The sequence below is a fragment of the Amphibalanus amphitrite genome, unplaced genomic scaffold, assembly GCF_019059575.1.
Source record: "Amphibalanus amphitrite isolate SeventyFive unplaced genomic scaffold, NRLGWU_Aamphi_draft 001404F_arrow, whole genome shotgun sequence".
Classification (NCBI taxonomy): domain Eukaryota; kingdom Metazoa; phylum Arthropoda; class Thecostraca; order Balanomorpha; family Balanidae; genus Amphibalanus; species Amphibalanus amphitrite.
In genome coordinates, this window is record NW_024882897.1 from 1 (window position 1) to 143,120 (window position 143,120).

The 143,120-nt window shown below is 51.9% G+C and overlaps 5 protein-coding genes across 6 annotated transcripts; 3 read left to right on the plus strand and 2 right to left on the minus strand.

Annotated features, from left to right (window-relative positions):
* Positions 1–1,771: 1,771 nt before the first annotated feature.
* Positions 1,772–28,462, plus strand: LOC122372818. Its single transcript, XM_043350414.1, has 3 exons — positions 1,772–2,227; positions 26,902–27,003; positions 27,379–28,462. Exons 1-3 carry the CDS (start codon positions 1,893–1,895, stop codon positions 27,503–27,505), a joined length of 564 nt encoding a protein of 187 aa, XP_043206349.1. The 5' UTR covers positions 1,772–1,892; the 3' UTR covers positions 27,506–28,462.
* A 2,394-nt stretch (positions 28,463–30,856) lies between these two features.
* LOC122372814 (protein FAM151A-like) lies at positions 30,857–35,229 on the minus strand. The gene is made up of 3 exons (XM_043350410.1): positions 34,713–35,229; positions 33,652–33,788; positions 30,857–32,838 (listed from the first exon to the last, which is right to left on the minus strand). The coding sequence occupies exons 1-3, from the start codon at positions 34,897–34,899 to the stop codon at positions 32,416–32,418; spliced, it is 747 nt and encodes a 248-aa protein (XP_043206345.1). The 5' UTR covers positions 34,900–35,229; the 3' UTR covers positions 30,857–32,415.
* A 2,032-nt stretch (positions 35,230–37,261) lies between these two features.
* Positions 37,262–48,365, plus strand: LOC122372820 (protein regulator of cytokinesis 1-like). Of its 2 annotated transcripts, XM_043350415.1 has the most exons (11): positions 37,262–37,430; positions 37,849–38,063; positions 38,858–39,073; positions 39,511–39,888; positions 40,234–40,454; positions 40,932–41,087; positions 41,572–41,676; positions 42,443–42,587; positions 42,991–43,184; positions 44,405–44,449; positions 47,156–48,365. In XM_043350415.1, exons 2-11 carry the CDS (start codon positions 37,884–37,886, stop codon positions 47,502–47,504), a joined length of 1,989 nt encoding a protein of 662 aa, XP_043206350.1. In that variant the 5' UTR covers positions 37,262–37,430; positions 37,849–37,883; the 3' UTR covers positions 47,505–48,365. The 2 variants fall into 2 exon arrangements, with proteins under 2 accessions (XP_043206350.1, XP_043206351.1); XM_043350416.1 differs by lacking the exon at positions 44,405–44,449 and having other exon boundaries at positions 37,274–37,430.
* A 605-nt stretch (positions 48,366–48,970) lies between these two features.
* LOC122372815 (zinc finger protein 316-like) lies at positions 48,971–54,466 on the plus strand. The gene is made up of 2 exons (XM_043350411.1): positions 48,971–49,020; positions 50,255–54,466. Exon 2 carries the CDS (start codon positions 50,390–50,392, stop codon positions 53,024–53,026), a length of 2,637 nt encoding a protein of 878 aa, XP_043206346.1. The 5' UTR covers positions 48,971–49,020; positions 50,255–50,389; the 3' UTR covers positions 53,027–54,466.
* An 87-nt stretch (positions 54,467–54,553) lies between these two features.
* Positions 54,554–95,855, minus strand: LOC122372816 (protein rhomboid-like). Its single transcript, XM_043350412.1, has 6 exons — positions 95,723–95,855; positions 77,845–77,957; positions 76,854–76,971; positions 59,232–59,398; positions 56,138–56,357; positions 54,554–55,809 (listed from the first exon to the last, which is right to left on the minus strand). Exons 2-6 carry the CDS (start codon positions 77,955–77,957, stop codon positions 55,498–55,500), a joined length of 930 nt encoding a protein of 309 aa, XP_043206347.1. The 5' UTR covers positions 95,723–95,855; the 3' UTR covers positions 54,554–55,497.
* Positions 95,856–143,120: the final 47,265 nt, after the last annotated feature.

The window sequence follows — 143,120 nt, forward strand, 5'->3', positions numbered from 1 at the left end:
TTATAGTTCCCACTTCCCACTAGGCCTAAGGGTGACTGCAGTGCCGACTGCCGATGCGTGAACTTTGCTGATGTCGATGAGATGCCAGATGGGATATGGGAGCACAGCTGGTGATCGGGTCGGGGCACTCACCGATATGACAACTTATAAGGCGGCCTTGGATATGACTGGGGGGTGCCTCTATAGGTAGGTAAACGGCTGCGGAGTCAATGGATTTTGGTGACTCCAACTCCGACTCCGTCTCCGGAGTTCTGTCCAGACAGAACTGTCGTCTCCAACCGACTACAACTCCTACTCCGTCTCCGACTCCGACTTCACAGCCCTGCCAGGTCAGGGGAGTCGATGGATTTTCGATGACTCTGACTGACCTCAGAGGCGGATCCAGCTCAGAGGTTGGGGGGGGGGGGCAAACCATAAAAATTTATCGATTCTTTCCATGCATCGTCATAGGCGTAATGTTAAAATCATGCCGTTTGGGGGGGCAAATGCCCATTTTGCCCCCCCCCTGGATCCGCCACTGACTGACCTGCAGCTTCTGTTCTGTTTCCAGAATCGATTCCGACTCCGACTCAGCAGCAATGCGCCAATTCCGAAAATGTACCTCTTTAGGGTGGTATTTTGCACCGGTAACGAGTTAACGGCCAATCACATTTTGGAAACGGCGGGGTCTTTCATATTTGGCTGAAAATCGGTATGCAGGGCCTCCTCGATGCCCTGATCCCGAAAATGTACCTCTGGGGTAGTATTTTGCACCGTTAACGCGCTAACGTCCAATTAACATTTTAACGGGAAACGGTGCGGCCGAAATTTTTCAATAACATGCCTCTTGCTCGATTTTACCGATTTTCAGCCAAATGAAAAGACCGCGCCGTTTCCCGTTAAAATGTTAGTTACCGTGGCGTTAACTCATAAACGTTGCAAAATACCACCCCAAAGAAGCATATAGTCCGGGCAGCGCTTGTCGAACAATTTCGTAAGGTGACGCATGCGAACGCAGAACACTAATGAGCTCGGCACCTAACCAACACAGGAAAAGGTTGGCGCACTTTGTTATAGTAGACATTTTTATCCATAAAGCATGACAGAAGAAAATGAATTTCAAAGAATCTTTTATTCGAATTGGTATTGGAGAATCCTTTTTGGGGGGGGGGGGAGAGGGAGCATGCAATGCATCCCTATTCCCCTCTGCAGCTTCTCAAAGGCCAAAGCACCGTTGCTCTGGATCGGCCAGTGTCCCCTATGCATACTGCATTATAGACCTTGAACTGAAGACGGAAGACCTCAGGGTAGGGGCCTCCAAATTGTCGGTGGATACCGCGCTGAGAATGGCTGCGACCAAGGTCCTCTGCAGACTGCCGTACGACGGTTTGCACGAGGCCGTCTGAACCGTTACGTGTTCCCTCGCCGTCCCCTTTAGCGGCCTCACGGGCAGGAATAACGGAAACAGAGAAACCCGCTGCACTTGACAACCGACACCGGCCGACTGACAAGGCGCAAGTCGCAACTCATTGTTACTGGGCGTGAGGGGCCCACGTGGCTGGGACGGAGATCAATGAACCGTCCCCTGTCCTCCCCTCCCCTCTCCGCCCCCTCTCCCCTCCCTGCACGTAGTAGCTGTCACCATTCGTCACCAGCTCTCTGCGTCAGTGGCGCTCCCAGCCTCTCCCTCTCCCGCACTGTCTCCCCGTGTCCGGCAGCTCCCCCCGCCTCCGTCCCTGAGCGCGCCGCTGCCGGTGGCAGCTGGTCAGCTGACTGCGGCGCCGCCGACAGCTGGCGGAGCGCGCCGCGAGCCCGCAGTCCGCGGCGCGAATGGCGCGAGCGAGTGTGGGTCGGTCCGGTACTCTGCCCCACAGCGACCCCCGCCAGCGCGCCCCACGCCCGACACAGCCGAAATGTCCACCAAAGAGGCCATGAAGATCCTGCGCACGTGCCGAGAGATGCTGGCTCGTTCCAACTCGTCAGAGCACGCCAGCCCGGTGTTGTTCCGCGCCTGTCTGTGCTCGCACGGCTGGCTGGCGGCCTGCACACCAATCCCGGCTACCAACCAGCGTATGGTGCACCGCGAGGGGGACGAGGGGGGCACCACGGCCAGTCCGCTGACCGGCGGGCCGCTGGTGCCGCTCAGCGCCGTGCTGGTGCTGCTCTGTGTTGGTGTAGTGGTGCTGGTGTACGCCTACAGACAGCAGGCGAGGCGACGGCGCAGCGAGTCGGTGGACCCGCGAGACAGGTATGTAACAGTGGGGGAGGGGGAGGGGCTGGGGAGGCAGCGAACCGTGATACCGGCGGATGGGGAGAGAGGGGGGCGTGGCGCGGGAACTACTCATACTGGTCTGACGTCGCCGACCTCCGGAATGAAATTGAAATAACTAGGTATTTTGATACGGATTACGAACCCGAGCAGAAAGCCATAGAAAGTTGAGTTCCTTTGTTGCTATGCAGTGTTTGTACGTACCAGGCAGAACCCATGCTGATGTATCTTGTTACCATGGGGTCGCAGATGCATTGCATGGCCAGCCAGCCAAATCACGACTGTGCTACATGGTGTCTGGCCTGCTCCACCCATGAGTGACTCACATCGGAGACCTTTAGGGTATCGCAAATCGCCGAACATTGAGTGTTGCACTCTTCCAACTCCTGACAACTGACAAGGTGATTTTCCTTTTGTCTCAGTTTGACTGCTTTGGTATCTTTGGGTTGTAACCATTCTGAGGCTTATTTTATTGTAACGTTTCAACAATCAGGGCTGGTAGCACGCTAATGGGCTGAAGTTTGTTTTGGAAGACACGGCAGCCTGGTAAATAGTGGTCGATTCGATCAGGTATTGTGGCAATTGGTACTCCATGTCCATCGGACTTTTCAACCGGCAGTGTCATCCTTTGTCGTCCACGACGTCCTTTGAAAAAATGAAAAATGACTCCTTTGAAGCATTTTCATGCGTCGATGACCGATAGGTAAAGTCTAGGTGTCCCTAGATCCTACACTCTGATCATGCTCACCAACTAAACGCATCGACATCAGTTCACCAGCGACCTCTGGCGCGAACGGTCCGGTCGGCCGCGCTCCGCTGCGGCGTGTCTCGGCCGGCGGCGGACGGAGTGACCGGGAGGCGGCCGGAGCGAGCTGGGACTGTATTAATGGTCATTGCAGTGCTTTAGCATGACCTGGTGACTGTTTTCGTGAGCACGGCTGTGTGGCTTCATCAGTGAGTGCCAGTACATGACTTCCCTTTACCTGAGCAAAGGGAAGTCATGCCGCGACCGGAGGAACGGGACGGTGTTCATGAGGAGCAGGACTCGGACCCGCAGCGATCAATGAGCCGCGGATCATCGGTGAGTGAGCTTGTACGGACTTATGACGACGGCGCCGGTAAACGAGACCGTTCTGAGTCGGGAGATGCCCCGGTTCCGAAGGGGAAGAGAGGAGCGTTGGATCGTGGCGGTGAGCCGAGTCGTAGTCCGGCGCAGCGGTCTCAGGTATCGCTTAAGGAGCATTTCGACGACGCTCTGGAAAGACTCGAAAACCGTTTGACTGTTTTTGTGTCCAGTGAGTTGCATGAATTTAGAACGACTTTTCAGGCGCAGTTGGACGCTTTTGGTGTAAGGTTGGGAGAACTGGAGAGCCACATCGAAACTAGGGATGAGGTAATAGAAGATCTCCGTGGCCAGCTACGGGATTCCGGGGATGAGATCAGCAGGTTACAAGCAAGGACAGAAGAGGCCGAGATGATCTCCCGGCTTCCCTGCCTGGTGCTGTCGGGCGGTGCCATGGCGGCCCGCAATGCGCCTCCCCCTCCTCCCCGGCCGAGCGCCTCCGCCGGCGGTGGTCCGGCGGACCAGCCGGTCGGCGCCCCGGGCGAGCGGAGTCCCGGGTCGGCCGCCGCGGCACGGGCGGATTCAGCGGCACGGGCCGGGGAGGCGCCTCCTCGGCGGGCGGGACGCGACGCCGGATCGTATGAACGGGAGGACGTCTGCGCTCTCGTGGTGGACGTGCTGAATCGCAGCTTCGGTGGACTGAATGTGTCCGAGAGTGATATAGACAGAGCTCACCGACTGCAAGGGGCGAACAATCGCGTAATAGTGCGTTTTGTCCGTTCGGGCAGAGGGAGTGTTCGCGACCAGGTAATGTGGCGCCGGCTAGAGTTGGCCGGTAAGAATCTGTATGTGAACGAGAGTCTGACTCCTCTTCGCAACAAGATTTATCGCAGTCTACTAGACGCGAAAAAGGAGAAGAGGATACATACAGTGTTCTCGCGCGGCGGCCATGTTTTCTTTAAGCGGGAGAAGTTCGCAGTGAGTGAGAGGGTCGAGTCTCTGGACAAGGTGCGTCAGCTCGGCTTCTCAGTGCAGGACGACCCGCCACCGCGGAGCCAGTCACGTGACGCTTGGCGCCCTGCACGTGATCGGCGAGGGGCGTCGACCCGCTGAGAACTGATGTAGCGGTAAGCGGCGGCCGGGGCTGGTGGACTTATTTGGCGCGCTGCCAAGACTGTAGATCTGTTGAATTTTCGAGTGTTTTGCTTTCTTGAAGTGTAGTATCATGATCTAAGCTACTCTGTGGCATGGGAGGCAGAACTTCCTGACCCCCGGACCCCCCCCCCCCCCCACCTCATGTTCTCCCCGCCCCTTCCCGCCGGCCCCACACGCGGAACATTTTTTGCCGTTTGAGGGGAGATTCATTCTAGTGAGTTGAATGTTTTTCCTTTTATTGGCCAGATGTCCCGTTAGACTTTGTGTGTTGCGTTGTGTATATCCATCTGGGGATATTGTGTGAGGGGAATGGTGGGGTGTGTGTGTGTGGGGGGGGGGGGCTGCTAAACGGAGCGGCGGACATTTAAAGTATTCGTGTGGTAAGAAGATGTGTTTAGTTGGTATGAGGCCATTTCATTGCTGGCAGCAACTGGCTTTTTCTGGTGGCTTTCTTTTCTGAGCTCGTGAAATGACTCTGAAGCCGAAGCCAGCAGTCGTGCTCATGAGTTGGGATGTTATGATTATGTTGAGGTTTTTGGAACATTATTACTGCTCACGTGAGTTAAGATATAGAGACATTGTGCATGTATTGAGAGTATTGATCTCGTACATTTTAAGATTCGAGGGTCGTTTAGCTTGCGATGAGTAAGATCAACAGAAGGTGCATTAGTATTGGGAGCTTGAACGTCCGGGGCATTCGGCAAACAGAAAAGAGACGGGACGTAATTGACTTTTTAAGAAAAAGTAACTATTCGGTAACGTGCTTAATTGATACTCATGTCACAGAAGATTTAATAGATGTTGTGCGTTCCGAATGGGGTAGCGAACTAGTAGCCAGTTACGGAACAAACAACTCTAGAGGCATCATAATATTAATAAATCGCAATGCTGGGGTAAATATTTGCAGTACTCTAGTAGACCCGGGGGGAAATTACGTGATAATAAGTGCTGACTGTGAAAATTTTGGAAAAATTAACTTGATAGCGCTGTATGGTCCTAATGAAGATAATCCCAATTTTTATAGGGAACTTTTCACAAAAATCGAATGTTTGCCAGAGGATCCCTCCGTCTTTGTTGGCGATTGGAACATGGCATTAGATCCGGCAAACGACACTAAACATTACAGGCGAGTGGGAAATCCAACTGCTAGGAAAGTGGTACTAGATTTCATTGAATCTGAACAAATGTGTGACGTATGGCGCCAGCTGCACCCTACGACGAGGAGGTACACATGGCGTAAGCCAACACCGCTGAGACTAGCTAGGTTAGACTTTTTCCTGGTTTCCCCGGAACTGATGAGCATGGTGGGAACCGCGGATATCGAAGTTGGATACAGAACTGATCATAATTTGGTCTCACTAACACTTTTGTCCCGCGCAGCTAGGCAGAGAGGAGGTTTTTGGAAGTTCAACAATTCTCTCTTGGATGACAACGATTTTGTGGAAATGATTCGCAAAAGTATAAGAGAATTCAGGCGTCAGTATTTGCTGCCAATATATAACCCCGTCACAATGGATAGCGACGAAGACGCAGTCCTTATTGTGAATGATCAATTATTTTTTGAAACTTTGTTGTGCCATTTAAGAGGATTGAGTATTCAGTATAGTGCGAGAAAGAAACGGTTATCAACGGAAAGAGAAAATAAATTAATTAGTGAAATTGTAACACTGGAACATAGAGTACAGAACGAGGGGGACAATGTTAGTTTGAACGAGCTTTATAATGCCTCTGCTGAGTTACAAGAACTTCGTAAGAGCAGGATGAAAGGCGTTCTGCTAAGAGCAAAGGCGCGATGGATCGAGTATGGGGAAACTCCATCTCGTTACTTCTGCAGCCTAGAAAAGCGGCAGTATACGCAAAAATATATATCTTGTTTAGAGGTAGGTGGGACTTTGATTTCAGATCAGGAGGAGATAATGACGGCTCTAGTCAGACACTTCTCGGAAATTTACAAACGTAAAGAGAGGTCGAAAAAATTACAAGATATAGAACATTTGTTGGGAAATAATACGATTCGATTGAGTCACGAAGAGAAGAATAGCATTGAGGGAAAAATATCCATCTCGGAAGCATCGCAGGCGGTGAAAAGTTTACATAATGATAAATCCCCTGGCCCTGATGGGTTTACTGCGAATTTCTTTAAGACCTTTTGGCCGGAAATTGGGTACCTGGTTGTGAGATCCTTTAATTATGCGTTTGAAAACGGCCATTTATCGGTCACTCAAAGGCAAGGACTATTAACTCTCATTCCTAAACCAGGCAAACCAAAGACATGTATGGACAGTTGGAGGCCAATTTCATTACTGAACACGTCTCAGAAGATATTGTCGACAGTTATTGCTGGCAGATTAAAAAAAGTCATGGGAAGATTAATTAACATGGCTCAGAAGGGTTTCATGAAAAATAGATATATTGGAGATTGTATCAGAACTGTATATGATATTCTGTGGGAAACAAAGAGAAAGGAAAACAACAAAAACGTTCTCTTTTTATTTGCTGATTATCGAAAGGCTTTTGATTCTCTGAGCCACGAATTTATCATGGAGACTTTGCAGTTCTTTAATTTCGGGGCGGATATGCAGCGGTGGATTGCCACAATGCTCCGGGATGCTTCATCGTGCATATCACAGAATCAGATATCTACCGGCTTCTTTGAAATTGAGAGGGGCTGCAGACAAGGGGACTGCTGCTCGCCCTTGTTATTCATTCTCTGTGCAGAGATTTTGGGTATATTGGTGCGAAATAATCGTCTCATAAAAGGATATATCTTTAATCATCAAGAGATTAAACTGGAACAGTATGCTGATGACAGCACATTCATACTTGATGGGAGCCAGAGTAGTTTCAGGGCTTGCTTGAAAACAATTGCTGAATTTGGAGCGGTTTCAGGGCTGTCCCTAAATCCACAGAAGTCGGAGCTTTTATATTCAGGTCCGGGTGAGCCGCCATCCTTTATCACACAGTCAGAGTTCTCATGTGTGCAGGACAGTTTTCGTTACTTGGGAATCATTTTCACCAAGGACATGCATGAAATGGTAGCAGTCAACTTCAAAAGAAAAGTCGAGTCAATAACAAACATGCTCAAGGGCTGGCTCCGACGGCGATTAACTTTATACGGGAAGCGGACGGTTTTAAAGTCACTTGCTTTGTCCAAGCTGACGTACGTCTTGACGGTACTGCCTAATCCTCCAACTGCGATGACTGATGCACTGCAGAAGCAGTTTTTTCCGATTTTTGTGGGACAACAAGCCAGACAAAATACGTCGGTCCCATTTGATAACGCATTATGGCATACCCTGCGTGGGAACGTATGGTAAAGCTATGAAACTTGCTTGGGTGCGACGCTTTTTGACCGTAAAAAATATTGTGGGACCGCAAGTGGAATTGGATAGGCTACTAAGTAGCGGTGACCGTTATATGAACAAGTTTGGCTCGAATATGAATCCTTTTTGGAGTGATGTATTTTCTGCATATGATGAATTCAAGCACGAGCTCGTAGTTGAAGCAAGCGATGTTTGGCAGATTCCCATCTTTTTATCTTCCAAAATAGTGATAGGACGGAAGCCCTTTTGGAAACGTAAACTTTTCGACGCTGGATGTAGGTCAATAAATGATATTTACAGTTCTCAAGGAGAACTTATGTCCTTTGAAGAATTTAGGAGAACTTATCCTGGGTGTTTGAACGCTTTGACTTTTGAGACATTGCGATGCTTGGTACAGAGAATTTCCATACCAAGTGAATTCGGAGGCAAAAAGCCAATAGGACCGTTCATCCACCCGGCTCTACTGCAAATATTGAACGGCGATTGCAGACAATATTATGATGCCTTACTGAATGTGAGATATAAGAAAACAGATTCACCATTACCTAGTCAAATTAAATGGAACTCTATTTTGAGTTCTAACATATTTTGGGGGCATATATATTATCGATACAAAAGGTGTTCAAAGAATACAACTTTGATATGGTTCCAGGACAGAATTGTTCACCGAATTTTGACAACAAATACCTTTGCATCGAAATTCATGGACGTCAGCGACTTATGCACCTTTTGTGGTAGGGAAAGAGAGACAATACAACACCTAATGGTAGCTTGCGAAGAAGTGGGTGCGATGTGGCAATCGGTGAAAGATATGATACGTGACCGATTGAAGATTACGCTGGAATTGAACCCTCAGGAAATCATATTGGGATTTGATCCAGCTTTGTACGAATGCCCTAGGGAAACTGCAACAGCGATCCAGCGACTCATTTTGATAGGAAAATGGTACATATATAGTTGTAAGGTTAGAAAAGAAAAGCCAAGGTTTGTGAACTTGTTACAAAAAATGAAAATTCTGACACAAGCTGAATTTATGTACGACCATGACAAGGATGAAAGGGAAATTAGAGTACGAGATATTAATATGGTACTGTGCTGTAACCAAACATGCTAATGTAGTGAGCATCATGTATGAGCGTTGGAAAATGTGGTAGTTGTGTTGTAAAGAAATTGTGTAATAAAGAGTGATTAAAAAAAAAAAAAAAAAAAAAAACGCATCGACATATTACGGCCTCAGTTAGGTTTACAAAGGTGCTCCGCTGCAGTGTTGAAAGCACACCAATTAATATTACCGTCACGGGTCCGGTGACAAACAATGTCGATCGAATTAAAGGAGCACTCTTATGTGCAGGACGACTGGAGGGTTATACTTACATACACGAGAAATGATGAAACGATCTGTGAACTACCATCGTTTATTAACTTGATTGCCGTCTCCTCGTCACATGATCCTTCCAACCAGTTATTGGTTATATGATACACTCATCCTACCGTCTGCTTCGTTACAAACAATGCCGAAAATCATTCGAAAAGTACGCATCGTGCGGTCTTCTACCAGAAGGGCTCTTGTCTGCACGAATCGCCTGCTGCGCAGGCAGCGTACCCGTGCTGTATTCGCGATCGTCCTCCGCTTATATAAGCCATGGCATGTGACATTGTCTCGGCTACACCTGCCAAAGGACAAACCGGATCCATTCTGGATCTAAATCTGGTCAACTGCATCGCGCGACAGTCGTATTTCTGGCACATTCGCTACCGCAGCTATTATATTCTCACCAAGCTACGAACGAACGGATTTAACGTTAAAAGAAAACTTACCTAACCGAAATGTCTGTCCAACACGCACTATACATTCGGTAGGAAAATGGCTACTTTCCTCCTAACGTGGGCACCAAATGACTTTGGAAAAGGTAGCATCCGGGATGGCGCGCTGTGGTTACTGCGATATGACGATAGAATCAGCTGATCTTTCAATGAAGCCCGGATGTGCTTAGTAAAGCAAATGGCGAGTACCATTGTTATTGATAGTCAATCCGCAAACATTGCGATTGTTGTGAACGAAGTAAATATCAAACGACAACTAATATCGTCGCATAGATCGAAAATGGCTCGAAATGGGATCCGCTGCTAGGAAATCGAAATGACCAGTGACCACTTATCCCTTTCCGATAAGATATACGCGTCTGATAACTTGTTTTGAACTCACCATGCACCTCTTTGAATAGCCCTGGGGACGTACCGACCTATCCCACCGTTCCGTGCTTCTATCCTCAGGATACTGAAATCCTTCTCCCCAACGCCGCAACCCCCCTCCGGGCTGGACAGGCAACTTTATCTCATGCGGGCTGCTCCCTTGGAGCGGCACCGCTGCTCCCGAGGGAGCTGTACCCCGTAGCCGGGTGCAGAGAGTGCTTGGGGGGCTGGTCGGCCTGTCCACTTGGACGGGCTCAGCCCCGGCGACTCTCTAGGGTGCCTGCCCAGACCAATGTCTCCCCCTAATTCCTATCATCCTTCCGGCCCTGAAATGGCCTTGTCAGACCGAAAGGGCTTAACCCAACAAAACAAAACAAACAAACCGACCTATACCGATCTGCTCAAAAGTAGCAGCTTACTCCGATTTTTTTTTGTGATGGTGGCGGCCTGCTCGTTTCAGTATAATTGGCTCATGCCGTCACCAGTTATGAAAGGTACATTTCCGGCTCCTAGCACGTTCTTGGATCTGTTGTTTGTTGTCCCTTCCATTCCGCTCTAGATAGCCGTCACCGTTTTTAGGGGTGGTCCGCCTTGGCTACCTTCGCACCGGTTGCCCTTGACGTGAGCGCTGAGCCTTTCCGGGGTTACTTCAGCTCAGCGCTAAGTGCCCCCGCGATAGCACGGTTTATAGTGAATCTATGTCATCGGTAGTGTAGCGTGGCTCCTCACGTAAATTCTGTGGGTGCTTTGCGTCATGCCACTTTTTGATGTTGTGACTGTATTTTGTGTTTATCTCGCCGTTTTTCTTCTAAATTTAGAAATGAAGGTTAAAGTCTATTTCATTGAACCAGAGCAGACTGAAGGCTGGTGGACTCTGGAGCCGAATATGGTTTAGTAGGTGCATTTCGCTTATTTATTGGTAGCTTTCTTGTCGATGTTAATTTTATTTCAATACTTGTGGGAAATTCAATTCAATTTTGTATTATTCATAAATAAGTATTTAGCGATTTTATGTACATCGCGAAAGTATTTCAGGAAAGCACGTCTTTCATGTGGTAATATGAAATATAACGTTTTAATATAATAATGCTCCGTGACCCGTCGACCAATTAGCCACGATGTCACAACTGCCTGTTCAGAGTTTTAGCCCCATGTCTCATCCCAATGAGGTGTAACTCCAAATATTTAGCACTCTGACTGACCCAAATATCACCGTCGTCATCCCGTATCAGACTGAATGTGAACGGACCTCAATCATCAGACGTCATGACTACCGACCGCCGTGACGTGGTGACACCGCCTATCTGATACGGGCCGCAGGAAGTTGAAGACCACCGCGGGGGTCTCCTCGCTGACGGTACAAAGTGTGAGGAGCGTAATCATGAGGTGCCGGAAAACAGGTCTGCACGTGGGTGACACTGATTGGCTGGGAATGCTTGTGATATCGATGATGAGTTTTCCCTTGGAGACCTATCTGTGCGAAAGGTCCTGACGACAGCTAAGATGTATGCTGCTGCTTATTAGAGTCGTAGATGTCATGAAAATATTCCACTTTTAACATAGGATTTGAACTAAGACAGCAGTTTGGGGGCTTAAGGTTTCTACTTTCTACCATCACAATCGTAAATCGCGAAGAATACAAATGCGCAGAAAACAATATTTATGCCTCGCAATGGTGCGTAAGTGAGTACTGCTGAAAATGTTATCGCAGAAACTTAATGAGATACATTTCCGAGCTTTGCGTACAAGTGAACGGGATATATAAAAGAAGCTGAAATCCGTATTTGCCCTGCGGTACAGTATACCTCCAGGCGCTCGATGCTCCTGCCATCTGGCGGTAATAATATAAGTGTATTTGTTTTATTGTCGCTAGATGTCAGCAGGGTCGAACGCCTGAAGGTATGCTGTACCGCAGGGCACACAGGGCTTTCAGTTACGGGATTCGTGCGATGCGGGCAGTAAAACGAACGCAGTTAACTCATGAAAGCACCATATGAGCCATAAATATTTAATGTTAAGTACCTAAGAGGTGTAATAATGGACCCCGTACTGGTTTTCTACATACCAACGGGTAATAAATGTGCCGCCAATTCGTACACTCGCACAAGACCTATGCAGCTCGGTTTTAGTACGTACCTTTTTGATATCTAGCTTGGTTGAATGACGGTAGACGTTGTATCTGAATACGGTTGATAAGTCAGTTGAAGTGAGTTCGCTCTTCTGTACCTATATTGCCCTCAATTCGACCTTACTTGAGGTGATGAGAATTAAATTACTTATCAATGCACGACTGTTGCATCAAGGTATAAAATATTTAATATGCTTATCATGTTACAGTCGTACGTCGATTACATTGTACGTTGCAATGTTGGTGTCGTGGAATGCGTTTCACGTTCGGCGAAACACATTGCGTGGTTTCTGGCAAAGTCGATTGGTACCAGGGCAGGATGGCTTACCGTATACCTCAATACATCGCGCATTTTTCATGTTATCCTCAGCAGGCAGGTAGCGTTGATTGTGGCACCAACGTCATTCGACTAACACCAAAACAACTTTTGACCAATCACTATCCTATAGTCCCCGTTCACACCACAATAATCCAGGAAACAGGGCGCTTTTCCTTCGGCGCCGTAAACTTCCGAAACAGTCCCACACGGCCGACCGAGCCAAGTTCATTGAACCTTACTTCGCATCACTGGTAATGACGTCACAGAGGGTAACATTTGCGCCGCCCGGCCGCCGGCAGTGCTGCAGCTGACGGTGCCGGCTGTAGCCCCGGGGGGGGGGAGGGGGGGGGGGGCTTGGCACACCTCGGGGGCTCGGCTCTCGAAGGTCACCCTTCGGCCGCAGCGGAGGCCATGCACCGTTACTCGCCTTAACCAGATACTTTGAGGGATGGCTTGTCGTACTCTAACTGCCGAGAAGTTGAATTTCAATGCCCCGTCCCGTTACGCCCCCGTAAGCGTATACGGCGAGAGGCGTATCAGCGCATGGATAATACGCGTAGTTGCCATTCAATGCAATGTTGGACAGCCTTGGACGCCGCTGTTGAACACGTGAGTCTTAACGTGAGTGAGGGGCCGGCAGGGGCGGAACTGGTAGGGTCGGGGTCACATGGTCTAATGGAGGGTAGCTGAGGGGCCCAGGGACCGCGGTCTGCCCGCTCCGATGGAGATTGGCTACTGATGTGGCCGTGATGATATGTAATGGGGCCGACACGCTATAATCCATCTCTACCAGATGTCTGTTCTCTGACTCAGTCACTCGGACGGGCATCAAGGGCGTTACAATCCGATTACGGCAGACCGCCATCTCACGCCACGGTGAATTCCTCGCTTTGGCGTCGTGTGCCTTACACGCCACCTTCGCGCCTCTGTGAGCGCCTAGTCGTTTGAAAACACACGGCATGTCATGTCGGGAAACCAACTTCCGGAAGGCGAATCTGGGCCGCTAAAACGCTCAGCTGCATCTGTCCGTGAGATCGAATTATCACGGGCTCTCCCAGGTACCGTCTCTTGGTTGAAAACTTTAATCCCGACGTGTTCGGACAAATAATATTATTTTCCATGCGGCTGCGGTGTCTGGTGTTACCAAAGCTACACACGGAGTATGTTATGCGACTGCAATGGCGTGCGGTTGCAATGTTGTGCGATTTCAGTGGCGTGGCATATAATCCGACTCGGCCAGGGCTGTTTCTGAGAGCACGCCCTAAGTCGGCAGTCCTGCCTTTGCGGTTTTCCATTGTTTTGGGCTCTACATTGCCATAGACCCGGGAACAGGGGGGGCAGCGGGGGCGCTTGCCCCCCCAACTTGAGAGCCGAGGGGGCGGCGCCCCCTCAACATTGAGGCAGCGAGAAAAGATCTTTCCTCCCTTTTCCGGACTTTTTTCCTTCTTGTTTCCTTTATACATCTACGCATCAACACATGGCATTTTCCTTGCCATCTGAATGGTTTCTGCTGATACAGTAGGCATCGATTTGACAACATCTGCTATTGAAATGACTATTGTCATCCCGCTTTGAGTTGGGCCTGATCGTGGCCATAAGTTTGGCAGGCCAGATTTTATACTGCACCACCTTGAGTCAACTTTGAGAAATACATAACGTACAAGGTGGTAAAATCGTTGCTATTATAGGTATAATAACACAGTTTACCCGCTCCGGATGTGATGGAGGGGTGTGGGGCAATGAGTGCACTGACGTGGCGCCATCGGAGGGCCGGTATGGGATTAAAGCTCAGCGACACTAAGGGCTTGTGTGGTGCCTTCGGTTATCGGTAGCACCCTCAGAATCACCGGCGTAGGGCCCTCAGAGCCGCCGGTAAGGGGCCTTTAGAGGCACTGGTGTGGGGCCGCCATGCAGGTGCCGGTGTGGACGCTCAGAGGTGCTAGTGTGATTCTCTCAGAGGCGCCGATGAGGGTCCTTACAGGCGTTGCTGTGGATCCTCATAGACGCTGGTGTGGGGCCGTTACAGACGGGTGTGGGGCCTTTAGTGCTGCTGACGCGAACTCTCTACAAGCCGGCAGGGAGTCTCAGTGACCGGCAAGGGGACCTTACGCCGGCAGAAGTCCTGTGGGGTCCTTAGAGACCGGCATGGTACTATCATACGCCGGTGGGGCCCTGAGAGTCACCGGACCGGTGTGGGGCCCTCAGAAGTCACCTCAGACCGGCCCTCATAGGCGCCGACGAGGGCCCCACAGTTGCCGTTGTGGGGCCCTCAGAAAATTAAGTGTGGGACCATCACCGGCGGGAAATGCCCCTAGAACTGGCACCTCATAGGCCGGTAAGACCTCTCAGAGGCCAGTAACGGGCCTTTGGAGATCACCGAGGTGTCCTTAAAAGCCGCAAGAGGCCCTCAGACGCCGGCGTCGGACCCTTAGGGAGATCTTAGTGTGGCTATTTAGGGCCCATGAGGTGCTCTGACGAGCCCCATGGGGCCCTTCTGAGTAGAAATATGGCCATCGTTAACCCACAGCGGTCAAATGGCGCCGCAGGGCCCCTCGGACCCGAGGGTCCCCTTTATCCCGATGGTTTAGTGTCCCCTTAGACCCCTAGCTACGCCACTGTTTCATATGCATCATGTCAGGTATTTTAGGCTCGCCCCCCCCCAACTTGAAAATCGTTCCCGGGCCCCTGTACATTGCTGCCCTGTCTGATTGCACTCATGACGCCACGGACCATGGCACTCCCACGGAAATTGGTCGGATCTGGCGGGTACCAAGGGGGAGATTGGGTCAGCTTTTGGCTTTGGTACCGGAGCGTTGGATCTTTTCCGCGGAGAGGAGCCAGGTAACTAGCTATCTGTAGCTGTTATGGTTCCACTTCGAAAAATTGTAGCCTGAAAGATTGCTTACATCTTCCGGTTCATGTTCTCGATTTACAGGATCATTGTAATTATTCCAGTCTCCAGTTCAGGCGAAGCCCTGTTGTCTTGCATTCTCCAACAGCTCCAAGCTCAGATTAAATAAATTAAAGCAATTTGTTATGTTACCAGCGTGCGGACTGCATGCTCCTGTAGGCTGATAGCTTCGAAAGTGTTCTTGTGACTCTCTGTACCATTTTTTTTCACCGGTGGTTGTAGAGTTCTTACTAAAGAAGAAGTGGGTTGAGAAGGCTAATAACTCAACAAAGAAACACAGGTGCGCATTGAATTGGTGCGAAGACCAGTAGGTTAATGATATTCTGCACGCGCACAGAAAGTCCCACGTGCTAGGTGCGAACTCTTTCCCTCGCGCCAATTCGCCCATAAAACCGTTAGCACGCGCCCACGTGTGAGCGCCTCTGTAATGCAGATCGAAGCCCTTGCATCAGATGCCGCTCGATGCTAAATACCGTCGGCTGTACTGCGGCGGCGCCAGTGGCGTGCATGTTACCGGGAATCAATGTCGGCCTCTCTCCGCTGGGCGCTGGAGATGTAGCGGCGGCGCTGGAGATGTAGCGGCGGCGCTGGAGATGTAGCGGCGACGCTGGAGATGTAGGGAGGCGCCGGCGCTGGGCGCTGGAGAAGTAGGTAGGCTCTATAGCTCTGGACTGCGCTGAGAGGGACAGTCATACACCAGGATTGCATCATCGGCGTTTGGAGAGATCTTCGCACCGTGCGCCGTCCTGTGCGGGGAGAGAGGAGGGAGGAGAGAGGAGGGGAGGATGTAGAGAGCTGGTGCGAACGGGCGAGAGTGGTGAATGGGCACTGGGCAGGGAATGCTTATTACCTCAGTCTCAGTAGCTAGATGCGGGTAAGAAGCGTGGCTTTGGTATATGTTATTCCTCGGGGACAAAAATTCAGTGTGTTTTAGCCTGAGATTAAGTTTCCCGTTGTTTGTGTCTACCCTGCATGGCTTTGTCATACATGGGAGAGCAGTCCATCACTTCTACGGCGCTAGTTAAACCGTGAATAACTACTAGAACGTCTGAACCATTTGGGCTCCTGTAACCATGCAGTCCGGGTGCCCTGAAATCCACGGCCGTTATCGCCATTTATAACTTAACCCGATTACGGACGAAAACAGCTCCGGTTCACAAGCTCTGAGCTGATAGAGCCGCTGTTATCATCTCGCCGGGACCCGCATACCTCCCGGCCCGCACCTGCGGATTCCTCGCATTGTGTACCATCAGATGTGGCGGGTTTAGCACCCGGTGTCTCGGTTAGATTTGAGACCGGCCTGGGCTGGGAGCTGTTTAAAAGACAAACTGCAGCTGCGGCTAGTCAGCCATTATCGTGTCTCATTAGACTGGTCCGGCTTGACTTCTAGCTTGGAGTCCTATTGCATAACGAAGTTAGGGTTTTTTATGCAAATTTGATATGGAGTGCGAAGGTTTGTCCTGGATTGGTGCTAAGCGAGGATAAAATGGGATTATCATTGTTTCAGGGACATTGTGCTTATGTTTTTAGTTATCAAGTCGCTATCTTTTATTCCTTCGCAGTTCGCAGTTCAATAACCGTCTTTGACGTACTGGGGAAATAATGACGGATCAGTTACGTAATGAAAATGTGAAATGGCTCCAACGGTTTTATAGGTAATCTCATTTATACAAAGTTCAAAACGGTTTTTGCACAGGCTGGCACGGATTCACAGAGATCTTATTATGCAATGCTCCGCATTAACTCATTAGGAAGCCCCAAAAGTGTGCTAAAGGAAACTGTGATCCCGCCTCGATGAAACACGGTTAGACGTGCAACTGCAGTGTGCATGCATGCTGTTTTATGCGCCTATCATGACGTGAATCCACGGCGGAGTTTTTAAAGAAGATTGAAATGTTGCAGGCGTAAGAATGTTCTAGGTTCCGGTGCTTGCTACTGCACCCTGTTTCACGAAAGCAACTACACTATTTTAGTTTAAACCAACAAAATATTTCTCACCACTGTGATGTTACATTTTTGATTTTCGTTTTCATGTCCTGTTTGGATTGGATTCTCTAGAGTCCACGTGTCCCTGCAGCAATTTCCTAGTGTTCCGCTGGTGTGGTGTCAATCTGCGAGTTCCAAGGTCGCCGCCGTAGTGTTTTCGTCGTATTCTGCCGCTCCTGGGATATTGTCGTGACTCGTGGCCAAACCAATTAACCGCCGGAATAGGCCATAACAAGGGGAATATTTAGTTTGTACTGATTTATCCAAGCTCCTCTTTTACCTAAGTCACCTTCTCTGCTAGCCGCACCATCGTCTCAGGAGTGGAAAATTACTGGCGTACAGACGTTGCAAATGGCATCAATTGCTCTACTTCAAGCGGCATTGCAAGTAATCTGGGCTTGTGTTAGATAACCTAGACTCTGCTGTTAGATAACCTTACTTCGGAAGTTGGATTAAGTTTACCTCGCAGCAAAGTTCACCTTTTCTCCAGCATGCTGGATGAAATTCTAGCGTGTATAATTTCCAAGTTGCTTGGAAACTGAATGTAATTACCAAGCTCATTGCTATGCCACCTGTTCCTAGTCCCAAGCCTACAAAGAACTCACGACGCGGAAGCAAGTCGGATACCACAAACTTCCGTGGGATCATTTCCCTTGCTAGGATTGATCGCGCTTCAGTGCTCGCAACCACGACCGCATGCATATCTACCCACCAGGCGCGGATCCAGGGGGGGGGGGCGACGGGGGCGGCCGCCCCCCCCCCCCGACATCCGAAAAAGGCGCCCATAGCCCGCGGCAGAGAGGGCGCCCCGAGCAAAACAGAGGCGACACAGCAAAGGTTGAGCAGAAATAGGGCGCCTCCAGCAGAAGTTGGGCTCACCAAGCAGGAGAGCGACGCCCAATTGCCCATTCCCAGCAGATCAGAGTCGCCCCAGAAGCAGATGGGCGCCCCCAGCAGAAGAGGGGCGTCTTATTACAAGAATAAAAAGATGCCTTCTGTTCAAGAGGGGCACTCCTGGCAGGAGAGGTGTCCCCCTGAAGAGGAGCGACGCCCCAGCAAAAGTAGAGAGGCGCCCCCATTCCAAGAAGAAGAGGGGCGCCCTAACCGCAGATAGGCGCCCCAACAAAGAAAAAGAGAAGCCCCATAATAAAAAATGGGTGCCACTGGCAGAAAAGGGGCGCCCCCGGCAGCGGAGGGGGCCCAGCAGGAGAAAGGAACCTCCAGCAGGAGACGGGCGCTCCAGCGAAGGGGGGCGCCCCAGCAGAAGAGAGGAGCCCCCTGCAGGAGAGGGGCTCCCTCAGCAGAAGAGGGGCGCCCCAGCAGAAGAGAGGCGCCACAGCAAAAGTTGATCAGAGATGGGGAGCCTTCAGCAGAGGTTGGGCTCGCCAAGCAGGATAGGGCCTAGGGGCGCCCCATTGACAATATCCGTCAGAAGACAGACGCCCCAGCAGCAGATGGGCGCCCCCGGTAGAAGAGGGGCGCCTCATTACAAGAAGAAAAGGAGTATATTCTGCACAAGAGGGGTGCCCCTGAGGCAGCGGAAGGGCAACCCCAGCAGAGGGGCTGTGCCCCAGTAAAAGGAGAGTGGTGCCCCGCTCCGAGCAGAAGAGGGGCGCCCAAGCAAAAAGAGGAGCCCCATAAGAAGAAAAGGGATGCCTCTGACAGGAGAGAGACGTCCCCCGCAGTGGAAGGGCGCCCCCCGAAGAGGCGTCTCTAGCAAAAGATAAGTGCCCCTGCAGGAGAGGGACACCCCAGCAAAAAGTTGGGCAGAAATGGGGCACCCCCAGCAGAATTTGGGGTCGCCGAACAGGAAAGGGCCGCCCCATTCACAGTAGAAAAGGGGACTCCCCAGCAGCAAAGGCGTGCCCTAACAGAAAAGGTGCACTCCCAGTAGAAGCGGGACGCATCAAGAAGAAGAGGGGCACTTCTAGCAAAAAAATGGGCGTCCCAGATAAGTGGGCCGCCTACAGCAAATTGGTCGTTCTTAGAAGAAATGAGGCGACTTCTGCAAAGTGAGCCTCCCCATGACGGATCGGCGATCCAAGCAGAGGTTGGGCGCAAATATCTTTAAAACGGCGGCGCTGCGCGCAGCCGTCTTAAAGATATTTGCGAAAAACCTAGGGGGACGTGACAACGCACGGCGTGGGTTTTAAACTCTCGATTTTGACGACGGTTTGGCGCCCCCGGATTGCCAGGTCGCCCCTATTTCAACTTGCCGCCCCCCCCTCCCGAAAATTCCTGGATCCGCCCCTGCTACCCACACACAGTCAGTCGCATGAGAACAGACAGAGCTAGAGAGGGAGGGAATAGGGAGAGACAGACAGACATTCGAGCCCACGTGTGCACGCGGATGGGTGCCGAGCTGGGTCGTGCTGAGTTGTGAGCTGTGTTGAGCTGAGCCGGGAGAGCTTGGAGGGTTGACTAAGGGAGCACTGAGGAGTGAGCTGGGAGTGCTCACATTGTGAGCCGCCAGAAGAACTGTGTGCCAGGAAAGCACCGAGGGTGAACCGCCCCTGCCCTGACGGAGGACTGCGGCAGCCCTCAGGGCCAGCCTCAGGGCCGCAGCTGAGCCATGGGACCAAACTCAGTGTGCGGAACACGGGAGTATTTCATAGAGCGGAACAGGGGAGAAACCATTACCTTCCGGTATCCCTTCTATAACTGATGCCTTGCTATGCTTTTTATGACTGGCTTTTTAGTGCTCTGGTCAAGCGCGATACCTCTCAAGGCTGCTTCTCGAACTTGAATAGCATCCGTCTCCCATCCGTCTCCTATCAAAACTAAAACCAAAAGCCACCACTTCTCTCATCCAGCACGATCGGCCAGCCCTGACACATTGCGACACCAGTAGGCCTCAGCTGTGCAATGATTGTTAGCACTGGAGAGTCTGTCCGGGTCGGGCTCCGTCCCACCCGCCGCTGGTCTTTGGGCGAGGTGTGCCAAAGATAGCCCAGTCACCCGCTAACCAACTGGGAACGTGACTGGTATGGCCTGGCGCCGACGGGCGGGTGTCCGCAGTTCGTGGTCAGTCTGTTTGTTTGGCAACCGTTATCTGGTAGTGGAGCCTGGTGGCGCTTCCACTTACCAGGTCACAAGAGGGCGATAGAGAGGATGCAGGCATCTGTATGACATTTGGCTATAGGAATTCCTTTTTATTTGTTTTGACGCTCGTCATTGCTGAGTCACCACGACAGAGTTAGTTACGCAGCTCCGTGGTCGTTCCCTCTGACCTTGCTAACCTTGAACGCCGAACGAACAGGCGACTTTTCTAATCCGGTCCTTTATCTGAGCGACTAGTTGTTTGGGGGCGTCTGTTGCGTCACTGCGGTATGCTATCTAGTATCTTTTTTCGCCGTAAACCTTTGGAATGTCAACCAGACATGGTGACTAGGACAAGTTATTTGGTCGTTTTGTCGTGTAACGATAACTTGTGTGTTGTAAGATGTCTGTGCGGATCAAAACCATAACTAAAAACCACCTGTTCGCATACCAAACGTTAAAAGTACTTTATTGAAGTTGGCTCATGCGGCCAAAAATTGCCCATCGACTAGTACTTCACAATTCACACATCATCGATTCCAAATTGTATTCTTTATTAGACATGCAAAAATAATCATTTTCGCTGCTATGCTATCGCTTCGAAAATGCATTGGTGACGTTGTGCCTGGTTTCCCTGCGAAATCAGCTCATATACCTTTGCATTCAGAGGTTCTACGCAGTAGGCAACGCGTCCTGTTTCGTTTATCGGGGACGTGAGGGTCCGGCCGCCCCCATGACATGTTTTGATCGGGCCCGGACATGTCCTTGAGTTATGCACCAGACGGGTGCATCTGTCGGGGTTCGGCCAGGTCCCGTTACTCGCCGCTCTAATCTGAACCGTCCTCACCGCCGACTTTAGTCACATGAGCCCTATCTATTCCTGCGGTGATATGTTCCAGTGACAGCCGAACTCATGGCACGTGATGCAAATTTGATAATCAGCGGACGCTTTAGTGTCAGTTGAGAAACCTCTCTGGGAATAACTGAACCGCCATAGTTGGCTAGGCTTAGAATGTCATATTGGCAGTGCAGAGAGATCATGAATTTTCTGCGGTCGGATGCTGCTGCAATGGCGGTCCTGCAGGGACCGTTAGGTGGAAGTGAAACTCGCACCGAGGGCGAACTACGGTCTATTTTGAGACCGGTCTCTGAACAGCTGGCCTTGGACGGAGGGTCCGTTCGGCAACTCATGTGACACGGCGAGGGTAGGTTCGGCAAATCACGCGACACGCCGAGGGTCCGTTCGTCATCTTCCTAATGCGCCGGGGGAGCTGTCCTCTCGCGCTGCCAGGCTAGGACGTGCGGCGTGCGCTCTTCTCAGCGGGCTAAAAGCCCAGATCCGGATCCCAGCTTAGCTGTTTGGAATTGACCTTATTCTCTGCTTCAGCTTTGGCTTTCAATAATCGCATAGTTCAAGTGCTTAAAAACTGCATGATGCTTCAAGAGGACGTAATTGCCTAATAATTCCATGTTTGCCAACCTCTTCATAGTATTTTTGGATTATGTCGTTTGTTTTCACTGAGATACCTAATTTGTACAGTGTACCGACCAAGGTTACTTATATCTCTCTCATTCCCCTCCCTCAATCGGTTGCCAAACCCCTGCCGACCAATGCTTGCCAAAAGTGTCCTCTGCCAATGATATGATATGTTATGTAACTATTGGCGAGCCGATTATCATAATCCGTGCCCAGTTAGCTGTGCTTCAACGATTCTGCTCCATTCGAGATAAGATAAAAATGTGGCATGACTGCTCAGGAGTCTGCTGGGATCGTGGCTCGTATCAAAATTACTTTGCTCGCGCCTCGTACTACCCATGAGTACATTTAGGTGGTACTACGAATTCGATGGGCCTCCCCTTTCCTCTCCGATATGATCAACAATGACAGTAATGACGTAGGCCTTATTCTCTCTCTAAACAAAGTCACTCGATACATCTGCTCTTATCCAGTCCAGTCCAGTCCGGCGCTGAAGCTGATGTCGTAATCCTCGTCTGGGGATGTCGGTTATCGTTATCTCGTGCAGCGATCATCCAGTTCGTCATCCGGCCGAGACGTCCCGGTCCGTCCTCCCTCTGACTGGCTGCAGTTGCAGAGGGGCTGTTCATCAGCACCGGCAGACTGTGCGCAGACCCCCCTGCTCCTCCCTGCACCCCCCCCCTCTGGTAACCTTCACCCCTCCTCTGCCCGTTCTTTGTGCGCCAGTGGCCGGTCAAAGCCTCCGTTGCGAACCGTCCGTGCCTGTTGCTAAGTGGCTCCCGCGGGGCAGTTTTACTCGACTGCACACACCCAGCCGTCTCAAGGCCTCCCGTGCCATTCGGTCCACTCGTGATAGGGGCCCGCCGCGCCAGTTTTGCGGTTAGACATCACCGGGTTATACGGGTTGGTCACTGAGCGCCGTTCGACCACGGCTGTCGTATAGAGTTAGCGAGGAGGAAGGAAGAATGTTAGGGGCCTGCCTGCAGAAAAGGAGCCAATTTCTGTCCGGCGATCTAGCCATATTTGGTGGTCTTCGTCACTGCTAGCTTTAGGGCGTCACGTCCTGCAAATAAGTGGGTTTGAAGTGAACCACAGCAATGCTTATCAAAAGCAAATGAGAGGTCAATGTCAAATAGAAAACACACAGAGCTGATTTGTTTGCCTGTGTCTACGTAGGTAGTGAGAACCGGGCTTGTGGGAGGGTGGTCAGTGCATTAAACTTTACTCTCTGCGAGTGGCCTCCGTGGGAGGTGTTCTGAGAGTCTGCACTCTGCAGTTTGACCTTAGAGGGGGACCGCTCGTCTGAGGGAGTTTCCTACTTAATTCTAGTGTGCAGGGGGCGGGGGAGGGATAGCCGTCTTGCTGGGAGTCCCTCTGGTTTGCCTGGGACTGCTGTTTGCCGGGAATTTGCACCTCAGTTCTGGTGTGCCAGGGGTCAGGATTTGCACCTCTGCAGTCTGCAGGTGGGACGCCCGTGTAGCGCCGTCGCGGCTGTGCGTGTGCAGCGTGGCGATGTCCTGTGCCGCTGCAGCTCGTGAAGACCCCCAGTCACAGCTATCCAGGTCAGGGGCACACGCATCAGGATAGGACAGGACAGACTCTGTGGTCATCGAAAGGGGATTTGGGTCAGCCGCCGACCAATTTGAAGGCAACCATTCAGCAGGGCCACTTATTTTCCTGAAAGTACTGCTTCAACAGCGCATTTTTGAAAGCTGATCCGATTCTGCATGTAGTTTTCAAATGCATGTAAATTGCACATTGCACATCTACAAGACAGTCCTCATTGAAAGCGTCCGGTTAGCTTAAACCGAAAATAAACGGTGACGAGAAACAAGCACCGCTTTGGTGTTTATTTGTGGTTGTTCTGTGATGGGTAAAATATCATGCTGGTTAGATTTGTTTGGCCAACTGGCTGGCGTTGCTTTATCCTCTTACAGCAGACAGAAAAACACGTCTGTGGTCGATGACTCTAGTCATGTTTGTTTTGTGATAATACCCTTGATGCAGGAAAGTAAAGAACAGCAACTAATCATGAACCTTCTATTTTTGTGCCGTCCTCCAACGCACTGACCCTTAAAGGTAGTGTGCCACCTTTGAAAGATTTCCTGTTTTATTTTTCCTAGGATAAGAAGCTTCTGTTTTTACCTAATATCGCAAAAAAAAATCAAAAATGGGCCTGGAATAGTGCCTTTTTCGCCTAAAAGTTTATCGGTTTTTAGATATGTATAACAACTGTAGTGGGCTCACCTGCAAACAGGCGTCGGGCAACAATCGCATGCGGCGCACTTGTGACAATAAGCAAAGGTCATTATAGTGTTACGACCATACGACGTACGGGAATGAGTTATCAGCTGTCTAATCGTAGACAACACAATGTCGAGCCTTAAACTGTAAGCCTGTATTGGTATTGTTTCTTAAATTTGGCTGTCAAACATTAATTTGTGGTTTGAAATATGATTTTATGTAAAATAATTGATATGAAACAGCCGTCTCTTAAGTTATGACCCCATTACACCACACGCAAGTGGCAGAAATGACAATGATCAGCTGACGCATTTTTCTTGGCCGAAGTCAGAGCGCGCGGCCCGACGCACCACGCGTATTTGGAAATTCCGACCTCGACGAGCATCAGAAGCCACCTAACAGGCGTGTTCGAAACCGCAGGAGATGATGATGAACGGGTTTATCGAAACTTGATTGGATGAGCCTATCGGTAATAGCGATTTTAATGTGTGCATTTATTGTTCATAGTGGTGTGAAATGTGGTTGGGGTACGACCGACAACCCGTCGGGGCGAATTTCGCACTGGGGTACTCAAAATTTGAAGAATTTAAGACGTTTCCATAAGTTTTGAAGGTATGGATAAGTTCTAAAAATCCAGTTCTCCTTATCCGGGTCATTAACTCCATATGGTCCAAGAAAGCTGGCACACTACCTTTAACCTAGGCATACCAGACACCGGTTGCCAACAAAGCGCATGGTGGTTCACGGCAACCCTCTTTCCTGTGCACATGATGTCAAACAATATGTTTATCGGCACGATATACCCCGCTAACTGCGCAGGGCAGTGTCTCGTGGAAGTTCCAGGCTTCCCGGCGGCCTATTATCATATACTGACGTGGCATCATCGCGTCACGGCTGTTCTACGCGCGCGGTTCTTATTAGATCAACGCTGACATCACGAACTCCGCGGAACAATGCTCACGGCTTACGGGACATGCACCGCTGTGACGCTCGGAGTGTCCGCGTCATTCATACATAGTTTCCGGCTTCTGATGAAACCCAAACTAGCTGCCGATCAATTACGATAACTTCGACATAATGCTGGCGACTCGTCAGAACATTAGGTATGTTTCTGTTTAGGTACAGCGCCATTCGATGAAACTCTTTTGATCTCTGAAGCCTGACTTACCAATAACATCGAATTCCTGTCGTGAATCGGTGCCGTTAGAAATACTGTACGAAAGTAATTGATAAGTAGGTACCTGCTTAACCATGGAGCAATCCTCGCCCTTCCCCGCACTGCTCAGTTATGCCTTGGCTTCGTCGAATACAATGCCACGAAGGCTTTCGTAAGAAAACTGACGACGAGGAAACCGATGCAATCATTGCCGTGGCAAGTTATTACTTATTGCGCTGCGCTTGTGTATGACTTGATTTGAAGAAATGCTATATTGTTGCTGTTGGGTTAACGGCGGGTGGGGGACAGACTAGCTGAAAAATCGACTAATATCGCCCCTCTCCTGACCGAGTCATTTTCCTATTTCCCCAGCAGTAGGAACCCCTCCCCTATCCGTTCCGCTTTTCTCGTATGGTTCGCCGGTTGACGCTGAGATTGTCGCCATATTAGGACTTCTTACCTCTTCTTACCGCTCCTTCTCACCCACTGCAACCGTGCTTTGGATCACGGGCACTCGTCGCACTACCAAACATCCATTTAACTTTATTCGCTCATATTGCATCACTTCTTCATGCATGACTGAGTGTTCAGAATGACCTGCCACTCACATGTGTGTTCAATGTTCATGGAGCATTGCACTGCACTCATCGCTCAGCCCACCACCTCCCCAGCATTCCGTTGGTAAATCAAAACGTTCCGGCTGGTAGCTATTGACGCTGCTTCTTTCTAGGACTTTTTTGCCGCCTGGGAATGCCACCCATCGGCACAACATAGGCACCTGACCACTGACCTACGTCATTTGACCTATTACCTGACCTCCGGTATATGACCTCTGACCTGACCCCATCATCTGACCACTGACCTGACCATTATCCAGCATTTGAGCTGACCGTCATCTGACCTCAGGCCTGACCTCTGACCTAACCTTTGACAGTTGACCTTTGACCTGACCTCTGTAGTCTAACTTCTTGCCGACATCTAGCCTCTGGTCACCGATATCCAGTCGTTTGACCTCTGACCCACGGGGCTCGACATCCGGCAGCCGTAACCTTAATCTAAGCATATGACATTTGATTCGTCCCTTCACCTAAACGGTGCGTCGTATACCGTTATAATAGGTCAATACTAATAATGCACCCCATACCAACTCATAGCGCGATAGTTTAAGTACAGTTTAAAAGAATAGGAGGAGCCGTTGCAAAGGCAAATCCTCTAAACCATCATCATCATCATCATCATCATCATCATCGCTCCTGACACCTGGGAATGGTTACGTGGCATTTCACAAGGATAGTGTCCTTGCGCCATTTCACATACATATGCAGATACCATCCACAGGAGGAGCTGGTATCTCACCACGAGCTCAATTTCTGACCCTTTCCTCCTCTCTCCTCTCGCACAGTGACGAGATGCTTTTACCCTCGTCGTACCCTCGTCTGCCGTTTGTGACCTCTTTTCCTCTTTCTTCCAATGAGGAGGCGGAGGACCCGCCCTCTCTTCCCCGTACTCCGTCTCTGACCCCCCCCCCCCCTCTCTCTCTCTCTCTCTCTCTCTCTCTCTCTCTCCTCTCTCTTTCAGTGAGGAAGTGGAGGAGGCGTCCCGCCCGTGCCGAGCTCCCCGTGCTCTGTTTGTTACCCCCTCTCTTCCTCTCTCTTTCAGTGAGGAAGTTGAGGAGGCGTCCCGCCCTTGCCGAGCTCCCCCGCCGGCTCCCCCGGTGGTGGCCCTGCGAGCTCCGCTGCCTGGACGACATCACTTGCACAGGTACGACATCACTTGCACATGAAATGTCAAAGGTGTATGTTAGGGTGGCGTCAGTTCGATTATCGGTATTCACATATCAGGCGGAAGGTACCTACTTGACCGTGTACTTAGGTGATGACAGGACGGGTACTGCACTCATGGCAGTATACCTACTACCTACCTAGGTACCTCTTTTGTATCCATACACAACCTTGTGTGATACATAGCACGTTTTTTATGTTAGTTCCTAAGCATAAGACACGTAGCAAAATAATCGTTTTTTAATTGCCCATATCTATAAACTATTGAAAAAAGCACTGCCAAATAAACTCGCTGTGTAGACTTCTGTCGATAGGTATAGATATCTAACCCGTTCCCCGCCCTGTTCTGCCGCAGGACGTACGACCCGCCGCCCGCCTACCTCTCTGTGATCGCCGAGGAGCCCCCCTCGTACGAGACGGCCTGCAGCGACGAGCAGCTCGACAAACTCGGCCACACGACAATCTGCAACGGTGTCTCATGAGGGGAGGGGGCCGAGCTGCGGGAGGGGAGGGCTCCGGCCTGCCCGGGGGCGTGGCCCCGCTACGTGCAATGGTCAATGTGCAAGATGCAAGGCAGTGTGTGAGCTTGGTGAGATGAAGTTAGCTGTAAATACTGTAGGAGTGAGAGTGAGTGAGAGGGAGACACGGACCTATGCATAAAGTGCTCACTCAGTCGTGGTGTGAAGTTCACTCTGCCCGATTCTCATGTAATGACGTCATGTCGTAATGACGTCATATCGCTATGACGGTGACGCGAGTTTCAGTGATATATGACACATCTGATGACGTCATAGGAGCATATTGCTGACTGAGGGGCGGCTCGCAATGTCGCCTCCTGCTCAAACCGTCCTGTGCGCGTCCGCTCGCAGAGTTACCGCCGCTGAATTTCCACGTTCCAGTGAGACATAGTCTGGGGTATGTGGCAGCGGAGTCGGCTGGCAATACTGGAGCGTTTGAGAGAGGGCATAGTCTGAACTGTAAAATGCTGCCAACAAGTCATGAGATGTGACCTCAGCTTTCGGATGTGCCGACTTTGCGTGCGAAGTGGACAGTTGTTCCATTTCGAGACGCATACAAGTGTTAAAACTGTGACTCCTAGTGCGCATGCTCGTCATTTCCACAGGCTGTTGGTTTGTGACTTGTAGAAACTTTGAGAACTTGCGACGTGTAAAAGTGGATCACCTGAGCTTGCCTATGATCCCCGCATCGGGGGACGCTGTTTGTTCAGCTGTGCATTCCGCGTGTGTTTGTGTGATACTTATGACGCAATTCCAGAATGTTTGTTTATTTGTGACCTGGTCAACTCCGTGATGTGTTTTGTGCAACTCCCGTAATGTAGGTAGGTATATGCCGGAATGTGTGCGTTTTATACTGAACGCATTGCGCTGTACGATTGCTCATGTAATCATTGTCCATTTGCTTCATAAAACATAACCGTGGAGAAGTGTTTTCTTGGAGGTGTGATTTGAAGAGCCGAATCATCACCCATAGACCATAATCTGGAGGTATTGTAAGAAGCAGTGGCACAATATCGGCCTTAGTTTGCATCTCGCCGCAGAGATGGCAGCACTATCGCGAACAGGGCTGGTAACGCGAACAGCCAGAAAGGCACGGTACCCAGAACAGATGGCGCCAGCGTAAGGGTCGTCTACGCAGGGTTATATGATGTAAAATATCGTCCACGCAGGGGCGGATCCAGGAAAACTCCAAGGGGAGGGTCATGAATCGAAGTGGTGCCCCTACCTATACCCAAAATTAAAAACTCAACGGATTTCGTCCACTTCATTTTGGTGGTGCCCCCATTTTCAGTTTTTTTTTCTTTTTACTTTTTATTTTTAGTCAGTATCTTAACTCTTAGCCACAACCACATTTACCAATTGTAAGCAAGTATATATGAATGTGCTACTGCTATGTGTATATACCTATGTTGTGGACGCTGAGTAGTGAGTACTTACCAGGAACGTTATCAGGTAAGCAAATCGTTGTCAGTCCGACGAACTTGACCCTGGCGTCTAAAGGGTCTGTCCTTGACACTTCAGGCTTGTCAGGGGCACCAAAATCCTTCCAGGGACACCACAAACCTGTCAGGGGCACCTACGGCCTTGTAGGGGCGCCACAGGCCCGCCAGGGGCACCACAGGCCTGCCAGGAAGCAGGGGCACCACAGGTCTAGCAAGTATACACGACAGGCCTGTCAGGGGCACAACGGGCCTGTTGGGCCCATGAGCACCCCTAGGGGCAGGGGCACCACAGTCCTTCCAGGGGCACCGCAGGCCTGTGAGGGGCACCAGCGGCCTAGCAGGGGCACCAGTCAACACAGGCCTGCCAGGGGCACCACAGACCTGCCAGGGGCACCAGAGGCCTGCCAGGAGCACCACCGACCTCGCAGGGGTAACTTGGGCCTGTCAGGGCCCAGGGGCACCACGGGCCTGTCGAGAGGCACTTCAGGCTTTTCAGGGGCACCATAGTCCTCTCCGGGCGCAGGGGTAGCAGGGGCGCCAGAGGCCTGCCAGGGGCACTACAGGCCTAGCAAGGGCACCACTGGTCTATCAGGGGCACCACGAGCCTGTCATAGCCAGGCATCTCAGGCTTGTCAAGGCCCAGGGGCACCACAGGTCTGTGAGGGGCACCAGCGACCTAGCAGGGGCACCAGTCAACACAGGTCTGCCAGGGGCGCCACAGACCTGCCAGGGGCACCAGAGGTCTGCCAGGGGCACCACCGGCCTCGCAGGGGCACCTTGGGCCTGTCAGGGGCACCACGGGCCTGCCGAGGGGCACTTCAGACTTTTCAGGGGCACCAGTCCTCTCCGGGCGCAGGGGTACCAGCGGCCTAGCAAGGGCACCAGAGGTCTGCCAGGGGCACCAGCGGCCTAGCAAGGGCACCAGAGGTCTGCCAGGGGGCACCACAGGCCTAACAAGGGCACCACGGGCCTGTCAGGGGCACCTCAGGCTTGTCAGGGCCCAGGGACACCACAGTCCTTCCAAGGGCACCGCAAGCCTGTCAGGGGCACCAGAGGCCTGCCAGGGGCACCACAGGCCTAGCAAGGGCACCACTGGCCTGTCAGGGGCACCTCAGGCTTGTCAGGGCCCAGGGGCACCACAGTCCTTCCAGGGGCATTACAAGCCTGTCAGGGGCACCAGAGGCCTAGCAAGGGCACCACAGGCCTGCCAGGGGCACCACCGGCCTTGCAGGGGCGCCTCAGGCCTGTCAGGGGCACCACGTGCCTGCCGGGGACACTTCAGGCTTGTCAGGGGCGTTACAGTCCTGCCAGGGCCCAGGGGCACCAGGCCCGTGGTGTCCCTGCTAGGCCTGTGGTGCCTCTGGCGGTCCTGTGGTGCCCCTGTTAGGACTGTGATACCCCTGATAGGCCGGTGGTGCCCCTGGCAGGTCTTTGGGCCCCCGGGCCTCAAGGGGGGGGGGGGGCATGACCCATGTGACCCCCCTTGGATCCGCCACTGCGTCCACGGAGACTGCCGTAGGACAAGGAAAGGCACCCAACACTCAACGGCTTGACGGGGCTGAGATTCGCACCACCACACTTGCCAAATGCCGGTTGTCTTGTGGACTATCGACATTAGCTTTGGTTAATCTCCGTGAGGAACATCCAACGAATACTGTCCACAATAATCTTGTCGCCGATTTAGTGCGTTTTACGAGTAAAGTGCGACCTTCGTGTAAAATCGTTCTAGGTCGACAGTCAAGACATAGTATGGGCACTGTGTAGACACGAAGCAAGAAAAGTCAATACGAAATCACATCTCAAAGACACCGTTGTCACCTGACAACTTATGACCGCCGACCGGCTGTTTCCGCCACACAGAAACGAGATGAGATACTCGCGCTACATGTATTAACACACGACACACGTTACAACAATAACAACACATTACCAAGTACAAACATCGTTTCTACGAAGAAACGCACAGCTGTCACCTGTCGCCGTTCCTCGACGCGATTAGGAAAAGGAATGAACGGGTGCGCGCCAATAAAGCTTGTAAGAAGACAGGAAAATGATGGCAAGGATTATAAAGAGGGTCAGAAGTGAGTCGGGGAAAGCTAGCGCCATCACGACATAGCACAGTGTTTGCTACAACTACCAGATCTAATTTTCATTTGGTGACTACCTAGACGCGACACAGCGAGCAGAACTAACCGGAAGGAACAACCAGTGGGATACCACACTTAGAACTTTGATAGTCAAGGCGGAGCGGTGAGAAACCCGAAACTCCTTACGGCTTACACACTGCGCGTTCAAATACTCAGGCTCGATAGTTAGAGAGCGATAGGAAACCAGTTACCAGGAACACACAGGAGCGGACAGATGAGTAGCATGAGTAGCAGACAGCGAAGCAGCATGAGTAGCGTGTCTGGCTTTATCATCAAGCAGTGAGGTGGGAAGCCGGGTCGCACAGAGTGTTTAGATACTCACGCTGAATATCCAGCTGGTCGGCCTCCTCCACCACACTGTCGGCGCTCAGTAAGTGGACGGCCTCTCTGGGGCAGCGCTCGCTCGGTGGTGTCAGCACTGAGCTCGCCGACTCGGGTTAGAGGCCAACCGTCACAGACCACTGACAAGACGAACTTCACTCACTGACCAGCCAATAATGTTAGGGAATGTAAGACAAATATGGCATCGGTAGCAAAGCCATGTTGAGTCAAACAGTGAAGTGCGTCGAACACTAAAGCTGGGTGTACACTCCGACTTCCCGGCAAAAAGACGTGGAGATCGGGAGCAGAATCGTGCTGATATTGCTGTTCATCACCGCAGATGACTGGGAAAAATATATCGAAAGTCCCCGCCGAGCGCGGGGACTTGATCCCGAAGGGCTCCTCACTCCCAGTAACGGTCTAGGCTCCAGGTGGTGACGGTGCGCCATGGGCGCCTCGTCCCACACGATGAGCGCCGTCCGTCGGATGAGCTCCGCCAGCGGGCTCTGCGCGCTGATGGCGCACGTTGATGTCGCGTCGACCTGCAGCGGTGCCTTGAAACTTGAGTGGTATGTGCGCGGCCGCCGTCCAGCAGAGTGGCAGCGATTCCACTGAAGGCCACGGCGAGCGCCACCAGACCCTGCGAGCGCACCGCCGCCAGCAGCGTGTTGAAGACGTACGTCTTTCCCGTGCCGCCAGCGGCGTCCACGAACACGGCCAGCGGACGCCGCCCGTCGACGGCCGCCAGAACCCGATCGAAGATGGCCCGCTGGGACGGCAGGAGTATCGGCAGCTGGATGGCCACCTGGTCTCGGAGCGCTGCCGCATTCTACTCCATTAGAGAAGGATGCAGTGTAGCCACACTTCCTGGGAGATGCCGCATCCTTCTCCAGTTTGGCAACACATTTCAAATAAAATGGCCGTGACGCACTAAGTGAGGGTCACATGTGTGACGGCTGTTCACTCACGAGTCGGGAAACATCTCCTGCGGCACGTCCACCCACACCTGCCGCGTTCCCAGACTGTCCACCCATCTCCTCAGCGTCTCGGGGCAGACGGGGTCACCCGGGTGGGCCCACAGGGTGAGCCCACACCCGGGCAGGTCACCCAGCAGCCCCTCCAGCTGCCGCTGTGACCTCAATGCCACATCAGCCCGCACGGCCAGCGTCGCCGCCCGGCCCCGCGCCAGTGCTGCCATCTGTGATATGTTGAGTGTACTTAGTGTTGCGTCGCCGCCGCTAGGTGGACACCAGCCCAGGGAGACGACGGGAGGGATGGTGACGTTGTCGAAGCGGGCGTGATGCGAGAGGAGGGTCTCGGCGCAGACCGGCGCTGGATTCCCAGAGGTGCTGATGACGTCAGCGTTCAGCACCAGTGGCGTCACAGCCTGTGGGAAGAGGAGAGAGTTAGGGGCCTAGGGTTAACTCACACTGACACCGGTTCGAACGATAAACGTCGGCAGATAAAGCCACCAGAGAGCTAAACCAAGACACCAAGTGCTTCTATCCTCAGGATACAGAAATCCTTCTCCTCCACGCCGCAACCCCCGCTCCGGGCTGGACAGGTAACTTTATGTCATGCGGGCTGCTCCCTTGGAGCAGCACCGCTGCTTCCGAGGGAGCGCACCCCATAGCCGGGTGCAGAGAGTGCTTGGGGGGCTGGTCGGCCTGTCCTCTGGACGGGCTCAGCCCCGGTGACTCACTAGGGTGCCTGCCCAGACCAATGTCACCCCTTAATTCCTATCATCCTTCCGGCTCTGCAATGGTCTTGTTAGACCGAAAGGGCCTAACCCAACAAAACAAACACACAGACCCGTATGATTTGACTCACCACGCGGCCATAAACTATCTGTCCTCGCTATCCTCAGAGGCGGCCCATTCTAATTGATCAGATAGCCCTGTTCCTGCCTGACACGCACCCCAACAGGCAAACTATAAAGGCTGGTCTAGCAATGTATATATCCTCCGGGATGACCGTAGTTACGTCAGTGACCACGGACCAGCCTGTCCCATCCCATCGGCTCACTCCCGTCCAAAAGGGAGGGTGCACTAATTACTGCGGTGCAAATTCAACCAATATTTGAAAAAGCGATCGATGGTGATATAAAGTACTGAATCAGCCTTAGTTTGAAGATACTGGTGAACTATTACTAACGAAAGGATCACATGTCATCAGAAACCAGCTCCAGTCACCAACTTACCGCTATCCCCGAGAGCAGCAGGAGGTCAACGACCTCGGCAATGACGTCATCACACTTGAGGTCGAGTTTGACGATTTTCTTTGTGTGCGACTGCCGCACGATGTCAATAAAACGCTCAGCTGTTATGTCCGCCGTCACTGCGAACATGGGGGGGGGGGACTAGAATTAATTCCACATACTAAATGAGTGTGTAGGCAAGCGACAGGGATATACGCACCAAAAGCCCGCAATTGCGCTCGTTTCAAGATCACTCCATTCCACATTCGTTTGGCAATAAGTCAGACAATAAGCCTCATTCGTGACCAGATAATGTCCGTTTAAGCACGAGCTGTTAGCAGCTCGTTTATTTTGATCGGTTGGTTCCCTCGGTATAATGACACCATTTCAGAGCCGGAGGGATTATAGGAATTAAGCGAGGCCGATTGGTCTGGGCAGACATCCAGGTGAGTCGCCAGGGCTGAGCCCATCACGTGGACAGGCCACCCAGCCCCACTTAAGGTCATCTCACCGCACGATAGGCCTGCCGCTGAGGACCCGACCCCTGAGGTCATTTGTATCTGACTCACGGCGGATACAAATGAGCCGGATCAGGGGGATTGAGGTGCTGAGAAGGATGCGAGTATACATCAATGGGATAAAAGGGCGAGTCTCTCGCAGCTAGTTTATTGATTTTTTTTCGAACTACTCCGCCACCCATTATTAGGTGACCAGGAGTGCCCCCACCCTCAGCCCAGCGACTCACAGCACCTTACGTTAACACCAGACAAAAATAAAAAAAGGATAAGTCGCGGCACTCCCAGCTAGGAAAATTGAAAAAAAGTAAGCAAAAGAAGTGCGGGAACCGATTAATAAATAAAAAGAGCCAAAGTAGTCATTGCTGAAAGCAGCGGATGACTGTTCTACTACATCTAAGAAAGAAGTCATTCATACATGCATACATAATTGGTTAGTAGAGTGCATTCAGCCTTTCACTCCTAGAAGAAAAATCAGCAAATGGCTTGATAAACCACATGTTTAATTATAAAAAGCCCGGAGTAGTGGCCACCCCGTTTGATGCCTACCTGCCGGCGGATGAGCGATGTACGGTTTGCGTTCACCGTCGCTAGATGGCAGTGTACAGACGTCGGCCTCCAGCGCGTCCACTGCTGGGTCGTCCAGCGCTGCCCGCAGGTGGCTCTCGCAGTTAACGGCGTGTGCCCAGCGGAGCCGCTGCCGGTCGCCGGACGCGTCACAGAAGGCCCTGTGCATCACCGGCCACTACCGACCGTACCGTACGGCAGTAGATGGCAGCACCGGTCCTACCGGGCGCGGTGGGGCGGCGGTAGATGGCAGCACCAGTGCTCCCGGGCGCGGTGAGGCCCGCACTCGCCCGGTGCCGGCACTCGGCAGACAGTCCACTGTTAATCCACTGTTAATCTCAGTTGTCACCACCACGAGTCAGGTGCTGCGTGGCTTGCAGCAGGTATGAAAACTAAAAAAGAAAATTGTCTCAAGTTACTGAAAGGTGTTTGCCCTGGATCATGGATGGCAATCTATGCTAACTCATCTCACAAGGACACACTGTTGTAAACCATGTAACTAAACCCCGAGAGCCTTCAGAAAATGAAATGATTGGGGTTACTAACTGAACAGTGAACAGTCCCATGGTCAGCAATGCTGTGTAAGTGGGCTGGGGCCAAATACACTTTTAATAAATATGGGAATTTGTGTGACACTTGACAGCCTGTGCTATCTCAATCTCCAAATCAGGAGTGTCAAACATGTTCTACATACCACGTGTAAGCCTGCTATGACTATCTCAGACCTTAAGCACATTGAGCTACAACAGCTCACAGCAACAATTGAGCATAAAATGTGGCCAATATACATACATCTCCATTGATCAATGTCAGTTTCAATACTACCACAGACAAACACATGCAGGGAACGCGGTATTAGTATATATTAGGACCGAGTGGACAATTGTGACGCTGTTGATACAAATATGTAACAGCAAACAATTTAGGTTTTAGGTTAGGTTAGGTTAGGTTTGGTTGTAGGTTTGTAGGTTTTAGGTTGGTAGGTTTGTAGGTTTTAGGTTGTTAGGTTGTAGGTTTGTTATTTGTAGGTTGTAGGTTGGGGTTGTAGGTACTAAACAGGTAAGGTTAGGTCAGGTTTGATTATGTTTTTTTTTCTTTTTTTATGTCCAAGACATATAAGTATCATTTTTGGATTCAGGATGTCAAATTATGTAAGAATATGAAAACTTTATCTTTTAACAGTCACTCGGACTTAATGTATTCTTTTACCGGGAACGCTCGTTCGTCTCAAGAACAGGTTGACTGGGCTCAAAAGTTGGTGAGAAATCGAAAGTAGGAGCCTTCATGGGGACTGTTTAATGTCAGATGGGTGGGTCTGATGACTGCGATCTGATCTAATTTTAATTGGCATCTCAATCTTGGATCAGGATCTGACTTGCATGAATGCTCGTCAAAGGCCACTTCAACATCTCAGGAACATCAGGTTCTTTAGCCAATCACATTAAATTTCATAGGCAGATAGGTAGGTAGAGCATGTAGGGCCTAGAATTAAATGCTTTTAGCAAGGGGCTTTTAGGACGTTTACCCGAACCCCTCGAACTGTTTGCCAATGTTTGCGTGGTCAGCTTTGATTTTTTTTTTTTTTTTTAGTGGCCCTTACTTACGTTACTGGCCTCGCGAGGAGGGCGGCGACCTAACTACGCCGCGCAAAAGAAACCGGCCGTCCTAACTAAGACCGGTGGCCACTTTTACTGCAAGACAACATGGGAAAACCCATATCCATGTACTATGCCATGAATATGGAGAAAAACCCATGAATTTACGTTAAACAGTGAGACTTACCGTTAAATTGATGTTTGTGAGGGGAGGGAAGGAGGAAGTTTGTGAATGGTAATTGGTAGGGTTACGATGTTACGATAAAAGTTGGATGATAGGAAAGGATATGTCGCTGCCGCTGTTGAGGGCCGATTGTTGTACCCGGGCCTGTGGTCGCCCAAACCCGGCCGCTGCCGCTGTTCAGCGGCCGGGTCCGTGACTGAAGAATCCTTGGCCGCTGCTCGTCGTTGTGCAGTGGGTGAAGGGACAACCCCAGAGTATGTGGACAGTTCCTTGCGATGATAGCGAGAAGGATGAAAAAAACGCTTTTCGCATTCGTTCGGCGACTATATACCTATTCCTTGTAATGCGGTATGCCTAAGGCCAAGTAATGGTGCTTACTTTACAGTTTGTCGGAATAAGGTGAGTTTAAGACAAAATCAAGTACTAGATCAGTTAGTGCTGGATCATCTCCGAGAAGAGTCGTGTTTTGCCGTTATATTTGTTTACATTCATATATGTATCACGGCGTTCATAATCGTCTCGCTTAGATAGAGATGAAAATCTGCCACTTTGAGTTTCAAGCCTTATGCAAATTTGCTCCAATACTTTAAAAAATAGGCTTGAAGTCAATGACGGATTATAATAAATTAAAATTTTTAATTTATCGAGGAGAAAGAGTTGAAAAAGCTATCGAAAATTGATTTTTACGACGTCAGCCCACCTCTATCCCCGCCCGAAGCGCACGGTTTGAAAGATTTGAAATCGAATGGATCGAATGGCGACAAATGTTAGGAAGGGTGTGCTGTTACTACAGACTACTATATTGATAATGATCTGCGAGTGCTGATCTTATGCAACTAAGCGTTTAGAAAAAGATTTAGATATAACATTCTCAAGTACCTAACTCATAATCGGTGTTTTGTCTGAGTTAAATCAGCAAAGGTAAGTCAAAGTGAACCGGTGGACGTCGAATCATGACGACGCATTAGCACCAGCAATCCTCTGCATGTTTTTCATGACCACTAGTTTTCAAATAAAAATTCAAGCATATGAAAGTGAGAGCTAACTTATAATTGAAAGTGAAAGAGTGTCAGTGTCAATGTCAGCGACATTATGTTGCTAACTGTCGATGCATTTTGATTTGCCTTTGCCTTAGTGTAAGTAATCTAATTTCAAATTTGTTTAAATAGTTGAAGGCAATATTATGCATTTTCTATGTGAACTAGCAATTAAAATAGACTGGTTCTTATTGTTACAAACTGTTACCAAGTCTACATCATTGATATTTCTCTTCAGCAAGTTCAAGTTATGACCCTGAGACAAGCTGTTTTTTAACTTTCTGAGTCTGGTTGTTCGACAGACTATCGGCCTCCAGCCTGTCCTGCCGGCTGCACGATGACGCCTCCTGCTGCGATCACGGAGGCGATACAGCGCCAAAAGTCTGTGGCTGGCGTCCGACTGGATGCCTACTACAAGCAGCTGCTGGAGCTGTTCGAGGAGATAGGAGTCCCTGAGACAGACTGGGAGGGGCGTCTGGGGAACATCTGGGGACATGTTGTCACCACCATGCAGGAGGTAAGGGTGAAATGGCACAACTCTGCCATGATCTATACTGAAGAAGTTCCCTACCAGTTGGCATAAAAGCTATCTTGTCCAGAGGGGTGTTCACGGGCACCGCACACTGCTGCGTGCGGTGTGTGCGGTACGTCCAGCAGGCGTTGGGGTAGGGGATGGGTAGGCGGCTCTGACGTCACGGCTGCGTGCGGTGGACGGTCCGCTGTGGCCAGTCCCGACCGGCCACAGCGGTCGCTGTGTGCGGTGACGCAAGGCTGACGTAGGGACGCAGTGGGCGGAGCTTGGAGGCTGTGTGCGGTCCGACCGCACACTGGGTCCGTGAACAGCCCTCTGTGCTTCTGGTATCTTGCTTTCCTTATCTCTGTGCCATAACCTGTTCCAATTCATGATTTCAGATTGATTTAAATCACCCTCCCTTCAACATATGAAAGGTAGAATGGTTCTTGGAGGCAGTGTTTTTAATGTTTTTTTTTTGTATGTTTTTTTGTATGCATTGCTTGTACATTTGCTTTGTTTGGTAGGTACCTGCTTGCTAGTTACTATGCTGATTTCTGAAACTGCCTTGCATTCACTCTGATTTCAGTTAAATAGATCATATTCAGACCAGACGGTGTAGTATCAACGATGCACGGCTTATTCCCCGGCCATTCATAACTGCGCTCTGCCCTGCCCTCGCTGAGTGCTCTGCACCCTGCCCCTGCGGACTGCTGTGTGCCCGCTTCCTCTGACCGCGCTCTGCGCCCGCCCCACCCCCGCTGACTGTATTCTGTCCCCCCCCCCCGCCCCGCTGGCAGGAGGTGGAGGAGGAGAAGCGGCGCGTGCGTCACCTCACGGACAGTATCGAGGAGAACGGCCGGCAGCTGCTGAAGCTGGCCTCACTGCTGGGCCGTGTGGTGGACGAGCCGGACGAAAACCTCAGCCTGCTGCAGCTGGACAGGCTGCTGCGCGAGCGGCTGCAGCAGCTGCAGCTGGAAAAGGAGAAAATCACCGCACAGATGCAGACGCTCCGGGTGAGTCCAGACGGCGAGAGAGCGGGAGGCCTCACTGGCGGGCGCGAACGGGGGAGGTTGGGCTGGACGGCAGACAGTCGGCTAAAATGAATACAGTATTTACTTCCTTTGGCGAAATGGTTGGTCACGTTCTCAGTATTGTCCTCGCTGTTATAAAAAGTTTCAGATTAAATCGTACTTTTGTGATTTATGCTCGTCGGGTAATTATTACGGTGAAAATAAATGATGATAATACCAACCATTCCCAAAAGTTCGGATAAGTTGACTGAGATCGATCTAAAATGCTGCGACACATGATAATCTAGCGTATAATTGTCTGTGCCGTTCTATGAATTTCAAAGCTGGCTGCTTTCCTTCCAGTTGCCTCCAACCAGACCCGTGTACAACCATTCTCCGACCCTCAATCCCTAACCGCCCCCGCTATCTCTGTCCCGCAGGACGAGGAGGCGGTGCTGTGCTCTCAGCTCGGTATCCCCACACTCACCCTGGCCGCCGAGGTCCCGCAAGACGCCGACTTCCGCGAGATGCGGGAGCACCTGGCGCACATGCGGGCCACGCGCCAGGAGCGCCAGGCGACGTTCGAGCGTCTGCGTCAGCGTCTGTTCCCGCTGCTGGAGGCGCTGGAGCGGTGTGCGGACGGCGAGCTGGAGACCCAGGTGGTGTGGGAGGCGGACGACTGCCGTCTGCCGCTCACCACCGATAACCTGGAGGCCATGGAGCGCCGCCTGCTGGCGCTGCAGGCAGAGGAGGCCGCTAACAAGGCGGAGGCCGAGAAACTGCGCGCCAGGCTCGGTCAGCTGTGGGCCAGGCTGGAGGTGAGAGATAGATAAAGGGAGAGCTGAGGTGATCTGAAGAAGGGGATCTTGGTGGTTATAGGGCCGGTGTGGGCCGCCGGGGATACCTGGAGCTTAAATCTTATATTTTATTTTATTTTGATTATGTGATATGCGATTTGAAATGATTTATAGGCATTTTATGTCTCCATCCAACGAAAGGTTCCGGGCGTAGTCTCACATATACCTTACTTATTATGAACTTCACCAGACTTGGTATGTGTCCATCTAACCCTTCTAATACTCCACCCAACTCCAAAACCTCACCTAGCTGTGAGGTAAGTAATACACCTAACTCACCCGTTCTGTGCCCCCGTCGTCTCCCAGGTTCCGGAGGACCGGCGTGCCAGCGTGCTCGCCTCGTGCACGGGTCACAAACCGAGCACGCTCCACCTGCTGCGGGAGGAAGTGAACAAACAGGAGGAGCTGAAGCGACAGAACGTAGAGAAGTTCGTGCGCGCGCTGCGGGTCGAGATATCGGAGATGTGGGAAAAGTGTTTCTACTCAGCGGAGCAGCGGGCCGCGTTCGACGGGTACCACAGCACCACGTGAGTCCAGCGGGCGGAAGGATTGATGTGGGGGGGGGGGGGTTGTCGAATGGACTGGCGGACCGACCGACCGACTGATGGACTGAGCGACGAGCTGGCCTCGTGGCTCATCATGGGCTGGTGATGGCTTTCAATGCGAGGAACGGTTGGGAACTCGGAGACATATTGTGTTCCATGCTGTATGCTGAGCGTTAGTCACAGTTAACGTTTCTTTTTGCCGCTGCGCTTTGTGTTTGCGAGTTGACTGAAGCTATCGAGTCAGTGCGTTCAGGAATGCCAGCTTGTAGTATGAGGTAGCCGGTGCGAATACTCAGGAAAGGCACAAAAAAAGAACACCTTTCCGATACCACCCCGCTTTCTCTCTGTTGTATAGTTTTACCGAGAAGCTTCCGTGTGATCACTGCACCACTGTAATCTATTTACCGATGCACTCGGCTGGGAAACAAAAGACATCGTTCCTCGCGCTTTGTTTTGCAGTTTTACCGAGCAGCTGCTGGAGGAGCATGAGGAGGAGCTGGAGCGGGTCCGGCGCTACTACGAGACGAATCGGGTGCTCATCAAGGACGTCAACGACCACCAGAAGCTGTGGACCAAGATGATCGAGCTCGAGGATCGGGTCAACGACCCGGCCAGGTAACAGCGGCAGTGACGGGAAGGGAAAGTGGGTGAAGGATAGGAGTAAATGTACCTCGACAGATCCGGGGATTTAGGATGAATGGAAAACACGTGTGCAGTAAGATGCGGAGGGCTTTCAGTCGTGGGATTATTCGAGGCACATGAAGAGCCGTTGGAAAGTTATGATGTTGGTGCCGTGATCATTCCTGTTGTTAGGTCGTCTCTGCCTATTATCGCTGAGTTCTCTAATTTGTCTTGTGCACCGAATGGCGACTGGTGATGCGAACAGGAACATCTATTGATATTTGAGACAGTCGCAAAAGATTGATATCGTGCCATTATGCCATGCAGGGCATTAGGGTTTCATTCGTAATGTTTTCGCCTCCTCCGCTGGAACGGTCTCGCGGACCGCGGTTTCCGTTTTCCACTAAGAACCGTCGCTGATCGACGATCACGCCATATATTCTGCTAAGTACGTCCTGCTTACGTTTCTGTGCGTCAGATTCTCCAACCGCGGCGGGCAGCTCCTGCTGGAGGAGAAGGAGCGAAAGAAGATCGCGCGCCGCCTGCCCAAAGTGGAGAGCGACCTCCAGCAGCTGATCCAGAGGTGAGTCCGGGGGGATCTCCAGCAGCTGATCCAGAGGTGAGTCCCAGGAGCCGGGGTCGGGGCGGGGGTGGGGGGGGGGGGACCTCCAGCAGCTGATCCAGAGGTAAGTCCGGGGGGGGGCGACCTCCAGCAGCTGATCCAGAGGTAAGTCCGGGGGGGGCGACCTCCAGCAGCTGATCCAGAGGTAAGTCCGGGGGGGGGGGCGACCTCCAGCAGCTGATCCAGAGGTGAGTCCGAGGTGCGGGACGGGCGGCGCTGGCCGAGACACTGGATGGGTGATAGTCACTTAAACATTTGGGCTCATTGCTGTCGGTAATCAGCAGTAGCTACCTTTTTCATGGTTGTCATAATTATGAGCAATAAATAATGCATTGCATAACATTTTTCCTTGTTGGTGTAAAATATATATTGTCGTCGTGTTGGAGTGGCTATCTGTTATTGAATGCAGATGATTTCTGTTCCATTTATCTCGACTCTTGACTCAACTGTGCTAAGGTGTCTGCATTCAGGAAATCTACAATAATTAATGATTGCTCAATGCTCATCACTTTTCAATAGGTACCGGCCGTGGTATAGTTGTTGAGATAATTTTCCCCCAATGCTAAATAACTGATATTTTCTCCTCCGCGTGAAAACGGCGGCGAATGTATTTTGTATCGATGCTTGTTGAAGTAACTTTGTATGCGATTTTGTTTCCGAGTTACCCCTCCCCGCTCAGTCTCCTTCCCTGACCATCCGTGTCTCCGTGTCTTCTCCTCTGCTGCAGGTGGGAGTCGCAGCACAACGCCACATTCCGGGTGTTTGGGTACGATTTCGCTGCCTATATCGAACAACAGAAAAAGGAGTACAACGAGCGCAAGGAGCAGGAGCGTGAGGAGCGCGCTAACAAGAAGGCCCACCAGCTGGAGCACGTGAGTGGCGCGAACCCGCGAACCTGCCCGCGCGGGATCAGTGGGGGGGGGGGAAGGGGTTGTTTGTGATGCGAGGATTAGGAGTAAAGGCAGGGATGTGGTGGGGTGTGTTGTAATTGGGTGGTGCTGTTATGTGCACGGCAGGCAGTGTAATTTGTGTGGATATATTTTGTTGATTGTTAAACTTATGTAGAGTCGTTACGAAGGATAGATTTACGAAAGACATTTAGGATTGAAAAATGGATGAAACATATTTTATGCTTATGTTGGCGTCAAATATATACCTATTGGGTATGCCCTCATATTTAGCTTAGCGTAGCTCGGGCGTTTCTTAGCAACATAGCGTAACTCAGATAAATTTGCTCACCTTTACTTACACATCTCTCGCCCCTCTCCGCCTCAGGAGACCATGTTCGGCGCGCGTCCCGTGACGCCGGCCAAGCGTCGGGCGGGCGGCGCTAGTGAGCGCGGCTCACCCTCCAAACACCGGCGGCTGGAGTCGACCCGCCTGGGCTCTCAGCTGCGTGCCGCCTCGCCCGGCCTGGGACGCAGCGCCCGCACGCCGCTGTCGCTCTTCAACCCGGCCTCCATCAACAGGTCAGTGTGGGATCGAATCCCGGCGGCGGCCGAGTGTTTTTTTCGGGTTTGTGAGGGCGGTATGGGTGTTTTGTAGTTGGTGTAGTGGTGTATTCGTAGTTTGACAACCTGCCTGTCTTGTAGAGGTAGACTAGTGTGTCGGGAATGAGCTCGTATTTAGACTTTTAGTGCATGCCAAGTGAATGCGTACCAAATGGCCTGACTGACTACGTACGGGGAGAAGTTAACTCAAAAGTGATCAAGTTATCAGCTTGAACAAAGTTCTGTCTTTGGGCTAATCCTTTTCAGTTTGTGTCAGGGGTACATCATTTGAAAGTGCCACAGATGTTTCTCTACAGGCAGCAAACGTCTATTTGTTTCGGTTTCAAAATCATTTTGGGCTTAATATATCAGGATTTTATTTAAACATTATGAATTAAAATTGTCTTAACATTAGTTATTATTGGCATGCCTCAAATGCGGCTAGCTCCGCTCATTAAATTAGCCGGTTGTTTACGGTTTTGTACCGAGCTACACTTATACATCTATCGACATTAGATTGGTGCTATAGTGTTGAGTGCACATACAACTTTTTGCCCCGCCCCATCGACACACATCACAACGTTTCCATCTTCGTCTGAAGCACGCCTACATCAGTCCTTTGTCTCCTCAGTGATCACTGTTCCTGCCTCCGCCGAACAAGTTCTCTCGTGTTTCCACTTTCCAGTCGCGTCCTTCAATACGTCCCACACGATCACAATTCACGATGTAAAAGTATGTGTAGTGGTTAGTTAGTTAGTACGTTCAACGTCCATCGTCCCACGGACACTGTCCTCAGTAGTTCAGTACGTCACACACCCATAAGTCCACTTAGACCTTTTCCACATCAATTTCACGACATTCTACTTTGACCATCTTCGTCCCACAATATCCTACCTCGTCCATTCTACACCCCATCCCACATCCCATCCCACATCTTTTCTTTCATCTACTTGTTTGTCCCTCTTCCTCCCTACTCCATTCTTCCTCACCCTAAACCCATTCCTCCGTCCCACCACAATTCCTCCATCTCTTCCTTCCTCCCTCCATCCATCCCTCCCCTCCCTTTCTTCCCTTCGCCTGTCTGACGCAACGCCGTCTCTCTCTCTCTCTCTCTCTCTCTCTCTCTCTCTCTCTCTCTCTCTCTCTCTCTCTCTCTCTCTCTCTCTCTCTCTCACTCTCCGGTATACCGTCTCCTGCAGGCTGCCGTTGACTCCCATCCAGGATCGCCGCGTGCTCCGCTCCAAGTGAGTGTCCGTCCGCCCGCCCGCCCCCTGTCCGCCGGTCGGCCGGCCCGGTGGAGGTAAGCGGCCCGAGAGGCGCGCTTCCACGCCCGCTTCCATGGCTAAGCGCCTGCGCGGCACGCTGTACCTAACCAGCCCCGCACGGCAACTCAATATGCTCCACGGCACACTGACTGCCCTGGCCTGTAACCCGCGCTGGCTGGGGCTCCTCCGCGGCCGGAGATACGCAGCTGCACATTGCACAGCAGCTGTAGATTCACAGTTGCTGATGTGTTGCAGTGCATTGCACAGCACGCACTGCAGCTGTAAATTCACTTCACAGTTGCAGACCTGATGCGAATCAGTACAACGCGCTGTTGTGCGTCTTGCTGCTGTAAATGTGCAACTGTACTATTTGCATTTGCTGCTTGGATTGACTAAACTGACGCGCTTACGCGTTGCTGGAAAGAGGGCACTAACACACAGCTTGTCCTAACCCAACCCAACATATACCTAACATAGCACTCTGCTTTAGCACTCACACAATCAGTGCATCGCGAGTATCTTATTATCGCGACAGCCGACAGGTAGATGCCTTGATTGATTTACATGCGTTCTGAGCTTCGACCGGAGTCCGTGAAATCTACGAGATTTCTTCCGATGCCTGTACTTCTCCTGTCACTTTCGATACCGAGCATTATGTTTGGAATTATGGAAGTAGACTCTTTGCTATGCTTTTTCAATATTCTTCCATCGCATGCGTTAGTGTACGAACGTTAGATTAGGATCCTTTAAGCGAACTTTTCTCTCCAGTGATGATATGTTGCTTCAGCCATGTTTACCAAAGCCTTTTGAGCACTAGAGGCGTTAGGTCGTTGATGTTTATGTTCAACTGGTGTCTATTTGTTCGTTGTTCATGCTACTTTTGCTCTAGTTTTGACGGTTGGGGCAATTAAGTAACACACGATTGTCTTTTATTTGCAGCCGCTGAGCGGTTAGCTGGTAAGCGAGCCTGTCTTCAGGAGGCGGCTGCTTTTCAGTATTCTTTTCATCTCTCTTAATCTTACTTTCTTTTTGTCGCAAGAATTAATCAGGATCTTCTCGACTAAACGTCGACGGTGCCAAACATAGTTTCAGTGGTTTGGTTGCGCGGTATTTTCGTTAGCAAAATAGTCAAAATTACCCAGTCGTTTTGTTGGTTGGGTGTAGTTGTTTTTCAATAGTGCATTTGTGTAGTACAAAGTAGTCCGTGTTCACCCCTCGTCAAGGCGCAATGGGCTTTGACGAAATGCGGCGGTAGATATCAATCAGGCGTTGTGATTTCTGCGTTTCTGCTATCTTTTCTGAACTATTTATGTTCTTTATTGCTTTCTGTATAATCAGCTCATATTTGTACTCGTAGTTTGCATGGAACTAATTGTCGACCTGATAGAACTTGCGTATTCTGTATCTTTTGGAGATTTAAATGATGCCGCATGGGCTGATGGAACTTTTCCATTTTGGCGTCAAAATGGAGACTCCTGGTATAATTACGAGCGAGCGAGCGCAGCGAGCGAAGCGAGTCTTTTCAATATAACGGAAAAATCTCAGTATGAGCGGCCCGGCCCGGCCCGGCCCGGCCCGGCCTGTAACGCTTTTGAGAGGCTTATATCTCAGCAACCGCTGGACCGATTGACCTGCGGTCTTTTTTGCTGGGTAGCCCCATCCCTTCTATCCCGTAATTGACTACTTTTGATGCATCTCAGTGACCGTCGTGGCACGTGCCACGTGAAAAGTCAAGGGTGTTCAAGCTGTTTTGCAAAAGTAGTGATTTTGAGAGGCTCATATCTCAGCAGCCGCTTGGGCGATTGGCTTGCGGTAATTTTTGTAGGGTAGCAGCATCCCTTCTACCAAAAATAGGATACTCCCGATATATGTGGGTCACCCACAGTGCACGTGCAAAATACAACAATAAGAACAATAAGAGGTGTCAAATTTGTTCCCATTTTAATAACTCGGTATTTACTGGGGCGATTTCGCTGAAACTTGGCATGCAGGTAGGCACCCACCAGGCAATGCATTCCCATGTGTTGCGGTTAAGGTGCTACTGCACGTGCGCACGTGCAGGGGGCGCTTCCAGATCTCGAGAACGGCTGGGCCGATTGCGCTCAAATTTGGTACATGGTTGGGGACCAGTTAGTAGGGTGCCGTGCAAAAGTCAGTTTGGACCCCGTTTGCACGTGCGCACGTGCAGGATGCCGCTTCCAGATCTCAGGAACGGCTGGGCTGATTGCGTTCAAATTTGGTACACCGCTAGCGACCGGTTAGAAGGGTGCTTTGCGCAAGCCCGTTGGAAGTACCCTCTCGCCCTTCCGCACGTGCAGGGCTCACTATCTCGCTCGCTCGTTCTTCGCCCAAAAGGCGTTTTACTGGTAGTTATAGTTTTGAGTGAAACCTGTCCATAGGTGCCCCTAGTTAAAAAAGAACGAGTGTGCATTTGCTGTATGCAATATGTGAATTAATACTGTGCAGACTTTCAGACATTATATCACTCAATAAGTCTGTGTCGTACTAAAACAAATGTGCTAGCTCAATTTAACGTCCATGCTTCGTAAATTACACAAAGTAAGTGACACTATCACTCCCTCTTCGTCTGTGTAACGGCTCGTCTCGGCACCGTCCCGCCCTCTGTCTTATGTCACTTCACCCGTTACGCCGCCTCTAACCCCCGCCCCCGCGTCTCCCCCACAGGGACGTGGCCATGGCGCGCACGGCTCCCGGAAAGCTGAGCGCGCGCAACGTCAGTCTGTCGTCGGACATGTCGTACGCCGAGTTCACGCGCGGCCTGCGCCGACTGCAGGCGGCGGCTGCGGACACGTCGCCGGCCGTGCGCGCCTCCACCCGCAGTCGGCGCCGCTCGCAGCGGCTGGGCGGCTTGCCGCCGGCGCCGGTCGCCCCGGCCGCCGCCGCCGGCGCCCGCACGCCCCGCACGCCGCGAACGGCCGGAGGTGTGGCCGCCAAGTCGCCGGCCCGCTCGGCGGCGCGGCCGGCTCTGACCCCTCGGCGCCGCAGCCGGCTCGGACTGCCGGCGCTCTTCTGAGCGGCTGCAGGCGGCGGACTGGAGCACCGTTCGTTCAGAGCGGTACGGCGCCGCGCCGCGGACTCGGCGGCGGCCCGAGGGACAGACGTTACGGCTCGGCTTCCCGGGTGACGGGCGGGTCGGCCCGGAACCCCGCTGGTGAGGGGACGGGGTGGGGAGGGATCTGCGGGGGGTGGGGGGTGGAAGAGTGATTGTTGAGGGGTCAGCGCGTTTGGGGGGCGGGGGTCTGTGGATGGGTGTGATTGTTGGGGGATGCGTGAAGAGATCAGGATTTGGTGGGGTGAGCGCGGTGTTGTCTCAGCCACCTCGCCGAGCTACAGTACGAGGAGGTCGACTGCTGCCTTCCTAGACTTTCCGTTGGTGTACGGCAGAGTCCGAGCTGACGTCACCAGAGGTGTCGGACGTCACCTACGTCAGTGCGCTGTCCGCTGGCCAGTGTGTGTGATGTGAACGAGCGAGGGCGCGGCGCGGGCGGCGCGGACGGCTGCCCAGTGCGATGGCTGTTTTGTACAGGGTGCCTTCCGTAACAGACCTGAAGTATGAATGTGTTATGTTAAAACAACCTAAAGTAGGAGATAGACGGAAAATTAACGATTTCGTGTAACGGTGGATTAGTGGCTTATTGTAATCAGAACGTGGTCGTTTGTCCAGTCAGCGGCTGAGTGCTATGCGTAGCGTTTTACGCTATTTTAAGGTAAATTCTATCTGCTAATGTAGGAGCAGCTTCTTGTTTTAGCTGTGAATGGATTCTTTATGCTTAGTTCTAGTATTATCTTTCGCATGTCTGTCCTTTTCCATTTTAACAAGCAGCTTCGCGCACGGTGTATAGAGTCACCATTTAGAAATAAATAACTACATTTCGTTGTGAGTTTGAGTGGGAGAAAAGGCTGCCTCGAAAAAGCTGTGAACTCTGCTGGTGGCGTAACGTGGGCACATAGAACACGTCTCATGAAGAAAACGTTGATCCGTGCTAGCTGCAGCCATAACTGAAAAGGTCGCCAATAATATTGCCTTCAGTTTGTGAGACACTATGGAGGCTCGGCTGTTGCATCTATATTGTGCTGTGTAAGGCAGCGACTGACTGACTAGGTAGTGGTCGGTTGGTTTTTCCACAGTGTATATGGTTTTTCCACAGTGTATGGGTTTTTCGATACTGCACTCGTGCGGCTGAAAGTGACTGGGTGAGTTTAGTAGCATTGCCACAAAATTTTGACATTGAATTGCGAATTAAAAGTAAAAATTATTGATTTATCGGCTCAAGACATGTTTTGCAGCAGTCATTTGTTCAGGAATCAATTGACATGTGCAAATATTGCGATTCTTATGTCAGATAGACTGGCTGGTTGTTATTTTGTGAGTGTAGTTTCAATTAGCTGCGGTGTTCCCGTATTTCTCAGCACATTTGTATCAGTCGCGCAACCTTCGCCCTAGACGTGCTAGAAAACAAAAATATTTTTCGGGTAATTAGTTTGCAAGTGACAGTAAGGTGACTGCATACAGCAGCCTTGCATACAGCGTAGGTAACACATACAAAGATAAATTTTTAACATTTTGTGCATTGTAAAACCACTGTGCTGTTGTTCATAGCTATCCTTTTGCCTATACCTATACAGTATACGGCCTTGCTTTTGCGGACGATTGATGGGTCTGATAATGCAACACGGATATATGCGGTCTGCTTTTCTTATTTGACATTAAACATGCATTTTATTTTACCCTTTTTTGAGTTCTAAATGTATTTTTATTCTTACGTATAATAATTCATATCAACCTTGAGTATACTTTATTGACAGAGCTGACAATTCAGTTGGGCAAACTAGACTTTTGGAATCAAAATATGGAGGCATCAATAATTTGATTCTGGTGGGAGGAGCCATGACCAAATATGGGCATGGAATCAATTTTTTGATTCATTTGGGTACACTTTTGACTTCAAATGAATCATTACGGTTGAAAAAAGGCCCATGACGGTGAGATTTTTCTTTTAAAAGGTAGAAAAATGTGGTAGGTTTGCAAAAAGTGTTACCTCAAAGCTAAGAAATTGTCCCTTTGGCTTTGTGAATGGGAAAAAGACAGAGCCACTGTCCATCACGTAAAAGCTGTTTTGAGGAAATCACACTGTATGCTATTTTTGTATCATGAATCACATACTAACCAATCAGTATTTGTGTAAAATGGCAAAATAAAATTTTTAAACCCCTAATTATCATTGTTGTAGTGCTTTTATATTATTTATATGGTTTTTACCTGTTGCTTCAGTTTTTGTATTCTTGACATTTAAAAATTGTGAATTGTTATCAAATGTAGTGAAGGTAAAGTACAACAATGCTATAGGTATCAGTTGTGGTGCTGAGGATACCACTAAATGAGAATAACAGTAAGATAAATGCTGTGTTCTTGCAAGTCATTGTTGCCTATCTGTTAACATTACCTGTGAATCAAAATAATGATTAGCCAGCTGATGGGGAATCAATATTATGATTATCTGTTTAAAGTGAATCAATTCCTTGATTGCCTTTGACTACCTATATAATTCAAATTGTTATGATAGGAGCAATATTATTTTGCTTTGGAGATAGTTCAAGCATTTCTGTTCAAGATCAGGCATGCTCCTTCTTGAAACACTCTCTTATTTTTATGTGATTAGTAAGTTAGAAATGGTCTGCATTTATGCCCAAAAAGAATCAATCTTTTGATGCCTCCATATTTTGATTCCAAAGGTCTAGTTTGCCCAACTGAATTTGTTTCAGACTTTTTGCTGCGTCCAGATAAAACATCTTCTCAATGTTCTGCCTGGACTGGAAGTAATAATGAGCTGTGAATGCTGACTTCCTGCTCATATCTCGCTTACTGCTTCTACTTTCTTTTCCTATTGATCATTTATTATGGCCACCCTGGACGCTACTGCCAGCAGTCCCAGTGCCACCATGACCAATGGCGACCCAGCCGTCGGAGTGGAGCCCATGGCCGTGGTTGAGGTTCAGTCAGAAGAGAGCCCTGCAGAAGCTGAGTGTGTAGGGTTGGGAACCCTGGAGGCTGAGAATACAGTGGTGGTGGAGCTGATTAAGCCAGATCCTGACACAGTGGAAGCATCAGAGTGTGGTGGTGTCACAACAGTGGCTCACTGTGACAAAGTGATGGCAGATCGGGAGTCAGCAGAGATGACCAGTGCAGGCCTTGAGGGTGGTGACCTTCCATCAGCATCGCCATCACCGCCAGTGGCATCACCACTGACTCCTCCGCCTCCGCTGCCAGAGCAGGAGGATGTGAAACAGGAACAACAGGAGCTGCTGTCAGAACAGGAGAGGAAGACATCGCAGCAGCAGCCGTTAGAGCATGAGGAAACAGAGCCAGCTCCGCAGCCGATGGACACCTCTGAGGCGTCTGACGGCGCCCCGCCGGCCTCGGATGCCGCCGCCGCCGGCCGAACAGTCCACGTTCTGGTGTCTGACTCCGTGGCCTGGATGCGGCCGGCGGGCGAGTCGGCCGCCTCCGAGTCCCCCGCCGTCTGTGACGTCACGGCGGTGGTGACTCCGACCGGCTCGGCCCGCCGGAAGGCGTCCGGGGTGGCCCCGCGGAGGGTCCCGCAGGAGATCCAGCCGGTCCAGCGGCTCGTCACGGAGAAGTGGCCGCGCAGGGGCCGCGGCGGCGGCGTCTCCCGGGCCTCCCGCGTGTCTGTGATCTCCTCACTGCCCGCCGCCGGCGCTGAGGCGGCCGGGAGGCGGTCGGCGCCGCCGGCCGCGGCCGCCGCGGCGCCCCCACCTCTGCCGTTCGACTGTGACGCCTGTCGGACCCGGTTCAGCGATCGGATCTCGCTGGCGGTCCACTGCCGCGAGCACGGCGGCGCGCCGGCCGAGCCGTGCTCCCGCTGCGGCCGGCTGCTGGCTGCCCCGCTGGACCGGGCGCGCCACGAGCGGCGGCACCGCGCCGCGCGGCAGCACGGCGCCCCGGCCACCCGCCGGAGGGCTGCACAGACCGCCGCCAGTCCGGCCACACCGACCCGCCTCCTGCCCCAGCGGAGGGGCCGCGAGCCGACCCGCTGCGGCAGCTGCGGCGAGCGGTTCCGAGCGCGCGAGCTGCGCGAACACTTCGCGCCGCACCCGCGCACGGGCTTCTACCGGTGCACGGGGTGTTACGACGCGTTTGCGCAGCAGTGTCAGCTGGAGCGGCACATCTGTACCGGCGAGGCGCAGCGGCGGACGCAGGAGGCCGCTCCGCCGGCCACTCGGACCCGGAGCGCCGGGCTGAGGCGGGGGAGACAGCCGTCTGAGGAACCCGAGGAGGAAGAGGTAGTGTTTGTGGAAGAGGAGAGCGGAGACGTGTCTGCACCGCTGCCAGCCGCGTCAGAGCGGGAAACTGCTGATGGGGAAGGGCGACTCGCCGCTGAGAAACCCAGCGACGCTACCAACGGCGAAAATGTGGCAGTGGAAACTGAGACTGAAGCAGTAGCAGTTGAAGAAGGTTATGACCACGCCGAAGAGGAAGAGGCTTACGAAGACGGAGCGGAGGATGGCACTGAAGAGGATGATCCCAGTGACGGCGGCAGCAGCGGCGGTGACGAGGACAGCCACGAGTGCTCTGAGTGCGGTCAGCGGTTCGCCTCGGCGCGGAACCTGTCTCGACACGCGCGCACCCACTCGAACCGCCCGCAGCTGTCCTGCGAGGTGTGTGAGCGCGCCTACTCACGGCTAGACGCCCTGGTACGGCACAGCGTGGACGCCCACGAGCAGGCGCGTCAGTTTCCGTGCCCGCGGTGTCGCTGGAAATTCCCCCAGCGGCGGATACTCGAGTACCACCTGAAGGCGCACGACCGGGAGGGCAGGCCGGCCGGCCGCGGTCCGGGACGCCGGCCCAGACCCTTCCGCTGCAAGGCCTGCAAGCGCTCCTTCATGGAGGCGTCGCAGCTGGAGGAGCACGAGTGTCGCGCCGACCGCTCCGGCGAGCCGGGATACATCTGCGACATCTGTGGGAAGACCATCAAGACCAAGATGTGGCTGAGCCGGCACCGACTGCTGCACGGCGACCAGCGGCCAGCCAAGTGCGAGACCTGCGGCCAAGGCTTCATCGACGACAAGGCGCTGGCCAAACACGTCAAAACGCACACCGACGGCCGCCGCTTCCTCTGTGACACGTGTGGGAAGGGATTCGCGCTCAAAGTCACCTTACAGATCCACTCCCGCACCCACACCGGCGAGCGGCCGTTTGCCTGCGAGACGTGTGGCAAGCGCTTCTCTACGCGCACCCAGCTGTTCCACCACTCTAAGATCCACTCTGGGGAGAAGCCCTACGTGTGTACTGTCTGCCAGCGCGGGTTTCGACAGTCGCACCACCTGAAGACGCATATGAAGATCCACGCGGACCGGCCGGAGCGGCACATTAGGGAGGCTCGGAACGCGCGCGCTATGGGAGTGGCTGTCAGTGAGGAGCCGGTGCTGGGGGCACCCCCGGGGACTACTGTGCTGGCGCAACTGACGGAGGAGGGGAGGCCGCTGCCGGAGACGCTTTGTGACGGCGAGGGGTGAGCGGCCGGTGTGAGTGAGCGCGCGGAAAAGCGAGATACGCCTCGGGGAAAAGGTGATTACTTCAGTGAATAGTGAGAACCAGTGACCGTGCCAGTGTGGAGAGAGATCTGTGGGAGGACTGGTGTCTCACGGGAGGACGCAACAGACTTCGAGACCTGTGGCAGGGGGCTGCTTTACCTGATGTGTGGTGAGTAGTCCAGAACCAGTTTATCGTGATTTACACAGCGTGTATATTGGTCGATGTGTGGAGCCATCGGAAGTTTCTCAATATTATTTGGTCTAGGACTAGGCTTAAATACTTATTTGGGGAGGAGCTAATCGTTGATAAGTTTGAATTATTAGCCTTGGAGCCGTGAGCTTCGTTTTGGCTGTGTTACCTGTGTAAGATATGCATTATGTTCAATCCTGCTTCAGGCGATTGATTTTGGCCGCGGTGCGTGCACCTGAACACATGTGCCCGCAGTCTGATCATTTTCTATTCGATCAGCGTCGGCTTTTGTAGACGAAATCGGCTCGAGATCAGTGTACTAACTTTCTCGCTCTAGTTCTGCCAAGTTGAAAGGGATGCCGCGTTTTCATTCACCTTCTGAAACTTAATGTCGCGTTTCAGAGCCGCAGCTTGAAAATGTGTACCAGATTTCTTTGTTTGATCATTGTACACGAGCTAGGATGTAAATTGCGCTGGGATTACATGCTTGACAAAACTCCATCTTCGCGATAGCTGCTCTTTTCTCTCTGGTTGTTCATAGGCCTGCAAGTTCAGGGAGCATCGAAACAGGCGTCAGTTACGTTGCGAATGACACCAGTGTTTCGTCGAATTGATGTTTGCTAGACATCAACGTGTATCCTCCTTGGATGCTGACAATTAGTCTTTATCTCCTTCGCCCATCAAAATGTTTTCTCCAATCCACATTGTTCCAAATCTTGTTATCTGTAAGCTAGCCACGGGAGTACCTTAAAACATTTGTCAATATCTGCTGCCACAATAATTCGTTCTAGCATAGAGAATCTGGAAATATTGTGTATTGCGCTTCGTTTCGACAGTTAGTATCTGAGCCCACGCGGTGCCATTGTGAGGTAGTGTAAGTGAAGTGCTGTATTTGTTCATGTTCGCCGCACGGCCTGCCCCCACCGTCGCGAAATATGTCGACATTTGTCTGTGTACAAGCTGTTTACACCAATTATTCCCTGCTTTGGTGCCGTATCCCCGGTGAACATATGCCGGCCATTTCTGACGACATTTACAGACATTTCTGGGTAGGAGCGCGCCCTGTTTATGTTTCTTTGCCCCTTATGATGTGTGTTTGTCAGTGCTCCGTGGGAGCTTTGCCGGGCATCATGGTAGCTTTGCTGGCGCTGAGCTTATTCGTATCGCACATGGGATTGTGTGATGTATTGCTATCCAATGTGAGCTGAGACCGTTCTAATACAGCCTGATGTGTACTTTCGGTCTGTGGTGATGGATTGTTTAATCCGGTACTGCTCCAGTTTTACTTAGTCCTCACCAAACGGCAAACGCCCTGATAAGTGCATCCACTATATATTCTCAGCATCAACACACACTTAGTACAGGCGCTCACTGGAAGGTGTGCGGGCCGCCGTGCCCCTAGTGACGTCATCTGACGTCACTGGGGGACCCGCGCCGCCCCGGATATGTCAGCTGGTCCCGGCGGGGCCGGGGCCGCGGCCGCCTCCCCAACACACCGAGTATACAGTCGCGCCCGGTATACAGTGTGCACACCCGGACCCCGCGCAGAGGCGGACGCTGTAAGGCTTATTGGTTGAGTGAGTGGCGACTAGCCTCTGCGCAGGGCCCTCGTGCTGACTAGAAAAGGCCTCCAAGACGGAAGCGATGGAACTATTGCGCGAGCGCAGAACTCCACCAAAAATGTTAATAAACGGAACAATCGCGGACGGGCACTGGCAGATGACGTTATACATAAGCACGGTGACGTCACTGGATAGGTGACGTCACCTCTCGCACGAGTTATCGGCCCGAGGCGTAAATGCAGCGGGCGCGACAGACAGCGCCCCTGGCGGCCGCCGAGGGAACTGCTGCGCCGGCGCCGGGAATGGGTCGTGGACGGTATGACGGCAGAGTGACGTCACACGTATAAACGTGACGTCACGGAACACTGAACGGTCACACAGATTCACGCCTGTTCACCTCGTCACACCTACACTCGCGCCGGGCTCACACCGATACAGAAATGTGCCTAAAGGATTGTCTACTACACAATAACACAGACCCAAATATTTCCTCTTTGGTACATGGACACGGCTCAGATATTGCCGATTCTGGCGCACCTGGGGCGGCCGGGACGAACCCGACGCACCCTCCCCTCCCTCCGCGGCGCTCGCCACCTTACATCACAACCGATCTGACTTGGTCGCCCCTCCCCTCCCCTCCCCCGTCCAGTGCCGATACACATATCACAGCGACTCCCCTCCCCGCCCCTCCCCACGCCCCCTCACACGATCCGCTCGTCCAGCGGCGTGTGCATGATGTTGAAGATGACGGCGAACATGGTGCAGGCCAGGTAGGTGCCCAGCGCCAGCCACCAGACCAGCTGCTCGTGCAGCTTCTGCTGGAAGTTCTTCAGCACCACCAGGCCCAGGGTGAGGCCGGCCGCGGCGCCCGCCAGGTGGGCCACGTAGCTGACGGCCGGCTCCACAGCCGGCAGAGGCGAGAAACGGTGGTAGATGGCGAAACCGACGTCAAAGCTCGCGATCAGAAACACGATCAGAAGGCGGAAGATGCCGAACTCCATGTTGTGGTAGTTCTGGAAACGGAGCACAGGTGGCGTTAGTGTCACGCAAGAGAAGCATTCAGACTAGGTGGCGCTAGTGTCGGATCAGAATGTGAGCATTACAAGCGCACCACAAATGCTTTGGATAACGACGAAAACATTCCGTGTTCCACTGAAGCTTGTAAGAACAAACGAAGAAGTAAAGGGGAAATCTACTTCGTTCTTCAAAGCTCGAGGCCATTAGAGATATTGGTGTTCAGTACTGAGCTACGTGTGATCTTGAGTACGATTGAGAGTAAAACGCTGAATGTATGGTTCCAAAAATGTTTTCAAAAGATGAACATAACCAACCCGGACTCACCAGGAGCACGTTGGCGATATGAGCAGCCAGCAGGGCGTACACTCCCCCGGAGGCGCCGACCAGGTACACCTGGCGGCCGGCGTCGCAAACAGAGGTTCCCAGACTGCCCGCCAGGACGCCGGCCATGTAGACGGTCAGCACGCGGCAGGAGCCGTGGACCATCTCCAGCGGCAGGCCGACCACCAGCTGCACCAGCAGGTTGAAGATCAGGTGCCACCAGCTGCGGAAGGAGAGGAGGACGTCAGCACTGCGAGAGGAGATGCTCCAGACGAACTCGAGCTACAAAATACGAACTGAACCAATCACACAACCACAAGTAGACACTAATAAAGCGTGCATACAGGTAGCAACTAGCAAATACGCGAAATAGCATTACCTATGACACGGTGGTAATCGCGATTAAAAATGGAAAGGCCAGCGATTGAGATGCCAAGCGCACGACGCTTTCCCTCGAATACTACGTTACCAATTAACGGATTACCAAAACCAACATCTCCTCACAAAACCCATAAAAAGCGCCCGTAAAGCCAATCATCCCTCAAAAGGCCCGCATCACTGGGCCGCGCTCTGTCCACAAAAGCACCTCCCACGGGCCCACTTCCCTCCGTGAGTCCTTCTGGGCCTGTCAGATTAGCGTGGATCAATTAGGAAACTGCGGCGCACCGCGGCCGCGTCAGAAATGCCTCAGTCACCTGCCCTGTCGATATTTTCGTGTCCGCCCATCCTGGGGACGGATTAGAGCGCGGCCAGTTGGCCCGACCGCGCATACAATCCCGCCTGGCATTTACCCGAGCCGGGAAACTGTGTGAAAGAGACGGCGATCGACAGGGGCGCCGGCGCCGGCCTGAGAGATGGGATAATGAGCCTTGGTGGCGTCCTAATCCGCCGTTAGTGATCGCCAGAGCTGAGCTGATGTCGCCGCTGTCCGGCACGATCGGAGAGAGAGAGAGAGAGAGAGAGAGAGGGCAGGGTCTCCTCTCAAACCTCCTGCTCTATCCTGTTATGTCCCTTCTGACCTGACCTGACCTGACCTGACCGTCCTGTCCTGTCGCGCTCCACCCCGTCCCTCCCCTCCCCTCCCAAATCCGTCCCCCGAGACAGGTTGCTGCGCGCAGCCGATCGGCTGCGCTCTTGGGTAGGCGTCGACGCCTACCCAAGAATGCAGTAGGGCGGGGGCGGGGGCGGGGGCGGGGGCCAGGTTCCCATCCGCTCGCCCAGGAAGGGTCCGCTCGCCGCAATATTTCGCCGTCAGTGAAGTGATTGGCGTACGGTGGCTCGGGACGGACCGCCGATGAAATGAAATGGACATGTGGGCGGCCACAGAGCCAACTGTGATTGATGCATCGAGTGTCAAGGTACGGGTGGCATTTAGCTATGGTATATTTTCCTCATAGCGTTCTGATGTATCACCAGTTTTGATAAGAGATGTCCTGACCGCCAATATTGCTTCTCCAATCACCGTATCATCTAACCAGCGGACAGTTCTTCCGGGTTCGACACATCGACCACACAAATCGATCGGCTATCGACCACCGGCGTCGACCATTCGCCGACCGTTCGTCATTCGACCCCCCACCCTGAACAGCGAACAGTGAACAGTCTCGCCCGCCGCCGATCCGATCGTCTCATCGCGGGCGTCCCGGCGGCACTGCACTGCAGGCCGACATTGCAAGGCAGTCGCCGCGGCGGCAAGGCCGACGTGCACGGTGCAGGGATTGCAGCCGTACAATGCCCCTGTTTGGGCGCACAACACACCGGAGTGGCACTGAGGGGGGCAGAGGGGGGGGGGGGCGAAGATGCACACTGAATCGCGCCGCGGTGTGCCGAGCGGCGGCGTAGATAGCCACCCCTCCCCGCTCCCACGCCCCCCCCCCGCACCGCGACCCTGTCGGCGAGTTTTCCCATTCGCGCTGCGTTCCTCGGGTCGCCCGGTGACATTTGCGGACGCTCGCGGACAGGCCGGGCACGCCACAATGTCCGCGCGGACAGCGACAATTGCGGCGCCGCTGTGGTCGAGTGTGGCGAGCGCGGCGCGCCGAGCTGCCGAGACAATCGCTGAGGCAACCGCGGGGACAACTGCGGGGACAACTGCGGAGCCAACCGCGGCGACGGCGCGGCGAAAAGTCATGCCGTCATGGCGTGAGATAGTGACATTTCTGAATAACAGACGGGACGACAGCTTTAGCCTACTGGCGCTCAGGCAGCGCACTCGCAGGCTGGTGAGCTTCGTGTTGAGAAAGCGGTATTTTGTGTCAGAGCTTCACCATGCCAAAATGTCAAAAGAGCTCTATAATGAAACCTCCCAAAAGCAGTTATACTCTCTGGCCGACCGCCGTTCGTCGTCCCGAACTTTCAGCCCTGCCATCGCAGCTCATGTCGATAAATGCGGACAGGTCGCCACTCGGCAGCACTTCAGCAGCCCTACCGAACAGTGCTTCTCTCGGCTCTCTACAGCTGACAGCGCACGCCGCTCAGCCCCGTAATCCGCTCAGTTCCGCACAGTTCCGCGCGGTCCGACAGCCGCCGTCCGCCGTCCACGACCGACAGAACACCTGCGCTGAATTTCTCCTGCGCAGTCCTCCCACGCGCCACCCCCCCCCCCCCCCCCCCCCAGAGTCGTACATCATGCTCCATTTGGCGCTCACTTGTCCAGGACGTCTCTAAAGTGGTCGCCAGACGTCTCAGAAAGACGGCACGGACGGTTTCTAGAGTGATTTATGACCATGGCCCGCGGCGGTTTTACAGCTAAAAATCGGGGTTGGCGGTTCGAATCCGGGGACGTGCGCGGTGTTTTACGTCAAGGTCGGTCACGTTGTGGTCATTAGCCGGTGGTCAGTGGTCAGTGGCCGAGCTGGTTCCGTGTTCGTCTGTGCACATTTATCCTGCTGCGATGGATAGCCGAGGCAGAGAAGGCTGACAATAAGTCAACGTGAGCCTTTGAATTACGACAAATAACCGTGCTGTCCACCGGCGAAGTATGTTACACCAATATCCCGTGTGTCGTCCACAAGTCCGGCAGAGATGCGTTTACACCATCTCGCAGCGTTTACACCGTATATTGGTGTTTACACCGTATATCGGCGTTGACACCCACCTGGCGTGTAGCACCATATAGGTGAAGAAGCGCCAGAGTTGCCAGCGCCGGTCGGGCCGGTACAGCAGCACAGAATCGATCGGCACCGGCGACACGGACGTAGGCACGCCGCCGTGCTCGGCCACGTCCTCCGCGCCCGTCACCGTGTAGTAGATGAAGAAACCCAGCTGTGAACGCAGGAGACGAGCGGTCAGTCATCTGAGGGGCGCGGGCTCGATTCCTGAGGTCAACGATGTTTTATTTCGCCCGTCTTTTATGGAGCGGGATGATCGTTAGTGGTTCGTTCTATACAATTATCGCGTGCCTCATTGGCGCAGTTTTTCACGGGTCATGTGACTGTTTGTAAAACATGGGACTATTTACCACCCCGTTTTGTTTTGCAAGCGCTCATTAACGTCTCATTGCAACAAAGAATACTGCAATGCACGATCCCCAACACAGCACCCACGACCTCTCCCAGCGCGCGGCGCATATTTCACACAGTCGCTGCGCTGACGGGTTACACAGCGCGGCGCCGCGCGGGGTAGGTATAGGTATGCCGGAATGCGGCGGCGGCCGAACCGGGCCCGACTGATAAAATTGAGGCAGGCCCGGCGCTGCATTACCAGTCGGTGGGTCCGAGCCGCGCGGGCCCAGATCACCAGTCAGATACGGCCCTCGGCGACGGACAAAGGCCGATCAAAGGACCACAGAGAGCCCGCACAGTGGTGGGGAGTTCGGCGCCAACAATGGACTCCACACCGGCGCGACGACAGCGTAAGCAGGCGTCATCAAAAGCCACCGAACACGCCACGGGCTTAGCGCAAGGCGGTGACGCCTGAGCCGAAAAGCTGCCGAACATGAATAAGGAGTTTATCAGAGATTCGACGGAGGATGCTTCTGAGAAAAGGCTCATCAAATGTTACCAAAATATCGCCGATGTTGTTTTATGGTTGGTCTGGTCACGACGGTGGCCACAATCCAGTCTGATCTCAGTTCAGTGTCGTGCTCGATTCGTATCGTCTCATTGTGACCGGATCGGCGCCAGGACGTTGAACTGACAATGGTCATTGCAAAGGAATTTTACAGGAAACGTTCGTCCGTAAACAAAGATCATATCCACTAAACAATATCAAAAGTTTATAAAAAGATTGTAAATTGTAATGGCTCACGAAAAAACGCCCAAGACGTTAAAAACAAGGCGTAATGAATTCAAGGTAAGAAAATATTGCTTTTTGACGACAATCACGTAACCCAGGAGCAAGCCAGCGCCCCCGTAAGGGCCTCCCTTCCACCCCTCCCCCCCCGGCGAGAGCGGCCGTACGGCGGGGTCACGCGGGTCAGCGCAGCGAGCCCTGACCGGCCGACCCGCCGGCACCGGCGGCATTCTCTGTGGTTTTTGTCCGCTCGGTCGAGCGCAGTCGCTGAATAGGGATCAACGCCGCTCGAAAGCAGCCGATCACAAAAACAACGCCGCCCCGGCGCGCCGCCGGTGGTCGCAGCTCTGTCACGTGACCCGGCGAGGTCACCACCGGGTGGGTCACGTGGTCAGGACCCGGCGGTGGATCCGCCGTATCGAGATGGAATTTCAATCTGCTTTAATGTGATATCGCTTTAGTCGAACGTGAAAAGCTTAGGTTAGCTACAAATGGTCTTATTGTTAGAATGACTTCCACGCTTACACTGTGTAATATTTTATCAACAAATGACGCCCTCGCCCTCTAAACCATATTGGTCACTGACCAATGATCACAACTGGTCTAAGTAATTGCTGATTATGCAAAGGAAGGCCAGGAATGAAGAAAGCGTTCGGTTTTTGCGGCAGTTGATCCTGGCCTGTCAGCGCCCCGTGGAGATCCTCTCCCCTCCCCTCCCCTCCCTCCCCTGGAACTGGTATGCGACCCCAGCCCGAGTCTACCTCTGCGCATAACACGTCCAGCACATGCCGCGGCATATCACCGAGACCGAATGACTTCGCAATTTGTATGGACCAGAACACTATAGCATTGGTGCAGGCTTCCATAAAAACACCGCGTGCACCAGCCCTCCGCTGATTGCAATCGCTGGAACAATTCGTCGTAAAATGAAAATGTAGCAATAATCAGCGTCATGCTCGTTCGTGCATCGCCTCCCACTGTTATGGTCGAATCATGGAAACTTTTATCACATGCGGCCGGTTACTCATCGCAGCGTCACAGGTTCCAGCATGAATCCCGGACGTGGTTCCGCCAAAGGTCGCGGTTACTTCCTCCGTGACTCAGAGTCGAGTCATATGTCCTGACTCCAGAACTTCGGACTCCAGCAGACTGATAGAGAGCATGAGAGCGGAGAGAGAGAGGCGGGGAGCGGGCACGTGCCCGTCCATCCTGCGCCGTCCAACGCACCGGAAAATTGACTACCCGAGGCGGCGTGCCCAGCCGAGCGACAAAGCCGCGCTGTGGTAACCGGACGGTTCCTGGGGCAGCTGTCTCCCCTCCCCTCCCTCCCCTCTGCTCCTCCAGCGGGCGGCAACAGGACGGGGAGTACCATCGGACAGCTCAGCGGCGGTCACTCGGACCAGCTCATCACCAGACGACGATAAGGTAAACCACCCGAGGGTCGTCGCCAGTGACATTGACGGGCAATTCCAGACGGCGTGATGAAGCAGTCCACTGAGACGCCCCAGCTCGACACTCGCTACTGGCGGTGAATCGGTCTCCAATACGGAAAAATCAGTCTGTCTGACTCAGAGTTGGAACAGGCGAGAGCGTGCCGATCAACTCAGGCAACTGACGCTCTCTCGAGAAAGCTACACTATAGGCGGAGGGTTCTGGAGGATGACCGCACCCGGGACACGCCGTCAACCGCGCTGTCCCCGTCTGTCACGCCTGTCTGCTGTCTGACAGCGCCCTGTCTGCTGTCTGACAGCGCCCTGTCTGCTGTCTGACAGCGCCCTGTCTGCCGCCTGACAGTGCAGCAGACATCACACATCTGTCAGAAAATCCCCGACATTGAACGAACACAACGTCACATACCAGCGATCTTGTAAACCAGCTGACATCAACCACATCTTGACATGACTGACTCGGTGAATTTTATGGAATCACTTAGCATCAGCTGCCTTCAACTGCAGCTGTGTTTTTAAACTCACCGCCTGTCTGACGTCATATCTCACAGTGACGTCATCTGACCGAGAGTTGCGTGCGGGGGAGAGGGTCGAACAGACCGGTTGTTCACGGTGTCACTGCTCGTTCAGACAGTGCCAATCAGAGCAGCACAGTCCGTCGACCGAGCGGGGACCGTGACGGGCACGCCCCGGGGAGAGAGGGAGAGGGACGGGGAGAGGGAGGAGACAGAGGACCAGGCCGGAGAACACTCCGCCAGCTCGGCCCTACGGGTATACGGCCTCACAGTCACCACACGCGACGGACGCGCTGGAATAACCGACACTGAGCAGAGGCCATCCGAGCGAATGAAAATTTCAAATAAAAGGAAATAGCGTTAATTCGTTGAGTTGTCTGGTCATATCAAAGCTCCGCAACGAGCCCGGTCACCCCGTCATTACCAGCGCCACCGGCCACTCACTTCCTGTTCGGCGCCAATTTCGGCGGGGCGCGGGCGGGCGCGCGCTGCTCCGTGACCCCCCCCCCTGCGGCGGGGCGGGGGTGGGGGGGGGCGGATGCCGGGCGGCCGGCTGGGCGGCTGACCCCCGCGGCGCCCGGTCAGCCGCGGAGACGCATCCGGCGCGTGCCGGCGCACCTGCCGACGAGCGCAGCGCACCGTGACTGCCACCTGACGCGGCAGCTGGCGCGTGCCGGCGCCGGCGGCCAACGCGGCGCAACCGGCCGCCGCAGACGCCGCCGGTGGTCGCGGGCGCTTTGAGCCGCGCCGCGCCGGCCTCTCAGAGGTCTATCGCCGGGGGGGGGGGGGGCGAACTGCTTCGCTGAGGCTTGGAGTAGTTTCTCTCGACATGAGTCTTATGTGGTGGTTCAACATCTTTCATTCAAAATGCAAAATGCATAGTGAGTCATCGCGAGTCTCCTAATTCCCACGGCAGCCTTCCAAAGTAGGACAAAGGACATCTCCAACCACGCTGCCAGTTGCCGGTTCGACCCCGTGAATCACCCGTTCAGAATGCTCGTCTCAGCCACTTCCGATTGGGTTTCCGAGACGGGTTTCCCCCGGCAGTAGCGGCGGTGACTGGAGCGGGCATTCCAGCACCCCCCACCCACAGCCACCGCGCTGTCCACGCGCGGTCGGTCTGGTAATATAGCGGCCGTAAATAGGGCGGTTTGAGGCCGTATTCCAGGCAGTGTGACTGAGAGCGACTGGGAGCGGCGGCCTGATCTGATCTGATCTGCTCTGTCCGCAGCGCTCATTCCGCCGCTCTGAGAACACGCGCAGGACAGCGCGGCGGTTCAGTGAAGGCCCGCCGCCCCGCCCGCCCGCGGTTCCAGGCTGTGAGGGCCCGTTGCGAGGCCGGGCTGCGGCGTGGCCTCTGCCGCCGTCATGATACTGATCTCTATCCGCGCAGAGGTCGGCCCTTTCACCTGCCCGGCTTCCCTCTCGGCGCCCCACATAACCCCCATCCACCGGGGCCCGCAACCGGCGCGGGGGGCACCGGAGGTCACCGCACCCCCCGCGAGGTCACCAAAGGTCACCACGCCCCCCGCGAGGTCACCCGAGCCGCCGGGGTCACGGCAGGTCACCCAGAGGTCAGATCCAAGGGGTGGCGGTCGCCGGCAGAGCATATTGTCCGTCGTGATTAAGCATTCATTGGTCGGAGCGCGCGTTCGGCGGCCAATAATTGCAGCCTATTTCATGCTAGCGGGCGTGACGACAATGCTGGCGCGGTGGGCGGGCCGCGGCGTGATGCGGCGCGCCGCGCCCCCGGGGGGGGGGAGGGGGAGAGGGTGAAAAGGTGGCGGCGAAGGGCGCCGTAGGTCACTCTGCCGGGCTTCGAGCAGAGTGCGACTTAGACCAATGTGTCAGGATGTCATGGGCATGTATAACATGTCATGAATGCGGCCTCATAGGCGCCACTGACGCCGTTTTGCCTTTTTGGGATCTGTCGACGCCTGGTCACCACTCTATCAGTCAGCAGACGACCCTCAGGAGGCCGCCGCTACGTACCAGTAGGCCAAACTGGGCGCAAATATTCCAGAAATCGTGTCACACTCCATGGATGGGACAAACCCGATCCAAACGGCGCAGTGCAATCACAATAAGCTATTCAGCAGCTCCCATACCGGCGGAGCAGCCCCGTGGCCCGCTAGGCGCTACAAAAAGCCGGTCGGGAGGGCGTCTGCCGTCAACTCTGCGTGCGCTAAATGTTGCCGCCCCGCCGCACAATGGCGTATGCAAATAGAGCAGCGCGCCAACCCGGCGCACAATGGATCCTCATTGAAGGAGAACGAGCACCGGTCGGGCGGCCCAGCCCTGCAGCCCACTGGAGCCAATTCGACCTCGGAAAGCCCCGAGCAGCCGGCGAGGAGGTCGTTTTGAGCATTGGTTTTTTGTCTGCTCCGACCTAATGCAGTCGCAGTGCACTGTTTGGTCTGCCGTTCAGTTTCGTTCAGTTTTAACGGTGCAAGTCGCATTCAGCAGTGGCTCAAAGGCTCGGCGGGTGACCTGGAGCAGGGCATCGGCTCAACAATTGGAGCACCAAAACCGATTGGCATTGACGTCACGGCAGCAGCAGACATGACGTCACCGATGGTGACCGACGCCCCCGGCCTGCACTGACCGCCCTGACCCTTACCTGGCGCCGTCTCTGACCGCGCCCCGGCCTCCCCGTCAGCGCTCCTGGCGTCGCCCGTGCGTCGCACGCGCCGCTCGCGCCGACTCCCACGCGCCATGTAAACTGGGCCACATACTCCAAAACCGTGGAAACCTGGAAACCACCGGCGATGAAAGCGCAGGGGCGCGCCCAGGCCGCAGCTCAGGGCGGTCCGTGAGCGATCTCCTCCGTCATATCTCCCACAAATTCTCCGCACCCTTTCTCTGTTCAGTTCCGCAGGGCGGACCCCGTCCCCAAGCCCACGGCGTGTCACGGCCGTCCCGGCGGCCTGGCGGCGCCGCTGGCGGCCCGTTACGATCGCAGCAACACTGGTTCATCGTTCACCGGGCACCGGTCGAGCGTGGGAGCCATGCGAACGGTCGCTCCCATCGGCCGGCGCGCCACACAGAGCGCGCGAGCCGACTGGTCGCGCGCGCGCCAACCGCCCCTGCGCGCGCGCTGACCAGTAACCAGCCCAGCTGCCCTCCTGGGGATCGCGGGCCGTGATGTCGCCGAAATGCCACAAATCCAGCGCTTTGGACAGCTATATCCGATTCCATACGTACTACAGGCTCATGAGCTTCGCCGTGATATGACTCGGAATAAGCAGCTTGAAGCTCTCAGGACGTCTGTTCTCGCTTTGTTATTCGAGCTCAAGTTTTTAGTCGGCCCCTTTGAAGGGCTGAAGCTCTGCGGGTATGCCGTACTGCAGCTTTCATTTATATTCTGTGTCAGTGTCAGATCAAAGGGATGAAAACCGGGTCAGCTTTCCACCCGTTCGCGCACGTACCGAGGCACCGATGGCACACGCAGCGCCGTGTCTCAGTGCGCTCAACCCTGGCGAGCTTCCCATCCACACTAACACATCCAGCGGATCGCTGGACCCTCAGAGTTATCGGATTTCGGGCTCAGTAAAGAGCCATCACATCCGTCCGCTGGGCCCGAGCCGCAAATCACTCAAGCGAAGTTACTCGCCCCGGCGAATATTGAGGCTCTCCCAGCACGAGTGAAGAGCCGTCTTCAGAAATCATTCAGCCAGCTCGGCTGGCGGGGTTATAGCTCTCCAACTGACACAACAGACATTTGGAGCGGACGTCTGGCACGGCGTGTTCATACGTCTGCTGCAGTCGGACAGAGGGGAGGGAGAGGGGAGAGGAAGAGGGCAGAGGGGAGCCCCGTCCGGCGGCAGCTGCGTCCCCCGGGACTGACAGACGCAGCTCTGCAGCTGTCTGTCAGGCGCAGACGAGAGGGGGCGTGGCCGCGCGCCCCGCCCCCTCGGCTCCCCTCGGACCGGCGTGCTCCCCTCTCCGGTCCTCTTCTCTTCGCGCCCCCTCTCTCCCCCGCTCCAGCTATCTCAAAGCGTCCGCCGCGCCGTCGTCCTCGTCCATCCTCGTCCCGCAGAAGGCCCGTCCGTCTGTCTGGTCTGTAGCGTCTGAATGTCTGCCACTGATAGGCTGTTACGTCAGCCAGCGGATGGAACACTCTGAATCTGTCGGAACTAAAACGCCGCCTCTGCCCCACCGGAGCACTGGGCGGCGGCGGGGATTTCTGTGGTTTCCGAGAGAAATCCCCCGAACAGAAATGTTTCTGCCATATGGGTATTTGTCACAGACACAAGTCATGCTGATAGCATTCAACAGCGGTGAAATAAAGAAATGAGAATGCATGTAAGCGCTCTACGAACGCGGTACACACAAAGTTTTTATGGTACAACTAAAAACAGCCTCTGTTATTTTAGCACAAGTTTAGCGAGAACAAATAATTTAAATTGATCCATTGTCGTCCTCAATGTGCCGTAGAAAACCGACAAGAAAAAAAAACATTCATGCGATCCCATCATATCGCATATGATATAAGGACTCAAATTAATACGTCTGGGATTTCTAGGACTCTATTCTTCTCTACAAGACAGCTAGCCTCATCATAGGGTATTTAACGTACATAACCGTGCTAATGGGCGAGACGTTAAGTGGCCATTATCACAAAATCAGTCCGCTAAGCGACAGCTAATGAATGGGAAGTCCAGAACAGAGTCGTAAAAGTTGACGGATCAGATAGTCCTTGTCGACAAGAAGTTTCAACTAACTGGGGTTGTTGTGTGTGTTCCCACTCTCATGAAACACTCAACGGCTAGGTGACGAGGCGCCGGCACGCAAGAACTCCCGACTCTGTCCAAAGTGTCATTAACACTTCACACTATCTGGGGACGTATCACGGAAATCTACGCAGCGATAAGAGAGAATAACATTCTAAGCCACCAACATCAATTTACTTCTGGCAATAAGAACCAGAGGCACCAGTAGCAACAACGAACTCGAGGGTTGTAAAACTGACTTCAGCCGAAACACTGAACTGAATGAGCGATGGTTAGGATCGCCACAGTTTGCTCATTTAACTCCCTCCGCTGGTCCCAAAATATGCTCTCGGCTTTTTGCCATTTTTCCTCGCCGCCCGTTTCCGCGGAATCTGCCCTGACAACTCGGAAGCAGCCGTCTCCAGTTCCCCGGAGGAGTCCCGCTCCGCCCGAGCTGCGAGCCGATGACATACGAGCAGTTATTTCAGGGGACAAACCCCGGCTTTTAGCCGCCCAAAAACCGACAACACCCTCTCATCGCCGTCCGCGTCGCCTTTTTGTCCGCTGTCGGCGCGTGCCGGATGACGCCGGATGACGCCGGATGACGCCGGCGGGCCAGGTGACGGCGGCGGCGGCAGCGGCGCCGGCGGCGTTGGAAGTGGGACAGCTCCCGCGGCCGCCGCCGGCCGGGGGACCCCAGTTTCATCAGTTGACAGCTGGGCCAACATTCTGACAACAGCGGATCCGGCGGGGCGGGGGCGGCGGCGGGTGTTCCGGCTGCGGTCGCCGATGACGTCATTGTCGACCTGGCGGCGGATGTCCGGACTCCCCCTCCCCTCCCCCTCCCTCCCCTCAGCACACTAGCTCGCTCGGTGCGGGGCGCCACACGTTGTAATGAAGCCATTATAGCATTCTCCGATGAACTCTCTCAGTGCCGACCAGCGCAGGCACAGAAAAACTGCCGCCTGAAGCATCTTCACCAGTACGCCGTAAATCTCCAGCTGCGACATTTGTGGCGTTTCAGCTACGTTCTCGCCGCGTGTGCGTCACATTTGCCGCGTTTCTGCGGTGCGTCTGCCGCGAAAGGTTGCCACGTGGCGTCGATATGTCAAACGGCGAGCCGTTTCTGTCTGGCTTTGTCTAAATACCGGCTTTGGGCTCATTATTCTAGCGAGGGAGGAAGGGCGTGCGTGGAGGGAGAACAGGGGAGAGGAGAGAAGAGGAGAGGAAGGGAGGGGAGACGCAGACCAGACGGCCGGCTGGGGTGAGGAGAGCTCAGGAGCGGCTGAACCGGTCAAACGCGTGGACCAAGGCCACACGTGCGTAAAGGCTCAGAGCAGGCGTTAGGAAACGACTCCTATTATGAGGTGGTAATTGGTACCGGCCTATCTTAAAGTTCTGACCTTTAGCAGCCCAATATGAAACATCGCTAATATTATATTTAATGATAATATCTTCGTTGATGAATTTCAATTTCGGCTCTTGTAATGCAAAAGCCAGTTACGATAAAGCTGCCAATGTGCGCAAGCCAAGATATATCGATGAAAGTACAAGCAATGGCCAGACCTCAGATCTACGCCCCGAGACCCGCGCGCACCAGTTTGATCCGGCGCCCGTACGGCCGAACGCGGCGCGGCGGGCAACACGATGCTGACCTCATGACCCCGGTGACCTGGGCCGGGGACCCGGGCCGGCGCGGGATGATCGGCTGTGACCCCTGCGACCCCGACCCAGCCGGCCGGCCCTGGGAAAGTCGAGTGGGTTATCGGCACGGCGCAGCCAGCGCGTTCGAAACGCCGAACAGCGATTTCTATTGGCCCACCAGATCACCGCAACGAATTCAACTTTGGTTTTCCGTTAGAAATGACGGGGTTGTGATTCACGGCTGCGCGTGGAATCTTGATCGCGCAAACGCGTGAGTGTCGACAACGATAAAACGGAGCGGACAGTGCGAGCGATGAGGGGAATTTCCTGTGGCAGACGCTCCGAGGTGCACCGGTGACTGTGACGCACCCCTCGACAAGAGCAGCACTGCAGACGGGTCCCGTTGTCTCAACCGAGATCTTATCGTCTTCGAGTTTGATCCCCCAAGCTCGCCAGTCCGCTGCTCTCGGTAAAAATCTCGCCTTTAACCGGCCGCGCTATTTGGAAACAGTTTCGTCCGAGATAAAACGACCCGACTTGGCTAATCACGTTAAATGAATACCCAGCATCAGTGATAGAAATCACCGAGCATGCGACACTGGTGTAATCGCTTCACACGGCGGTGAGTCGAGTTCACACGGACTTTTCACAGAGAGCTGCGCGAGCTGTAGAAAGCGTCATGACCGAGTGGTCTCCGCGCACCAAACCACTCCGAAATCAGAGATAACGAGCTCCAGATACCAGCACAGCAGAACTTTGGAAACGAGCGGCTTGTGCAAAGAGGTTTAACGCAAAGACTGATCAGAGCCCCAAATCTAAACAGTGTCGAAACCACCGACTTCCACAAAGATCGATCTCAGACCAGAACACCTGGCTGGGTGAAAGCGTGCAAGAAAGGTACCGCAGAAAAATATCAAATGACGTACAAATGTTTCGCAATGAAAAGAAGATTCAGTATATATGTCGGATGTTAGAATCTGCCCTTCACGGCCCGGTCGCCGTCGGGCCGCGCCCAGATCGTGACAGTCCTCTCACTCTCGCAGACATCTCGCCCGGCCGACAGGCGCGATCCGACATATCTGATGTCGTCCGGCGCCGACACACGCAGCGCGTTTGATACGTTTGTGATTGTGGCGCGGTTATAGGCGACATGTAGCGACATTACGGCCAATGGTGCTGCAGAGAAGCGTCCATGTCCCCGACTCCGGCCGCGTGCAGGGCTGCCCGCAGTTGTTTCGGTCACCGGTCTGCCGTCTGGACAGAGCAGATGTGACACATTCCATTGTCGGAGACACGGCGAGCACATGTCCGAGACATATTGGCGACACGCGAGAGAAAACCGCGACTCGGCGCGTCCCCACGGTACTCCAATAGCGTGAACAGCGCAGCGCGGATTAGCTGGCCAGCTTAGCAGGCACTGGTCAGATAAAACGGCCGAACTATTGCAGATCAGACGGGCAGAAACACACGGTTACAGCAGAGATGAAATAATGCTAGCAGAATTATCTCAACATAAGGGTTATCAGGGGAACGTATCAAAGGTAATAAAATCGTATCACTTCTTGAAACAGCTCAAGCTTACGTCAAACCCTACAGAAATCACATAGGTAGGTCATAAAACAGAATGGGAAAAATTCACTATCCAGTATCCTTGCAGTCAGGACAGTCAAATCACAGCTTCTGGGCATTCCTCGGTATATCTGTGCAATATGCGTTCTGTAATACCCAGGTGGGATCAAACCCCCTGGTGTTAACCGCTATATTGTGGCACGCAGACGAGTATATCCGCGCGGTCGGCCGTTTTCCCATGACCCCCACTGCGGCCCGCTCCTCCCATACGTCCGGCTACACCCTGATCTCGACTGCACCCCCTCATCAACCTCCCGATCGCCGCCAATCAGACACTCATCAATAGCGCCGCGCCGTGCACGCCGCATGCACACCTCACGTTCCGATCGTGCACATCGTGCAGTGCACGGCGCCCGGCGGCGGCCGTGCTGGGCGGCCGCGTCTCGTGGGAACTAGGATAGACCCGGCGGCCAGCGGGCCATAACTCACCGCCGGCCCGCCATTACCGGCTGCATGAGCGGCCGCTGAGCGTCGCCCCGCCCCGCCGCCGGGAGGGGGGGGGGGGTGACCTCTGACCCGCCGATCGGTGCATTATTGGTGCGCGGCTCCGATCGACAGAGCCACATCCTGGGAGAGAGAGAGGTGGCCCGCCGAAACGGCGACTGGGCACGGAGGAGAGAGCGCAGAGGAGAGAGAAAGAGAGGATGAGGGTAGCGTAGATAAAAACAAAACTCCCATTAGTTAGCTGAAGAGGTGTAGATGCGCAGCAGTATTGTTTTACACCAATCTTCCAAGAATATCTTAAATACAAATGTCACCTTATCAAGATATTTTAAAATATAAATAACAAGTAACAACACGGATCATTACCTAACCGCTGCTAAACCTCCTAAGACGACGTCTGCCGTTTCCAGTCACGCTATCCGGAGTCGGCTTTCGGTGTGCCGGCTCTAACCGGGCCACTCCCGCAGCTCCGTGAGCCCGATCAGCCTACCGTGACCCCTCCCTGACCCGGGATCACGGACTCAGCCGTGGAGAGAGCCGCCGGGATCAGACCGTGATCCGCACCGGGATCAGCCGTCCAATCATCGCTCCCAGGGGCGGGGTCAGTTGACCCCGGATCAGCCGGATCAGCCCACGGGACAGAGGGATTCAGACGGGATTAAATGGGAGTGATTTCAGGTCGTGACATACCTTCTCCTATACCGTGACCCAGCTGTCCGTCACGTGACCCGTCTGCTCCTCTGACCGTGACCTGTCTGTTTCTCTGCTCATGACCCGATTGTCTCAGCCAGTACCTCTCCTAGTGGTACTGGCCGTCTGTCTCAGACAGTGACCCGTCTGTCTCTGACCGTGACCTGTCTGTTCCTCTGCTCATAACCTGTCTGTCTCAGACAGTGACCCGTCTGTTCCAGACAGTGACCTGTCCCCCCCCCCCGCCCGGCCGCCCGGGTGGAGTCGGTCGGCGGCCGCTCGGGTGGCCGCAGCCGTGCTCCTCCCGAATACGGAGCGGCGTGGGAGGACAGCAGCGACACGACGCGGCGCCGGCCCGCCCTCCGCCCTGGACCAACGGACACAGCACGGACCCGGGTCCGCCCGGAGACACAGAGGATACAGGGGGATACAGGACGGAGCCGCCCTCCGCCCTGGACCAACGGACGCAGCGCGGGTCCGGGTCCGACCGGAGACACGGAGGATACAGAGGGATACAGGACGGACCCGCCCTCCGCCCCATGGACCAACGGACGCAGCGCGGACCCGGGTCCGCCCGGAGACACAGGATACAGAGGGATACAGGACGGACCCGCCCTCCGCCCTGGACCAACGGACGCAGCGCGGACCCGGGTCCGCCCGGAGACACAGAGGATACAGAAGGATACAGGACGGACCCGCCCTCCGCCCTGGACCAACGGACGCAGCACGGACCCGGGTCCGCACGGAGACACAGAGGATACAGAAGGATACAGGACGGACCCGCCCTCCACCCTGGACCAACGGACGCAGCGCGGGCCCGGGTCCGCCCGGAGACACAGAGGATACAGAGGGATAAGGACGGACCCGCCCTCCGCCCCATGGACCAACGGACGCAGCGCGGACCCAGGTCCGCCCGGAGACACAGAGGATACAGAGGGATACAGGACGGGTCCGCCCTCCGCCCTGGACCAACGGACGCAGCGCGGACCCGGGTCCGCCCGACACGGCGGATACAGAGCGGGTCCTATCCCAGACACAAGTCACCCCCGGCGGCACACTGAGTGGATAGTGATACAAAGGGATACGTCCGAACGGGGGCGCAGTGCGGGACACACGAAACCAGCGGGATCCTCCAGACTGCTGCGCAACGGTCCCGGTCCACCAATTTTGCAACATTGCTCACTACAAAACACCAATCCTGCACCAAGTTACCCTCCGTCGTCCCCGTCGCGCCGCCGTCGGTGGCGTTCCATCCCCGGCATCCCACGCTGGCCGCCTATCTGGGCGGCATCGGGTGGCCGGCCGGCTCACAATTATGTCCGCACCCCGGCGGCAGCCATCCATTTGGGCTGCTGCAGACGGCACCAGCGCGGCCAGCGCGCGATAAAGACGCCCGACACCGGCCGCTTAGTTAATGGCCGGTTAATTAGCCGCTGATAATGGCCAGTAATGGGCGTTTACCGGGTAGCTGGTGGACATCTGGGCGCAGTACCCGCGCCGTGTCAATCGGAGGAGGTTTATCGCGACAGCTGACGAGCGGTATACATATTGAAGACTCGGAGAGGAGAGGAGACGGGTTCTGTCGCCACCTGGAGTGGTTCGAGTGGAATGTCGACGGTGGCTGATATTGCTAACAGCTGTCTGCAGATGTGGACAACGGCGAGCAGCTGCAGACTGCAGGGCGTTGTAACACCTCATTTGGCGGTTTCGGAATGTAAGTATCTGAAATATGCATGTCGGTAAGACATTATCTATAAACTGCTGTTTATAAATCTTGTCTTAAAAAAAGGATAAACCTGTGCACAAAGTCTGTTCCTGTCATCCGCAGCTGTTCGAACACGCCTATTCCCCTCAGAGACCATCAGAGACTATCTTAGACAGTTCGCGTCAGAAAGACTGTCATCGTGCTCATTTATCATGCCTGACATCTGCCCAAAGCCTCGCTGTCACCAGACAGCCAGCTCCTGCGAAAGCAGCAGATATCAGAGATCTCTCACTCGATGGCTGACTGCTCCCATGGCAAGTCTGTTAGGAATACTTAGACGGAACGGGACTTGGCACTGATATCTGGAAGAGCGAGGACGCAGAGTGATTCCCCGATTACTCATTTTTTTTCGGGGACTTCACTGTTTCCCCGAGCAGAACATCCCCTGGTATTTCTGCGGATATCTAATTAAAATCGGGGAATATTTGTTTCTGGTCCCTAAAAAGCTGTTTCTGGCACCTAATTGCTGATCAGCCCCAAAATGCTTATTCGACCCTAATATCTGAATCTGGCACCTAATTGCTTCCACACAGCCTAAAGTTGCCAGATCGTCTAGTTGAACTCCGTATTTGCTGTTTGCTGATTCAGCACCAAAACCAAAACATCTAGCACCTATTTTATTCCACGTTTGCCTACCTAATTCGCGTAATCTTCCTGATTTTATGTATCCTAACAAACATGAACGTTGCATTCGGTGATGTCAAGTGCCATTTTCGCCAGTGGAGATAATGATTAATGCCATTTCTAGCCAAAAGAGAATCACTAGCCAGCTATGGTGCAGCATAGCAAGACGCTCCTATACCAGCCCGCTATGTAGAGACTAGAGATTATTGCACCCTCAGCCATTTTAACGTGAAAAGTTTGGATCCGTCACTTCCAGCCAGGCTCTCAGGTCATAAACTGGAGTAAAGCAAAATGTCAACTCTGAACAGACATGCCACGCAACTGCCACTCTTTTAAATATTATTAGCTTTCTGCAATCATCGTCTGACTCCATCTCGATCAAACGCAGCATCCGGTTTCTACAGGGGCGTTTGACTGACCGGCCACACAATAACCAAAAACAAAATCAAAGCTTCATGCACACATATGACATAAGTTAGAAACGGATGAAAAAGGCACAACCACGGCACAACTCTGCGCGGCAAACAACGGACAATGTCCCACGTAAGATCCCGCGTTTCTTCAGCGGCCTTGAACGGGATGAAAACATTACATTTCTTTTTTGGAGCTATTTGATGACGTCAAAAAAATACAATACCCGTTTTAATGGTCAAAATCGAGACAATTACTCACAAAAATGTTTCCCTTTAAGCATTACAAATAAATGCTTTTAAATATTTAAATGACATTGTTTTTTCAAACAAATCAATATTATTTGCTTACTTAAACGTCATATACAATGCTGAGATCACTACGGGGCTGTCTTAGAGTGTAGCTGCACTGGCAACCTTTAGGCTAGACTCCAGGGGTCATTATACCAGAACAACATGATTCTACCAGCCAGTAGTTCATTTTTCTACTAGATTGGTGCTACGCTCAGCATTTAGGTGCCAGATTCAGAAAAAAGAGTAAGGCGTACCGATGAATAGGTGCCAGAAACAGCTAATTAAGGTCATTTTCCATGATTGGTGCTGGTATCCACCATATAGGTGCTGAGGACCAATTTTGGGGCGAGTCAGCTTTTAGGTGCCAGAAATAGCTTTTCTGGGACGCAATTAAATGGCGTCCATTAAAATCCCCTGCACTGTCTTTCTGCACGCCACGAGCAGCCCTCTCTCCTCCGCGGGACGGCTCTCGTCGCTCGCGTGCCGAGCCGCTCTCTAATCCGCGCGCGTGGGAGACGCGGCAATGAGCCCGTCTCGTGTCGTCACTATAAGCTGCCTCGTTTTAGCAGCTGGGACTCGTCATCCTCAGCCGGCCGCTGCCCTCCCCGTGCGGTGTCACGGCAGCTCTGTGACCTCAGTTCGGGCTGGCTGCAGGGCGGAGCCGTCGCGAGCGGGGGGCGCATATAGGCAGCTTTTCGGCCGCGCGGCTCCGGGTGGGACACAGCTGTGGGGCCCGCTCGCCCACATACGGACGTAATCCTGAGTGATTCCTACCGGGTCCGGACTCTGAGTCATCCTCCGTGCCCGGTTTGGACGCATCTCTCGCGCCCACGGGAGAGCTTTCTACTCATCCCACGGAACACTTTGTGTCCTAACCGTCAGGCAATGTCAACAGCATTCCCATGTCTATCCCTGGACAGAGGGGAAGGTGGGCTGGCACACTGAGCGCTGGCCACCGCTGGTCGCTGGTCAGCAGGCCAGCGGTGCAGCGCTGGGCTCTGGGCGGCGCCCGCCTCTCGCCGGGTGACCCGCCAAAAGCCATTGGAGGCGGACGGCACGCGCCTTTTCTGGCCGGCGACTCTCATTGAAAGGCAGAGCTGCAACGGCCTGTATGGCGCCACAGAGGGTCAGGGAGGGGCCGTCGGCGCCAGCGAGGGGTCAGCGAGGCGCCACCGGGGCCCACAGGGGCCCGCGGAGGGACTCAGGAGGTCAGAGTCTGGGGAAGGGCCCAGGATGTCAGGGGCTGTATGAAGACGGTCAGGCGAGGTGTGAACAGCGCAGCGCAGTGGGAGCTGTAAAACACGCCGCGCGACATCTGTGACGCTCGGCAGGCGATCCACGGGGTGCCGCCGGATTCAAACAAACCCCTGCCACCAGCTCAGAGGGGCTTTGGATCCGAGTGCGGAACTTCCAAACAGTTCCCGCAGAGCAGTGACGTTTCAGTCCACACAGAGAAAGGCTGCACCCGCTCAACAACCTGAGCGCACTGGTTGAGCAAATTTAGAGCCGAATGAGAGTCGAGAACTGTCGCATATAACATGCCGGACTGCCCGCTGCCAGCTCTGGTCTTTTTAAGGGCGTGCCACGAGTCAGGAGCGGCACTGACGCGCCACAGGTCGCGCCCTGTAATGCACCCACTCGCACCATGGGCAATACATCCTAAAAGATGTAAATGCCGTCTGAATTCGGCGCTGACGGCGAGTGCGGCGCCAAATGTGGCCGGCCTGGCGCCAAATTTGGGCCGCCGCTCGCGCCAGCACGGTGCCGGCGACTGTGCAGAGGCTACGGGAAAGGAGAGAGAGAGGAGAGAGGAGAGAGGGGAGAGAGCGGAGGTCGCTCGAAGTGCCCCGCCCCCAGTCCCGGACCAGGAAGACGGCAGTCTGCCACTCTGGGCGACGGTCAACTGGTGCAGCTACCCGTTTCGGGGTGGTCTCATCAGACTCAGGCCACTCAGCGGGCTCATCAGGGGCCACCCAGTAGGCTCAGGCGATACAGCCAGGTGGTCTTAGAAGTGGCCACCGGGATGATCAGGAGGGACAATCTAGCCTGGGACAAGCAGGGCCTGAGCCCAATGCCTTCAGAAGGGTCCGCGCGGTTGTAGTCTTGCGGCAAGGTTTTAGGTCATCAAAGTCTGGTGATCGGTAATGGCACTTCTACACGCAGAGGCACTACTTGACCGCCAGTTAGGAGGGAGTCGCTCGCCGTGTTTTGTTGGCTGATTTCGGCGCTTACTCGACACTGGTACTGTGTACTGTCTCTCAGTTCTCGGTACTCGGTACTCGGTATTCGGTACTCGGTACCCGGTACTCACCTCCAGCAGGGTGACCGATATGATGAACAGCGGCGGCGGGCAGCAGCGGTAGTGGTCGGCGTAGTACTTGCGGTCCCGCTCGTCCGTCAAATACTCGTCCGCCACCATTTTCACCATCCTGCAACACCAACACAACAAATGAAACAAAGATGCACCTTTAATGACCGCCCGCCATGCAAATGACGTGATTTATTAGCAGCTAAGAATCACTGACCGCTCATTTCGCTGCACCTGGGGCCATCCGCTGGCTATAAAATAACATAGCAACCGATATGGCGAGTGGCTCGTACTCATCATTTCAAGACAGCCGAGACGAAAGTGAAAACACGGCACGTGACTGGAATCGAGCCCGCCATCTCACGACGGGCGATCCGGGCATTCCGCCGGTTTGTGGCAGCGGGGTGACGGGGGGGGGGGGGTTGTAGCTTTGGGTGACGGACGGAGGGGGGGGGGGACTGATGACAGCGGGGGCGGAGACCGATCGCGTCTGTGCGTGGGTTCGGACCGCCAGCCAACCCGCCGAGCAGAGGTCACGCGGCGTCGCCTGCTATTTATATTGACACCTGACCCGGGGCCAGTCGGACGACCTACAGGGACGCCCGACAGAAGAGTGCCCGCCGCCGGCGTGCCGTCAATTTCGCGCCGCGCCGCCGCCACTCTGACGAGCTGGCAACCGATACATCGAGCGGGGTCGCGCCACCACCCCGAGACCAAAAGAGGCGAACGGCCATCGGTCGCATCGATATGCAGACATGAGCAGGGGCGGCCGCGAGGCTGTCTCCGGGCTGAGGAAGGGGCTGCAGTGGACAGGGGTCTAAACTGGCTGTGGAAGAGGTGTGGAAGGGGGCTGTGGATGGGACTGTGGAGAGGGACTGTGGAAACAGGGCAGGGTGTGGAACAGGGCAGGGTGGGGCTGTAGCAGTGGCTGTGAGCGCGGGGATGTGGGCTGTCTCCGGAGCTGTCTGCGGGCTGGTGCCGCGCTCCGACTCACCTCTGGAACGGTGAGATGGGCTTGGTGATCAGATGGAAGTCGTTCTCGCTGCGCACCTCGCGGTCGCGGTGGTGGACGGCACACTTGAAACTCCGCGTCCGTTTCCCGGTCATCTGCAGAGGAGAGGTCACAGTTCAGACCAGAGCCAAACACTCGCCCCAAACACGGCGCACTCACACCAGGGGGCGGCAGCTCGAAAGCAGAGCACCAGGTTCGGCTATCACTAACCCGTTTGAATGTATAATGCGCGAACAAAATGCATTATTTATCTCGCTATTAGAGCAGGCGGGCCGCCCGTAGTCGACTCTGCATCTCAAGCAAGGCCGCGTGAGGTGTCGTGCTTGTCAATAATCTGAACGCGGCACCTCAGTCAATGTCCACGAGAGAGTGGTATGTCACACGCGACCGGGGTCCGCCCTTTCGGAGAAAATATATCACAGTACCAACAGGGGCGCACGGCCCGCCGGCCAGCCAGGAGGCGTGCTTGGTAAACTGGAAAGAAACCAAGGAAAAGACGATGCACCTGCATGCGATGCCTCTGCAAATCCGCCAGTTTAGTCCGCACGGCCCTGTGTGAAATAGGATTATAGACGAATCCCCTTACAATCTGCACGCTAGGCATGATACTTCCGCCGGCGGTGGCGCTCCGCCCTGGTCTGCCAGCGGAGCGTCCGGCGCTGTCTGGACCGGGGGTCTGTGCACCCGCTGCTCACCCAGCCCAGAGCACCCCGCTGAAAGGTAACGCGTGGCGCGCGGGGCAGCGGGCCGCACCGGGCGTAAAAACTGCCCCTCGCGCCGCCCCGTCCGACTTTTCATTATTCACATTCTGTTCCCCGACTCACCACGGCAAGCCAGGTAAATGAGCCCGGCAAAGGCAGCCAGGCCAGACCAAACTCAGACGGTAGACCAACTCAATTAAACCAAATCCAATCCTGCACTAAGGCCAAGGGACCAAAGTCAACGCCTTTCGAGCTAACAAAATCCAGCCCAAAGAAGCTTAGGCTATCATAGCTAAGTCCTGATGAGCCGGATTGGACTATTAGTAAAGTAATCTTGTGATTAGACCACGGGGTGTGACATGGCCCGATCCGAGTTGGTACAGAAGGTGGCATTGTTCGGGGTCGTCGGTCCGACCTTCTGCGTGCATGTGCCGAGTAATTCAGCCGGGAGACTGGGTCCAGTATCGATCGCCGGCCCGAACAGGGCAGGGAGGGGACTTATGACCTGGGGAAGGCAGTCGTACAACGGCACGGCATGTTAACGACTGAGAGTCGCGTGGTACGACGCTGTGAGGGCTGCGTGATTACCAGAGACAGGAGCCGACAGCCGGAGCATATCACTGTGTCATTAATGATGTGTTAATCAGGCCTTGACGCTTACAGGCCGTTTCAATGATATGCAATTGAATGTTTCACAAGGTGTTCAACAAGACAGACATTAATCAGACAAGTAGTTACCAAACAATGCAGCTCCGAATGCAAATACCATGTAATACACAGTGGCGAGGGAACAAACGGTTACCACGAAATTAATCACGAATGGGTGCTTCTTACCCAAAGCGACGGCCACAATCGAGCGCACACTGCTGCAGTTTTCTTCCTGTGTCCTTTTTCATAAAGCCTGGAATTGTAGAATTGTAGTTGTAGTTTGTAGGTTTGTACTTTCGATTGTACAAATCTGTTTCATAAAGGAAAAAGTACAATCCGAAAGTACAAACTACAATTCCACAAACCTACAACTCACATTCGGCAATTATCAGCCAAAAAACTAGCAATCTGTTTCATAAAAAGAACGGTTCCTCTGATTTTGGGATTTCCTTGACGGAAAATACAATCGAAATCTACAACGCCCTAACCGTGTGTAGAATTTCGGAGATGAAGCATAGGAATCAGCTTAACGTTGCTAATAATTCAATTCAATAATAACCGATGCTCAGATACACGATATGTATTATTACTGAGCGAGAGAGCGCAGCGAGCGAAGCGAGGTCTTTTCAATATAACGAAAAAATCTCAGTATTGAGCCGCCCGGTCCGGCCCGGCCAGTAACACTTTTGACGGGCTAATATCTCAGCAACCGCTGGACCGACTTCGGTCTTTTTTGTTGGGTAGTCCTATTCCTTCTACTCCGTAATTGACTACTCCTGATGCATTTCAGAAACCCATTTCAGAAACTGATGCATTGGACGTTTCATGGAAAGAATGGGACCAAAAGTCGGCAGTGCCCCCCCCCCCCCCCCCTTAATTGAAGGTGTTCCGCCGCTACTGCGTGCCACGTGAAAAGTCAAGGGTGTTCATTTTCAAGCTGTTTTGCAAAAGTAGTGACTTTGAGAGGCTCATATCTCAGCAGCCGCTAGTGCGATTGTCTTGCGGTAATTGTTGTAGGGTAGCTGCATCCCTTCTTCCAAAGGTCGGATACTCTTGACCTATGTGAGTGGCCCCCGCCGCATGTGCAAAAAGCAAAGAGAAGAGGTGTTAACTTTGCTCCCATTTCAATAACTAGGTAATTACTGGGGCGATTTCGCTGAAACTTGGCATACACGTGGGCGCCCACCTAGCAATGCATTCTAATGTGTTGCGGTTAGGGTGCTAATGCACGTGTGCACGAGCAGGGGGTGCCTCTAGATCTAGAGAACCGCTGGGCCGATTGCGCTCAAATCTGGTACACGGTTGGGGACCGGTTAGATAGAGTACCGTGCAAAGTCAGTTTGGGCCCTATATATGGCCTTGGTGTGGGCCCCATTTGCACGTGCGCACGTGCAGGGCGTCACATCCAGATCTTGGGAATGGCTGGGCCGCTTGCATCCGACTTTGGTGCACAGCTAATAAACGGTTGGTAGGGCGCCGTGCACATTGCACGAGCCAGTTGGAGGTACCCTGGCGCCCTGCGCAGTGCACAGTGCACATGCAGGGCTCACTCGCTCGCTCGCTCGTTCTTCGCCCAAAAGGCACTTACCTGGTTATTTTCATCATTTTCCTGCTTATATATAACTTCATGTATGCCGCATTTCCGAAAAAATGCCGGCATTGAACGGCTCGACCCGACCCCCTCCCCTCCCCTCTCGATCCGGCTGACCCACGCCAATGGCGTTTTTGAACGGAAGGAACTAAAGCGCTGAAATTCGTAGCAGCGTTCGGGCCTATTGTTTATAATTCGACAAAAAGACGGCATTTTATCAACAATTTATTTTCCTTATTCATACGAACCTTTTATCAATAGGTAGTCATAATAAGTTCACGAATAATATCTAAAAGTGAAGGATAAATATATACCTAGCTATTATTGATATCAATATCTGAATACATTATGCCTAGGTAGGTACTATACCTACCATCGATCGACTCATGTGACATTTTTTTAAACATAGCTCATAATCTTACATTAACATAGCAGTTTTTTTGCGGATAAAGTTCTTTGGGAAAAAAGAGCAGCCTACGCTCATGTCCTATTCGTTTCCGGCTCAGTTTCTTCAACCAACACTAATGGAATGACCATGCACCTTCTCTTCAAGATGTAGCCCATTTCCTTTCACGCAGTATAGGAAAGCTTGAATTTTTATCAGTTTTCATCCCGTCTCCTGGGTGGCTCCAGCCTCCATCTATTTGCTTCTCGCTTCGTCACAATGCTCTTGCATTTTGATTTTGGCATTTGATTCGCTGGCTTTCTTGTTGCTTCATGTTTCACAGCACTAGGCTGCATTACTTATCAAAACGGGTAATTCAAGGCTCAAAGCAATTTGAGGTCACATAGCTCGTCGCTAGGTAATATGACTGTCAACAATATCCATAATAACCACTCTATAATTCGGATAGGATTAACCTAAACTTTTTCAGCCATTTTTGCATTATTGTCTGAACAAATCATGAAGCAGTCTTTCAAGAAACTAATGACTTGTTGGACTTACCCAGATACCAAATCTCGAAACAAGCACATCTTGAAATGATTGCAGTTGCACTGTTGAAAATGTTAATACTTTCAGCATAAAAGTTCTAGCTATGCATGTGCAAAGCGATGGCCGATCCCTAAAAGCAATTCAAGTTATTTATCAATAATTATTTCTTTTAAAAATTGCAAAAACGGTCAGCACACCATACGCAATTTACAACACAACATCGAAAACTGTTGCAGAAGTTTTTGTTTACTCCGTTGCCATGGAGACGAAGCCCCGCAAAACTACGCTCCCGGATCGAAAGTACAATTCTATTGACGCCGCATGTCCAGGCTTTATGAAAAGTAGTAGTTTGTAAAATTGTACTTTGAAAACTACAAATGTACAAACTACAATCGGATTGTAGAATCTTTATGAAAAAGGACACTGAAGTCTAATTCTCGACTTTGTTAGGATATTTTTACGAAATAAATCCTTCGCTTCCACTTTCACTAACCAGCACACTTGCACTACCCACCCACCGCCGCCGTCGTCGTCTCCGACACACCGCCGCCGGCGACAGTGACGGTCACGGGGTCGGCGCGCCGGCGGCCGTCGGGCCAGACGGCTGCCCACGTGGCGCCGGCCCGCCTGCCAAGTCGTCGGCGCCGACAGGGAAGGGGAGGGGGCGGGGTCCACCTGGGGAGTGGGTGGTGCTGGCCAGCGGCGCCGAACATGGTGACGCAATGGGGCGGAAGGACGAAACATGACGAGGCGTGGGGTCACGACGGGACATGATTCGACATGACGTGACAGGATATTATCACGTTTATAACGCGTTTTATCAACTTTGCTTTACATTCTTTCCTATAAACTTTGTGTGTAAAATAAATGTTTTGCGCCACAATTTGACCGCCAAATGCTTACCGGACGGTCCCGATTAATAATAACGCACTTTCATTTACGAGCTCCCAATAATGCCCAAAGCACACCTGCCGTTTGCATTCCTTTCCGACAAACACCACCGATAGCGGCGCTCTGACGTTATTTTTCACCGGACAGCCTCGCCGGATCACGACGGGGGGCATCAGTCCGCCGTGGATCCGCTGTCCACCGTCCGCTCTCCCCGACAATGAGGGGCGCGGTGCGGCGGTTCCGGCCCCCTTCCGGCGGAAGTGGCGCGGTGTCGGACAAATACGGCGCGGCGGCGGCGGCGGCGCCGTAATGCGCCATGTTTGCCCGGGCGCGCCACTTCCCTTCCAGGCCCGGTGCGATCGGGCCGTATCGATCGCCGCTCAGTGGAGAGCGGAGTTCGACTCGGCTGCCCCCGTCCCCCCTCCCCTCCCCTCCCCTAGCGGCCTCCCCTTCCGCGTTCCCTCCCGTCCCCCTCGCGCGACCTCCGGTGTCTGTCCTCCTGTCTATAGCCGCCCCATGGACCAGAACGGGGGTCGCGCCGGTATCCTGCCCTGCCCACCGCGAAGCCGGAATTTCGCCATTCCAGGGGCTGTTTTTCGTCAGAATGGAGCGGCGGTTTCGACAGTCGTCGGTAGATAAGGGGATCATTGCTGAGGCTTTGTTGAGCGCCAAGCAAGCTCAGAACAAAGTGCAATTTGTTCGGTAATGTCAGCGGAAAGCTTAAGCTTTCGGTAAAAGAATATTTCGTGCTCATGAAGGGTGATGAGTGATCACGGAATCAAACACTTCCTCATAGCTATTTTCAATGCTTAAATCATTTCCTAACCAGATCCGGGTTTCGCTCGTTGCCAGAAGCATACATTTTCTCTAGAATTGCTTCATAGAATATGTGAAACATTGCAAAACGAGGGCTATCTAGCGCCACACTTTCGTCAGAAATCACTCCAAGGAACCAAGCTAGGCCGCTAAGTGATTCCCGGTTTCCCCATAGGTCACCAGTTCTGGGCCCGTTCGCGGTGTAAGCAGCCACCCATCACTCGGCCAGCCGACCCTTCACGGAACCCATCGCCGTCCTCGGTAACGGCCCTCGTTATGACTTTATAATACGGCCGGCGGCCGGGCCGCTTGCTCCGCCGCGCTGTTGGCCTCTCTTGGTACCTCACACGGCCCAGAGGTCATCACTGCGCCCCCGAGGAGGCGCCCGGGGCGGCGCAGCAGCCATATCGCGAATACCTCGGCGCGGCGCGGCATGCTCGGCCCGCCCGACTCGCGCGCTGCACGCCGGCCGCTCACGGGCGTTCTGCGAACCTGTGAGCCGCACACTGCAGGCTGGCTGTCACGGGGCCGGCTGACCCGGGGCCGACGGGCTGCCCGTGGCGGTGGGCGGGCCGAGGATCCGAACCGCCGCCCCGGGGCACAGACAGACAGACAGACGGACCGGGGAGCCGCCCGACTCCCCGGGAACGCACCGCTTCCCACCGTATATACCGGTCCGGGATGATGGGTGTCCGAAGAATGCGGCTGACCGCGGCACGGGGGTCAACCGATGATAAACGACGACCCATTTTACCGCTGATCGAGTTCGGGCAAGCAGCGATGACCTTGATCGGTTTCTACATTGAATATCGTGAGCTAAATGGCGGTGGATATTACTTTCTCGCGATCCGATCAACATTGCGGCACTGCCTGTCACTACACGAATCGAGTCATAATTCAAAAATCGACCGTAAAGCATGTGCGCAATTTCCAGCCGGCCGACCGCGCACGCAATACGGCCATTATAATTTAGCGCTGTCGCCGGCTGGGACTCCACCTAGAGCTCATCTGGCCGGCGGCGGTCGGGGCTGGCGCGGGCTGGTCGCTGCGTGAGAGGCGACTTAGCCTGCTGACCCGGGGCGCTAGGCGGCTGCCCTGCCGTGACCGGCACTGGCGGACCGGCCGCCGGCGACCGTCTACACACTGCCGCAAATCACCTGCCGCCCCGGGCCCGCATTGCAGACGGGATGGAATGTCGGACGGCGGTACGGCACCGCCCGAAACGCCACGCTGATTGGAGGACTAGGGGAAAAGTGACGTCATGAGGGGGTCAGGCGGGAATGTGATTAGTTTATCGAGAGATATGACGTATGATGGGGTGCCCTGAAATACTGGCTGCCGGTCGTGATTTCAATGCATCGCAATATCACGATTTTCTCAGGTGATCCACAACCATGCCACCCGCGGTGCATCGTGTTCGGTAGTTAGCCTGCCCAGCAGTCCGAGGTCGTGATTAAAGTCGCATCATCAGCACTAATCCCCACCTCAGGTGGATATCTGTTCCGTTTCCCAAACTGGTGTAACCACACCTTGGTCGTGACTCGATGCTGCCTCACGTCTGTGTACTCCCCATTCTCACGGTGAATCACATCTGCGCGCCGTTTGACGCCTCAGTCGCGTCACTGCGTGAATGTGCTCAACATTAATCAAATCTGAACAATAGACATCGCAGCACCCTTTAATGACGTCCATTATCGCATACCACACACGCCATACTGCACTCTGACGCCCGTTATTAGTTAACGATCAGCAGCGCTGAGATCCGTATCGACGGACCGTTCGACCCGCGAGGGACAGATAGACACCCCCTCCACCGTGCCATTCAGGGAGCGGCAAATGTCAGTCCGCCTGGCAGGTCATGCAAAGGTCAGGGTCGGGGTACCGGCGGAAATTCGATCAGCTGACAGGGTCCACACCAGAGTGCCAATGTCCGGGTGATTGCCATTCGCCAGTGACTCGGTGGCGATTCCGAAAACGAAGCATCGAGAGGTCCACCCTGTCCCGAGCTCAGAGACACGGCCACTAAATCGTGAAACCACGACTTATCCCCTTCTGCTGGAGTGGAGCTACGTGGCTTCAATCAGGCCTCCAGCTTTCGCTCTAAGCTCCCAGCTCCGCCGCGTCCAATCTCTGATGTCCCATCTCTGGCTCTCACCACTCCTAGGCTCCGTGATCTCAGTTCAGTTTCGTGATCGGCAGCTCGGCTCCGTTTCGTGATGGGCAGCTCGACTCCTGTTGCCGACAAACTGCACTAGGTAGTTGGTGTTGCGGCTCATTTCGGCTCTGATCGTAGCTGACGGGCCGGGCCGACTCGTGATCCCGGCCGGCGCCGCTCCACGCCGCCGCCGCCCCATCCCCCTGCCACGCCGCCGGCAGATGGGCCGTCCGCGAGAGACTTTATGGCAGTGATCGGGTGACGGGACGCTCTTCTCTCCCTGCGACCGTGTTCTACAGCTGCAGTTGTATGAAAGGATGCGCTGTTACCGGAGGGACTGACCCGGGGGGAGGGGGTGGGCTGGTGTGGCGTCGCACGTGGAACTGTGTCCCCGGCGGACCGGAGCCGTTATGCCGACATGTGCCGACCGCGTGGTAGGGTTACCAGGACGCTGTGTAGTGTGTAGCTTCTTTGTTATTTCATCACTTCCGTCGCCATCTGTGTCCTCCCGACCCAGTACATAAACGGGGCAGGAGCAACCCTCGCTCTCACTTCTTTACTTTTCGGCGCCGAGAGAGCACTGCCTCGCTCTCTCTGGCCAACTCTTCTTGTCAGTGATACTGTGTTGTCATCGCCTATTCGCCATCTGCAATACTCACCAGTTCGGAAGAATCTTGTGTTTGTGAATGGTGAAGAGTGGAGTGCAGCGGCGGATAAGAGCACGGGAGAGTGGCACACAGTCAGTTCGCACAGTCTTCTATTTCACGGTGACCGGGTCTACTTATCATTCCTATCTGATTCCTTATTTTCCTAATACCTCTTGCTCTCTGTAAAGAGGGTTCCTTTGTCTCTCTGTAAAGAGGGCTCTATATTTAGGTCTTAACATGCTCTCTGTAAAGAGGGTTCCTTTGTCTCTCTGAAAAGAGGGCTCTGCATAACCCTTTAGGTCTTAACATGCTCTCTGTAAAGAGGGTTCCTTTGTCTCTCTGAAAAGAGGGCTCTGCATACCCTTTTAGGTCTTAACATGCTCTCTGTAAAGAGGGTTCCTTTGTCGCTCTGAAAAGAGTGCTCTTAAACCTTGATCCAAAATTATATCCATTCATATAGCATCCACTTCTTATATTACAAATTCCCAATTTCGCCTCATTACCATATCAACCTATATCCTGTCAGGCCCCGGTCGCCACACCAAATGATGCGAGACGTCAACACACACACAGTTATACAGTCCACTGAGTCAAGTTGAAGAACGTCTGCAACATTTTCTGGTCCTCCGGGCCGGATGATCCCGGCCAGAGGTGATAAGTCAGAGGAAGAGGTCCAGAGGCACAGCCCGCAGTAGCAACCCTCGCCAGTGTTCGTCAAGTGGTATCAACTCGCCCCCTGCAGGATCTAAGTGAAGACTAATGGAAGATTCAAAGGAGGGAGAAGACAGAGAGATGATGCTACGGAGCGGCGACGGCGCTGGAGCAGAGAGTGGACGTGTTGCTGGAGAGTTGGGAGCCCTGACGCCTCAAGACTCAACAGAGGAAAGCAACGGGAAGGCGATGCCGCAGAACAGGGTCGATGACGGAGTGAAGGAAGGAACAGCCACCAGTGAGCTGAAGGTCCTGAAGCTGCAGCGTGGCCGCAAGGCCGCCCAGTTCACCCGTGCCTGTAACGCGGCTGAGACACAAATCACTTGCCGTGCGAACGAAGAGGAACTAAGGAAGCGGCTTGAGGCCCTGAACACGGCGCTGGACGGCGTCCTGGAGATAAATGATGATTATATGGAGAAGATGCAGGAAGTGAGTGAGATAGAAGAATCAGAAGAGTATGCCACCCGGATGACTGCCAGGCACGCCTCCACAGTCAAGGCTATCGAAGATGCCATCAAGTTGAAGTCCTCAGGCTGCTCAGCGTCCGAGACAGAGGGGAAGGCGATGTCGCTCGCTCCACGGCGAGACGGAAGTAAGGTCAGTGGGTCTCGGGCTTCAAAATGCTCAAAGGCCTCAACAGTGGCAAGGGAGGCTGAAATAACTGCAGAGATGAAGGCCCTCGAGCTGAAGCATCTCAGGGCAAGAAAGGAACGAGAAAGGCAGAAGAGAGAGCAAGAGGACATGCTGGAGGAGAAGGCTATGGAGGAAGAGGTTGAACGAGCGCTTGTGAAGGCACGTCTCTGCAAGGCAGCTGAGAGCGACCTTGAGTGGGAGAGACGGCACGATTTCGATGGCGAGAACGTCGCTCTGGTCCCCAGGGAGTGCAATGTGGCGGAGGGTCCAGTAACGGTCGACCTGCCTCAGCGTAGACCACCGCCACAAGAAGAGCGCCGAACACTGCAACCTGAGCAGCAGACAGCCGCAAATAGCGTCAAGCTGCCGAGCAGCAAGAACGAACAGCATCCCGCTAACTGGGTGACAGATGTTCGCTCTGAGCAACAGCCTTTGTTTCATCAACAATCGGCGTTTGTGAAGAGCATCCCACGTCTTACCCTGCCGACGTTCCGAGGAAGCGCTCAAGAGTGGCCACGCTGGATTGGGCTGTTTAAAGCTTTGGTACATAATCAGCCGTCGTTGTCAGACTCCGAGCGTATGGCACACCTTCAGAACGCGGTAGAAGGACCAGCTGCACAAGCAATCGACGGCATGCTCTTCGACGGGGAACTCTACCAGGAGGCTCTCAAGACCTTGCAGGAACGCTTCGGCAGAGACGAAGACATCATACAGGCCCACCTGCGGAAGGTCTTCACCTGCACCCCGCCATCTCTCATGGATCTCCCAGCCATGGAGCAATTCTACTCAGTCGTCCACAACACCGTGACAGTTCTTCGTAATCTGGGCTACTCAAGCGACCTAGCGAGTAGCGAAAACTTGAGAAGAGTGGTGGAGAAGCTACCAGTCGAGCTTGGTCGAGAGTGGGGCCGAGAAGTGCATAGGCTCCGACCAGTGCGACCCACCCTGGAGGCGTTTAGTTCATGGTTGAAGATAGAAGTCGATGTCCTTAGCCACTCTGGCAGCCAGTTTGTGACAAACGACAAGACAGAAGCAGCCAAGTCCAGGGACGGTGGGACGGCAAGAAAGTCGGCATTCGCGACAGGCGTCACTTCTTCGGCAGATCCGGAATCCCGACGGGCATGTGTGGTGTGTGAGGACACGCACAAGCTCCCAGACTGCCCGACGTTCAAGGCCAAAACTACCGAAGCAAGAATGAATATCGTGAGCGCTGAGACACTGTGCTTCTCGTGTCTCGGAAAAGGGCACTGGAGCCGAAGGTGCAGGGTGGCCAGAAGATGCGGTATCGAGGACTGCAAGCTCAAGCATCATCCCCTGCTTCATGGCAACAAAGGACAAGCGGTACCCGACAAACCTCGCAAGGAAGAAGGCAGTAACAGCGCGCCGTTCGTGGCGGCTTCACTGAACGAGGAGACGGACACCCTGCTTCAGGTAGTTCGGGTCCAAGTCCATGGCACCAGAGGCTCGAAAGAGGTTCTTGCGCTGCTCGATACCGGGGCGCAAACATCCCTCTGCCGTGAAGACGTTCTGCGCGACCTTGGGATCACCGGACACTGTCGCCAACTCCGAATTCAGAATGTGGAAGGAGGTGGCGTCCGGAAGCCCTCGCAGCGCGTCTCACTGACCATAAGCACACTGGATCCTGATGGAAGGAAGAGTGACATCCAAATCCCTGAAGTGTGGTCCGTTCCAGCTCTCAACGTGACAGCCCCTGTGGTAAAAGGAAGCCAGCTCGAGGGATGTGAACACCTTCACGGACTTGAGTTTCCACAGTACGACGGTAGGCAAGTGGAACTGCTTATCGGAGCGAACGTCTTAGAAGCGGTCCTGCAAAGAGAGACGCGTGTCGGACGCCCGAATCAACCAGTAGCAGTGAAGACCGACCTCGGATGGGCACTGACAGGATCGGTCTCGGCCACCGTTCCCAGTAGCTTGCGCCAGGTCATGTCCACGAAGCTGCTGCTGACGGAACAGGAGGACGAGCGGTCTGCTGCTGTCAGTCAAGGGCAGTCTACCGAGCCTTTCGGGACTGTGCGCTGCCAGACTGAACCCAGGTCAAAGGAGGGAGAAAGAGTGGTCAAACCGTTGGAAGAGAGCACAATCAGAAGTCAAGGACGATATAAAACCGGTTTGCTGGGGGCTCGATCGTCACCAGGCATCGCCAACTATGTCCTCAAAGAAACGCCCCAAGAGCACTGGAATGAAAGATGGACAGCGCCTCCGAGAGAACCCGAGCAGATCCAGCAAAGCTTCTGCAGGGATGACTTCTTACTGTATGACGCGGATGTGGATACCGCCAAGCATCTGAAGCAAGGAGCCATCCGAGCCCTCTCTGATGGGGGGCTCAAACTGACTAAATGGAGGAGCAGCCGGCACAAAGTTCTGGAAGGCGGCACTTCGACCAGCGATGTGGCCTCCGCCTGCGTGCGCCGACGGCTGCAGCGGAGAAAACCTCAGGAGTCGTCTGGAAAGAGAACCTTCAGCGGCACCAGGCGGCACGTCCCAGAAAAGATGAACCCGGCCGATGGCTGCTCGAGGGGACTGGCTGCATCTGAAATCATGTCCGAGAGCCGGTGGCTGAGCGGCCCAGCGTTCCTGAGCGGCGACGAAGAGAACTGGCCGGCGCAAGCGCCACCGCCACCGCTGACGGACCACATGGAGGAGGTGAAGTCAAACATCCTGGCCAGCGTAGTGAAGGGCGGCGACCAGCCGCAACGTCTTCAAGGAGCGGACTACTGCCGCTGTCGCCGTAGAGCAGTAACGGCGGTGTGATGAGATGCAGTTAGTGGATGTGCCGGAACGTTTGTCGTCTCCTTGGTGTGTGTGTTTAGAATGCATATCTAAACACAGGGGGGAGTGATGTTGCCGACAAACTGCACTAGGTAGTTGGTGTTGCGGCTCATTTCGGCTCTGATCGTAGCTGACGGGCCGGGCCGACTCGTGATCCCGGCCGGCGCCGCTCCACGCCGCCGCCGCCCCATCCCCCTGCCACGCCGCCGGCAGATGGGCCGTCCGCGAGAGACTTTATGGCAGTGATCGGGTGACGGGACGCTCTTCTCTCCCTGCGACCGTGTTCTACAGCTGCAGTTGTATGAAAGGATGCGCTGTTACCGGAGGGACTGACCCGGGGGGAGGGGGTGGGCTGGTGTGGCGTCGCACGTGGAACTGTGTCCCCGGCGGACCGGAGCCGTTATGCCGACATGTGCCGACCGCGTGGTAGGGTTACCAGGACGCTGTGTAGTGTGTAGCTTCTTTGTTATTTCATCACTTCCGTCGCCATCTGTGTCCTCCCGACCCAGTACATAAACGGGGCAGGAGCAACCCTCGCTCTCACTTCTTTACTTTTCGGCGCCGAGAGAGCACTGCCTCGCTCTCTCTGGCCAACTCTTCTTGTCAGTGATACTGTGTTGTCATCGCCTATTCGCCATCTGCAATACTCACCAGTTCGGAAGAATCTTGTGTTTGTGAATGGTGAAGAGTGGAGTGCAGCGGCGGATAAGAGCACGGGAGAGTGGCACACAGTCAGTTCGCACAGTCTTCTATTTCACGGTGACCGGGTCTACTTATCATTCCTATCTGATTCCTTATTTTCCTAATACCTCTTGCTCTCTGTAAAGAGGGTTCCTTTGTCTCTCTGTAAAGAGGGCTCTATATTTAGGTCTTAACATGCTCTCTGTAAAGAGGGTTCCTTTGTCTCTCTGAAAAGAGGGCTCTGCATAACCCTTTAGGTCTTAACATGCTCTCTGTAAAGAGGGTTCCTTTGTCTCTCTGAAAAGAGGGCTCTGCATACCCTTTTAGGTCTTAACATGCTCTCTGTAAAGAGGGTTCCTTTGTCGCTCTGAAAAGAGTGCTCTTAAACCTTGATCCAAAATTATATCCATTCATATAGCATCCACTTCTTATATTACAAATTCCCAATTTCGCCTCATTACCATATCAACCTATATCCTGTCAGGCCCCGGTCGCCACACCAAATGATGCGAGACGTCAACACACACACAGTTATACAGTCCACTGAGTCAAGTTGAAGAACGTCTGCAACAACTCCGTTTCGTGATCGGCAGCTCGGCAGCTGGCCGGAGCTTCGTGACTACCTACCGCTCCCGCAGAAGTCGGTTTCGACAGCTGCCGGGCGCGTCGTGCGAGTCCTATTATGGATTTCTGCTCACCACTGACGGTTTCCGAGATACGCGACCACTAAATCGAGCACCGACCACTGTCACCGAGCACGGACGGTGTTCATTAGAGTGAGCTCGGTAAAAAGGAAACTAGGGATTTAACAGGACAGGACTTCGTTTCCCATCCTTGCTCTGATGTTACGCGCTCCAAAACGGGTCACCCAGTTCACTACAGAAGCATACAATTACAGAGCCACGCATCAAACCCCGCTCATCGCATCCCATTAGCCATCTCATTCGTCATCTCTTCACAACCATCCACTTTATTCGTAATTCAATTTCATCCCTTCTCCATTCCGGTTCAGTTGTTAAGTGTGTTTCAGCAAGTGCGTTTCAGTCGGTGCGTTTCAGTCGGTGCGTTCCATCTGTCGTTCCATTCCGTTCCGTTCCGACGCCGCGCCGTTTCGCAATCTGCGTGGGCCGTTCGGCGCCTGGTGCCCGCCTGTCACGGCCCGATAAGTGACCCGGGCAAATGACCTCAGTCTGGAGCGGCGACACCAGCCGGCCGTGAAGCGTCACGCGGCCCGTCACGCCAGGCTCGAGCCGTGTGACGGACCGACGCACGTCACAGACGGAACACGAGCGGGAAACGCGAACACGGAACCGTTACCGCAGGGAAAACGGAACACGGAGCACATCTATCCGCGGAGCTTCAATCTTCAGATTCTTAGGTCTGTGGTTAATTAAAAATAAGATGTGTTACGAAAGCAAACCAATCAATTGCGTTCTTGCAAATATTCACTAGCTTTGAGAAATCGCTGCGCGACCATTACGGATATATCATATATTGTCATGTCAACGATGCCAAATGCCCCCGCACTCGGCGGACGTTTATAAGCCCGCGTAGGCGACTCTGTTGCATAAAGCTCTCAAGACGTCACCGTCGGACGGGCGGGGGAGTTGCGAGTCGCCCTGCCAAGACTGATGGCTGGGTGGCCCGGCCGCCCCGGCGGACGTGCATCTCGCTCTGGGCGGGGGCGGCGGCGGCGGCGGCGCGCCCATCCTTGCATAACGCCGCGCCACCGCCCGCGATTGTCTGCGCGAGGCTCGCGCCGCGCCGGGGCCGCCAGAGGTGCTCTGCAGGGCCCGTCGGCGCTCTGTGCAGGTCGGCCGAGGTCGTGGGAGCACGCCCTGCGCGGAGCTGACCGGCCGGGTCAGACGGCCGCCGCCCGGGGTCACGCCCGGGTCACGGGGTCAACCGAGGTCATCGGGCCGATCAGAGGTCGCCGGGGTTATCGGCGGTGATCGGGGCACGTCGGGCAGAGAGCGATCGAGTCAGAGCGACGGACTGGTGAGCGGCAGCCGCCCTTCTGTATAGCTCTGCAACTGCATCTAAAATGGGACAGTGTTTATATTTGGAGCAACACTATACGCAAACAACCCAAAGGATGGCCACCGTAACCGTACTATAATATCAATTCGCACTGTTGAAATTCGTTGACAAAAAACCACGACTCTTTGCAACGCATTCTGAATCCGCTAATATACGGACAAAATATATTCCGAGCACACAAACTCAGCGATGCCGGAGATTAGAGCTTAAGGGCTGTTTACGTCAGCACTTAAAGCTCAGATGGTCGGCTGCTCCTCTCAAAGCCCCGCTGCTGGTAAGTAGCTGGCCAGTGACGGGTTTTCTAAAACCCAAACGGACAGAAATGACGCCAGAACGCTCTTTTCAGTCTGATCTCGTTTCAGATAGCGTCAGCCAAACCAAGAAGTCACCTCACGATCAACGTAAAAGAGGCACGCTGGACAAATACGCGATAGCTTGCCATGGTCCCAGCCGGTCTGTTAAACCGTAAAAGTACACATCAAAGCCAAGAATGGCACGCCATAGTGGCGTAAACGCCATTTGCAACATATTCGATGTATTACATAAATGCTCCGCGGCTAGCATTCGCAAGACATCCGATTTACGAGTTTCGCAGGCAAAGAGAAAGGCCCAGGGAGTGAATGTGAAAACACGCTCCCAGATTCTCAAAGGCGTGTGTCCACGGCTTCCCCGGGTTTCAGGGGAAAGAGAACGGTTCACAGTGTGAACCGTTCTCTAAACTTTCCAAAAACAGTGCTAACTTATTAAAAGCATAGCGATCTGAAAAAGATGCAAGTTTATGGCGCTATAACGCGAGCGGACTGCATTACCAAGATGAACAAACTGTCTATTTTTGGAAACCACGCGTGCAACGTTGAACATTTAGGGAGAATATATTAGACAAAACGGCCCATACGACATGCATGATGTGCATAACGCACAGGCTGACAAGCAGTCACGATTATATTTGGAACAGACTTGAAGCAAACTTCGCAGATATTTCTTGGTTCTGGTTCTGGAAATGCGACCAGCATCAACCAGGAATAATTGTTGCCAAGAGCGTTTTCATCCTGAAATCACACGTTCTACGCGTGGAATGTGTGTTGAACATCGACATCGTTAAACGCAATAGGTGTCACGAATAGAGTGTTCAATGTTCAATATCAAATGACGCCCGGTGAAAAGATCTTTAAACGCCGCCTTGAAACCATTAAACAGTTGCGAAGAAAACCAATCGCGATTTTCATCCATGGCACATGAGCGGCAGTGCATGTGGACTGTGGAGCAGCCCAGCCGACTGACACCAGTGACCTGGCACCAGAGAGGCACCAGGTCACCAGCGCTGACCTGGCACCAGTCAGCGGCACCATGTCACGGCGACGGCCCCCGCTCCGCCTGCACCAGTGCACCACCTGGCTGCACCAGTGGTGCTCCAGTGACCGGCGCCGACGCGTGGGTACCAGCCACCGATTGCAGTCGGCCAGTTCAAAGCGCCCAGAGGCCGCCTGACCCCGGCCGGCGGCCCCTCTGAACGCTGATTACGCTAACGCTAATTGCACAATCGTTATTTACCATCAGATTGTGTGCTTAAATTATTATGATAATAATCATTTAGAGCTGTTGGTGACCGGCCCGACACGCGATTGTCGGCTATAGCTCGGATTGTGGTGAGCAGGTATGGTGTTTGGCTGGTATAAAACGGACATCACATCCAGACTACACCTATCATTAATCCGCCACTAAAACAGCATAATATTAACTATAAGCTGGTACCCGACACTCCTGTGATGGTTTTAACATATCCCGTTACGATGAAATACTCCGAACGACTGTAGCTGTTTGAGCTTTTACCGGCCCCAGATTTGCGAGCGATTTACGAACCCCTAATCGGTAACATCTGCATCGGCGAGTCGATTTAAACACCTCGACACAGCCGATGAGGCGTCGCACGGCGCAGCTCGAGCCCCACACATGTAGGGCACGGGCCGGACCGGGCCGCAGCGGCTGAGACGTATGTAAAGCCACCCCTCAAAAGGAAACGCGACGAAGGCCACATTAATAACGCGCCCAATGCATGGTATCGCACTTCGGCGGCTGCATTGTTTCGTAACGGCAGCTGTTTATGGCTCGGCCTGCTAGCGTCATGAATGAATAAATTGTAGCAGGTTTGGTGAGCGGCGGCCCGCCCGCGGCTTCCCGGCGCTGCCAGCCATGTCAGGAATGAATTCCGAACATTGGGCAAATGCCGTGCGGAATATCGAGCACCGAAGACACCCGACATGCAAATATAACTGTATACATGATTTGGGAATGGGAAGGTTTGTACAGTACATCGATAACATTTCCATGGAACGAGCGGTCACGATTGCCCAAACTGTTCGATGCCGGCAGCGATGGAAGCCGGCGGCTGGGGGAAGCCCGCCGACCCGTGGTTGTTATGCCTCCGTCAGCCTATCGCTGCTATTGATTTCCTGTCAGAACACGCACACGTTGGTGGTCCTAACAGTCCCCGCTAGTCCCACCGAGCTAACACGGAACGGTAACACATTGAGCAGCCCCGTCCTCCCGTGAAACATGCGCCGACACGCACGGACCCCGCCGAGCCACCTCAGGACCCGCCCCAGGGTCACCGGTGGTACTCACACAACTCCGCCGTCCGACAATCCGACTCGTCGCTAACGACACACCGTCGACGTCGACCTTCTCTGGATCGATACAGAGGCACAAAGCTCACCGCGGCACAACCACCCCGCTCGGGAACCGACCTCCGACTGCCGGCCGCCGGCCGCCGACCAGCTGCGCCCGGACGGGGGCGGGGCCTGGCCCAGCCCGGCCGCTCATTGGTCGAGCCGCGCGGGCCAGGGGAAATGTGACGGGGAGTGCGACACACGTGACACTTTGGTGACCGGAGTCGGAGGGTCGGAGGGCGCTAATTAAAGTTGGTTACTAATTAGGGCATACGACTCATGTTTTGAAATCTTTTTTTTGTAGATATTGGCAAGAGGACTGCCAAACTTCAACCTATTGTGCCTCGCTCATTTTCTTTACAAAATAACTGCCGACGAATTGAAATTACCTACCAGCAGGCCACATTTTCGACTCAAGTTTGTGAGGTGTTGGTGTTCATGGTTAAACTGCGAAAATTACTTTCTCGCCGTGCTTGCTACGATGTATTTATCTTTTTGCCATAAAAAACGTGATTTAAGTGACATAACTCACTTTAATCACAGTCACACCAACATAAGTTTTGAGTTGAGATAGCCAAATTGGGGACCTTGGCTTGCAACTACCGGTTTAGGCACCGGTTACCGGTTACCGGTTACCGGTTACCAGAGGCCCCAAAATGTAAACAAAAATAAAAGTCTAATAACTCAAAAACCTGTGAGTAATCTTCAGTGAAATTCGGTAGCCATCCATTTTTGCTCCTTCCGAATCACGGTGGTACATCACTTTCATGACAATCAATTGACTTTTTTGAAGGTGGGAGGTTCCCTTTAAAAGACATCAGAAAGCGAAATGAGCGATGAGTTGTAACGATACAGGTATTTTAATGTTCCCAACATTTTAAGTTGTTGGGTTCGTGTGAAAAGAATGTGCTCTGTTAACCAGACGTGTCTTATTAGGACAGAGCTTAACACACCCCAGTGAGTTACAGACGCGCTCAGGGCTTGACAGCTCAAGGCTTGGCGTGTCGTGTTTTGTAAATTCCCGAAAACTCGCAAACCTCCCATCAGACGTGCTTTTCCACTGCCTTGTCACATTTCTCTTTACTCGTTTAGATATTTTTGAGGCGCATGGAAATTGGAGCTAAATATTAAGCACAACCGTACCTAAAAACGTTAGGCATATCAGCTGCTGACATGCAGGAAGCAGTTACATACATATTTCAAATTTTGATGCCGATGTCGGCTACTGTCGCAGCCCCTCGTCTACGTAGACCGAAAATATTTTGAAAACATTTTGACCGTTTTAGATATATGAAAAGACAAACCTGTAGGAAACGCTCTAGTTGTGTCTTGCCAGTTGCCACTGAGAAACAACTAACAGCAAAGATGCATGCTACAACCGCATTAGCAATCAGCAACATTTCTTGACCATTTAACAAACCTACTGATTGCCAAAAAAAAAATCGCTTTTCTCAACGCCTTTTTAAAACAGCGATATTTCAGGTTCCTTATTCACCGAAAATGCAATCGCATTGTGTTACCAATGGTGTATTACTTTCTCACCTCACTTAACACCAGCTTTGCATGCAAACACAAAGCCTACACTGTAAAAAATATTGACGAGCTATGTGTCAAAACAAGGGTCTCGAAACAGTCACCAGGTTGTCAATGCTTCCGGTACCTACCACTTGACTAGTTACCGCTTAGTTAGCTTACAGGCTGAGAACTATCCAGATCGTTATGATCCGGTATTGTAATGATACCCTAGGTGTACCTTTGTTTTGAAGTGCTGAATTAACTATCAATGTTGTTTGACGTTTGTTTTCGCCTCAATCCGAAACGAGGAAGACCCTCATCAAATTATTAGGTGAAAGCCAGCCTCAGGATGATCAAAATACTAGGGGTAGTTTTGTCATAGTGTGAAGGGTGAGGAACAAGCCGTAGCAATGCACTCGTCACTAAACCAGCCTGAGATTATTCGCCAGGTAGCTGCTGCGTTTCCCTACTTGCTGAATCATGTTTGCAACTTTCCATTTCCAGACACTTTTTACGGCAAATAAATTGTTGGGTTATTTGGAAGTTGAATGACAATTTTATTTCAATAAGTCAATACATTTTTATTTCCGATTGCCCTAAAACTTTTTTTAATCGTTTGCGGTAGGTTTTTATTGTTCGCAGTAAAGTTGCGCACCTGTGAATCCTTCACTTAATGCGTTCCCGGCTTCCCGGCGCCAGTTGCGCTGTGCCGTGCCGCGTTCGGTCGGGGGTGCGTGCGTCTGTGAAGTGCGAGTGTTTATCACTGGGCAAACCTGTATCGTTTCCATTTGTGCAGTGTCTAGTTATGAAGAATTGCTTGCCGATATATGACCTGCAGTGATCGACGTTCTGATTCAATAACTTGCCATAAGCCATTATTCTCAACCAAATCGCGCAGAGACGTTTGCAAAGTTGTCGAGGGGGGGGGGGACAAGAGCGATTTTAAATGAATTGCTCTCCATGCAGTGCAATAGGACTTTGGTTTAATTTTTCGAAAGTTGTGGAGCCGCCCCCGGTGTCCGGCCTGGCCAACTCTCTCAAGAACCGACAGCTAACGGAACACTGAAGTTTCACTACGACGATTTCCGCCAAAGTTATGAAGAAAAGGCAAGTGCAAGAAGTACAAAACTTCTCTTGGTAATCAAAACTTAGGTTTGGCAAATTCCAAACCCTAAGTCACTACAACTGTGGATATAAATAAGCTGGTTATTGACGGCCAAGCTCTGGCCAATCTGAGGTTCAGACCTATCATCAAGTTCATGAGGCAGCTGCGGTTTGGGCGGCTCACGGGCTCCACTGCATAGGCTCAGACAGGTACTTTACAAAATGTCTTCTGTGTTCTTAAGTTCAGATCTATCGATAGGTATGTGCATGCTTCTGATTCGATTGATAACTGTAAACGGGCGCTGGAAGTGAAAGGTTCGCTTGATATACGAAAGGTGCATTGCAAGAAAGCACATTATTTCAGAAATACACTTTCATTTTATCTTGAGCGTTTTTGGAATGGGCCGGATGAATTCGTCATCAAACTGGTAAGGGATTTCGTTTGAAGACCACCGATATTTAATAATATGATGGTCTTCAAACGAATTCGCTGGCAAATTCGATGACTGGATTGGGCGGCGTAGGATCTGCTGGTCATCTGACTATGGGTTGATTAGGGCCTAGTTGGGCCCCTAGTTTTGACCTAGTTTGAGCTTCATTCGTTAAGTAGGAACAAGACGATGCTTCTTTTGAACATCGTCACTAAACAAGCCGCCCTCGTTTTGACATTGTTTTTCGTTATTATTGTTACTAGGTACTTTGTTATCATACACAGCATTTACGAGGACCTGCTTCCAAAACAAGGCAGAAACGCTCCAGCTATTTTTGGGACGTGGTAAAAACTAACCGACACCTGGTAACTGTCATCTGACGAACACAAAACAAGCCAGGGGCTCGCAGCGTGTGTCAAAAGTAGGATGCAAAACTAGTCTGTACCCCCGACATTTAGCGTTGAGAATCATTTGACGAGGGGCTAGTCAATATTTTTTACAGTGTATGGTGTAAGCCCTGTCAGGTCACCTGTGACTATGCAATATGCATAGGTTAATTCTATGAACAAATTAACTCAGATATTTATGGAAGCTCAATAAAGCTGAGACCGAGTCAGAAAATATACCTCTTGGCTCAGTAATAAGAGTAACAAAATGCCTGAGTACCGTGAATGATTGTAGGCACAAATAATATCGGTTTATTAACAGTTGTAGGCCGTAGGGTATTCGGCACCGTTTTGTGATGATAGGTCCATTATTGCTGAAAATCATAATGATCTGACCTCGAAGCAAAAGTTTTAAATTTAAATTCCAAGCATATCAATGCATAAAGAGAAAAAACATGGTGGACAAAGAGGCCTGTGATTGAGGCATAATTGTGACAACTGAGATAACCAAATAAATTCGATAGTCTTGTTGTAAAAGCCTCCATAGAAACCGAAGCAAAACTTTTTCAGTGACTTTCCCCTTTGTAAAACGATCTGGATAGGTACCTCAGTAAATTTATCATTTCGTTGATGTCAAAGCCCGGTGAGCCTTGTTCCTTCTTTAGCAAACCTAGACCCAGCAGCTTCAAAATAAAAGAGGATTTGCGGCAGCCTGGTATACACAAAAATGGCAGAGGATGCGGTGCAGTTTGAGCAGTTCAGCGTCTCTCGGGCCATAAGCAGCTTCCAGTAAAGCCATAATTCGAGGCATTGACGTCAGTCAAAGCACGTCACATCCGTCAGAACTCATGAGTTTTGCTCTTCCAACAAGATTTTCACTGCGCACAAACTTCTAGAGTGTACCTACTGTGTTAGTTGTTACCTCTGCAATGAGATGGTAGGAGAGGACCGTTTTATTTAATATGTGCTAGGGATAGTTAATGAATGACATTAAATCATAATTGGAAAACAATGGGAACCACGTTGTCATTCAATATCAATATGAATGTCATTAACTAAATGGTGATTACCACGATATATCAGCGTTCAGCACAACAAGTGATGCATCATTTGCAAAGGAAACTAGGCTGCAAAGCTGATAGAAAAGCTGTACTGCAGCTCTGAGCGATTCGTTCCTATTGCCCATCTCTTCCAACTGTAAACATCTGCATGTTAGATCTCAACATGTGTGTGACGCAGCATTTCAGGAAGTGAGTCAACATGACCCATCATCCAAACTATGTCTGATAAACTACCATGGCATGCCATGCGTTTTTATAACATTCAACTCTTTACGAACACAAGACACGACTCCAATGACAGAGTGACGTTTAGTTTGACAGAAGAAATTCCAGCCATATGAGATGCATTCCTGATGCCAGTGAACCCACTCAGTATACCAGTTTATTCCGGGCAGTGCATACGCTAGAGCAGCTGTGCGCTTTGGCCGTCCGCCGTCTGCCCGATAACCTTCACACATCACCGCCCGGCGGTCACCCTCCCTCCCCCTCCCCAGGACAGGGGGTTGTCCATAACAGGCGGCAGGTGGGCCATGCCCCCGGGCAGTCGGCAGCGCGCGCGCACTCCATATGTTCCCAAGTCGCGGCGCAAATCGCCGTCGCCAGTCGGTCCAGCGGGCGGGCACGTGCCCCGGCAGCTGGCAAACTGCCAGGGCAGAACGCGCTAATAATGGGCCCGTGATGCCGGCGAGGTAAGGAGCCCAGGTGGACCGTCAACGGGGAGAGGGAACGGGGAGAGAGAGGGGAGAAGGGGGACGGAAGGGTTGGTGAATGTATGTTTTTCTCCGAATATTTGGGCGCAAGAGGGTCGTCTAAGGAATTATATGTCACAGTTCGAATTACGGTTCATCTAAAACCAGAACCACAAATCACAGGTCATATCATCAGTATATAGCACATATCGACAATTTGAATCGTGACCAGAGTCAGACAGCGGTAGCGGTTTATTATGTGCCTATCTTCTAAATAGCTTACTTCTTAGTTTTCCGCTATGCTAGTCACCGAATAAACTACTGAAAGAAGAGCATGCGTACCAAGGTTCTTCATCCTCAAAGTTAAACCTTACAGCGAATCATACGATGAACGGCGAATACGAATCTGAACAGCGAATCATACGATTCAGAAATGAGAAACACAGCTGAATGAGCCCGCTAGCTAGACGGACAGCGGGCGACTGCGACGCCTGGCTGTGACAGTACCCAGGGACTGCAACGCAGCAGCGGACGATATCGGACAAACACCGCGGCATCAGCCGAGCTCCGCTGTGCCACAATATCTCGGCCGTTTGAATCCAGCAATCACATGTTGAGACCTCAAAGGGCCCTGTGGACGCTTTGACGTCATCAAAATCACAGAAACAGTTGCAAACATCATTGAATCTTTTACTCGTAGGTTCATCCTGCAGACCTATACCTCATCCCGAAAATTTCCACTCCCAGTTCCGACTACAGTCACCTTACGGTCATTCAAGTCAAATCAGGCCAGACAATTCCCAATTATACGCCGGATCATATCTGAAAACAGCGCACGGTAGGACGATACATCAGCTAGGAATTGTCAATTCGTAATGACAATACGAACAGCGGAGATCGCACAGTACTATACAGTGAGAACCACGCCTCAGTGCATATAGTTATTTATCAGGCGAAGGGGAAGTAAAAAAAAACGATGGTTTTTGCCAGCAAATTGCATTTGAAATGCCAAGCTTGTATAACAAGCTTGTATAACACAATTTGGAGTAACGCTCTATGAGCAGGCATTACCTAATACGTTTTAGAGTTGCTAATGTTCTCATCAGTTTCTTAGATTCCAAAGTACTCGTAAATGCTATGTTTCTGCATATCTAGGCCGCTCAACGTTAAAACCTTTGAGATAATCATTCGACTTACGGTTATGTTACGGCGTTTTTGATGCGATGAACAGCTGTTCGGCTGTCGTTGAGCTTAGCCTGAATACGTATACGGTTCGATGCACACATCACAGGTATTACAATTTGAAACATGACGCAAAATAAATATATAACGATATACTTTGACGACTTTGAACAATGCCTTTTGAGAACAGCATATATTATTTATTTCAGCAGTATACAAGAGCCCGACACATTGGCTGATCTAGAGAGCATTTGGGATAAATGGCCCCTTCCCCGCGCAGCGCCCGAAATGGAGCAACTTTGCCGCTTTTCTAGAATGGAAAGCAAATAAAACAACTTTAAAAAATGTTTTACACGTCACAGCAGCGCATACGAAAACCAATTCTCATGAATTTTTGGAATCTAGAAAACTTCTTTTTGTATGCCTCCCACTCCGTTATGATACCGCTTATCTGGATCCGCCTTTGGCCCGATAACATTTTTTTATTAGAATGGAAGACACCTAATTATTGGTGGCAATTGAACATTCCAAAAAGGTTCTCGACAGATATCCTTTTGATGGGAGATACAATAGCTTTATCCAAGGATGAACACCATTGTTTTGACGTCAGGTCAACCACAGAAAGCTCGATGAACAAATATAAAGACAATAATAAGATAATCGTGCGAAGCAGTCCGTTCATGTGCAGCTAAAAATACTGGAGATAAAATAACTGTATGCAACTCCCGAACCCATATCCAGCTAATGAAGATAAATCTGTCATGCAACAATGTACTTTATCTACCCCAGCATCTGAGTTCTAAAACTGTACAACAATAGATCGATTGGCAAATCGGCGATGGATTTGAACTCTCAAAGGTACAGAGATATAGTACAAGGCCATCAAATAGGGGTGCCAGACACAACACTCTACGGTAAGCAGTTTCTTTTGTTTTGGCATAACGATAACCCAGTCAATCCGTCTAATTGGATTTATACGGCATTCCAAGAGGGGAAGCTTCATATAATGTATGATATGATGCAGCAAACGGTAGTTGTTGATAAAGCATGACACTCAGTTCCAAACGCAGAGCATAGCTAGTTTCATGAGTACACATTGTGGATGAATGTTTACGTTGAACACACGAGCAAAGCATTTATGATTCCGCCGCATTGAGCCCCAGTGATTGACAACAGCTGAACAAAAACATTCTTGAAAACAGGCACTGTCAAAATCATCATCCTGTAGGTACCAACTACCAAACAATTAACAAATGAAGCGAGTGGCAACAGAGTGTAGAAGAATTTGCAAAACTAACGACAGCATCTGGTGGAGCGTCAGCGCCCCGACAACCGTCCACAGTCCGAGCCAATCGGCGCCTCCTCAAAGGCGCCTAATGAAATGATAAAAACCATTTGGCGGCGGACACCACTATAACATTACGTCGTCCGATGGGGGCGATAGCCGTTCGGTCGGCGGGCAGTGACGAATGTCCGCACAGCGGCTGCTCCTAATTATCGCCTCTGACAAATGAGTCGTCCGGAGAGAAGGTGATCGCCGCCGACACCGACGGGCTTATTTGGAGACGGCGGCTCTGAAGAACATCAGGTGCGGAAGATGAGGGGATAAAGTGGGGAAGAAAGAGGAAGCGAGGGGAGCGAGAGAGGAGAGAGAGGAGAGAGAGAGAGAGAGAGAGAGAGAGAGAGAGAGAGAGAGAGAGAGAGAGAGAGAGAGAGAGAGAGAGAGAGAGAGAGAGAGAGAGAGAGAGAGAGAGAGAGAGAGAGAGAGAGAGAGAGAGAGGAGTGTGTGAAAAAACTGGTGGTCGTTCGTAGGAAACGAAATGGCGCTCAGAGTATTTCAAAATGCCACCTTGAAGTGCGATTTCCAATAAAACGTCTGAAAATAGTCCGTGAACATTACCGTGGAACGTGAGCCGCATTCACGGAGTCGTTTTTCAGTTTAACCCTGACATAACCGGAGCGGTCCTAAATCCACTACCCGTCCCATCGCTCCCATTTTCTGTGGGCCGCCACTTGTCACCGCCATCCCACCATCTCCAATAGCGATCGGAGTGTGTGGCCGTCCACTATTTCCCATAGCGAGCGGTGGCCATCGGCCGGTTATATCTGACGGTCCATCGCCGCCCCTGTGGCGACCTCAGAGGTCTGATGGACGGGCGGCGCCGTGATCGAGTGTGTGTCTCTGACCGGCTGAGTGACCGCCGCCTCCCACAGAGGGTCAGCCGCCGAGAGGGTTGCCACAGTTGACCCTCCCAAGGAGCGTCAACTGACCCCATACCAACACAGTTGGTTAGTGGATCCGGAGCGGTCACTGCGCCAAAGGTTCGACGACAGGAGATAAAGTGACAATGGTTACGTAATTACTTTGATAATAAATGAGGTTACTGTTCATAACTAAACCCTGGTCCGATTATGTTTTCCACTTTCAAACTTGAGCGTTGCGTTTCAGCATCGAAAGATTAATCGACGTTTGTAAACGCCCTGTTTTCTGCGTCGAATCCCCGTACCCGCGGCGCCCTTCTGAGACGGCAGTTATTTGTCCTGTAGTGGCCATTTAGGCCCCCCCCCCCTACCTGCCGCCCGTCCCATTCCACACAATGTCCCGGGGTGCTGAAACGGCGGCCAGCCGCCGAAATGGGTGGCCGATTATGTGCCCATTTACCGGGCTCGGTGCCCGCGCCGGCGCCGCGACAAAAACGCCCATACCTTAATCGGATCAGCAGTGGGCCTTCGCCGGCCCTTCTGGCGCCCCTTTGGTGGCCCCCTCGCGACGAATGGCGCTGTCCCTCAGCGGCGCAGCCAGGAATACGAAACGGGAGGCGCTTCATGGCTGGATTTCTATTCACCACGTAGGTAGGTATTGGGCCATCTAACCGTTGGTTTGTCTAATTTTTATCGTGCGATACAATATTAAAGGGTAACTTTGCTTCAACTTATTGACAACCATGATGATTATGAAAACCTGATTATCACAATCTTATTATGCTGATGATAAGTGCGATTACACAGTAGAGAACGTAAGGAGCAAGATGACTTTACTACCGATTATGATGATTTTAATGATGATAATGACGATGATGATGATGATAATGACGATGATGATACAAGTGTTAATACTGGTGAGAGTTATGATACTGCTGACCCCTCCCCTCCCCACCCTTCCTGAGGTCGCCGCTGAGCCCACCTCCGCACTCCGGACACTGCCAGCATTCCGGCGTGTGCCGGCGCCTTTGATGCGACCACCGCACCGGGCGTCACCTGGCCCCCGACCCACCCTCCCCTCCCCTCCCCTCCCCGTCCACCGCCCGCCGCGGGGGGCCGCGCAGAGCGGGGTGTAATTTTGGGCCCCCGCCCGCGGCCGGCGCCCCACACACCGCTCCCCGCTCCCCGGGTGGTGAGGCGGCGAGACGGACGAACACAGAGTGGTCGGACGGCGGTCGCCGCCGCTAAATTGAAATGTTAATTGTCGGCGCCGCCTGAAGCCGCGGAGAGAGGTGGTGAGAGGGTCAGAGCGCGGGATGGAGACATTGGCGGCGGGGGCGGGGGCGGCCACGGACAATGACAGACCCGCCGTGCGGCGGCGACAGCCAGAAAATTACACAAAGGCCAGAGCTGTGAGCGACGGCGCAGGCAGCCCACCGACATGCCAAACAGATTTTCTGGTAGATGAGAAGACGACCCTACCGCGCTCAGACACGTAATTTTATGGATGTATTTCAGTTAGTGTCTCCAGTAATTATCGGAGTCGTTTCGGCGACGGCGGCGGTTGCTGACAAAGGCCGCGGTCCGCCGAGGGTGTGTTCGGTTTGCGGTTGGTTCCGCGTTCGTCACATCGTTTAGATCTGGGGAGGATGGCCGTGTAAAAAGCTCGCCGCAGTCCATTAGCTCGCTGAAAGCGGCGCGCTCCTGCCGTTTTTGTTTGCGCATCTCACTGTGGCAGTCTCCGCGCTGCAAACGGCTGTTGGTCGAGGTCGGGTGCAGAGATAAATAAAAACAGAAGGTAGCGGTTGGACCGCAGATTAATGGTAGATTAGCAATTACTACCAAGAGAGTAGTATGCTGCATGTACATGTATATGCATGTATATGCTGTCTAGTCTAAACTAAGGATCACACATGATTTATTAGGCATGAAATTGACAAGTCTTTCATGTTTTCAAGTCAATCATCTACATATAACAACCAGGACATTTCTGTTCTACCACGGACAATTCTAACGCACAAAAATGCATATAATTTCGCTCGTTTATCCGTTTGGGGTAAAAGGCAGAGTGGCGGGATACCCTCGCCCCCCTTCTAAGAGCCCCGGGCCGGTAGTCCCAGCGACCTCGCCCGGCATTCCACCCGGTCACAGGTGCGGAGCTGCTCCCGCGCGATCGGGACCGGCCATTTATTAGCGCGGCACGACTGGCACGGCCGAGACACTGGCACTCGATTGGCTGCTCCGGACTCGGAGCTGGTAATGGCCTCGGAAATTAGCGTGACCAGTGACCAGTGAGTGGACTGTGGAGAGGGGTCCGCTACTGCCGACTGTCTTCGAGTTGGCCAAATTAGACATCTTCGAGAGGCTGCACTGCTCAGTGATCGGAGAAGGGTCCGCTACTGCCGACTGTCTTCGAGTTGGGTAAATTAGACGTCTTCGAGAGGTTTGTAAGATACGGTATCAGACAGTCTCAGAGATTGTCTTTTGAACTTCGCAAATATGCACCATATTTTGGAGGTGTTTTTCTTGGGGCGGAAGGGAGGGGAGGTATAGAGGCCTGCCTTAAAGGTAGTGTGCCAGCTTTCCTGGACCGTATGGAGTTAATGGCCCAGATAAGGAGAACCGGATTTTTAGAACTTATCCATGCCTTCAAAACTCATGGAAACGTCTTAAATTCTTCAAATTTTGAGTACCCCAGTGCGAAATTCGCCCCGACGGGTTGTCGGTCGTACCCCAACCATATTTCACACCACTATGAACAATGAATGCACACAATGAAATCGCTATTACCGATATGCTCATCCAATCAAGTTTCGATAAACCCGTTCATCATCAGCTCCTGCGGTTTCGAACTCGCCTGTTAGGTGGTGCGGTAGACCGCGCCCAAAGCCAGGGCCCCGGTAACGTGAGGTAGCCGAGTCGGGGCAGCGTGCGCTGACCCAAGCTGGGGCCGCGCGTCCTCCCGGTGTCATGTGATAGCCCGGGGCTGCCCGCGGGGATGCGGTAGACCGCGCCCAAAGCTGCGGCCCCGGCTTGGGTCAGCGCACGCTGCCCCGACTCGGCTACCTCACGTTACCGGGGCCCTGGCTTTGGGCGCGGCTTCTGCTCATACTTTGTGGTGCGGTGGTGGTGCGTCGGGCCGCGCGCTCTGACTTCGGCCAAGAAAAATGCGTCAGCTGATCATTGTCATTTCTGCCACTTTCGTGTGGTGAAATGGGGTCATAACTTAAGAGACGGCTTTTTCATATCAATTATTTTTCATAAAATCATATTTCAAACCATAAATAATGTTCGACAGCCAAATAAAAGAAACAATACCAATACAGGCTTACAGTTTAAGGCTCGACATTGTGTTGTCTACGATTAGACAGCTGATAACTCATTCCCGTACGTCGTAACTCTATAATGACCTTTGCTTATTGTCACATGTGCGCCGCATTCGCGATTGTTGCCGACGCCTGTTTGCAGGTCAGCCCACTACAGTTGTTATACATGTCGAAAAACCGATAAACTTTTAGGCGAAAAAGGCACTATTCCAGGCCCATTTTTGATTTTTTTTTTGCGATATTAGGTAAAAACAGAAGCTTCTTATCCTAGGAAAAATAAAATGGGAAATCTTTCAAAGGTGGCACACTACCTTTAACCCAATTTGATCAGTAAGCGCAGCCATCTGTGCGTTAGAGGCAGGAGCCGAACACAGTGCCATTGCCTCGGCGAACATCTTAGAAATGAATGAGTTCCATTCGACACATCAAAAAACCCAGTCAGTGATGCTCAGTGAAGGTCACCGAGCATGATTGAAGGTGTGTGTTTGTAGTTTGACCAACAGAAGCATCCCGTTCATTATGTCCTAGACGACCTACACCCCTTCCGATTGAATGACACTGTTTGAGAGCATCATACATCAAGTTAACGTCAATCTCTGCAGCCAGTATAGGGCGGCAGCAGGTGTGTTTTCTGGCGCAGTTAATCTCCTGACGTCTAGTGATAAGCCCACGCGCATCTGAGCGCTCGTTTTTCCGCTGTGCCGCCCCCACATTTCACACGTCTGTTTGACGGAGGAGGCCACAGGATTCGGTGATCGTACATCATGTTTGGACTCGGTTAGTTAGGACGAACAGTGTTGGTTTAGGTTAGCAGGATTCTCTCAGCAAGGCTGACGTGCGCACTGCAAGTGCACAATCACATATCTTACCTGCAAATAAAATGCCTAGATCAGATCATATCATCAGATCATGATCAGAATACCTAATTAAAGGGCACAGTATGTGCATTACATTCCGTCGTTAAACTACGAGAATACGTTCCATGGTAAAGGGTAATGCACTTTGCTTGCAGTATTCCGTTCACAAGTTCTTTCCTTTGCCTACATATGTGAGCATTTTTACCCATAATCCACTAATTCACACAGCTCTGCATGTGATGTCTGTCACCAAGAGAGCCACCCAACATCCGCCGGTATCAAAAGCTCAATACTATCTCCAATATCGCTATAAGATCGCTATCTCCTCTGAACATTTTTGCCTCATCTCGTCGCCCAGTAAGACCGTGGGCTGTGATCGGTCAGATATGAGACCGATCTGATTGGTATCTTGTCATGATCGCCTCTTAGTAGAGACAGAACAATGGGCCATTGGTTCATCCCCTGCCCAAACGGATCGTCACATCGACCCAATTAGGAGAAAGGATGTGCGCCGTACCTACACTAAGACGACTATCCAAAGTTGATCTCGTTTTATTCATTTGATTGTAAAATTGATGCATTATATCGGAAGCCAACGGAGCTCAGAGTAGGGTTTCATAGTAAGCGGCCAACACACTCTGTTCACAAAGCTCTGTTCGTGCAATTTCATGGGTCAATGCTAAACCTTCTATGCTAGGCTCTGTCACGAGACGGCAGTGTGAACATTGTGTTAGGCTCTACAATGGAAACTAGCGACCCTCACACGATCTTAAAGGACGATTACTGCCACAGATAGGCAAACGCTTCCTGTACCCGAAATAGCCCAACTCCCGGACCCAAGTGCTTTGACAAAGGTCATGCTCCAAGAGTAACACAAGGGTCTTTATATAACTGTATATTCATCTGATTTGGGTTCTGATTGTTTGTGTGCACGGCGCGTGTGTCACCAGATACACACAGATCACGCTGATGATACTGATATAACGCAATGATACTGTTTCTGATGCGTGCCAAGGTGTGATAGGACGCATCAGGCACGCAATCTTTTCATGGTCTTACACGTCCACAATGAGTGCCTTTAAACCGTTTGCAACTGTGAATGGCAGCAGCTTCAAAACCGTTTGGGCAATCTAAATTGCAGAGATCATTTCACATGTAGGTAAGGTACATGTAAGTAGCGCCTTTTCGAGCAGTCAATCATCATGATCCCGCCTCTACCCCGCTCCAAGCCCTCCCCCGTCCCGCCTGCAAATTCCCAATAGTGCTACACGCTACGCACAGCCCAGGCGGGTGACGTCACGGTGTCGTCACTCGCGTACGGGGCATGCGCATGGGGGCCCGCTCGGCTCTGGAGGCGCCGGCGGCAGGCGGCTCAGAGAGATCTGCACGGCCGATGGGAGCGGGTTCCGAGATGTGCACGGCCGATGGGAGGGCTCGAAGACCACTGCTCTGATGCCTTTAACCCTCGCCCGCACATGCCATTTTCCCATCCTAGAACGCACATGGGGGGGGGGGGGGTGGTTGCCACCCCACCCCCCACCCCCCGCGCCATTTCGTTCCTGTTGGAGATAGAGCTTAGCGGTAAAGACCAAAAAGATTCTTCGGGAAGAGACGAATCCAATGATACCCAGTTTTACCTTCTAAGATCAGTCATTGACCTTCCAGGTCAGGTCAAACTAAAAAATGTTGCTGTGTTGGGTCACCGTTGGATATCAAGTGCGCTGCTTATCATATACCGATGACGATGCCGCTTTCTGGTGCCAAGCCAGCTAGAACCTCTTTGTCACACTACCCGACCAGGTTTTTGCTGCTGAGGTCATTTCAGGTCAAGTTAGGTCAAGGTCAATTATATGTGTTTGTATGTCTGTGTGTGTCTGTGTGTGTGTACTGATGTGTGCACCGATTGTTTATGTGTCCATATTACATTAAATCATGATCTGAGAAGCTTTTACCAAAAATGCAGTCAAAAAACTTCACAAAAAGTAAATTTCGCTTGCCCAAAATGCAATTATCTTAGATGACCTAGGTTGACCTTAACCTTGACCTTGACATCTGTACATCGTCGAACAACATGTTCCATGATAGGTGGGAGGTAAGACTGGCAAAAAAGGCCGAAATCAAGGTGTCAAAAGCTCACAAGGCCCATAGCCAACGCCAGATGTTGAGAATTGGCCATTTGGGTCATGACATGACCTGAGATATAAGGTTATATCTCCGAAACAAAAAACCACAGAAACTTGAAATTTTCAGAGGACATCAAGAAAGGATAGAGGAGCAGCTATACCAAAAATCAGCCTCCTAGCTCTAAAAATGTTGAGTGCAGTGCAGAAAGACTACCTGGGGGGGGGGGCAACCCCCCCCCATGTGCGGGCGAGGGTTAATAGTCAACTACACTGCGAACGAATTATCGGGTATATCCGACGCAGAAGTTGCGGCGAAAGAAGAGTTGAAAGAGTAGTTGAGGTAGAAGAACAGTAAATTTCAAACAAGCCAGTTTCTGAACTCTTCTCGGGTTTTGACGTTACATCTCAAAGTCAAGGTTGAGGTACCATCTTTGCAGTTCACGTCGATGTTTGAAAAGCCTGAAGATTCAAATTTTTCCGAAAAAAAAACGCATCCTTTTCCGTCTTGCACCACAGGTACAGTCACAGAAACAACACCACCCACAAATCCAACACAAATTACAGTCTTATAGGTGTAACACCAACACGGCCTTCAAATCCAACATCCAGCAATAGAGCTCAGTAAGCTCTATTGTCATGCTGTGCTACATTGAATGTGCATCGACTGGGAGTGTGCCTTAATCGATGTTTGTTGTTGTTCATCCTTCATCCATCTGGTACATCCATCATCAACTCATAGCAATGGACTGTTAGTCTGGAATACAAATCTATCTATCTATCTATCTATCTATCTATCCAGCGCACTCGGCCAAGGCCATGCAAATCAAGGCCGTAATAGGCCCTTTGTTTTGTTGGGTTAGGCCCCTTCGGTCCAATTAGACCATTTCAGAGCCGAGAAATAGGCATAAGGCCCTTGAATTCGCGCCTTATGTCCGCGTGTGATTAGTGCATAGACTCGTATATTGTCGTCATAGACTTTCCTTAACCTGTATCTGAACTAGCGAATAGATCTCCACCTCGTCTGACTATTGGCTGATGGATGTGACGTCACATAACCCCCAGGCCAATGAGCGTGGGCGTCAGGTTATGACGTCATCCCCCGCGAAAACCAGCCAGTCAGCGCTGGAGGTGCGTAGCGTGTAGCATTATTGGGAATTTGCGTCCCGCCTCTACTCCCCCGCTCCCAGCCCTCCCCCACCCCGTCCCCTACGCGTCTCTGTCCCCGCTCCCAGCCCTCCTCCTCCCCCATACCGCCTCTACCCCCGCTCCCAGCCCTCCCCCATCCCGTCTCTACCCCCGCTCCCTGCCCTCCCCAATCCCGTATCTACCCCCGCTCCCTGCCCTCCCCCCATCCCGTCTCTACTCCCCCGCTCCCAGCCCCCCCCCCCCACCCGTCTCTACCCCCGCTCCCAGCCCTCTCCCCATCCCTTCCCCCACATGTCTCTGTCGCGGGCTGCGTCCCCTCTGAGGCTCACACGGTGGTGAGAGGTCGGCGGGGACCACCTACCAACCAGCTCAGCGCCACAATTGGACAAACTGGGGTCACCCTCCCCTCCCTTCCCCCTCCGCGCCGCTCCCACGCCCCCTGATGACAGGTGACCCGGAGAGGGAGGGGGCGCCTCCGGGTGCCGGCAGACCTGCTATTTGCACCTCGTTTGTTGCAGCGGCGCGGCCGCAATCAGGCCGGCCGGCGATGACAAAGGGTTCGGCCTCGTCTGATGTCGCCCTGGTGGCCAGCGACGTAATTACTGACACTGAGTGACGTCATAATGGGTGACGTCATCGGACAGTGAGAGACGGGGTGGGCTGCCCGTGCATGTGGTCAATAGTGTTAGGCACCACAATATAAATGTTCTGTATGCTGTTTGATGGATCAAAGCTTCCCGTATGGGAATTTACTGAAGCTCTGAAGAAATTTTGCGGAACCACCATTTCACCATTTGTCCTTTTGAATTTCTCTCGTTTTCTTATCTACATAATCACCACATCGACATCAACCACTTCGATGTACCATACATGACGCATGACATTTAACGTTTTTGTAATATTTTCCAAGTGCCAGTCTCTGCTTGGTACCGACTTGATTGCAATTGCAGTAAAACAATGCACATCACATAAAAGACGAATCAGAGAAAAGGACAACGTCCCCCACTAGAAGCATCCACCACAGAACATAATCCCTGCTCGGCATCAAACGCACCCCGCTCCCTGCTGACATTTCACATCGCCTCAGCGGCCGGCTGGGGGTCATGACCTTTCTCTAATCAAGGCGGCCGCCGCCGTGCAAGCAGCTGGGATGTTGCTCAGGTCGGCCGCCTGTCCGTGACCTTTCCCGGTGACTGTGCACGGTAGCGTGTCGCCGCCTGTGCACCTGTTCACTGTTCAGTGCACAGTGCAGGTCACGGACTGCAGATGCATATTGCACAAACTTGAGCCATTTAGGAGGATGCACGAATGGTATAGGGTAGGGTAGGGGATTGTAGGGTAGGGTAGGGGTAGGGTAGGGTAGGAGTAGGGTAGGGTAGAGTAGGGTAGGGTAGGGGTAGGGTAGGGGTAGGGGTAGGGTAGTGTAAGGGTAGGGTAGGGTAGGGGTAGGGTAAGGTAGGGTTGGGTAGGGTAGTGTAGGGGTAGGGTAGGGTAGTGTAAGGGTAGGGTATGGTAGGGTAGGGTAGGGTAGGGTAGGGTAGGGTATGGTAGGGTAGGGTAGTGTAGGGGTAGGGTAGGGTAGGGTATGGTAGGGTAGGGTAGGGTAGGGTAGGGTTGAATTGAGTAACATCCTAACTTACAAAGGGCTCGAACAACTCGCATGCATCACCATCATACTTTACAGTTCAATTAAAAGCAGCTACCCAGTTCTTCACAAATAAAACCAATAAAAATGCAAGTTTATACACCCAAACTAATGCATCCATTAATCATGCATATCAAAACATACAGTTATCGCGTAAACCTGTACCTCTAGTATCTATAAATTTGACGAGTTGTTTTCGTTGTTGATTGTCAAAATCCTCCATTTCATCCCACAAATGCAACTTAACCAAGCCCGTGCCAGCAATCTGTCCCTGGCTCATCTTATCCCATGTTCCATCCGCGTGCATTTCGTCGATTTTCATCCTATTATGCGGCATAACTCGGACTCGGCAACACTCGCAATGATAGTGATTTGGGGTTTAGTGATTTTTGGGGTTTAGTCCAATAAAATCAGAGGGAATCGAACAGTCACGACAGTCTTTCGAGAGATCTTCTTTTAACTTTATAAGCACACTTGCAGTATGCCAGTGATGGTGAAAGAGAAGCGAAAAAGCGATGTTGAAGTTTATAATGTGATGCTTTTCGCCCAGTATTCGAAGATCAGATCATGATGACTAATAGGGGGGGGGGGGGCGGAGTGGGGCGCAAGGTCGCACTCCGCCCCGGACACACTCCGGACGTACCTGAGCCGTGCTCCGGACGTTCCAGCACGGCAGCTCCACCCCTGGCGTAATATCTACGCCACCCGCGGGGACGCTCCCAGCACGCACTGCGTGTCGGCGCACTTTATTAGACACGCCCGACTACGACACCAATTTACGGCTCTTTATGAAGCTGCCGCCGCTGCCGGCGGGAGACCGTAAATAAAGTCATAATCGTTACTGACCGCTGTGCCTCCCAGGTGAGGGAGCACAGGGCGGCGGCGGCGGCGGCGGCGGCGGCGGCGGGCGGGCGACCGTCGCCAGTAGGTGGTCTCTCGCCCCGGGCGGGCGCCTGACAGCCCGGTATAGGCCCGTCTCTGTGACTGTCCAGTGTTGACGCCGCCCGCGTGGCGCAGTGAGTGGGGAGAGGGGGAGAGGGGGTGGAGGAAATTAGGGGTGATGGAGAACGTCTCACCTGCTTACTTGCTTTTTATTTAAAAAATGACTATATCAAACTGATATAGGTACCTAGATGTTAGGAGTAAAACAATCGGCGAAGACGATCAACTTCATTTGTCATCAAGTAAATGAAATAGATAGGTACATATAACCATGCATAGATGCAGTGCTTTTACACTTCCACGTTCCTTCGGAAAGTAATGCGCAAAAAACAACAACAATAAACCTGCCCCGACACAGTGGCTAAATTTAGCAAGCTGTGTTCCCTGAAGGAAAGGCACATCGTAAGAAATTGTGCAATCGAAACCATCGACGGGCAAGGGCATTCCACCTCGTCTTCGGAAAATCCTGGCAATTCCGGCGTTAGGTATGCTGAGCTCCGATTCAACCGTATCGCCGATTTATCATCCTACCTTCTGTTGCCGCATGGGAGCGACCGGCTATCAGGCCTTTGACTCAGGCGGGCGGAAAAACAGGAGCTCCTGACCTGACCTGCACACTGTTCATTGCACAATACACATTCACGGTGCATCAGAGCAGGCGCCGGCAGCTGCACTGCAAGGTCGTGGCCGTGCAACACGTAACCAGTCGCGGAGGGAGGGAGGGCGGCTGCAAGCTAATGAAAATACCTAAATTGTAATAACAGTTTGAAAAAAAAGAAAGACAGCGGATGGAGGGACCACGATTAAAATAGGGCATTTTGTCCTGTATTGTGTTGAGCTGTTGATTTCGCAACGTGTTGGCCAATTCCTTCCCCTGTCGTCTTCAGATGCTGATCAAAGCTCCATGCATACGCGGCGGAACGGGGAGGGCACCGGGGCACCGTGCCCCCTTTGATTTTGGCATTTTAACATTAGCCCTATGGGCGTTGCATGGAAAGAATGGGACCAAAAGTCGGCGGTGCCCCCCCCCCCCCCTAATCGAAGGTGTTTCACCGCTACTGGCTCCATGCGTTTTATTGGCATTTTATTTATCGATCATATTTTATATATGGCCCAAATGTGGGTTTTTTTACTTTTACAGCTCCTTTACTTGCCTGATTTATCAAGTCAAAAGAAATTCTGCAATCAAATGGTATTCCCATTACTTATATTCTTTTTATATTTCGCTAATTCATTTTCCATTTCAAGCCAAGACATTTGCAGCTCACCAGTCTTGGCGTAAATTACGTTACCGAATTACGTTTCCCACCAATTTCGCACCCTGACTCTGCAAGTCTGCACTTCAATTCTACATCTGTGCGGCACCTCTGCTCTGTCTCTTCCCAACCCGGAGCGTGTATGACGTCACAGACTGACAGTTCCCACCAAAAGCAGCTCAGCACTAACTAGCTATGCTCTCTGTTGACTGTGTATGACGTCACAGGCCAGTAGTTCCCACCAATAGCAGCTCAGTTCTCTGTCGACTGTGCGCGATGACAGTTCCCAGCGCTGGGGGCGCCGGCGTAATTGAGTCCTCTGCAGCCGTTAGTTAATGACAGGCCGGTGCCGACTGTCGCCCCTGATGACGGCTCCGGCCGGGGGGCGGGGCCTGCGGTCGGTGGCCGGGTCAGGGGTCAACCAGCGCCGCCGGCACCGCCACCTGGCGGCCGTCTGCCGAACTAACGCCTGTTACGAGCCGCGGAATGTCAGGACAATGACAAAGCGTTAGTTCCAGGATCTCAGTCTACGCCGGGTTATCATAGCGTAAGCATTCCAGCCAATCTAGATGCCGGAGTAATATGATGTTGTGGAGCATGCATGTTCGTTGCAGCAGCTACCTGCAGTATGCCTACTAGGGGAGAGTGGGGAAAGATGCCCAGGGTTTTACAATCTCATGTATTATTCGAAAATGACGATCGGAAAGCAAAAACTTGGAGTTTCAACGGAAGCCGACATCATTTTTCTCCAAAAAATAACACACTTTCGTGCCTGAAATATGACAGGTTTTATGCTAGTACGCATTTTCCTGAAGAAGTGAAAGGGGGCATCTTACCCCACAGGGTGGGAAAGACGCCCCCTGGCATTGGGGAAGATGCCCCCTGCACTTTAAGTGACATAAATGGGCACGTGAATCGCCTGAACGAATCAGTAGTCCCTTCGAGCCTGCAATAGACACTAAACGTCATCGTAAGGGCCCTCAAAAGTAGTCGTAAGGGGCGTCAGAGGTCATCGTCATGGCATCATAGTTCAGCGCGGCCAAACAAGCCTCCGTGGTGGCGTTCGGGGACCGCTGTGGGGCCCTTATAGGTCTTCATGATGCTTGAGGGCCCTCGAGCCCATCGTGGGGACCTCAGATGCCAGCGCGGCCCGTGGAGCCAACGTGGGAGTCCTCAAAGGATGTTGTGAGGGGCCTTGGAGCCAATAATGGGGCACACAGAGGCCGTCGTGAGGGCTCCCAGAGTCAGATGCCGCCCAAAAAGTCGCTGTGTGGGCCGAGAGACCGGCATGGGGAGCACCCGACCGTACTGGACTCTCAATAGTCCCAGATCGGCTTTTGTCTCTCATCACAAGCATGTAATAAATGATTTGACGGGTTCCTTGAAGGTCAGCCTACGGATTTAGGGGGGCGTCTTTCCCCATCAGGGCAGGGGGCATCTTACCCCAAGGTACCGAATTAACATTAAATCAGTACAATTTGTTAGCCATAAAACTATACCCTGAAACAAACTGTTTGGGACACAGCACACGCATGTAAATGTATCACGACCATAGCAAGAGACATAAAAATTATTTGCCTTCTTTGATATTTACAATGTTTTGACACCAAAATATTTTTCGAAAGAAGCAAATAAAAAACATGCAATCACCAGCCAGCCGTTGCCCAACTGAGCTTCGCAAATTTTTGTGCAGTTAACAAGGCAGTCTTCCACTTCACGCTAAGAACATTAATTTCCAGGTTCGATTCTTTGTTTCGCCGCTAGAGGGGGTGGGGCGTCTTTCCCACCCTGGGCATCTTACCCCACTCTCCCCTATAAACAGCTCGACCCAGAGTTGTACCGAAATTCAACGGCAGGACGGACACGGGATAAATAGAATCCAAGAATTATTGCCGGCAACTAATTCCGTTCTTTTGTATATTATGCTCTTCGAAATTTTAACAACTTATTCTGTCAAACCTGCTTTGGAAAATAATTACTAGAAAATATTTGACATTAATATCATCAGTGACCTAACATACCCTTTTGACGCGTGCCATTTTTAGTGTTGAGAATGGTTTCCCGTTGATCGTGCCACAGAAGTTGGTTTTAAAGACATCTTTCATAAACTCATAACAGATTTTCATCGTATTTGCGACATTTCCCTCCCACGCATGTGAAGATTGCATAAGGCTATGAGTTGACATGCTAGTCTTTTATACTGCCTCCAGTGTCCCGCCCTCCGCCACGTATCTCCCCACGTATCCCCCCACCCTCCCACGTATCTTTGACGTGGTACTTGCGGCCCGCTTGGCTTTAAAACATCGAAACCCTTATTCATAAACTATCATCAGTCATAGGTGTTCTCGGCATCTTTTGCGGTTTCGATCACGCTTGACCTTATATAAACTCCCTGACAAGAGTGTCTATAGAATATCCCCGTTGTTTTTGGCTAAATGTCGGCCCCGTCTTTCGCTGCACGTGAGTGTTCTTTGCTGTAGTGTGTAAGTAAGATTTACGACTGCTGTTTATTGGTTCTGCATATGTCTCCAGCGATCGACAACCTTTTCGGCTTCCGCGCGTTAGGGACTTTGCGACCATTTCTCTGAACAGTCAGCAGCTTTACTATGGAATAAATCATTGAACGCAAATATTTTTGTGATGAAGTTGTCATGCACAATGAAAGTACTCAACGTATCACAGTTTGTGGGGATTTATAGACTTTGTGGCAATGGGATGTGTGTTTGTTAAGATCAAGGACAGTGACGCCCACATGTATTTTTCACCTGCCTCTGCGCCGCTGCAAAAGGGGCCACTGAACTCTCAGGTTTGTGCTTCCGTGACATGAAACGCCGAATGCCTTTTTGCACAAGATTCAAATTTAGGTGTCTGATTTCATTATACAAACTGGTGACTGACGACTAAATGGAACGCATCCGAAATACACAAATGCAACGTTCATTTAGTTTGTTTTCCACGGCTGACTTTCAATGACTTTCAATATGAACGTTTAATTAAATCTTTTGTCTTTTGTCTTTTGCTTAACCCGCGCCCCGCTGAGGAGGGGGGGGGGGGGCAGAATCTGCCCCTCCCGTTTTTCGCCAATAACTTCTAAACGCGTTACGCCAGCGACGTCAAACTTTAAGTATCTTATTATACATCAATTTGACACGTGCCCTGAAAATTTGAGCGAAATCTGTCGGGAAATTTTTTAGAAATTGACGTCAGTCATGTTCGCCATTTTCGCCTAAAAAACGGAAAAATTTCAAACGCCGCTAACATCTTCATTTTAGCAGTAATCAAGACGTAACAAAAAAGGTTATACGTGATTCTACTTTGTCTATCAAATGGCTATCTCGGTTTTTTGAAAATTTTGAATTTTGGCCCAAATTTGTTAAAAAAACTGACTTTTTGGGAAAATAATTATAAAATCCAACATTTTGATTGCATCGAAAAAACCGGGATGTATGTCAGAGAAGTGGTCTATGTGTACAGTCTGTCTTAAAAGTACCGCGCAAAGTGACGGTGGATCCATCATGCCTGACCGAGGAAGGGCCTACTAAATTTGAGTCACTGAAGCAATTCACATCCTCGTCCATTCCCTAGGTCAATTGGTTCGGTGACTTTCAAATTATAGCAGCCCCTTCCTCAGTCAGGCTTGATGGATCCACCGTCACTTTGCGCGGTACTTTTAAGACATACTGTACCTACATACCAATTTTTAGAAGAATCAGTTCAAAAATGTGGGAGTTATTCAAAATTTTATGACGTCACGACACACAAAATTTTTGAAAAATGATTTTTTGGAGGATCTAGACCTCGTACGGAAACAAAAATAGCACCATTCGATTCGCCGTGAAAAACTGCACCAGATAGACACCTTTTTAGGCCTTAACAGCCAACTTCAAAATTTGACCTCACTTGACCTGACCTTAACCTGACCTCGACCTGAAATTCATCCAGAGGTGGTCCATATCACTTATTGAGTGTGCCTATTAAATTCTATGAATAAAATGACCCATAAAACATGTGTCACATGCCCTTTTCTATATTTTGTTTTTGGTGACCTGACCTGACCTGACCTGACCTGACCTGGCCTTGACCTTGACCTTCGAATGACATTGTATGCAACTAATATTGTCTTGGTAGTCTAAGAACACGTTTTGGGCAATCAGTCTCAGTCCATTCTTCGGCAACTACGGTGCAAGATCGATTCTGTAGAAACTTGCATTTTGTACCCTTGACGTGACCTTGACCTGACCTCTGACCTTTTTAAACAAAAAAAATTGGGCTCTTAAGATCCGCCTTGTTGAGAGCTTTCGATTGCCGTTTTCCCCGTCTTTCTACGACCATCGGTTCGGAAGTTAGGGGGGGGGCAGAATCTGCCCCCCCCCCCCCAGCAGGGCGCGTATGGCTGAATAGCCCAGCGGGGCGCGGGTTAATGCTTGCTCCAGTAAAACTCTTGCAGGAATTTGATGTTCGAGCAACCAAGTGTGAAGAGGCACATTATACATATACATTCGCTCAGTATGATTCAAACAACATGACTGTACCTATCAACATTCCATTTTTTTCTTTTATAAATTTAGCTCGAATGTTTGAATGGACGAATTGACAGAGCCAGAACCAGAGCTAAGCAGAGCTTGTTGCGTATAGACCCCGACCCCTGCCGTCCGATCGCGCAATTCCGGGTAACGGGAGAATTTAGATGCCAAAGTTTAACGTGCCCTTCAAAGCCGAACACGGCCTGTCCCACTCAACTGACTTTAACTGGCTGCGGCTGCTCCCACCAACCGCAGACCATCCCCGTCAGGAGTCTCAAATATCGAGCGCCGGAGCGTCTCGAACCCGGGCTCTCACTACCGGGAGTCCAATGCTCTACCAACTTAGCTACGGGACAGGCGGGACATTTGAATTATTCATTGGTTCGTTGGAAAATTTTGAACAAACATAGGTACCTAGACGGTTGAAACTGAAATATGCTGTTAAATGGCACGCAATAAAAAAAACTTACAGCTTCTGTCAAAAGCAGAAATAAGCCTTTAAGTTTTAAGCGGCAGCGCATAGTTCTGACCTCATAGAATGCTGCTTTGCCCCTCGCTGACAGCAATTCAGCGCCCAGTCGGCCGGAGCTCGATATCGTGACGTGCAGTATGCAAATGCGCCACGGCGCGCCTCGGATGACGTCACAATACCAATCGGGGCCGTCTGATAACGGTGGAGTGACAACACTACGCCGCAAAACTCTCACAACACGAGGACATACCGTACAGGTGTACCGACAGGTTTTCCAACGGTGAATTTCGTGTCACAACAAAAATAACCACCCTACATGAGGTGCCCGGAGACCTTGATGCTGCCATATTCGCACTTCCGTCTCTCCATGTGCATGAGACCGGTCCATGTCTGCGGAAGTCCGCTGCTATGTCGCTGTCGTGTTCGCCGGCTGTGCCTTGTTATGACCGGTGTGATACCATGTGACGAACATAACCGTGCATTGTAGCAAGGGAATGAAGGAAAAAAAGAAGAAAATAAAGAAAATTACTCCATCTGGCGGTTCATCAAACATCGCGGTCCACTGTCATTGCGGCTGATTGTAGAAGAATAACATAGAACAATTTGCTGCTGTAATGAACTCGATGGTTGAACTAGTAGAACAGGGGAGCTTGAGAGTCTTGGAAAAGATCCCGAGAGAGAGATCTAGAGAGAGATACAGGTATTGATGAAGATGCTGAGATAGATGTTGAGATCCACCTTGCATACAAATACATCTGATGGAAGATGCTTTTTAATTTAGAGGCTTGATAATTCTGTTCATTGTATAGACCATGATGCACGAGATGCTTCTTCACTGCTCGGATAGGGATAGAGGGATCCGATCAGCTGGGTTTGCGGCACAGTTGGGCAGGTGAAGGACAGGGCATTCGAAGTCCCGATGACCACTGCCAAACTTATGGGTGGTAATTACCTTGATTAATTGAATGTGATCATTCGTCCAGTCACCCATTCCTATATCACTGGCCTCCCCATTACGAAAACTGCCCACTTAATTCGTATTAGCGTTGCTATAGTTTAGTTGCCCTCGAGGGTTGCTAGCTCGACTGCCGTAACCGAATTCTACGCAATTCCTATCGGCCTTATTCTAAGATTCATCCTTCACCATTCTCACACCCTTGCTCGCGTTACATTCACCTTTCATGTATTCACCCAAATTTAATTCGTAGCCCTCAAAATTCCCTCCGATAGTGCTAGGCGTCGGATCAACAACGATCTCCCCGGCGAGATAAATGTCTCTTTCCGAAATCCATATGCATGCTCCGCTAACCGGCGACAAAGATACTTATCGCAGGGCCGTCCAGAATAATTGCACAAATATCCACCCTACTAATGTATGGGATTCACTACACGTCCGATAGACTTATGGTACACACATACACGATTTATATCCGACTTATCTCTCTATCCGGGAGAGATTACCTATGCCCTCTTCCGGTCCGCGTGTAACACCTCCGTTCACGACCCAGGGACCACCGTTCATATCCTGGAACTCTCCTCAGGAACTCTCCTTAAACCGTGGGATTTACTCTTCAAGGCCTTACGTGTCCTGGAGTACATTCTTCCCTCCCCTGAGGCTGTCCAGTACCGATTAGAGTACCTTTACGAAATAAGTATGAGGACTTATCCGGGACACTACGGCTCGCCTTATCCGCCCTTTGGGTGACTCACCCCTGACCTTCGGCTTCTTGCCTTTGGCATAACTTACTCTCCACTGCACTGTGCCAATCTTCCCCCTTCCCCCTGCCGTAGAAACCTCTCACTGCCTTCTCACCCAGTGTTACCTAAGCGGGAAAATTAACAGTGGCCGGTACCACTGGCGGAAAACGTGCATATGCCCTGCGTACGTGACGGTGTGTCCCTCTTAATATTCCGGTCTGGACGTGGGTTTAGAGAAGTGCATCTGTGTCTCATACAGTCATGCTGGTAAACGTTACGCCATAGGAGACGGGCAAACAAGCCGTCTGTGCCTCACAATGCCCTGTGCCGATATTGGTGGAGTAATTATTGGCGCTAACTCGCAAGAACGCGAATAACAGAAACGCATTATTTATCCAAACCAAATCGTAATCATCAGTTCTCGTATAAAATCTAGCAGACCTTGAACCGCTCTTGAATTTAATCAGACATATGATCTTGAACCAATTAACACGCATCGATTTGTCGTCTGGTTGTGATCCACCGTATCATAGTAAACTACTGAATGCTCAAACGGAAACGACTCATTGAATTTCGCTCGATAGCTTCTGATGGACTATTAGTTACCTATACAAATTATCTTTATAGAGTTCCAAAATATTGTCATAGGGGTCGCTAGCTTTTCAGAGGAAACCTAATTTAAATCATATTATTAACAGTAAACAATGCATATGAGAAGAACTGCAGTCCTAGATATTATCATAGCATTTCGTATTTGAAATTATGCATTAACTGTTTACGTTCTTATCCCGTTGCAACTTCCCACAACTAACCATGTTTCTATACGATGACCTCCACCTACCGCACGCGCCCCAATTACGGCTAACCCACTGCCCCTGTTGTGGCTGCTCCTCGCGCCCTCTGGCGGCTCAACGCCCGCGTCGGGGACGACGAATACCACGGCCGCCGGCCGGCGCCGCGTCGACACCGTCAGTCACAGTCACGCCGTTATGGACGCGTCAACACTCGCGGTACAGTGCTCGTGTGTGTTGTCTCTTCTGGCCGGGTAGATTCACCGGATGTGTCAGTGAGTGTGAATCTGGTAAAATATTGCTGCAATATCTCCCTGTTCGACATCTCATCAGCTCCATTCGACGTAAGTTTTTTTTTTAAAATTAAATTCCTGTCCCATTTAATCGTTCCCCAACAAAGATGGTCCTTTCTAGTATTTATTCTACAAAAGCACAACGATCGGTACCTATATTAGTCGCATATTAGCTCTAATCACAAACAATTCTACATCTACCTGTTACTCGACATTTCGCAATTTAAATGACGCAAAGTGACCATCTAAAGTCGCAAAGTGTCAAACCGTCAACCTCTAACCACTGCTCACAACTCTGCACCTAAGTAACAGAAGAAATTCCGCCGTAAGCTCAAGCATTCGTATCTGTCGAAAATCATAACTCATAGCCATATTCATAGATCGATCGCATGAATCAGTCGCCACCTTAAAACATTACATTCGCTTTCAACCGTATTTACCTGTTCAATAATTGATTTCGACTTCGCAATTAATTCCTTCAGCAATATTACCAATAATTTCGCAATGCAACTTTTAGTGAATTAAGCACGAATCTACACCATTAATTTCACAAACGAATTCCAACCTCAAATCGCACTTGACCACCACCGATTATAATAAATCGAACGAACCAGTTTGACCAAAGACAATGACATATTCAATGTTGTCACGCATTCTGTCATCAATTTCAGCGTTCGTGACACTGAGCTGCTTATTCAAATTTTAGGATTTCGCTCACGGCCTAATCGTGAATTCCAACGGACGATAACGATTTGCTGGCGACTCTGACATGACCTCGAAATTCAGATCCTAATATGCTACTAGGGTGTCTGGACCAATAAGTTCAAAGTAATTTAAGTTTTCCAATTCCAATTGAGAGTGCATTTTATGGCAACCGAAAATGTTTGGCAGTCGTCACGGCACGGCAACCGGGCAGAGGGGGGGGGGGTTCAAGGATTGGGATTGAGCAGACTTTTCAACAACACTCACATTCTGGAGTTCTCTGCGCTTCCGCTTCTCAGTGTGGTCTCAAGCGTCGGCGGTTGTCCTCCGGCTCTGGTCGGTCGAACTGAAGAGGCTTCTCGCGGGTGACCCCGGACCGACGGCGGCCTCCAGATGGCGTCTCCGGCTCCGGCTGCAGACTGTGACTCTCGGCTGCTCGACTGTGTCTCCGGGGTGAATCGTGCGCCTTTTATAGCTCGAGGGGCTGCCACGCCCTGAGCCGACCTCCGAGTCATTGCACCCAGGGTGTCTTTGTTACTCCCGTGCGTTTTCACTTGGCCGCTCACCATCTTCATATTGGGAGTTTTACCAGTCGGTTCATCGATGTGTAGGATATAAGAACATTGATAAAAGTGTTAATTAGCTCTGTCGTGCCGTTTCTTTATCATCAACCACTTTCATTCTTATATCGACTGCGTATCTGCCCGCAGCAGCCTTCTTTTCCTCTGGTTATCCAAATACCTCGGTAGCTAAACATCTTATCACATTCCATATAGCTCGTCGTTGTTTGCTTGAATTGGGTTGAATCCCATAACAGCTTAGTTAGCCTCAACAGCGTTTCTTTGTTCCAGCCACTTACAATGTACTCAGGAGACGACACTTCGTATCTTAGCCTTCATCTTAGATTTTGGCGAATCGGTGTATTCCGTATTGCTGTTTCCGACACGACCGTTGCGCTGAGCTGGTATAACTGTTTTCCCGACGTCCTCTTGCTTAGTCTCTAGGCTTGGGATTTGCAGACATTGTTCATGGCCGGCTGCTCCATTTTCTTGGTTGTATTTTGCTATTAACCTGACGGTGACTCTAGCCCTTGGAATTCAAGCCTGCATTTGCCACAAGCCCCATATTTGTCAGTCATTTCTCCCGCGGCTACTGTATTGGCTGATTACTTTAGGAGCTACCCCTCCGTCCGATCTTCCGTCAAAATGGTTTTATCTCCCAGAATCATACATCTTTTGTTGTCAACCTTTCTCGCGTCTGGATAGTGCTGCCCCCTTCGGTTGGCGGTAGCTCTGGCAACTAGTACCTTGGGCGTGTCCCCATCGTCAGCTGGCTAGCACCCCCCGCTTCGCTGCTGTTGGGCGTGTCCCCATCGTCAGCTGGCTAGCACCCCCCGCTTCGCTGCTGACCTTTCCCGCCAGGCCTTGTGGTTGCGGGGTGTGGCCGTAGCGTGCTGCCTCTTCTATTCAGTGGCGAAATCTGGAACTACAGGTCATTGCTTGCGGCTGCTGTGCCGGTCACCTTCAAGGCGTTCTGCCGGGTCACTCACCCTGGGTTGTTGTACCCCGACAAAGGAGGCCATGTGCTCCAGCCGGCATCCATCCTTTACACTGCTCCATGATCTGATGACGTATCTTGCTGATCCAGCGCTCCCAGCCGTTATCTGTCCTCGGCGTGGGTCCACGAGCTGTTGACAGTGTTACTGATCCAGCTGTTACTTGTTGGGATTCGAATCGTTCATCCTGCGGTAGCTGTCTCCAAAAGCGCGCGTCTTAATGGGAGTTTAACGGCTGCCCATTCTGTGCGGACAGTGATAGATTAAGGGAACTGGGGGGGGGGGATTGGGTGTGAGAAAGCGAGGCTAGGCGTGTGGCATGACTGCGAGGGAGAGGGACTGCCGGACCGAGCCGTGCCGAAAAGATACTACGTTAAATGTTCAAGATGTAGCGTGCTACATCTTCAGTCCAAACAACCCTAGTTGCGTCCTCGCAACTCATACGAAAAAGTCACACCCCTTACTCATCTAAATCTACACAATCATCTGATCTTCAGCAACGCCTACAACATGACATCGTATACCTAGTACAGTACACACACGCACCTGTTGTTCCTCGTCCCCACCTCAGTTTGTCGTTCACCAGATCCGGGTCACGGGCACCAACCACTTTGGTTAGCCCGATGTCGTCGGTGGCCGTCCGGTAAGCGGCTTCTCAGGAGGGTGAAGATCTCTGTGGCAGCCCAGGTGGGCGGCTTCCACAGCAGTTCGGGTGGCAGCCTCCATGGCAGCCCGGGTGGGCAGCCTTCACGGCAGCCCGGGTGGCAGCCTGCCATGGCAGCCTGGGTGGGGGCGGCCTCCACGGCAGCCAGGGTGGGAGCTTCCACAGCAGCCCGGATGGCGGGCTCCATGGCAGCCCGGGTGGGCAGCCTTCACGGGAGCCCGGGTGGCAGCCTGCCATGGCAGCCTGGGTGGGGCGGCCTCCACGGCAGCCAGGGTGGGGAGCTTCCACAGCAGCCCGGACGGCGGGCTCCATGGCAGCCCGGGTGGGCAGCTTGCACGGCGGCCCGTGCGGGCAGCCTACGTGGCAGCCCAGGTGGATGACCCCCGTGGCAGTCCGGGAAGGTGACCTCCATGGCCGACCCTGCCGCGACCTCCGTGGCCGCCCTGGTGGCAGGCTCCGTGGCAGCTCAGGTGTGCGACCTCCATGGCAGCCCCTGCCGCGTCCTCCGTGGCTGCCTCCGTAGCAGCTCAGGTTGGCGACTTCCATGGCAGCCCGGTTGGATGACCTCCGTGGCAGTCCGGGTAGGCGACCTCCATGGCGGCTTAGGTGAGTGACCCCCGAGGTAGCACGCGAGGGCAATGCAGCCCCCGTGGCAGCCCGGTTGGGTGACCATCGTGGCAGACACGTGACAGCCTCCGTGGTAGCTCAGGTGGGCGACTTCCGTGGCAGCTCAGGTGGGTGACCTCCGAGGCAGCACGGGAGGACAATGTATCCTCCGTGGCAGTCCGGTTGGGTGACCTTCGTGGCAGCCAGGTGGGCAGCTCAGGTGAGCGACCTTTCGGCGGACCAGGTGACAACCTTTGCAGCAGCCCAGGTGGCTGATCTCTGCGGCAGCCCATGTGAACTGATCGTTTGGCAGTTGGTCTGGTAGCCTCCTGGTACCATCTCCTTGGTCACAAGCTTGATCATCGCCTTGGCTGTTTGGTGAAGACACCCGTGTTTGATTTTGATCGAGTAAAACCCGAGAATTCCGCCTGTTCTTCTTCCTCTTTCGTGTCTGATATTGCTTGTTCTCTTGTTCATCAATGTCCGAGAAAAGTTCGACCTCCCTTACAGCTCCTTTACAGTAGCTGACCTTCACTTGTCCTTGTTGTACAGCAGAGCGTAGAAGAAATGATATGCTGATGAAAACAATTGTCAAGTTTCATTTTCGGCCTGACTTCTGTATAAGTCTGATCCTTTGTTTTCATGAGACAGCTTCATTTCCTTATCTTATCTTCCACCACTTCTTATATGTCCTTTTCAGTATTCGCAAAACCGCTTCCTCTCATCAACCACCACCGCAAACTTCATCATCTTCCCATAGCTTCCTTCGCTAATCATCTTCCGTCACGTCGACTCCTGCAGCACCTTCATTTCCATTGCTGTCAGTATTTCGAACACCTGCTCAGTTCTTCAATTTCTTCCTCTTCTCCATACCGTTGACTTCCAGTTCATCAGCTTCGGGTTCGGCGGCTTGTGCCAGTCTACCAGCTTCACAATTTGAGAATTATCAAATCCCCACGTTTTGGGCGCCATTTGTAGCAAGGGAATGAAGGAAAAAAAGAAGAAAATAAAGAAAATTACTCCATCTGGCGGTTCATCAAACATCGCGGTCCACTGTCATTGCGGCTGATTGTAGAAGAATAACATAGAACAATTTGCTGCTGTAATGAACTCGATGGTTGAACTAGTAGAACAGGGGAGCTTGAGAGTCTTGGAAAAGATCCCGAGAGAGAGATCTAGAGAGAGATACAGGTATTGATGAAGATGCTGAGATAGATGTTGAGATCCACCTTGCATACAAATACATCTGATGGAAGATGCTTTTTAATTTAGAGGCTTGATAATTCTGTTCATTGTATAGACCATGATGCACGAGATGCTTCTTCACTGCTCGGATAGGGATAGAGGGATCCGATCAGCTGGGTTTGCGGCACAGTTGGGCAGGTGAAGGACAGGGCATTCGAAGTCCCGATGACCACTGCCAAACTTATGGGTGGTAATTACCTTGATTAATTGAATGTGATCATTCGTCCAGTCACCCATTCCTATATCACTGGCCTCCCCATTACGAAAACTGCCCACTTAATTCGTATTAGCGTTGCTATAGTTTAGTTGCCCTCGAGGGTTGCTAGCTCGACTGCCGTAACCGAATTCTACGCAATTCCTATCGGCCTTATTCTAAGATTCATCCTTCACCATTCTCACACCCTTGCTCGCGTTACATTCACCTTTCATGTATTCACCCAAATTTAATTCGTAGCCCTCAAAATTCCCTCCGATAGTGCTAGGCGTCGGATCAACAACGATCTCCCCGGCGAGATAAATGTCTCTTTCCGAAATCCATATGCATGCTCCGCTAACCGGCGACAAAGATACTTATCGCAGGGCCGTCCAGAATAATTGCACAAATATCCACCCTACTAATGTATGGGATTCACTACACGTCCGATAGACTTATGGTACACACATACACGATTTATATCCGACTTATCTCTCTATCCGGGAGAGATTACCTATGCCCTCTTCCGGTCCGCGTGTAACACCTCCGTTCACGACCCAGGGACCACCGTTCATATCCTGGAACTCTCCTCAGGAACTCTCCTTAAACCGTGGGATTTACTCTTCAAGGCCTTACGTGTCCTGGAGTACATTCTTCCCTCCCCTGAGGCTGTCCAGTACCGATTAGAGTACCTTTACGAAATAAGTATGAGGACTTATCCGGGACACTACGGCTCGCCTTATCCGCCCTTTGGGTGACTCACCCCTGACCTTCGGCTTCTTGCCTTTGGCATAACTTACTCTCCACTGCACTGTGCCAATCTTCCCCCTTCCCCCTGCCGTAGAAACCTCTCACTGCCTTCTCACCCAGTGTTACCTAAGCGGGAAAATTAACAGTGGCCGGTACCACTGGCGGAAAACGTGCATATGCCCTGCGTACGTGACGGTGTGTCCCTCTTAATATTCCGGTCTGGACGTGGGTTTAGAGAAGTGCATCTGTGTCTCATACAGTCATGCTGGTAAACGTTACGCCATAGGAGACGGGCAAACAAGCCGTCTGTGCCTCACAATGCCCTGTGCCGATATTGGTGGAGTAATTATTGGCGCTAACTCGCAAGAACGCGAATAACAGAAACGCATTATTTATCCAAACCAAATCGTAATCATCAGTTCTCGTATAAAATCTAGCAGACCTTGAACCGCTCTTGAATTTAATCAGACATATGATCTTGAACCAATTAACACGCATCGATTTGTCGTCTGGTTGTGATCCACCGTATCATAGTAAACTACTGAATGCTCAAACGGAAACGACTCATTGAATTTCGCTCGATAGCTTCTGATGGACTATTAGTTACCTATACAAATTATCTTTATAGAGTTCCAAAATATTGTCATAGGGGTCGCTAGCTTTTCAGAGGAAACCTAATTTAAATCATATTATTAACAGTAAACAATGCATATGAGAAGAACTGCAGTCCTAGATATTATCATAGCATTTCGTATTTGAAATTATGCATTAACTGTTTACGTTCTTATCCCGTTGCAACTTCCCACAACTAACCATGTTTCTATACGATGACCTCCACCTACCGCACGCGCCCCAATTACGGCTAACCCACTGCCCCTGTTGTGGCTGCTCCTCGCGCCCTCTGGCGGCTCAACGCCCGCGTCGGGGACGACGAATACCACGGCCGCCGGCCGGCGCCGCGTCGACACCGTCAGTCACAGTCACGCCGTTATGGACGCGTCAACACTCGCGGTACAGTGCTCGTGTGTGTTGTCTCTTCTGGCCGGGTAGATTCACCGGATGTGTCAGTGAGTGTGAATCTGGTAAAATATTGCTGCAATATCTCCCTGTTCGACATCTCATCAGCTCCATTCGAAGTAAGTTTTTTTTTTTAATTAAATTCCTGTCCCATTTAATCGTTCCCCAACAAAGATGGTCCTTTCTAGTATTTATTCTACAAAAGCACAACGATCGGTACCTATATTAGTCGCATATTAGCTCTAATCACAAACAATTCTACATCTACCTGTTACTCGACATTTCGCAATTTAAATGACGCAAAGTGACCATCTAAAGTCGCAAAGTGTCAAACCGTCAACCTCTAACCACTGCTCACAACTCTGCACCTAAGTAACAGAAGAAATTCCGCCGTAAGCTCAAGCATTCGTATCTGTCGAAAATCATAACTCATAGCCATATTCATAGATCGATCGCATGAATCAGTCGCCACCTTAAAACATTACATTCGCTTTCAACCGTATTTACCTGTTCAATAATTGATTTCGACTTCGCAATTAATTCCTTCAGCAATATTACCAATAATTTCGCAATGCAACTTTTAGTGAATTAAGCACGAATCTACACCATTAATTTCACAAACGAATTCCAACCTCAAATCGCACTTGACCACCGCCGATTATAATAAATCGAACGAACCAGTTTGACCAAAGACAATGACATATTCAATGTTGTCACGCATTCTGTCATCAATTTCAGCGTTCGTGACACTGAGCTGCTTATTCAAATTTTAGGATTTCGCTCACGGCCTAATCGTGAATTCCAACGGACGATAACGATTTGCTGGCGACTCTGACATGACCTCGAAATTCAGATCCTAATATGCTACTAGGGTGTCTGGACCAATAAGTTCAAAGTAATTTAAGTTTTCCAATTCCAATTGAGAGTGCATTTTATGGCAACCGAAAATGTTTGGCAGTCGTCACGGCACGGCAACCGGGCAGAGGGGGGGGGGGGTTCAAGGATTGGGATTGAGCAGACTTTTCAACAACACTCACATTCTGGAGTTCTCTGCGCTTCCGCTTCTCAGTGTGGTCTCAAGCGTCGGCGGTTGTCCTCCGGCTCTGGTCGGTCGAACTGAAGAGGCTTCTCGCGGGTGACCCCGGACCGACGGCGGCCTCCAGATGGCGTCTCCGGCTCCGGCTGCAGACTGTGACTCTCGGCTGCTCGACTGTGTCTCCGGGGTGAATCGTGCGCCTTTTATAGCTCGAGGGGCTGCCACGCCCTGAGCCGACCTCCGAGTCATTGCACCTGTGATGGTGCCCCCTGGGGGTCCGGAAGCGGTGGGGAGTATGTTTAAAAAAAAAAATGTTTAATAAAATTTCTTTCATCGGGGGTGTTTTTCTTTCCGAGATGGTTGCCGACCCGCGCCGTGCTCTGGAACAACCTCAGGTGAGTGTTTTCGGCTGGTAGATCCTCAAATGGTTGATTAATGAGCTGATTTTCTTGCTGTTTGATTTCTCTCTTGTTCAAACGTAATTACACACCCATTTCCAATTGCTGATCGGTCCGTTGGTTTCAAGCTGACCGATTCCTTTCCGCCACCGTTCCTTGCGCCTGGGGCTCGTCACAAACAATATTTATAATGAGGCTGGCTTGTCGCTTGTCAACATATAGTCTTCACTGCCTAGGATGGTATCTGTCTCATAAGGAATTTAGGACACGGATATCTCCCCAAAGCATATAATTTTGATGCCTCCCTTGAGGACATAGCCTGAAGCCACCATCTGATACCTGATAGCTACCCACCATTCTCTCCCTTTCTTATGCCTATCATCCCAAAGATAATCGCGTACATCCCCATTTAATGTCGCCCTCAATGCTGAGATTAGATCTCCCGCTGGTCCTTACACTATATGACGCATACCTCAATCTCCCTCAGACTCACTCTCTTTGTCATACCTCTCTCATCCTACTACAATAAATTTGATCCCGCATTGACCTCTCAGTCCTCCCCAGCAATTGTCCTAACTCCCTCCAGCGGTACATATTAGGGACAATAAACGCAATTTGTTCAATAGATTCCGTGATTAGTGTAAATTTCATCTAAGCTTACTCTTACCTCCCAACGACTTATCGCGCCCCATTCCAACATTGGAATCGTGTGTGCTCTTCCTAGCACCTCTTGGGCTCCCTGGCCCAATATCCTCGAACACCTACATCACTTTACCCTGATTACTTGTCTAAAGATCGACGCGGGTAGCGTCAGTTATTAGCGTTCCTCAGTGGCTTATGATTGGTCCGTCAACCTCTGCCGCTCACGGCACATCTCTGTTTCCCTACTAAAACCCCGCGGCCGGACGTTGGTTACTGACCCTTGCAGCCCTTCTGTGAGAGACCGTCTTACGCGTTTTCACCTAACGAACCGGTGGACACAATCCTGCTGCCCGGCGACCGCAGTCTCACTGGGCTCATAGACAGGTACCTACTCCGTACTCTCATGCAGTCATGGCACCCGCAAGTGGCGCCTTTGAATCATTGACCGGTGTGACTCGAAGACTCCATGACTGAATCTATCCTACAATTTTATCCGACGCCGTGGAATCCTGTCCTGCAGATGTGTGTTCAAGCGCGTTAGCGTCATGAGTGATACATGCTGCGATCCTTTCCGACGGTGGACTTACCTCACCTCATCCTGGCGGAATTACCCCTTCGCCTCAATCTATCACCTTCGTATTTTGTCACTCACCTTCGGCGGAGTGCTCCCTCGTCCTGTCTCTCTGACTCACCTCTCAGCTTGGGCGTCTTATGGCGTTCTTTGTTCTGATATCTGCCTAACATATTTACTTACTTACTCCGTAACGTGAGACAGTCCAATCCTAGAAGACTTAGACGTATCAGCAGAGTCAAAAACACATGAAAGTGTTGCAACATACCTCCTCTTCGGCTAGCATCCATCCTTAGATCTTTCCTCCTTTTGTAATTCCGGTTTCAATAGCTATCGACCACTTCAGGGTCACTCCTTCTGTATCTCCTTACCTGTCTGACCCGTAGAATCCCTTCAGTCCATGTGCGCACCGCTGCGCGGTACGAATCAATTGTTACCCGCGACCCGAACAAAAAAAAATCATTGGATAGAGAAATCTGCGCCGCCAAATACTCAGACCATCTACTACTCCTTTCGTCTACACGATATTTACGCCTATCAGCCGAAACGTCTCTACCGTAGCTTACTATATTCACTCAGTGACGTCATATTTCTAGGAGATTGCCAGTTTCATACTTGTTGATCGGTAGTGACGTCATAAGATCCTGTCGCCTGCGGGTTAGTACATCCTGACCTCTCATCGTTCAACCTTGGAGACGCTAACTTTGATCGGAATTTCAACTCGACTATTCTGAGTGTTGCCTGTGATTTAATGAAGTAATTCTCAGTAGTGCCCAATCATTTGTGATCATGAATATTTTTATGTGGATTGTTGTCTGGCGTCCCTCGCCACGTTGTCGCAAATTTCTCTGGGGACGTAAGTATTTGCATCAAGGGAATTCTAAGGTAGTGCGCCGGATTAGTCTCAATTTGGCATTTCAATTTAAAAACAATCCAACTCATGTGATTTCATGTTATCTTACTGAACCGATTTATGAGAGTCAATTTTATAATGCAGGTTTTATTGACATACTCGACTAGATGATTTATTTAACTTGCAATTCAGTTGCAATTGACAATCGACTTGTGGTGTTCTAATTTAAGGAAGCTCGGTTTACCGATTGCTATGTTGTTGAAGGTATACAAATTTTGGCAAATGTGATATCCAATTATTCGAGTGGGAACATCAGCAATGAGAAATGGTTATATCAAATCAAGCGGGGACTGTGTCCACTTCCAGTCTTGAGGACAGGTTAAACTTTCTGACAATTTTATGCTATGCAACTGGAATTGCGCGGTCGGTTGGCAGGCCGAGTTCACCACAACAAGCTATGCTTAGTGCGAGCTCTGATTTCTCAACTCTGCCCATTCACCCATTCAGACTAAATTAAAAAAAAAGGCAAGAGCAGTAACTTTAACAAGCTAATGGGAACCGTCCAATGGAGAATGGTGCTAATTTCAAACTAAATTGATGGCTCGGCAAAGACTGGTGTAATCAATAGTACGCTCATTGCCATTTCTCCAGTGTTAATGGTAATTTGATTTATTTACCTAGTGGGTACTTTTGCTGGCAAACCTGCTATTATAATCTCAGTCAAGGTAGCTGTCCAGGATAGAGGACAATCCGATAGACAGCCCTTCGTTGTATCTGTTCCGCCATCTGACAAAGTTTGTCATGTTCAATGATGCCTTATAAATTTCAATTCCAGGATATCCCCTTTAAGTGAAACCTCACTGGTCTGAAACTGTTTTGCTAGCATCCAAGGCCAGATATGAGATTAGTATGACCTGAGGGGTCAATGGTCATTGACATTGAAATTCCATGTTCAATAGATCATGTCAATAGAAAGAGATCAACTAACGGATGTTACTGGGAATAATATGACTTGAATTGTTGCATGTTACTGATTTATCATCTGAATTCATTAATTTCAGCGTGTCCCTCCAAGACTTTGTAAGTACAGTTGTCAGTAGCTTTTCACACCACGCTTGACATGAGATGACTGTTCTCCTAGGCTTGGGGTGGCAATGTCAAAGTTTTAGTGATGCGCGCTCAATCATAACACAATTAATTCTCCATTCCTGCCTTTAGCCTATAATTGTCTGCTAATCTGAGTCGGTAGCATGCCTCGCGAGGTAGAGTTTGGTTTCGACTGACAAAGGGAACCAGTTTCTCCCAGAATTAGGCCGTAGAGTTGTTCACCAAGATTTGCTAAAATTTTGATCGTATGTGACTGCTGTCAATTTCTCCCCCTTTTTTGACCACCCGCAAATTTGTCCGCCTTCCTACTGAGGTCAGCGTGGGTCAATCGTTGAAAGAGGGGTTCGTCCAGCTGTCTTACCAGATAATTCGTTTCTCTCAGCAGGTCCATGTTTGTGCATTGTTCGCGATTCCGCTGAGCTGAGGGCTTGCTGGGCCAGCGCTCTCCAATCCGACGGGACTGGATGTGAGATCTACTGCCCACGCCCTTGGCTTCCTCTGGTCTACATTAGCAATTCACACCTTGCCTACTGATTTGCAATGAAGTATCATACCCTACTCGGATGTTTACGATAAATTAAGTGTAATTTCAATGCAATGATCACTAAATGTTATTTAGATCATTTGAGAATGTGCCCTGTGATCAAAAGCTATCTTGTTTGATTCCCTCATATGTTAGATGTTGAAACGAAGTTGAAACTCAGACCTTTGGTTTGTTATTGCTCTGAGTCCTTTAAACAAAAGATATTTCATCGAATCTATACGATATCTGTAATTTAAGCCAACGCAGAGAGTTAGATGATAACCATTTTTAAATGCTTGTAATTATGAGCTTAGCGGGGATATGACCTTGTTCCACACCTGACCGGCGACCATTCTCGACTCATCGACTCATCGAGCGTCGACTCATCGACGCTTTTGGCGCCGCCTAGTGGATGTAGTTGTAGGTTACACGGGCTAGGTGGCAGTAGAGTGCCACGCATCTCATTCGTACCAAAAGCTTTCATTTATGGGGTCGATCTTTGTAAAGACTGAATTAAAACGTTTTGCTTCGACATCCTCCTCCCTCTTTCTCTCTCTCTCTCTCTCTCTCTCTCTCTCTCTCTCTCTCTCTCTCTCTCTCTCTCTCTCTCTCTCTCTCTCTCTCTCGCTCACTCACTCTCTCGCTTACTCACTCTCTCGCTCACTCACCTTCTCGCTTACTCACTCTCTCGCTCACTCACCTTCTCGCTCTCTCTCTCTCTCTCTCCCTCTCTCTCTCTCTCTCTCTCGCTCACTCTCTCCCTCTCACTATGATCATTCACATTCGCCCTCTCACTCACCCACTCATTTCAGTCAGTCACACGCAATTGCGTGCCGACACGAGGGACCTCTTGCGGCAGTTTAGGGAACCAGCTTGGTCTATTTCACGCTAGGTGGCACTGTCAGCTGCATCTGAGCGCTGTCGGAGTTTGCACCGAAGGCATTGGACCTTGTTGGTGATTTTTCATTTCGCGCGGACTACAATCGCTTAGTTTTTAGTAAAACTCACGGGGCCCAACATACTCCCAAAATTAATCACAAATTACTTCAAGGAACGGGTGGGCGTGGTCACGTTCACGATCCCGGTGTTAACTAACTCGAGTGGGTTGGAAGTGTAGGCAAATGCTGCCCGGCGGCATAAATGCGTGGTGTGACCGTGCACGTTACATGGTTCCTGTCAATTAATTGGGGTCTACAGACTGTTCAGTAATCCGATCTGAACAAAACGGTCCTTATCATACCTGAATGGTGATTAATGGGCGGTGATAATTTCTCGCTTCCCTCCGTAACCAACTCTAGTTGTGTACAAACAGGGTGACATCTTTGATATACCTCGAAGGGAGCGAGCATCGACATCTGTTAAGTACCGATAATGCTAGGAGAGAAAGGAAATTGATGGACATATTACGAACAGCGATCAATTTATAACGATTGAAATGGCGGTTCAGCTTGGCTTCGGCTATATAAACTCGAGTCACGAAACGGCTCAATGCTGATTTAGTAACGAACCGGAAGGCGATTCAGTTTCCCCATGTTCTTGTTCTGGCGCTGAGCTGCCGAAGGAGCAGAATAATCTTTACCGTTTACGATGTTTTACTCTCCTTATCCAATTGTACTGAACACTTTACGACTTCTGGGCCGCCTTCATGACAAACCGTATCTGAATGATGAGTATCCCATGAATGTGACAATCCTACGCTGACCGTCGATTTATCCCGAAGAGCACTTTGTAAGAATTGAGAATCGATTGATAAGCCTTGGGTTAACACTAGATTGATAATGTATTGAAACGCTGGTCTACCGGGTCCCAACTAGTTAGATTATGAAACAGCTTATGCTGACCTACTAGAAAAAAACGAATTGGTGGTGGTCGCGTCGTGAGGGCGTGGTCATTGCGTTTCCGTTGATTCGTGATCAGATCGCCGCGGTGTAGTCCCGGTGAGCCTGTGATGTTATGCCGGCGTAAAGTCGTGTGGTCGACGTGACAACTTAAAGATAATTACGTTAGCGGTCTCTGTGAATCCGAATCAGCAACATATCTGAAGTAAAAGTAACCCTCCCTTCTTTCCCAGACAGATTGTTAAATTTTCACGCTATATTTACAAACGGACGATACAATACTGGTCATTTTCAACCGGTGTACCACGATCGGTTGTCAGCTCGCCAATGCCAACTTAGCCTTAAATCTAATCCTAACGCCCTAACCGCAAAAAGATTATTTACAAAACATCGCCAATTGGGCTGTCATGACGTCATCTGACGTAGTTTGACGCGTCAGTGGTGACCAGCGCCCCAAAAAATGACACCACCTGACCGGTTCCCCTCCCCTTTAATACATTGAATTTCACACCTCACTGCGGCCAGACCGCGCGCGCGATGACCGACAGATGGCGCTACCCCAATACCAATGTAATGGTGAGCCATTAGCCTACACTGACCATTACTGACCCGCCCCGGCTGTCCCTCTAACCCCTCTGTCTATCCCATAGACAAGGCCGGACCAGTCAGGCCCATTAGCCCCTTCCCGCCTTTACAAACAGACGCACCACTGCCGCGCTGCTCGGTTGGGAGCGGAATGTAGCGACCATCTGCCCTCCCTTCCCTGCCGAATAACACTCCCACGATGTTAAATCCATTACCCTCTAATGGTGGCTCAGGTTAGACCCCAGGGAGTGGCATTTGTAATCCAGATCAGAGACATCCGATGGGTAAATGGGAGGTGAATTGTCCATGACGGGGAGGCAGTCTTGATGAGGTGGACAGATGAGATGACTCACTTGACAGTGTTTGATGATTGCTGTCCACTCCAGCTGAGGTCCGGTGCAGTGATGATCCGATCAGCAGAGAGGCCGCTCCGGCCGAAGCCGGGCGGGGCGGTGTCCCGCGCCGAGTCCCGAGGCGTTCTGTCTCTGGTGGTCGGCCCCCGGTGGTCGGTCTCGGGTCTGTCTGAATGCCTTCTCCTTCTCCGCTGAGTTTTTGTTCGCCTGTGATTTCCGGGCCGGAGGTTCCGGGCGTCGGCGAGCCTCCCCGACCGGGGCAGAAAATTGGCGACATCCCGTCTCGCATCCGGAGTCGAGACTGTCACCCTCCTCCCTCCATTCCGCCGGAAAGCGACGTCATCCTCACTTGCGCGGCTCATCCGTCTCAGCTGTCTCCTGCCGGATGACGTTTTCACACTCGATTTTCGCCGGATGTCGGTCCCTGCCTGTGCCGGACGCGGCGTTTTTCGCACTAGCCAGTACCGGGAGCAGGTGGTTCCGACTGCGCCGCGTTTGTCGGTGGCGGCTGCGCCGGCCCGGATGGGTGTGTTGGAACTCCACCCTTCGGCGAGCCTTTGATCTTCGCTTAATGGTGACCGGCCGACGGTCGGGTAATCGTTTGGTCGACCCCCTCCCCACGCTGGCTCAGCGCCGCGGCAGACAGTGCGATCGTCCTTACGTATAGAGTGTGAGAGATGTCCTTTTTGAGGTATGGAAAAAAATGTTACAGCTTCCAGCTGTTACACACCCAGGGTGTCTTTGTTACTCCCGTGCGTTTTCACTTGGCCGCTCACCATCTTCATATTGGGAGTTTTACCAGTCGGTTCATCGATGTGTAGGATATAAGAACATTGATAAAAGTGTGAATTAGCTCTGTCGTGCCGTTTCTTTATCATCAACCACTTTCATTCTTATATCGACTGCGTATCTGCCCGCAGCAGCCTTCTTTTCCTCTGGTTATCCAAATACCTCGGTAGCTAAACATCTTATCACATTCCATATAGCTCGTCGTTGTTTGCTTGAATTGGGTTGAATCCCATAACAGCTTAGTTAGCCTCAACAGCGTTTCTTTGTTCCAGCCACTTACAATGTACTCAGGAGACGACACTTCGTATCTTAGCCTTCATCTTAGATTTTGGCGAATCGGTGTATTCCGTATTGCTGTTTCCGACACGACCGTTGCGCTGAGCTGGTATAACTGTTTTCCCGACGTCCTCTTGCTTAGTCTCTAGGCTTGGGATTTGCAGACATTGTTCATGGCCGGCTGCTCCATTTTCTTGGTTGTATTTTGCTATTAACCTGACGGTGACTCTAGCCCTTGGAATTCAAGCCTGCATTTGCCACAAGCCCCATATTTGTCAGTCATTTCTCCCGCGGCTACTGTATTGGCTGATTACTTTAGGAGCTACCCCTCCGTCCGATCTTCCGTCAAAATGGTTTTATCTCCCAGAATCATACATCTTTTGTTGTCAACCTTTCTCGCGTCTGGATAGTGCTGCCCCCTTCGGTTGGCGGTAGCTCTGGCAACTAGTACCTTGGGCGTGTCCCCATCGTCAGCTGGCTAGCACCCCCCGCTTCGCTGCTGTTGGGCGTGTCCCCATCGTCAGCTGGCTAGCACCCCCCGCTTCGCTGCTGACCTTTCCCGCCAGGCCTTGTGGTTGCGGGGTGTGGCCGTAGCGTGCTGCCTCTTCTATTCAGTGGCGAAATCTGGAACTACAGGTCATTGCTTGCGGCTGCTGTGCCGGTCACCTTCAAGGCGTTCTGCCGGGTCACTCACCCTGGGTTGTTGTACCCCGACAAAGGAGGCCATGTGCTCCAGCCGACATCCATCCTTTACACTGCTCCATGATCTGATGACGTATCTTGCTGATCCAGCGCTCCCAGCCGTTATCTGTCCTCGGCGTGGGTCCACGAGCTGTTGACAGTGTTACTGATCCAGCTGTTACTTGTTGGGATTCGAATCGTTCATCCTGCGGTAGCTGTCTCCAAAAGTGCGCGTCTTAATGGGAGTTTAACGGCTGCCCATTCTGTGCGGACAGTGATAGATTAAGGGAACTGGGGGGGGGGGGGGATTGGGTGTGGGAAAGCGAGGCTAGGCGTGTGGCATGACTGCGAGGGAGAGGGACTGCCGGACCGAGCCGTGCCGAAAAGATACTACGTTAAATGTTCAAGATGTAGCGTGCTACAGCATCTGTTCACTAGAGCTTCCGGCATGCCGACCGCAGGCGCGCACGGAACGGGGGGGGGGGCACGGGAGGGGCAGGTGCCGAGGGGAGGGGGCGGGCGCGCCGGGGTGGGTATGGGGCTCTGGGCAGGTGGGGCTTCCGGAGCTGGGCCAGCACACATTCTGTCGGAGCGGTGTGAGAATTGAGAGATGTCCACCAATGGGGCGGGGAACGTGAGACAATCTGCACGTAGAGCGATGGGGTGGTGGTCTATTGATGTTTTATGATGTTTAATGTTTTATGATTTTTAATGTGTGATATTTAGAACAAGCATCCTTATTTATTTGCATGATCATAGGGCCGGCTAGGAATACTGTTTCACATTTTGCCTCAATGATTGTGCGCGCGACTTTAGGAATCGATTGGAACGCTGAAGGGTTTCGTTGCGAAGGACTCACTCCCCTTACCCTGTTCATGCCCACCGGCGATAATTTTAACCGAAACATTAACGCATAACAGATGATTTTACGCTGCTATGCCGGCGGTTGGAGGAGCGATTAGCTGCGAACTGTTACGCTTCTTCAGTACACGAATTGTTTGTTATAGTTCCGACGTGTTCAGCTATGTCTTAAACATGCCTACATATAATTAACCCTCGCCCGCACATGCCATTTTCCCATCCTAGAACGCACATGGGGGGGGGGGGGGTTGCCACCCCCCGCGCCATTTCGTTCCTGTTGGAGATAGAGCTTAGCGGTAAGGACCAAAAAGATTCTTTGGGAAGAGACGAATCCAATGATACCCAGTTTTACCTTCTCAGGTTAGTCATTGACCTTCCAGGTCAGGTCAAACTAAAAATATTGCTGTTTTGGGTCACCGTTGGATATCAAGTGCGCTGCTTATCAAATACCGATGACGATGCTGTTTTCTGGTGCCAAGCTAGCTAGAACCTCTTTGTCACACTACCCAACCAGAATTTTGCTGCTGAGGTCATTTCAGGTCAAGTTAGGTCAAGGTCAATTATATGTGTTTGTATGTCTGTGTGTGTCTGTGTGTATACTGATGTGTGCACCGATTGTTTTTGGGTCCATATTACATGAAATCATGATCTGAGAAGCTTTTACCAGAAATGCAGTCAAAAAACTTCAAAAAAAGTAAATTCAGCTTGCCTAAAACGCAATTATCTTAGATGACCTAGGTTGACCTTGACCCTGACCTTGACCCCTGTACATCGTCGAACAACATGTTCCATGATAGGTGGGAGGTAAGACTAGCAAAAAAGGCCGAAATCAGGGTGTCAAAAGCTCACAAGGCCCATGGCAAGCGCAAGATGTTGAGAATTGGCCATTTGGGTCATGACATGACCTGAAAAACAAGGTCATATCTCCGAAACCAAAAATTACAGAAACTTGAAATTTTCAGTGGACATCAAGAAAGGATAGAGGAGCAGCTATACGAAAAATCAGCCTTCTAGCTCTAAAAATGTTGAGTGCAGAGCAGAAAGACTACCTGGGGGGGGGGGGGTGGCAACCCCCCCCCATGTGCGGGCGAGGGTTAAATAAACACTTATTTATCAGTTTATTGCCATTTTTAGGATGTTATTATAACCAAGAAAGGGTGCCTTGTCGTTTGTCAATTACTCTGTCTGAATAGTCACTCAACAATGAAATTGAAACCACTCTCAAAAACGAATAGGCAGATCATTCGCTGTACAAATTTGGTTCAACATGGTCTTGATACCACAAAAAAGAAAGGCGATTGTCGGATCCATAAATCGCCAACATTCCATAAAAATCAACGCTTTGGTTGACTTTTACGCCATTCAGGGCCTATTTTAACATGTTAACTGGGGGGGCAAATGCCCCCGCACTCAACAGAATTGCCCCCCTAGTCGTCGAGATTTGCCCACTATAAAAATGGGCATAAAGGAACAGGGTGACAAACATACTACGTAACTACTGTGACTTGTTTTGCAATGGATGTCAAATGAGTCAGTCTGTAAGTAATGACCAGTGGTGTATCTAAGGGTGGGTCATATGGGTCATGACCCCCCCCCCACCCTCTTGGGGCCCGGGGACACCACAGGCCTGCCAGGGGCACCACCGGCCTGTCAGGGGCACCACAGGCCTGTTGGGAGCACCATCAACCTAGCAAGAGCACCATAGGTCTGCCAGGGGCACCACAGACCTGCCAGGGGCCCCACCGGCCTCGCAGGGGCACCACCTTGGGCCTGTCAGGGGTACCACCACAGGCCCGCCAGGGGCACCATAGGCCTGCCAGAGGCACCATAGGCCTAGCAAGGGCGCCACGGACCTGTCAGGGGCACCAGAGGCCTAGTATGGACACCACATGCCTGGCAGGGACACCACCGGCCTCGCAGGGACTGGGACACCTTGGGCCTGTTAGTGGCACCACGTGCCTGTCGGGGACACTCCAGGCTTGTCAGGAGCACCACAGTCCTGTCAGGGCCCAGGGGCACCACCGGCCTCACGTGGACACCACCGGCCTCGCAAAAGCATCATGGGCCTGTCAGGGGCACCACGGGCCTGTCGTTGGAACTTCAGGCTTGTCAGGGGCACCACAGTTCTTTCAGATGCACCGGCGGCCTAGCACCATGGCACCATGTTTGGCCGAGGTCGCGATTCGGCGTATGTCGCCTCGCATTAGCCGCGCGTTTGCAGTCTTTTCGTGGTTTCAAACGTTCAAACATGGGATATGATGTTGCTCCCATGCATTAGGGTGGGTGTCAAGATCACCGGAAGGTCAGGTCAGATCATTTACCTTTGATGACCTCGGTTCACATTTTCGAGTTTTATGTTTCTAGGCTAGTTTTTGGAGCTGAATTCGAATTAAGCAACCATTTGACCATTTACGAAGTAGTTTTGGTGCCTTCGTAACATGTTACGAAGCTCTCAGAGGCGGTTGCC

Coding starts and splice junctions, on each gene's coding strand:
- LOC122372818 (XM_043350414.1), top strand. CDS start 1,893: ATGTCCACCAAAGAGGCCATGAAGATCCTGCGCACGTGCCGAGAGATG. Junction 2,228..26,901: donor TCGGTGGACCCGCGAGACAG/GTATGTAACAGT, acceptor TCTCTCTTTCAG/TGAGGAAGTTGAGGAGGCGT. Junction 27,004..27,378: donor GGACGACATCACTTGCACAG/GTACGACATCAC, acceptor GTTCTGCCGCAG/GACGTACGACCCGCCGCCCG.
- LOC122372814 (XM_043350410.1), bottom strand. CDS start 34,899: ATGCACAGGGCCTTCTGTGACGCGTCCGGCGACCGGCAGCGGCTCCGC. Junction 33,789..34,712: donor CATCGCTCATCCGCCGGCAG/GTAGGCATCAAA, acceptor CCATGTTCGCAG/TGACGGCGGACATAACAGCT. Junction 32,839..33,651: donor TGCTGCTCTCGGGGATAGCG/GTAAGTTGGTGA, acceptor CTCTTCCCACAG/GCTGTGACGCCACTGGTGCT.
- LOC122372820 (XM_043350415.1), top strand. CDS start 37,884: ATGACGCCTCCTGCTGCGATCACGGAGGCGATACAGCGCCAAAAGTCT. Junction 41,677..42,442: donor CTCCAGCAGCTGATCCAGAG/GTGAGTCCGGGG, acceptor CCTCTGCTGCAG/GTGGGAGTCGCAGCACAACG. Junction 42,588..42,990: donor AGGCCCACCAGCTGGAGCAC/GTGAGTGGCGCG, acceptor TCTCCGCCTCAG/GAGACCATGTTCGGCGCGCG.
- LOC122372815 (XM_043350411.1), top strand. CDS start 50,390: ATGGCCACCCTGGACGCTACTGCCAGCAGTCCCAGTGCCACCATGACC.
- LOC122372816 (XM_043350412.1), bottom strand. CDS start 77,957: ATGACCGGGAAACGGACGCGGAGTTTCAAGTGTGCCGTCCACCACCGC. Junction 76,972..77,844: donor CCCATCTCACCGTTCCAGAG/GTGAGTCGGAGC, acceptor TTGGTGTTGCAG/GATGGTGAAAATGGTGGCGG. Junction 56,358..59,231: donor TATATGGTGCTACACGCCAG/GTGGGTGTCAAC, acceptor CTCCTTCCGCAG/CTGGTGGCACCTGATCTTCA.